Raw genomic sequence first — 144179 nt, forward strand, 5'->3', positions numbered from 1 at the left:
AGCATATCTACTTCTAACAACTATTTTTATTTGTTTAGACATTATTTACGTACCTTAATGTTTCTGTGGAACAAACAACCATTGTAATAATCACTAGCACAAAGTGCTAAAAAATTTTCGCAAGCCTTTGGGCATTGTTCGCAGAATAACTCAATTTTAATGTCTCCAACATCAGTATGCAAAGAAACAGACATTTTAAAAAAATAGTGATCAAACCCTCATAAAATACCTTATTATGTATTTTGTGTACCAAATTTTGAGCTAAAGTAAAAAATTAATTAAATTTTTAGCTCAATGTATTTGAAAATAAAATTGAATGAATCCTGACTAAATAGCATTATCATTTTTAACACTGACAAATGACAATAACTGTCAATAAAATTGTATTTTTTCGTTTGGAAACGTTATTATGCTATACAGCCTACTGACAATAACAAGAAATGCTTTTTTTATTTTGGATCATAATATTTTTCCCGGGTAAATTACTGTGATAGTTCTTACGTATTAACATCTTAAAAAAGTATTAATGATAACTAAATTTTATGCATTCTAAGTTAATTTCACCTATGCTCAAACATTTTTTTTTTCAGGTTGTGTATAAAATATAAATATAAAAAGCCGAGATGGCCCAGTGGTAAGAACGCGTGAATCTTAACCGATGATCGTGGGTTCAAAACCGGGCAAGCACCACTGAATTTTCATGTGCTTAATTTCTGATTATAATTCATCTTGTGCTTTACGGTGAAGGAAAACATCGTGAGGAAACCTGCATGTGTCTAATTTCACTGAAATTCTGCCACATGTGTATTCCACCAACCCGCATTGGAGCAGCGTGGTGGAATGTGGTGGTGGTGGTCCAAACCTTCTCCTCAAAAAGTGGAGAGGAGGCCTTTAGCCCAGCAGTGGGCTAAAGGCCTCCTCCACAGGCATCCGTGCAGTGCCCCTCTCTTTCCCATGGGTGTCGTAAGAGGCGACTAAGGGATATCTGAGCGACCATCTGCTCATCTGGTGGTAGGATGCTAACATCCGCCTGGCTTGTTACCACCGTACGCATGGTGAAAAACTCGTGAAGTGGCTTGCAGCCGCGTTTCGAGGTCAGCCAGCGTACAGCCAGAGCCCGAGCGAGTATTGCCGCGATGGGTGTTGGTCCAATTGGAGACGGCTGTTGAATCAATGCCGGGGGAAACTGTATTGACCTGCCGGACAGGGAGACCCGAAGAAACGGCTGTTCCGCTGGCCGCCCGTGGCATAGTACAGGGGCCCGAGCGTGCCTAACCAGCTCGTGAGGCTGCCCCACCAGGCCACGCATAATCTCGGGGTGGACCGTCGTGCCGGTTGGTGACCGGTAGGTGGGGTCCCGGCGGCCACTTCCGGGGGGGTTCGGGGGCCCTTCCGTCCGGCGGGTCAGTGTATTTTCCCTTTTGGCAACCACTTGGGGAAACACGCCTCCACGCTTTGCCCATCCCTATCGTGGCAATACATCGCTCGCTTCACGTCTCTTTTCCATTCTATTTTTCCCAAATGGCGCAACAAAACAGAAATAACGGTCGTACAGCGGTGCACACCCCCACCATACCCTCGCTGTTTGAGGTCGAGTTCTCTAACATCCGAGGACTCCACACTAACCTCAACGCTGTCCACCACCATCTCGAGACAGCACGGCCAGCAATGTTGTTTCTCACGGAGACACAAATACTCCGTCCTGCCGATACCAGCTACCTTAATTATCCCGGCTACACGCTTGAAGAATCCTTCAAAGCGAAAGCCGGAGTATGCTTGTTCGTCAGGACGGATGTTTGCTGTCACCGACTGCGCTGCTTGGAGGACCCCTCCTTCTCCATGTTGGTGGTACGTGTGGTCCTGGTTCGTCAGAGCCGAGTCTACGTGTGCCTCTACAGATCCCACAATGGTGACTTGGAGACAAGCCGATTATTTGACCATCTTAGTCGGGTGGCAGATGCTGCGCAAGAGCAATTTCCTAACGCGGAATTGGTGTTTTTGGGGGATTTTAATGCTCACCACGACTCCTGGTTGAAATCCCTCAAAACTGACCATGCTGGAAGGACTGCTCATGCTTTTGCTCTCACACATGACTTGACCTAACTGGTTGATCAGCCCACCAGGATCCCAGACATTGATGGGCAAGCACCTTCTCTACTGGACCTTCTGCTGACTTCTCACCCGGTGGAATATCAGGTTGTGGTTCAGGCTCCTCTTGGCTCTTCGGATCACAGCCTTATATCTATCTACCAGAGTGCCACAGGCCAAGCTGCCGCCACTAGCGGTATGCAAACGTCGCGTTTGGCACTATAAGTCGGCGGATTGGGACGGTATGCGCGATTACTATGCGTCGGTCCCTTGGAAGGAACGTTGCTTCAGTGGGAATGACCCGACAGCTAGTGCCGCTGCTGTTGCTGGCGAGATCATGCTGGGAATGGAATACTACATTCCTAGCTCAGATCTCGTCAGTAGTAGTACGCGTAACCGTTGGTTCACTCGTGAATGTGCCGATGCTGTATCAGCTAAGCAGGCGGCATATCGCAAGTGGATCAACGGCTGCATTAGCGGGGCATCTAACATTGACTCACTGAAAGCAAACTATAATAAAAATTCCAAGTCCTGTAGAAAGGCATACACGAGAGCGGATGCACAGCGCATTGTACAGATTGGTCATGACCTTGTTTCGCATCCTAGGGGCTCCCGTAGCTTCTGGCGTCTGACCAAGTCTGTGCAAAACAATTTCTGCCAACCTTCGCTGCCACCGCTCAGAAATCCGGACGGATCGCTAGCTCACAGTCCGCAAGAGCAAGCTGATCTCCTGGCTAAACTCTTTGCCGACAATTCCGTCATCGATGATTGTAGTGCACTGCCACCTACAATACCTGCATGTGGCCATACGATGCCTGACAATAAAATCAGGCAACGTGATGTGCGTGCGGAGCTGCAATCACTTGATGTACGGAAAGCTAGCGGTCCCGATGGAATACCAGCCATAGTGCTGAAGAAGTGCGCAGCGGAGCTGTCTCCTGTGTTAACGCGCCTGTTCCAACTTTCTCTCTCTTCGGGAAGTGTGACGGAGGCTTGGAGAAGAGCTAATGTGCAAGCGGTTCCCAAAAAAGGGGATCGGTCTGACCCGGCAAATTATCGGCCAATAGCTATCACCTCAGTACTTTGTAAGGTGATGGAACGGATTTTAAACAACCAACTGATCCATTACCTAGAAGATCACTCTTTAATTAATGATCGTCAATACGGGTTTCGACCAAAACGGTCCACAGGTGATCTTCTAGCGTACGTAACGCACCTCTGGGGTGAAGCTATCGACAAGCATGGAGAATCGTTGGTTGTCAGCCTCGATATCTCCAAGGCTTTCGACAGGGTCTGGCACAGAAGTCTTCTCTCCAAGCTGCCGGCATATGGTCTGCCTGCTCAGCTATGCACCTGGATTGCCAGCTTCCTACACAAGCGTAGCCTTCGTGTTTTAGTTGATGGTTGCGCTTCACAATTCTATGTAGTGAATGCTGGGGTCCCCCAGGGATCTGTGCTATCTCCCACACTCTTTCTTTTGCATATCAATGATATGCTCTCTCTTGGGAACATACATTGCTATGCAGACGATAGTACAGTGCATGGTGGATACCACGGACGCGCAGTGGCTGGGCGAGCGGAAATTGAGGAGAGGCGGAGGAATCTTGTCATTGAACTCGATAGGACGTTAGAGCTCATCGCCAAATGGGGCTCTGATAATCTTGTTGAGTTTAATGCCAAGAAAACACAGGTATGCGCTCTCACGGCGAAAAAGTCAACATTTTCCCCTCTTCCCTCCCTCTGTGTACTCCGCTGGTGATGCAAAGCAAAATCGCCATGCTGGGGATTGACGTTCGCTGCGACCTTAGTCCAAGGGATTACATCGAGGCTGTTATAAAAACAGCTTCACGGAAACTCGGAGTTCTGAACAAGGTGCGGCGCTTTTTCACGCCACAACAACTGTGCCTGCTGTACAAAACACAGGTACGGTCTTGCGTGGAATATTGCTCGCACCTTTGGGATGGCTCCGCTAAGTACCTACTTGAGGCCTTGGACCGGTTGCAGCGACGTGCCGTACGCATGATTGGCGACGTAAAGGTGACAAACACCCTTGAACCTTTACAGTTGCGTCGTGAGATAGCAGCACTGAGCGCTTTCTATCGACTGTATCACGGCGAGTGCTCTGAGGAATTATTCTCTCTAATTCCTGCTTCCCCCTTCCTTCTTAAGTCCACGCGAGCTGGTTCTCGATGTCACCGCCTAACTGTGACATCAATTCCATCGCGAACAAAGAAATTTGGCAACTCCTTTCTTTGTCGCACTTCCAAAAAATGGAATTTCTTACCAGCTCACGTGTTCCCCTCCTCTTACAACCCGGGTTCCTTCAAACGAGGCGTGAAGAGGCATCTTGCGGGCCGGCAAGGCGAAGGCGGCTAGTGCAGAACGTTTTTCCCGTCTGTACTGGCCGTCGTCGCGTTTGGACTCTACTACCACTTACCAACAGGTGGAGTAGAGTCATTTGCCCTCCCGGCGAATATAAAAAAAAAAAAAAAAGTGGGACATTCACAGGCTGTTACGGATTGCTTTTGGCTCTAGTGGCCTCTACAGCGTCACCGGGCGGGATTTTAACTCGCCCAGTTGAACTCAAGCCGGATGTTGGAAGCCACATAAGCGGCTCTAAAAAAACGAATGTAGAAACTGCTATGGCACATTTTTAATTTTCAACATTTTGTAAATTAGTGGCGCTACCAAATTGAAAATTACCACTAACGTCATTTCCGTTTTTCTTAATATTAGGTCCTTACATGTGAAATTAGCGTTTTGTCGTACAGACCACTTTGATCTGAAATATTTCCTCTTTGAATTGTTAAGAATTCCAAATTCAAATTTATAAATTCATTTAGTTGGTACATTTGAGTTTTGAAAACAGTCATTCATTTCTTTTCTCGTATTATATTGTATCTGCCATAATCTTATTCAAACTACCACCAAAGGGGTGTGTATAGCTTACATTATACTGTTATTATACCTATATATATATAGCATAATGATATAAAACCTTTTTAGTTTTTTTTGACATCCTTTAGTAATGTAAGTTTAATATATAATATAGTTTAAAGATAAAAGTTTACGCATACTTGAGAATATTAATTGTTTAAAGTTATGTATGTTGACATGTGATGATGTTATTTTATAATTATTATGACAATCTAAATATTAGGTCCTTACATATTAAATTAGCGTTTTGTCGTACTGACGACTTTGATCTGAAATATCTCCTCTTTGGTTAAGAATTCCAAATTCAAATTTATAAATTCATTTAGCTGGTACATTTGAGTTTTGAAAACAGTCATTCATTTGTTTTTTCCTCATTATTTTTTTCTTTGGCGTCGCTTATTACCGCACAATGGAAGACATGAAATATCGGTATATTTACGAGTACGAGGTCTACCGTGGCACCAGTTCTGCAGAAACAGCTCGAAGGATTAATGATGTGTACAGCGCTGGTGTCGCAAAAAAAAGCACGGTACATTTTTGGTTTCGGAAATTTCGACCTTCAAAACCAATACCGTGGACAGCCGGACACCTAAGTGGAAAATGAAGAATTACAGGCTATTGTGGAAGCGGATCCATCACAAAGCACTTCAGAGATAGCGGCAGGCTTCGGGGTAAGTAATAAAACTGTATTAGTCCACTTGAAGCAAATCGAGAAAGTAAAAAAACTTGAACGATGGGTACCTCATAAATTGAGTGAATCGAACTTGCAAACACGCGTCGACTGCTGTGTTACTTTGCTCAACCGACACAATAATGAAGGGATTTTAAATCTAATCATTACTTGTGATGAACAGTGGACAGTGTACGATAATCGGAAGCGCTCGTCGCAATGACTGATCTCTGGAGACCCAGCTAAATCCTGCCCTAAACGAAAATTGACTCAGAAAAAGTTACTTGTGAGTGTATGGTGGACTAGCGCCGGTGTTACCACAGCTTTTTAAAATCTGGCCAAATGATTACGGCAGATATATATTGTCAGCAACTGCAAACCATGAAGGAAGAACTAGCTGCTAAACAACCGAGATTGGTCAATCGCTCTAGGCCACTGCTGCTTTGCGACAACGCAAGACCACACACTGCACAACAAAAAATCACTAAGTTAGATGAGCTACAATTGGAATTTCTGCGACATCCACTGTACTCTCCGTACCTTGCTCCAACAGATTACCATTTTTTCCGGAATTTGGACAACTTCTTACAAGGAAAAAAATTCAACTCCGATGCGGCAGTCCAAACCGCCTTCAAAGACTATATTGATTCTCGCCCCCGTGGTTTTTTTTAGTAAAGGGATCAATGAACTACCTACGAGATTGCAAAAGTGCATAGATAACAACGGTGCATACTTTGATTAATTAAATATATTTTACAAAAAAAAAATTGACTTTATATTCCCCCCGTACTAAACGCCAATTTCATATGTAAGGACCTATTATAATATGAATAAAATAAAAATAACTCTTCTTATTAAAACTTCTTTTCTATTATTAATTTAAAGTATCTAAGTATACCGTCCGAATTATATATAAACAATTTAAATGACACAAATATTAGAACAATGCTTAATACCTTTAAATAGGTACTTTTAGTTTTCACTTAGATATGCATGAAATAAGGCGCAATAAATATCTTTTTACAAAAGAAGTAACCATCTATGGACCAATGTAACATTAATATTTTAAATTAACAAAAAAATGGTTGTTGTTCTTTCCTCTTTTGTGTGTTCACGTACTGTTCAGTTAATTTAGTTGCAATTCTGTAATGTTTTTTAAGGCACATATCAATATCAACATACATTAGGCAAGTTGTACTAGATAAATGTTCGTCTTTCAATGTATAATATATTCAACGCGCGTAATATGACGTCCTAAAAAGAATCTAATAAATAGTAAATAATACTTAAGTTAGTTTTCTTAGAATTGTTTTTCTAACTCGTGTACCAAAAGTCTCCAATTTTTTTACATCAAAGTTAAAACACGCTAAGGGTCCGTTCACACAGACCGGCTCGGAGAGGAGAGCAGATTTTTATCACGTTGGAAACAGTGTTTTGAGTGATTGTAGTAAAGTTTATTTTTGCATTTGCACCTTTTTTGTCATTAAAAATGCCTGAACGCGCTTCGTGTGAAGTAATAAAAGGAGCCGACCGGCTCCGCTTGCGTGCTCTTTCTCGCTCGCACCGCAACCGCACCCGCTTTCAGATCTCTTCCAGCCGGTCGATGTGAAATAGTTGGCGGCTCCGCTCCGGCCAATTCCGTAAGCGTATACGACCCGGTCTGTGTGAAAAGAAAAAAGCAGGCCGATGCTCTCCGAGCCGGTCTGTGTGAACGGACCCTAATACATGAGTGCACCAGGCTCACCACAAATCGCGACAAATTGCGAAATCTCGTTAAACGAATAACATCTGCCATAAACTATTGGGCTATATGACCACCACGACCGCTCTGACAAGTGCTACGAAGAAGAGGAAGAATGTTAAGATCAAAAACTAAAATGTCATTTCCATAGTAATTTGTTCTAAAAGACATAAATGAGGAAATTGAGTCGGTCAGCGCAGAAATTTCACCCCAATTCAATGTTAAAGAACACACCACACATATTTACGACTGTATCTTTGGAAGGTAATATAATAAAATCGAAATAATTATAAACTAAATATTTATTTAAATTGAGATCACTATTCACTGCCTCCCGCCCTCTCATTTTGACCAGCGTGTGGCTCGTGCGTATTTTCATCCATGCCTAATTCCCCATAATTTCCGAGTAGTCGTTGACCAGTCGGATCAAAAGGCGATCTTAAATGAAGATTTGCTTTATACTTCTTTCCCATAACTTCAATTTCGTAATTGCCTTCTTTCAAGTACTCTTTCGTGACTATCGCGCCTTTGTTTGTTATGTAACCAATTCCAATGGATTTGTCAATGAAGAACCCATAATCTCCTCTTCGGACGTAACCGACGGGTTCACCGTTTCTATATATGGCTTCTTGACCAAATAATGCTACCTGAAATATTAATTATTAAGCAAAACTAATCGAAAAAAATATAAATAAATATTGACACCAAATATAAATAAAATAAGAACAAACATAAATACAAAGAACACGAAATTCACGTTTGATGATCAAACATCGTAATCGTTAATCATTACATTTTGCCCAAGTCTAGTAATGTCAATAGTCTACAATGAAGGCAAGACTGCAGGCGAGTAGAATTGTCGCTTAATTTTCTCCCAAAATTATTGAATAACTTCACCGACGGAATTTTTTTTTTAATTTTGGCGACAATACAAAGTCTATTATTGATTACGGTGTTTTAAAATATAATAATATTCAAAAAATAAATTAATGTTAATTTCTAAAACATACTTTACCTTATCATCGAGGGTAAGGAAGGCGTATTTCTTGGTAACTCCATTCTTTTTAGCTTTAGTGACAAATTCGTTGCCAATGTACTCGCCGTCTTTACGACAGGCGAAACCCATATTTGATTCTATTGGATTGTCATCAGTTCTCAAATCCACATTCCATAAATGAAAACCTGAATTAAATTAATAAATAATAATTTTAAAATAACACTAACAACTATGCACTTACTTTGCATTAAAAATTAAAATAACAAATCTATTATTTCAATACCTACTACAAAACTGTCTGAAGTTAGAGCATAGATTTCAAGTAATCGGTAAATATATAAAAATTAAAAACATGCGTCGAAGTTATCGTCGAAAGTTATTTTTGTAAAACTCGTAAGACAAAAACTCTAAAGAAAAATGTATAGCTGACTTAAAATTGCTCAGAAGAGAGAATATAAGCTCCTATTAGTTCAGTCATTACGACAGCAAATATTATAGACGCAATATATAGACCTTTTTTGATATAGTATAAATATATTTTTGTACCATCACTCTATAGAAAAAAGAAAAAGCAAATTTCAGTATATTTTATTTTCATTTTCGATATCTCGACATCACTCGATGAACACTTTGCATTGGCTTCCACGCAATATCCAAAAATCAGCCGTCTCGGTTGCATTTGCACATGAATTTTGAAATATATATAATCACTGCATCATATAATATATTACAATAATATAGTACAAGGCATTTGCCAAGCCGTGGCAATGTTACAGAATATTATTTAATTACCTTTCTTTTTATTATCTGTAACTATATGTATGGTTATTTCGATGTACCTATAAAATATACAATCTGTTTCTTTTATTTATATATTTTATTGAGTTTTTTCTTTACCTTTTTCCGTACTTAGAGATGTCAAGGCCCTCCACCCAGCGTTCTTCAGACCCTTCGCCTTCCTCAAAGCCTTGTAGACTTGCACGGCATGGGAGGACGGAACGTGAAGTTCCCAGCCGAGCTCGCCGGCCCAAGACACACGCAGAGCTCGGCAAGTATAAGCCTTATTGTCTGGGGAATTAGGCGCATTTGACACCCTGATGCTTCGGTGCGTATGTAGAGGGAAGGCGTCGTTCGAAAGACCAGCGTCAGTGTATCGCTGCAGAATGCGTTGACTGTAATTAAATTAAAAATATTTATTAAAATACTACTCGTTTGTGTATAAATACATATTCCTATCAAGTAGATTATAGAGTTTAGATAGGTACAGTTTATATTCGATATTATATATCGCAGTTATATTGTCAAGAGATATTACAATTTCACTTGGAATATTATAATTAAACGGTAGATTATTAATCGATTTCATTTCTTATAATTTAACGGCCTGATTTTACACTATAATCTGCGACAATATACCTGCGACATATATATATAGAAAGGCAAAGACAAAACAGTTCAGTACATTTTTATCCAATATTTGTCAACTGTTTCGTCTTTGCCTATTTACTTAAAGATACTCACCTGTCCGGGCCTTGTACTCCTAAAATACAAAGCTGTTTACTGACGTCTGTCAAATTCGCTCTAAGTTTGTTCTTGTGTATAATTCGACGAAGAATTGATGCGGTGTGGTTAGCGCTGAAACCACTCGTCACGACGTAGTATCCACGACCCTAAGAATACATCGACCATGTTCAGTATATATAAGAAATTGTAGTATGTCAGTGTATGTCAGTTTTCTTTAAAATAAAAAAAAAACAACAGATACAATAAATTTTATCATTTGTCTCTTTGGGAATAAATTCATAGGACTTTCTCATGATCATTGTCATAGTAAGTAATCAAATAGAAGTGTATAAAAGATCCTTGCTAATATTTATTATAATACCTCCTTTAAAATCTAAGTTGCAAACTGTTTTCAAAACATAAGTCTAAATTAATAATAGGTTTTTTTTAAATTTGAGATCAATTATTGTAATCTCATCAGCCCACGTAGGTTAAAAAGCACTAAATGTAATTATCAACAAATATTATATATATAAATTTATTATATGTTTGTCTATTGAATATGAAAAAAATGTTGAACATAATTGTAAAGTAAAATATGTAATCACTTCGGAATATTAATTTTATCAAGGAATGAAGAAAGAGTAGAAACTCCAACGACTAGAAACTTTGACAATGTTGCATCAACAAAAAAGAATTATCTAACATATTTTATTTCACTAACATAATTTTTTTTTAAACCTTATAAACAATTTTTAATATTGCATATATCTATGTAAACTTACTTTAAATATTGGTTCGTGTAATAAGCCGCTGCCTCCGTCAAGAATACTGACAGTTAAATCCGCCTCCACTCCGCCTTTCTCATTCAGAAGTAGAGTATAAACTAACCTAAAACATGAATAAAATACAATTGCATTAGAAGCATGTTCTCAACTATGACTGTAGAAGCAATATGAACAGTTTACGACAGGTAGGCGGACTGGCAAATGGACCTGATGGTATGTGGACACCACCGCTGATACAATCATTACAAAAAAAAGGCATTCATTGTATTTTGGATTTAAATATCGCATGCCAAAAAATGAATGCAGAAGACATCATATCTGAAAACCGACATTATTTACCTACGTGGTTATATCTGAGCTCTAAAGTTGCTGAGCAACTCCTTTGCATATAAATAAAATTTGTTTATATATATAAAAACTTCATCAAACAGTATATTTGCAAGATGCAGTTTCCACGTAAACAATATGTTTAGTAATAATAGCAACCTTTTAAAACCCTGCTATGTACTTTTCTAACTTCTAATTTCAACCTCTTATGATACAAAAAAAACCTTTTATGATACAAAAAAAAAAGAGTGCTAATGTTTAATGACTACAATTAATAACAAAATTATATCTTAGTACTAATTATTAGAGAAAACTGATTAGTTTATGAGTTGTAACTGTTTATAATTTTATAATTTTGCAATGTTTCTTTCGCTAATAAAGAATAAATATGTAAATAAAGGATATCTTATCGTCTTAATCTAACGTCTAATGACACATGACAGCAAACAGAACAGCAAAAGTGCTTTTGAAAAAATTATATCTAACATCTATCTTCAATGGTCTTAGTAGCTTTCTTTGAACAATTCCGCTTTGATATATAGATAATGAGAAGAAACTGTCGACATTGTCGAGATAAAAAATCATTAGATAATAATTACCTGTCGGCTTTTCTTGAAAGATCAGCTGTGAAGGCAAGTTCAGCGGTTCTTTGGGCGTCGGGACCCGTCAAGTAAAATTTCCCATAATATGACATGTTGAACAGCGCTGCTGCATTTCTACAAGCCAAAGCCTCTGAACCTATCTAAAAAAAGCAATTAAAAATATTAGTACCCATATAATATTTTCCTCCTATCCAATTTTTTTCTCTGCGGTTATTATTAAGTACTTTTTAAGGCACGGCACTGTTAACTTCGAAATGCCATCTTCGAAAATCGATGCTGAGAATTTCTTGACAAAATAACTCAATCATATTTAATTGGCCCGACCCGGGGCTTGAATATAGCGAACTATTGAACGTTAGCCACTAGACTCACGTAAAAGGTTTGTGCAATATTTTTAAGAAGGGATCGTTACACCTTTTTTGTTTTCGTCTATTTACGCTATACTCCATTGGATTATGGATTTCAGCTGGAAAAAAACCCATCAAATTATTATTAAAAGTAATAGTCCGTGTATAAAATGATAGGGATTTGAAATCAAGTTAATTTCGTTAAGGTTTTTTTACATAGCTCTTGCTTTAGACTAAGTTCTACGACATAACATCATTTTATTACTTCAAACGATCATTGCAAGAATAATTATTTAAGTATCTAAATAATCTCAACAGCGATTCTGAAGGAAATGTTAGTAACATTAAATCTTAGGCACCAGTCCATAAGATGATTATTTGTATAAGATGATGATTATACATATGCTATTCTCATACATAAATATCAAATCGTAGTCAATTTTAACATTATAAAGCCCTAATCGCAATTTGATAGACTGTTAACTTTCTACTACTGAGATTTTTCATGTGAGTAAGGAGTACTCAGTATTAATGTATAAAACATATATACTGTCATATAATCACTTTCAACTCGAGGTACATACATGTATATATCTAAAAGCTTACGACCCTACTGCGGGAGCCCGCAATGTGAAAATTTGAACAAAACTATTCTATTAATATTTTATCATATAAAATGCAAAGGAGTTTGCTAAAACCTACTTATATAAAAATGATTAAAAAACATATTTACTATGTCATGATGTTTCGAAAAACCAAATGAGTAATCTCCCTTAAGAATTTCTTCGTACCGCTGGTCCAAGTTCCGAGGATATTCGTTGACACCTCCCCAATCGTATTGTTGAACTCTGATCTGAATACATTGAAGTGTAAAATTTGTAAGAAATTTTTAATTTATCAAATCAACTTTGCGTAAGTCTCAAAAAGTCTACTATAAATAAGTTGAGTTCCGTACCTTTTCGCCAGGCATGAAGAAACCAGGTCGCTCCCACCCAGCCCGCGCTTGCATCACCGCGCCATCATCTATCAGTTCCTGGTGCAGAGCGTCATGGCTGGCGTCTCGTCCGGCGAGGGGTTCATCGTTAGGGAACACTATGCTGTAGTTTCGGACATATGACTCGTGACTGCTCTCCCGCACCCAATGAGCGCGAGATAACTGGCCCGGTGTGAACCGGCATACGTCAAAAGCAAACATGTTGTAGTTTGGCCTAAAGAGTAAACAAATTGATTATAACAAAAAAATGGACAATACATTTTCATGCTATATATACTTGTTTATTTATAAAAGTGCTGTAATACAAGTACAATATCATAACTAATATAATAAATGCGAAAGTAAGTCTGTTTATTTGTTTCAAGTCTTAACTACTAAAACGATCATAAGGAAAATTTACATACACGTTATCAGGGGTACAAAAAAGATCATAGTGTACCATTTGGCCTCACCTCTTACATGTGGAACCGGAAACTACTAATCAAATAATTGTAACAAATTTAAAATAATTGATACATTTATAAATGGAGTAAGCATATGAAACTTAAGATAACGTAACGGTGACATCAGTTGCACGCATACATCATTGTTAATCGTTTTTTACGTCCTCTTTGTAGCAGTATTATGTTCTTTCATGTTTTACACACAAAATTTTCAAAATTATATTATTATATTTATTTTTGACTAAATTTAATATTTAAAAAAAAAAACGTGTATATCTGCAACTTCCCAGGAATCAATTATTTTGTAAACATTTTCAATGATCTCGAGCTCCGAATCATTACGTTTCGATCTGCTTATTATCAACTTCCGCACTAACTTTCTATCATGTAGTATTATAATAACAACTCGATAATATCATGTTTATAATTAACTTTATTTTTCAAAGTATCTACAATATTACAAACAAATTAGCAATCTTAGAACGTCATTAACTAGGCCGTAAACATACGTTATAAATGAAGAATATTGCGATAACCTTAAGGGTGATGCATACGTCCAAATCTACTTAATTTTCGCAGATAAGATAAAACGTTATTATTAATAGACAATTGATGCAATATTTCAAGAATTCCTATTATTTATAAATAAAAGTGTCAGTAAAAGATTTCATAAGAGTTTTTGCTATTAAACAATATCTAAAACAATGTCATTAAAATTTTACGGTTGAAATAATTTTGCGGATACTTTCAGTGGAACCCGAGTTCCAAGTGTAGATGCAAACACACAACACGTGAACACGTTGCAAGAATTGATGTAAGCGTCATTTTACGGTAATATTTTCTATTCTCGTCCAACACCTCACTAATAGAGAAACTTGGGTTAAAGTTAGTACATAATATAATTATGGTTTACCTTCCACTGATGATCCATTCTGCCATTTGAATGGCAGTACCGGCAGAAAACATCATCCCAGCCGAGTTATACCCGCAGTTGTGGTACAGTCCTAATAAATAAAATATTTTTAAGTAATTATTTTGTATGTAGTATATTATATAGTAATGAATCTATTGAACATACCACGAAAATTGCTAACTTTAAGTATATTACGGATCAATGCTATTTTTAAGTTTATTAAAACCAAGAAAATGATTATTAATAAAGGGCTCTTAAGAATCTACTAAGAATAAAATGTTTTATTTTAATTTCAATACAGTTAAGAATATATAGATTTTTTTAACATACAATGAAACTTACCGAAGACATTAGCATCTTCGCCTATCAAAGGTTTATGGTCTGGTGTAAACGACTCCGGGCCACAAACTGTGCTTTTAATGCCAATATTTCCTAATTTCGGACATAGTGAAGTAGCACTATTCATATGTACACTAAACACATCCCAATCTAATTCGTAAAGGTGGAAATGTTGTTGTTCTGGGATCTGATAAAATAAAAATAAATCAATAGAAGAATAAGAGAAAAAGGCCATGAAGCAACCAAGACAGCCTAAAAGTTAGAACCTGAGTTTTCATTAAAAGAGGAAAATTACGTGAGCTAACCTATCAAACAAAGCATGTGTCTAGAGTAATTTTGACATGGCATTTTCCCAATAAGAGGTTTTTATTTAGTTTAATTTGTATCTATGTAATAAAATAATATCATTGATTAGTACGCTTCGAAAAACACACCTGATCGAGCATGATAGGATTGTTTTCATAACCCCCGATGTTGCAACTTTCGCCCTGTATCTTGAAATAAAGGTTAACGTCATGGTCTCTAACATTTGGACAGCCGCGGATTTCTGGTATGCCATCGGTAACAACGTAGGCATGTTTAAATGGTACTATTGGTAATGAGGGTACACCAGCAAATCTTGCTATACGCGGACCCCATACACCTGAAAATAAATGGTTTTAACTAAATACATGATCGTTTTTGCATAGATAAATAAGCTTGTATAATAAGTATATAAACTGTATATAATATACAAAAAGGTTATGCTAGTGTACTAGTTACAATACAGTTAAAACAGCAATACTTGATATTGTTGTGTTCCGGTTTGAAGGGTGAGTGAGTCAGTGTAATTACAGGCACAAGGGACATAAAATCTTAGTTCCCAAGGTTGGTGGCGCATTGGCTATAAGCGATGGTTGACATTTCTTACAATGCCAATGTCTAAGGGCGTTTGGTGACCACTTACCATCAGGTGGCCCATATGCTCGTCCACCTTCCTATTCTATAAAAAAAAAAAAAAAAAAAGTTAAGAAGTTAGTTTAATTAATTAATTTTGTAAATATTTTCGATGGTCTATTTTTTTCTATTTTAAATTATAATAATGTTTAATGATCACCTCCGCAATTCACCACACATTTTGTTTTAATAAAACCTTTATCAGTATGAACGCCAGTCACTTCTTTACTTCCAAGTAAATTATGGGCATAATGAACATCGACAACGGGACAATCTTCATATATCTGTAAATGTATCATTCTTAAATGATTTAAAGTAGCACTTCAGTTAAACCTTTTTATTTTCAATATTTTACCTTCCCTCCATTTTTGGACGCAGCTTTAACAAGTGCATTGCAAACCATTGCTGGATCTATCGTTCCGTCTAGGGGTGAATATAACGCCATTTTGAAAACAGACGGATCTAAAAGTGGAAATAGTTTCTGGGCCTCATTGGGATCTAATATTTCACTTGGTATTCCCATTGATTTTCCTAAAGTATGCAATCTTAAATATTCTTCCGTACGCAGCTAGAAAAACATAATGATTATCTCTACTTGCATATGATATAAGGAAACTAAACTTCATTGTACCTACATGAAATATTTTTTTTCTTATAAATGTAGGTAAATCAATTATTCTCATATTTATAATAAGTACATATTATTTCATATTGACAATGTTAATCAAAATTTTTATAATTTTCAATAAGATCAAATTGTAATTACTTTACGAATTTTGATGAAACTTTATACGACACTTTTTGTCCTGACAAATAAGTCCACGACGTAGTGGAAATTTTGTTTCTATAGAAAAATGAAAATCAACTTTGTGATTTTCATAAGATTGTATAAATTAAATGTACATCAAACATCTTGTTGAACAATGACTAAAACTATATACTTACGTAATTAAAAAATCATTTTTACTTCTCTCTTTTTATACAATGAAATATATAATAAATGGAAACGCTTATTTGTTTCTTCGTTTTACAACTTTAAACGAGTAAATTAATGAATGCTGCATAAATTAAAATAATATAATTACCCGACTCCGAGATATAAACATGCCACCATTGTTTATCCATCCTGCATAATCTCCGGTCTCTTTTTCTAATGAATTATATACTTCTCTAGAATCTTGTAGCAACCTAATTTCCAAATCACTTGGTCGAAGCGACCATACTAAACCTAAAATATTAAATATAAAAAGTAATGTAAATAAATATGATTTAATATTTATTAATAACAAATACGTAATCGTATAATAATGGCAGTGTAGTAACGCTACTTCTATTTTTACATTTTCGATAAAATGGTCAACATCTTTTCATGTGGCACCTTTTTCATAAATACAAGATAAAAAAATTAAGCTCGCTATTGAATTGCATTATTCTATGCATATAGCCTTTAAGCATATTGTCCAAATGAATATTTTAGCATGTATATCTTGAATTATGTTTATTAAATATATTATAATAATAAAATAAACGTACCCGCGGTATGCCATGTCGTTCCGCTGGTTAACTTATTCCTTTCCAATAATACTGCATTAACACCTCTCTTTGTTAGTTGGTAAAGTGTATTACAACCAGCAACTCCACCCCCTAAAATGTTATCCCGGTGTTGTTAAATTGTGTATGAGAATTTAATATAGAGATGTATAGAGAGTTGAATCTAGGACTTCGTGATTTGCAGTCTTATAAACTGGCAACTAAGTCAATGAGACCCGGCTTAAGAAAATAATAACAATGAGTGTATCAGTTAAGAAAATCTCAGTAGCTGTTCAGGATTAAAGCCCCGTGCCTCGGAAAGCACTTAAAGCTGTTGATCCTACGCGTGATCTGTCTCCTGTTAGTTCGGATTTCTGTTCCATCAGATTACGACACTGACGTAATATTGAGTGCACGTGAAAATACACTTGTGCACTCGCCTGCGTAGATGGCTAGTCCTTGAGATTGGCTGTCGATGCCGAAGTTCAGTTAGGAGAATTTCACAATTAATTCGAAGCATTCTAACGATAACTTCTATTTAGATTCAAAAATAATTTGTAACTACCGAAAAATCTTAGACCTCATTCTCCCCCGATTTTTTTTATGAATATTAAATATTCCAGCTTAATTTTTGTGGTTACATTATTTATCGAGGACCCTGTATCAATCATAATGCAGTGGAAGCCTTGCTTTTTCATTCACGAAATCAATTATGCGTCTTCATCTACCGAAAAAGATATTAATAATAATATAATACCTGTTAATAATATAATACCTATTTACTTAAATAATAATAATATCAGCTACAATTATTACGGAATAAAAAAAATTGCAGCTGTTTTTTAATTTGCTTGAAGCTTAGGTATCTAAGCTTAAAACGCAAGGACAAAGTTTTTTTATAATTTATAATCATAGATTCAACTAAAATCTAAAAGTAAACTGTTCATACCATCACGAAATAAGGAAGAATTCAAATTTCAAAAATAGAATTTTGCAAAGAGGATATAATAGTAATATAAGGTTTTCATCTAAAAAAAATTGCTACTTAACGAAATCAGAGGGCTTTCGTTAAATAGCCTTAAGAAAAGAAGAGACGTAGTGTAGGACATTTACAATTTACAAGGAATGTATCGTTTATAATAACTGTGTATGGAGATGTGAAATTAAGCAAATTGAAGATGTGGCCATCAGCTTAAGCTAAGTTGTCATATCTAGCATATTACTGTTTTTTGTTTATTAACGCAATATGTATTTCTGAACTTATTTTGATAACAACAATCAAGTCACCGTTTACTGTTTATTAATTAATTTATAATTATACAAAATGACACGCGCGTGTCATAATAGCTTATGACGAAGATTACGGTTGTAAATACCTATAAGGTATATATTGTACATACTTAGGTCTATTGACAGAAGCAAAGTCCGTTATAAGTAGAGGTATGAGTCGGTTTTGCGTGACCTCTGGATATAGAACGCAAAGATCGGTTATTAGCATTCGGTGTAATTTATTTATATTTAAAGTCTCCTATCGTATTGGGTATTTTACTTATCTAGAAGGTACTTACCTACTTAATCTTTCTGAGTATAATAGAAAAGCTAGTTCAATATTATTCAAGTACTAAATTCTAATACGCATTTATTATTATCAGTTAAAAAGACATCGTTAGAAAAGCTGCATGTGTCATAATTCCGACATAGCACATATTATGTATGTCCCTATATCCCAATAACGCAGTGGAGCATCGTGGAATGGCAATTTTCCAGCACTGGAATATATAGCTTTTTTTAGGGCGTTGTGCTAATTTATAATATTTGTCTTGTATAAGGTCGAGGAAGGGGACGATTTTTTTTCTTATTTTGTATACAAATTTAAAATATTTTTTTATCATAGTATATTTACATTTGCAGGTACTGTTCCCATTTTTCAGCTACTGACATAATTCCATTGCTGTAAAGTTTTTGGACTTCTACTGCGACAAGTACCTACTTGTCGCAGTAGAAGTCCAAAAGTAGGTACTTTTGACAGTCCTCTCTAGATGTTGTCCTATGTAAGACCTAAAGCATCATCATTTTGGCAGCAGAAAAACATTACAAAATTTGCGGGTAACCGCATTTTCTTTTTATTTTTCTGTTTTTAAAATGTCATATATGTAGTGGTATCACAACCAGCCAGATACAAACAGTACAATCAAAGAGATTCTACTACACCTTTTTACTTATAAAATGATGAAAAACTTTTTCCTCGACCTTATTCAGAATAATAAACTATTGGGGCTCTATGTATAAGTCTTTTATAGCTCTCCTTGAATTCGCATAATGTGTTTAGAGTATATTTTTTTAATTATAAAACTTTATACTCTAACATTTTCTTCGACGTAAATAAAAATATCATAAAACACTTCAAAATTTTTTAACGAAAGTTATTTACTTACCTCTTAATGTCTACAGAGTATAAAAATCGCTATATAAATTGATAAACATTATATAAGATAAACTGCTTACCAATATAATATTTTTTTTTAAATATAATCTAAATACGTTTACAAATTGTACTTACCAATAATAACTACATCAGCTGATGTCACCACTTCCTTGCTTGTCGAAAATAATCTTTCATTTTTATGTAGTTTTAAATAATTTATGGCTTTGTATCTGATACATCTATCTCTAATTACTTTGAACATGTTAAAAATAAAATAGTTGTATTAAAGTGATGTAAGCTCTTCTGCGGTAAAACGACAAATAACAGTAAGATGAAATAAACAGAGATAAATGTCGTCAAAATATTATCATCTACAAGCTAAAGTTCAATCACCATATATTTATTATCAAATAATTTATAACATAGAGAAGAGTTGGCAGATTATGGCGACCTTTGAAATTTATATTAATTATTATTTTGAAGAATACGTATTGTTTTTAGAATTAAAAACAAGTTCAAAATTCAAACTTTAGTTCAGTTCTCTGTTGTGTTCTGAGTTTGTGACGCACCTAATCTTAAGGAAGACTACTAACTGCACAGAACATATTTATAGTGCACAATTGTGTGGGTAAACATAAGTGCACCCTCTATTGCTTTACTTCAATAATCAGATTGGAAGGCAAATCCGTCGTGACTGGACCAAGATCAGGCGCAGGACCAACCGTGCTACGTGCTTTAAGGTATTTTATTCGACAGTAGGAGCACGATATTTTCCTTCACCGCCGAACATTCGGTAACTAATAACCACAAATTAATAAGCTCAGTAGTGCTTGGGCTGAACGTACTGTGTGTGTGTGTGTACGTGCGTGTCACGTGTAATAACCACTCGGGACTGGGCTCATATAGATACGACTTTATCAAATTTATAATTATAAATTTGATAAAGTCGTATCTCCTCAAAAGGTAGAGGAGGCCTTAGCCCAGCAGTGGGACATAAACAGGCTGTTACTGTACTGTACCGTAAATTTATTACCAGTTTAAAATAAAATTGTGTACTAACGTTTTTTTTTATGTAAACTATAATACTATACGTGTAATGTGTAGAGGATAACATTATCAACCCAAATATTGTCAATTCGCGGCGTAAGAATTTGGGACATTGACCGTGTGACCTACATCCAGGGGTTACACTTTTGTTTATAATAAGTAAATTAAAAAATATTGTAAAATAGTATTGACAGAGAAACCAAAGTGTACATTATATATCAACATTAAGCTTATAATTATGTAGTAATGTTCTTAGGTACAGGTACCTACCGACTTTATAAAAAAGGTAACACAAAAAATTACCAAAATATATGTAAAACCTACCAAACTATTTATCGTCCATAAAATGTCCTGTTATTATTATTTTTTTCTGTGTAATTAATATTTCTTACGGCGCCAATGTCTAAGGGCGGTGGTGCCACCCATCAAGTGGCTCATTTACATTACAAAAAAATATAGATATAAAATCTAGTATTATCTTTTAGTTCTGGTTTGTAATCAACAAACCAGAACGATATACCGCTCGCTGTATATATATATTTGTTTTCGATATAGAGATTGTATGATTTCTAGACACATAAAAAAATTTCTACATATCTATTTTATTTTCTATAAATTTTACTTATACAGGGCAAAATAAAAATTCAATATATATATATTAAATGCTATAATATTTATTTATCTTTGAAGAACAATCTTACACATTTTATGCACTTAAACATAAATTTTACATTGATTTCAAAAGTGACATATAAAATAAACAAACAAGTCTTTAAAATAATAATAATAATTTGTTATCATTTAATACTAGCTCGGTTATTTTAAATAAATGTAACACTAATTTAATATGTTTTATTATAATAATGTATTCTAAAGGCAGTATTCTGTTTCACAAAACGATGTGAAATCTGTAACAAAAAATACATATATTTCAATTAATAAATTCAATGATATTGTTTAGGCTCAGTGGCAGCTCGGAGCCTGGAAGTGTACAGCGTTGCCAGCCGTTGATATTGCGCTAGAACTTTTCCGGTGTTATTTGCCGTGACATGGGATTACAAGAGGGAATAGGCACTCGTGTTTGCGTTCTCTAGTAGGTCTTGCGGTATATCGTGGCTTGCGCAGTCGGCGAGTGTCGCGAGTGTCGCGGCGGCCGTACCTGCCGGGCAGTCGTCAAGTGGACGAGTCCCGGGCGGGCGCTAGGCGTGGTGCGGGCTGGCGACGCGCGGCGGGGTGAGGCCGCGCCGCAGCTGGCGCGCCGCGTGGTCGCCGGCCGCCGCGCCCGCCGCCGCCTCCAGCTGCGCGCGCAGCGCCACCAGCTCGCGCGTACGCTGGTAGATGGGATCCTGCCGGTGACGGATTTTTATTATTGTAATTAGATGACAAAGTGCCCACCTCCGCCCATAGTTCTCAACAGTAATACTTATATGATTTCATATTATTGTTTCGCGGTAGAGAAATCTATAAGCGTATAGTAAATTATACGTATTGCAAATACATACCTGTTGCCGCATGGTTGGATTCCATCTACAGTAAAGCGCTTTCCAAAGTTTAATGATTCTCAGCGACGCGACCGGCACTAATACCATCTGCGGCCTCGTGTACTGTGACGGCGGTGTATTTGGACTGAACGACGAGGGGCCCCAGTACAATGGGTTGAGATATAGATTCTGGCGACTGTTGATGTAAGACCATAGTGACACAGTCTTTGTTTTCACTTCTATAAAGATAAGGAATGTAAACATTAATATTAGCGTATATATATGTTTTTTTTACGTAAATATGTTTTTTTATCACATTTCAAGATGTTTTAATTCGAATGCCAAAAATAAACACAAGTTGAGCTACCAAATTACACGAGTACTTAATCTAAAATAAGCCGATTTTATTTATAATTAATTTAAAAAATAATACAACATATTTCATATGATATTGGTTACAAATATCACCATTTGAACAGAAGAATGAAACGTTCTGTACGCAAAAACAGCCACGCATAGACAGCAAAGAATAAAACTCAGAGGATTTCAAAAACTAGTCAATTTTGAAAATTAGGACTTTCTATATCAATAATTGTATATAGAGTAAGTCTTTAAAAAATATTATTCGTGCTCACTTTAATAAACATAATCAATGTAGTGATACAAATATATAAATAGAACACTCACCCTCCCTATACCTCTCTCGCTCAGTGTTGAAGAGGAAGGTCCCGAAGCGGCACGAGTAGAGGTGGTCGACGATAGCGATGAGCAGGCGCTCGGTGAACTCGAAGGCGGTCGGGAACTGCTGCTGGAGCTGCCACACGCAGTCCACCCACTGCACGAACACGGGCGAGCGGTCCGCGTCCGAGTGCCGCTCGTCGCCGTGACCGATGCGCTGAAATATCGCCCTTTACATAATTACCTTTTTTTATAGAATAGGAAATCGGACGAGCATGTGGGTCACCTGATGGTAAGTGATCACCAACACCCATAAACATTGGCATTGTAAGAAATGTTAACCATCGCTTACATCACCAATGCACCGCCAACCTTGGGAACTAAGTTATGTCCCTTGTGCCTGTAATTACACTGGCTCACTCACCCTTCAAACCGGAGCAACACAATACCAAGTATTGCTGTTTGGCGGCAGAATATCTGATGAGTGGGTGGTACCTACCTAGACGAGCTCGCACAAAGCCCCAGTGCTCCTTATCCGATACATTCGAGGACGGCGCTGGGTGTTAACCACATGGAAGAGATTTGGCAGACTTATATCTCCTGCAGGAACGGCCAAGTTATTTGGGAATGATAATGGATTGATTCCTCGATTTTCGTACTCGAGTGGTAGATGCGCTTAACAATATTAGTCGGCTCGTCTAGGCTTGAGACGAGGTTGCTATTCTACTCTGCTAATATTATAATTCTATTTCAATTCGATATTATATTCTTTCAATCTTGAACTCCAATCCACTATCCGACACAATTTGAAACTAACACTAATCTAAAAAACTTATACGCACTACTCTTTAAATAAAATAATTTACTTAAATAAACTATTAATAAAACTACAAACGAACTCACAAGTTGAAATTTATGGCCAAAAGATAGCCATTCCTTTTCAATGAGTACTTGGAAGCCTCTCAGCGTTCGGTAGTAAGGGTCTAGCATGAGCATCGCCAGCGCTGTTAGTTGAGCCGTCCTGTCCCAACCATCGGAACAGTGCACTAAAACTGACGTTTTGTGGTTCTCCACCTAAAAAAAAGAAAACAAATCTTTTATCCTGCACTTAAGACATAACATCATAGAATCTACTGTTGGCGCAACATAAACGGTAAAAGAAAATTGAACAGACTTTTTGACTACGCTCTACCGGCCCCTTTCATCCAACTTGATATCATAAACAATTTTTTTACCTTAAAAAAATACGACTTTCTTTAATAAATAACTAAATGAATTTAAGCCAATGTCACGCGGGATAACGTAAGGATCCCCATCTGAATCAGTTCAGGCATTTTAAATTATGGTGATTAAAAAAATTATAAAAACATTTTTTGGTCTTTATAAAAAGGTGGATATGTTATTGATACGTCGTTGACCATGCTCGATTTGTCCGAAATATGCCGCGCGGACACCTCAAACGAAATACGCGAATAACAAGATATTTTTTTGAATAAAGTGAAATATACAAACATAATAAAACAAAAAACATCACAAGGCAAGGTGTTTTCGCATGTAATTTTTTTTTAAAAGTTTAACCGCATATTGTTATATCATAAATGTACATATACAAACTATTTGGTACCTTTAAGCTACCACCTTACATAATATGTGTCCAACTAATATTATAAATAAATATACTTGTATGAAAATTGTACTCTAATTACATTTCAATATTTTGACACGTACGTAAAACCGGAAAAAAAAACGTTTGAAAACTAATTGCATTAATTGCGGTTATAAGTGTAATGACCATGAAAATTTTTCAAACTAAATATACCGTACAAGGATGAGTAATAAGCAAGAGGTCAGTGCGTAAACAATTATATCAGAAAACAGGATAGCAAATGAACAGAGTAACATTTTCATTACCTTATCAACGATGCGCACCGCTCCCGCCAGTATACATTTGATATGTTTCAACCAGCAACTCGCTTCGATACCGCTGAACCATCTAAACAAAGTTACATTACGAATATAACAAATGCGAAAGTGAGTTTGTTTGTTACACTTTCACGCATTAACTATTCAACAGAAAGGAAGGGTACTTTGACGAACCGGTTGGCGTGGTTGGTAGATACTTGCCTTTCACGCCGAAGGTTGTGGGTTCGATTCCCACCCAGGACAGACTTTTGTGTGCATGGACATGTCTGTTTGTCCTGTCCACCCAGACTGGGTGTAATTATCTATTTAAGTATGTACTACTATATATGTACAAAAGAAAAGTAGCATATGTAGTATATCAGTTGTCTGGCTTTCATAGTACAAGCTTTGCTTAGTTTGGGATCAGATGGCCGTGTGTGAATAATGTCCCAGGATATTATAACAACTTGATCAAAAATACTTATAATTTAGCACCCCCCCCCCCCCCCCTAACACGCGGGATAAGCGATTGGCGGAAACAAATTTACAGTAACGTTAAAATAATATCACAATGCCATATCAGTCTGAAGTCACCCTAAGCTCTATAAAATTAAATAAATGATGTACTTAAAATTGTCTAAATTAAAAATACACGGCAATGAACCGGACGGAAGCTCATATCGACGAGAAACATTTGCAAATTTTCTTATAGAGAAGAACTACTAAATTTTAATTTAGATATATTAATTAAAATTAACTTATAATATTTTATTTAATATAAAACACAAAGGAAGCTGAAAATAAAAAACCGTATTCTATATTCTCCCCAAAAATCAAAGTATTCACTCAATCAATCAATTTTTACTACTAAATTTTCAACCAGTTCAACCAAATTGTGCACACTTTAGTGATGGTGACAATACTAAATATATATATATATACATATATACATATATACATATATATATATATATATATATACATATTACAATTTTAAATTTAGAACATGGATTAAATACATTATTTTAATTTGATAAATAATTACATTCTTACCTTGTTTGATCAATTTGTGGAAAACAAAGTTCTTTTAGCTTCCTTAGGCTCTCCCTCATTACGTGTATATTGTGGATATCGAGGAATACGAGCTCTGCATTTTGATACGCGTCCTCTGATTCGTATCTGAAATATATGACCTTGATTAATTCATACTACCTCAGCTCTAATATATAATTAGTTATAATTTTTTTTTTTTAGGAAAGCCAAACCGTAAATGTAAAACCTTATCTAAATGTAAAATTTGTCCAAATCGTCAGTGTTTCCGAGATACAAAATAAATACGCAAGAATTATTCATTTAATATTATAAGATAACAAATTTTCTTTAAAGCAAACAGAACAAAACTGCTTTTCACCATTGTTTAGATAATTTACTTAATTAATTTTATTTGGTAATATAGGGATATACAACAGAGAAATTTCGTAGATATTATTATTTAGACATAAATTAGTCGGTGGTATTCCCTACAGTGTTTTAAAATGGCTCACTGGTGGTAGAGCTTTGTGCAAGCTCGTCTGGGTAGGTACCACCCACTCATCAGATATTCTACCGCAAAACAGCAGTACTTGGTATTGTTGTGTTCCGGTTTGAAGGGTGAGTGAACCAGTGTAATTGCAGGCACAAGGGACATAACATCTTAGTTCCCAAGGTTGGTGGCGCATTGATGATGTAAGTGATGGTTAACATTTCTTACATGCCAATGTCTATGGGCGTTGGTGACCACTTACCATCAGGTGGCCCATATGCTCGTCCGCCTTCCTATTCTATAAAAAAAAAGAAAAAAAAATACACACTGCGTTAGTATTCATCTTAAAATTCTAAAACATAACCAACCAATAGAGTAGCAGTGGTGGATTAAACTTTAAATCTATCACTTTGACAGGAGAGGTAGGCGTAGCATTTATAGGACATTACTTTTATATTAGTGAAGAATATGTACCCACCCGCCGCCTTTAGCCTTGTTAGCGATGGCATTCGCACTTGGTCTTGCATCCATAATAAATAATTTATGCGCCTGCGCATTGGCGTCCATAATCAATTGGATGTACCTTTCATCTTCTCTACTACGTTTACCGCTCACCTAAGACACAAATTTTTAATTGAATTTTATGAATATCAAATGTTTGTATTCATTAATAAACAATTATTTTATTTTATTACAGACAAAGGCAAAATCAGGAAAATATTATAAGAAAATACAATAAAATTACAATAATTTTAGATCTGAGTGATACCTATTGAACTACATATTTTTCTAAACAAAAAGTGAATTACAATCTATAATAACTCCATACCCCAACTAGCGGCTGACTACATCTGGTAATAGTGGCTTGTGAGCTCGGATGTATCCAAGCTAACACTGGAATACGTCCCCTGGAGCGAAATGCCGCTACTGACCGAAGCAAGTCATCATTAGCAGCTGTTGGTACTGCCCACACTGCTGGATAACTATCGCATATCTCGTACTTGTCATTTATACGCGTTATGCGCCACATATCATTGTTAACACCCTGAAAATTATAAATCATATAAACAAGTTTTATAAAAGTATTGACAAAATTTCAAAATATTGATCATTTCTGACGATTTCGGCAAACGAGCATTGTCTAATCGTTAAGCACTACCAATTTAAGAATTCAATAAGTTTTTTTAATTGGCATCTGACTCAGATGTTAACCCAGTATTCCATAGTGTTTGCTGCCTTAAAAGCTAGTCAATAGAGGAATGCGAGAGTCATGCATATATTATGTAAATAGATTTAATTATTATATTCTTACCATTCTCCTTAATTCAGCAATAGGTTCATACACATTCCATCCATCCTCTGGAAAACTTTCTGAATAACTATATGCAAATATTGGTTGTCGGTGTGATAGTGGAAATGCTAGTTGTTGCAATTTTTCAAATATCCCCCGGCGAGAGTGGTTCTCTTGTTTGTGTGCGAAACGTAAATTACGCATATCCTGTAAAATGGGATATATGGGATAATCATTTCACTGTTTCATTGTTAGACTAATATGCATTATTTTATTTTATTGTCTACTTACCTTACAGAATACTTCGATTCCATATGAATTTTCACCTTTAGACGACGCTCCACCCACTTTTTCAATACGAGAAACCTGCATTGAAATAAAATTCTATTTAGAATGTTTATATTTTAACATGTAAAAAAATTAATTTATTTATTGAAATTGCTTTTCTTATTCTTGAGCTTCATGTACTAATTTTATTAAGCATAATTGCTATAAATAATATAGATACAAAAATTGTATTTTAATATATAAATTTTGTAAAATCTATTAGCTGAAATACTATGTGTTGATTTAAATAAACTAAAAAATAGTTAACTAAACTATAAACTTATATAAGAAAATGACAGTGACGAAAGACAAATAAACTGTTCCAGTTAACCTTTAAGATACATAGAGAAAACTAAATCAACAAGATAAAAGTTACAGTATTACAATAGGTACTAGTAGTAGTAGTACTAAATATATAAAAATATATAGTTTTATATTTAAGATTTCTTTAACAAGCTTATCGAAAATGCATTTTCTGATATTTAACTTATATTTTACCATGCTATAATTACTTACAACTCCAAGGGGTACACTAAGTGTAGTCTGTAGTGATGTTGGCTCCGTAGGGCGGAAGTGTAGCTGGTAGTTTGTAACTTTGAGAACACCCCGGGATGGACCGCTGTAGGGACACAAGTATGTCACATCTCTTGCCACACCCATTACTTTTTCTCCATCCAACAACTGAATGTCTCCTAAGACATGAGTCTGAAATATCACATTTTATAAAATTCATATTGTTTAAAATCTTTAAAAAAATAGAAATGATCTTTGAATAACATGTCGATGTACAAGCCTTTAAAAGTTCATTTTGCTCTTTGTGACTAAGTATGCGATTCACAAATAAACAAATGTGGATTGTGCGATTCCTACTCATCGTAAATCTAATTTCACTCATTCACACTCAGAGTATAAGCACGCAACTATTCGGACTAGTTGATGAACACTAAAAATCGACAATCGCGCATTAAGCCCTACACTTAGTATTTTAAAGCTTCAGGAAATAGTGCGCAACAGTTATAAAATTCAATAAGCATAAATTAATCCTTTTAGGAAACTTACGGAATCTTGTCCGTGTTTAGAATTCAATGAACTTGATTTGGAGTCCGAATCCAATGAATCGGAACTAGCATTTTTAGAGAGAGAAAAATCTGAATTCAACAGTTCAGAACTGTTGTGTTTATCCATGACTTTATTTAATTTAACGCGATCAGATGCCAATAAAATATGTTTACACTGTCATTAGTAATTTATACAAATATAGTATCAAATAAGATAAATATATCTATGACAGTCAGGAGACATTACAAATTATGACATTTACAAATTATTAATTGACAACTTAGAAAAAGTGCTGTCACATCAAATAAATATTTTCTTTTATTTTTAAAGTTAAGCGGAGAGTAGATAAATAACAATATTTCGATAATAACAATTAGGTTCTTCAGATTACAAATTAGTAAATATTTAATGAAGTACCATAATAAAATAATTTATAAAAAACATTAAATTGCATGAAAACATTAAAGAGATTAAGAACAGGTAATAATTAGTTACTAATTATTCAATTAGACTAAAGGTGATTTTAGGTAGTGGCTAATGACTTTCTTAATTATCTTTTTGTAAACACGTTGATATTTTTAATTATAAGCCCCTTGTCTCGTTTATCTATCTATCGGTTTCTTATAGTGCAGCCCGATCTTGATCAAAAGCTACTCTTTATAGTGCTTGCCGGCCATGGCAAACAACGGGTGTGACGGTGGTGCCATATGAGTAGCACAGCTTCTCTGGTTATCATCTATATATATATAGATCGTGTGGTCGATTCTATAGTTCAACCTGAATGGATGAATGAAAAAAATCATGTGCAGGTCCAACTTGGTTTTACCCACTCTCCAGGGTAGTGTAACACTACTTTCTAAAACCAAAGAGCTATTATGGCTTTCTTGACAAAAAACTAACTTTTTCTAACCTAGAGTAGGCATTAAAGCTAGATAGCGGTTAAAATGTATTTGTAACCAAAAATTAACGTTAGTATAGCAAAAACTAATTTTATCTTGTGTCTCTGTGATCTACTTATAATGATAATAACAATGTACCTAAACATAGTGTGTTTTTTTATGTATACTATAACCATAAGGTTGTACTGTATTATGCATTTATAATTTAATGATAAAACAGTTCGTAGCTACATGATACTTTGCTGCCATAGTAACATACGCTAAATATTTTGTACGATAAGTAGCAACAAGACTTAGATTATTTTATATTGGAAAAAAAAATGATTCCAGTAGGTATTAGTCGAAGCACGTATCTTGCTTATAATAGTACAAAATGCACTGAAAACGAAAGAAAACTAAAAGCTGAAAATTTTGAATGGAATTTAAATCATCCACAAACTCTCGTACAAATATGTATTAAAAAATTAAGTGCAAATTGGACGGGTAAGTTACAGTTGTTTAATTATATTGTTTTGCCTTTCATATACTTATGTTTAAATTTAAACTTAGGATCGCCGAAAATAAAAGATTTTATAGCAAAAGACAGAGAATTATTTTTACAAGTTTTGAAAACAGATATTCCATTACAAATATTAGTAGATAATGTAAAAAACGATACTTTTTGGAAAAGGTGTTATTATTCAAAATGGTCCGAATATCCTGTAGATGACAATAACAAACCTTGGATAAATATTTATATGGAACGTCATTACGCAGATATTTTAGAAAACCTTAATCCACGTCACTATGATCCTGAAAAGGTGTGTTGTATTATTTATCTTACTTACAAACATTTATAATTACAGAAACTATCGAAGCAATCGTAAATTAGTTATTGTTTTAAATAAGAATGAAATAAATGACTAAACTGTTAAAATACGTTACTTCATCATTGTAATTAAGTGATCTAGTGTTGTAGATCATACATACTAATGTTAATTAAATATTGACATGAAGTTCGTGTAAGCTAAAACTATTGATTCTAGGTAAAAAATGTGGTAAAACTTTGTGGGCCTTATATAAAAACGTTATCTATAAGAAGTTTAGTACCTGCCGATATTCCAGATAAACGAAATTATTCACCAGAAATGGCAGGTTTAATAACTGGCCAAAGAGAAAGTGTGAGCAAGTTACCAGCTCTAAATAGCGAAAGTACAATACGAGGTAATTTTTATTTACGAATACAGTATTAAAATATATTTATAATTATATCATTACTACTTTTTCAGATCATGTGTCTCTACATGCTGCATTGGGTAGTTTAACTAATTTAAGTGAACTACATATAACATTTCAATTACGTTTTATTGGGGTTGAATACCGAAGAGACCAGTTTCAATTTACAAATAATGATGCAAAAAACCTAGCACGTGGATTGCAGAACTGCGATCAATTAAAAGTGCTTCGGTATGTTTTAAAAATTTATTAAAATCAAAATATATAGTAATATTATTGCCCGCTTAACGACTTCATTCTGTATATATTTTCCCTTTTTAACAGAATCACCAGAAGTGATATGAATTGCCAAAGGGTAAAATATATTCTGCGTGGATTATTGGATAATAAAAAAATTGAAACTTTAGATTTCAGTCATTGCAAAATAGGCGATGATGGCGCATCGTCCATTGCAAAATTCATTTCAAAAAAAGAAAAATTACGAAATCTTATATTAACTGATAACATATTTGGTAAAAGGAACAAATAATTAATTTTATTTATTTATGACTACTTTTAGCATAAGCATAGAAATAAACATTATAAATAACTAGAAATGAAACTTATTTGTTTTATAACTTCATAATATTTATTCTTAAATTAGGTCCCATCGGAATTGAAAATATATCACATGTACTTAACCATACAAGTTGTGGTATACGTACGTTAGATTTAAGATTAAATAATAGACTCGGTTCAGAAGGAATTGCCCATGTAGCAGTTGCATTAGCAAGAGGATGTAATCTGACAACGTATGTATTTGCTAATTGTATTTATGAGTATAAACGAGCACACCGAAATTTAATTTTGTATGAATAACTGTTTTCTTTTATTTTCAGCTTAAATATTTCTGGTTGTGGAATAACGTCTACACCATTACAAAAACCTCCAGCAGGTGTTTGGTCTGCTATGAATGCCGAAAATCCACCAACATGCGGAGATCTTTTAGCAAGAGCGATAGGATTAGTAAAAACTCCCTTAAGGTCCCTAGATATTAGTGTTAACGACATTGGATCGGTAATTTCTTTAACAAAACATAATTATGGTTATGGCTGCTTATTATATTTTATATGAATTTAATCAAAATAAACATGGCTATTTATTTTTAGCCCAGTGATAGTATCTTATCGAATGCAATCTGTTTAAGTTATTTAATAGATATAAACTTAAAACGATCTGGTATGGGATCAATGGCTTTGGCGATTGCCGAATCAGCCGCAGCAGCTCAAAGATTGAGAAGAGAATCTGAAAAGGGTATACGATTTAGAAGAAGCGCAGGTAGATTATTGCAGGCAAGACGAGTTGTTAAGGGCATGAATATGGGTAAGAAACTTTAAACTTTCACCATGTACATCATCCACTTAACTGCCTCGTTGGTCTAGTGACTTGATGTAAAGCCGTAGACCCGGAGGTCCTGGGTTCAATTCCCAAGTTGGGCCAGTAAAAAGTTATTGGGTTTTACTGTCAGAAAATTCTCAGTAGCATCCCGGAGTCTGGAAGTTGGATGTGTGTACACTTCCGTGCCTCGAAAAGCACGTAAAGCCGTTGGTCCTGCGCCTGAACTCTTTCCAGTTGTTTCGAATTGCCGTCCCGTCGGATTATGAGAGTGAAGGAAGAGAGAGTGCACCTCTATTTGTGCATACACTTGTGCACTATAATATTTCCTGCGCAGTTGGGTAATCTCTCTTGAGAATGGCTGTCGTGGCCGAAATCGGTCTGGAGGACATTATTATTATCCACTATACATAGTGGAGTGGATATGATCGCAGTCAGTTCGTGACTACAACTGATTGAAATAAATCGAATCGTTGGACAAAATTATGAAGAAGCTATCATTGCTGTTAACACCCAAGTATAATATGTAAACAAATAGAAATTATTTTTGAATATATAGTGTTGTAATTGACGTATTTTTTGAAGAGCTGGAACTTTTTGTAATTAAATGACAAGAACTGCTAAATAGATTTACAAGTTTAATAAGTAACTTTCAACAGAAGCAGATCCACTGTTATTAGCTCAACAGTTATCAGCAAGACCTTCAATCGTATCTGTTGCATCCGAGGAAGGAATTTTTAGTATTCAAACACAGCCTCTACCCATGGAGTTTGGTTTTGTTCCATCTCTTAAGGTAATTAAATAAAATGAAATTTTATGTAAATGCACAAAAATAAAAAGCATGAAAGGTTCATTAGGTAACTAATATCTTTAATTTATTTATAGAGCCCATTACCATCTTCACATAATTCATCTAACCCGCCAACATCCAGAAGATCAAGTCATCATGTTATTTTGGAACCTGTCCAGGTGCTTTTCTATATTGCTTAAAAACATACCAAATTGTTCCATACTATTAATTTTATGATTCATTATTATAAACAAATTAGCCAATGTATTTATGAATGCTTATATACTATTAGATCATTTTTTGATTTAATTATATAATACAAAACTATTCAAAGTACTTGTATTAATTTAATTAGAAAAATAAATTAATAAATTTGTTTTTAGGAAATCTTACGAGCCACACTAGTACGTCGCAGATCAGATGGCTCACTTCTTCAACCACGCTGTGATAATTCAGAACGACATATTAAAATTTGTGTTTCTAATGATACTTCCGATATTTTATAATAATTGTTGTGGAACAACAATATTTTTACTGGCAATAAATGATTTTACTCTGTCATATATTATTATTTTATTGTAAAGTTTACGTGACAATAAATATTTTATTAACTAAGTTTCAATTACCTATCTTTAGTTAAGATTTACGTATTTTAACAAATGTACTTCTTCAGGTCATACATATTTTAGTACAGTCAAATGCAATTTTAGCAATATTCAATGCCTGTTTAAAATCATCACATTAAGCTTAATTCTACATAATTCTCGAATGAATATTCAATAAAAAAATCATAACCAATATTAATAGTAGTATATAAAAAATAGTTATTTTATAATAATTCAGTCCACATAAATAATGGCAACAAAAATTATATACATAAATGTATAACTGCCTTAATAAGTTATTATTTTTGTCTATGCTTGCTGTCAGTTTTCCTCTTACTTCACGTCAAGAAAAAACATTTGTTTCGAGTCTGTAATCTGTGGTACGATCAGTCAGCCATGTTTAGTGTTTGAAATGGTGGTGCCTCTATTTCTTTCGTGATAAAAATATTAAATTAGTGAAAGATTTTCGTTATTTTATTGTTAAACAAAGTGTTAGTGGGTTTTCAATGTTTTTTGTGAAAAGTGAGTGATAACCCGCCGTGACAATGAACTGGGGTGTTGAGCTTTGGGTAAGTCCGTCTACTACTGAATTAGCCAAGTTTTGGAATTCACAACATTTTTTCAACGGTCGCTGTTAATAAATTGTTAAAGTGATTAATATTAACTTGTATGAATATATATTTCCGTTTTTGTAATTAACTTAGTGATAAATAGAAAGTTGTTTAACTTTATATACTTCTTTACTTAGTAGGTAACTACGTATATTTAGAATAAGTACTTTCATAAACAGTAGAAGTGGTTATTTTCCAAATATTCGCTTATACAAAATATGTGCGCTAGAGCTCAAGCCCCAAAATAATATAAAACTCGCTTTATAAATTTAAAACTTCTAGGCTCAACCATAGTAAAATCGGCATTAATTCGTAACTACTTCAAGTTCTCAACCGACATAAAGTGAAAAGTTTACTTTGAATATTTAAATATTTAAATTGCTTGTGTATTTGAGACAGTAATATGTTAATTAATATTTTAACTATCTGAATATTAATAAAGAAGCATCATTTTTAGAATGTACTCTTATGACATAATTTACAGAAGTAATTTGTAAAGATATTTCACATTAAATTTAGAGAATATTATGTAAATCAGAATTTAAAAAATATATATCAATTATGTTTTCATTTTAAATCATAGGGTATATTTTTTAGAAATTAATTTAGATAGGCCTATATAATTAAAAAGTTTTTGTTTCAAACAAATATTTTGTCCTTTTATTATGTTATACATGATAAAGATTTTATTTTTACCATTCTATCGTATCTGAGTTGGTAAACATATTCAAAAGTTATTTATTGTATAAGTAGATAGGCAATAAATTATTTATATCATAAGGTATCCTTGCTATATGTGTTATAAAATGCTCATACTTATAGAGAGTTCAAAATGTTCTTTATTTGATTATGCTCATATAATTACTTCTGAATAGTTTTGTTACAGTATGTAATAAACTTTTAAACCTACATAGTATATAATTATATTGTTCAGCTGCTCGGCAAGGTTTCACCCGTATTAAATGTTACTGTTATGCCCCCGTGTCATTGGTCATTGTTTGGTATTATATATACTCAATAACCTTTCATGATTAACAGGTCATCTGAGGAAAATATAATTTTTCATCGGACAGATAAATCCTGAGATTACCACTTTTAAACAAAAAACCCAAATGTTTCAGCTTCATGTATTTCAGTATAGATATGTAACAATACTTTTATTTCCTTCACTGAGCAAGATGTATGTTATGGGACGTTAGTAATCAATTTCAATTCCATTCATAGAAGTATTTAGGTCTATCTTCATAACAATTAGAGCAACAGTTTCATTATTTATTGGTGAATGAAGACAATCGGTAGGTATATAAATATACATGATTATTTTAAATGTAGTCTGTCAATAATAAGTAGTAAAATATTTATTTAATGAATCAAAAAAATTAAAAATGATGTTTTGAGTTAAACTTTAATAATTAGACCCTGATTCTTTTGTGTGAGTTTTATGATTGTAGATTGTTGAAATTTTACCAAGTATTAATGACTTTCGAAACATATATATCATATTGTGTAAGCATTTTTCAGGCAAAATATTTATCAGACTAAGATTTTGGTAAATTATTCTGTACGTTTACTGCATAATTATCGTGACCTTACACAGTAATGATATAAAGCATGTAATAGCAATTGTGTGAAAATACAATAGATTAGAAAAAAATCTTTTGGGGATCGAAGGTATTATGTATATGTATTATATATTCTTGTAAACAATTAAGGTTTTCCAATAAATCTATTAGGCCAAATGCAAAATGTTATAAGACGTTAATAGCTTATTATCATTTTCGAGAATTAGCAAGCTGAAGTCATAGTCAATTATTTAATTGCCTCCGATTTTTTGTAGACGCCTTTTTTTTAAATTTACTAATTGACCTATAACAGTATTACAAGCATTCGTCCTTTCCTTCTACTTACGTTAACATGATTAGCTAATGGCGTATATCTCATAATACAGGTACAACATGACTATATAGCCTGTGTCTGTCTTGAAACATAAGCAATCTTTAAGGTGACAATTCTATGTTAATAGGATTAGATTTTTTCGTGAATCAGCAAAAAAAAAAAATACACAATTCTATATTACAAACGTAACATTCGTCGTTGATTAATTATATGCGGCGTAAAATCATTCTTTTTTACTAAGAATCAACCTACTTAAATATATTTGCGAAACATTTCTTAAAATAACAATAATGTCACTGGAATCCTCCCAATGTTTTTAGCGATGTTCGGACGCGTAAACACAGTGCTCTACTAATTTATCTCAAATTCTATATACATCGCTCCAATTAAAAACTCGACTTTTTGACTGTTTCAGGTCAACGCCCTATGTATGTAGTTGTTATGTTTATAAAACATTATAGAATAAGTAACGTTGCGTTCATACTGAAACTAGAGTGTGAATGGTCAGTTGGCAAGATGCAAGGCCGATTACTACGGCCAGTCCGCATTCCTCATTCTACTTACTTGTTGTGAAATGAGCCTATCTGTTACCTATATGCCGTTAGATATAAACAACCTATCATTAAATAGTATGAAATGTATTACGGTAAATGCATAAACTTTTATTTATTGCACGCACGAGCAGCTGTGCACTTGTAAAGATTGAGAGTACATTAGCGTAGATCGAAATAAAGCATGACGTAATCACGGTCAGTATAACCGGTATGAAAAATAACATCACGTAAAATGTGACATTTATTATTTATCATGTAACAATTAATTTTATTGCTCTGTTTGTTAGCTAACAATTAAATATTAAAAGCAGGTGTCACACAATTGAATTATCTTGGGCCGTCCGTGAACTAGTTCGCTTAGCGTTTTGTAACCGCGACCTGGAAACCCGCCATAGTTGGATAGGCACCGTGATCCATGATAATAACTATGAGACGCCAAACGTTTGTCTTAGTAAGTTTGTTTTCTTAGTTAGAACAGCTTAACACAAGGAAGTACAATACAATTTTTATAATTTCGAAGTAACAAAAACGTCTGATTAAGACATTTCGCATACACGGAGATTGGTTTAATGGCCTTTTTTAAATATCATAGCGAAACTCGATTGCGATTTATTCATTAGTTGCCTCGGCAATTGAATTATGTACAAATACCTTTAATTTTATTATTTCTAGCAGCTAGAGATGTTCAAATACCGTTATTCAGATAACTTTCCCGGTTTATGCTACGTCGATTTTATACTTATAACCGATGATTAAGCGAATCGTAAAAAATTAAGTGCTCAAATTGAATAGTACCAGTTTTTTGTATATATATATATATATATATTATATCTCCTATTGTTGAGATTGTATTAAAAAAGTGACAGTAGTATTTAAGACGCTACTAAATCATCACGCATTATTTCGTATGTAGTGGAAATAATTCATGAAAAAAGGTTCTTTATAGTTTAATGATACCTAGAACCTCACGCGTTTGGAACACCAGGGATCAAATACTTCAATACTATTCCATTTCATATGAATATTTATATACCACATGTGTGTACCCACGGCCTAAAGTCTTGCCTTAGGAATTTTATGCGAATAGAAAAAAATGTTCGATCCGCTATGGGTTCTTAGTAAGGCGATGATATCATTGCTAAAATAATATTTTCTGTCTTGTATCATAACATCTCATCAACGATTTAAGGAATGGTTATTATTTCTTACATAGCCAATGCTTGTGCGGTGGTGACCACTTACCATCAGGTGTCCCATTTGCTAGTCTGCCTGCTTATAACATTAAAAAAAGAAACTTTTTTCAAAGAATAATGTCATATCTATTTTATGAAATACGCAATAGTTTCCCCAACCGCAAGTGCTAGTATTGATGTCAGTTTGTTTTACGTATATATTGATATTCACCTATCCATTTCCATTTTCCGTCTACCGATATTTGTTAACAGTGGACGTTTATTCCTTGTAGTCAATAATGATAAATAATTCTCTGCAAAAATGGGAGTGTCTTAATGCTTTCACCTAATTAGGTTATATTCTCAGATTGTGTTACCTTAGGCTTGACCTTTGACCCGTAGCTACAAAACATTTTGATTGCTGCCCTACCTTTATTGTTTACTTGACAGTACTGTAACTTTATTTCAATTAAAATAACATTTAACCTTTTGTTATATACTCAAAATAACAGGTTTTTATATTTGAAATCGTGCCAGATTTATTACAAAAATATTTTCATATAAAATTTATACATATATGAACAGACACTTATTTCTTCCAGCTTAAGTATTCTTTCTTATAGCTTGGCATCCATCCAGCACGGGTTGCCATTATTTGCAATGCAGGCTTGCGCCTCATTTGGCGAACGGCAGCAGGTCCATTCGTGGACTTCAGCGCAAAACCGGTTTAACCAGAACACAGCGAGCCGTATAAAATAAAATGGCGTCGAATATTTAATTGTACATACAATATTAGACGCTTCAATCATAACTATAAGGTTGCAAATCATTATTCATATTTTATAACTTTAAGCGGTAATAAAGCGGTGTCTTGGGCTATTTTTGAGTATCCCTAAACGCTTGTTAAATGTAACTTTGCTTCGCGATCCGCCACCGTCCTACGCCATCCTACGCAGCGTACCAGGTTTTGTAAAATTCAATCTATACTTTAGTATAAACAGCAAAATCTACTATATTCTGTCATGCTTAACTGATTAGGTTACTCAATGAAACATGATATTGCGAGAGTAATCTAATTATGCTTATATGTAATCTTTTTAAATATTTAAATTATACGTACTACGTACACAATAGAGAATAAAATATTCTTATCCGTATTGTATTTATTTGAAACACTATTGCCTAAAACGTGTTTTTTTTTAAATATAGTACCTGTCAACGGTCGGCCACGGTCTTCCATATTAAGGCATGGTATACCTACTGCTAAATAGACCGGTTTATTTATCGCCTACACATCGCCTCGGTAAGTTAGTAAATCCTTACGATTTTGTGTTATTCAATTAAGGTTACGATGATACCAAATTAAATATGGGAATTTCTGCTAGTTTTTATTCAGTAACCTTTCATTACTCATTATTTCTATTAAAATAATACAAGCCTGTATAAAAAAAAGAACGAAACGTTGATAAACAGCATAACGATTCAAAATATTTTTTGTAAAATAAGACGAAGACTAAGTAATGTACGCTTTTATGAAAGCAATAAAAAAATGTGAAGTTCTGCGCTTGAAGAGAAAGTGTAACCAAATGTAACGAGCGTGTTTGATATGTCGAGACTGTTGAGCCATCTGTAGTCGCCATTCGCAAATGTCACTAAAGCTAGTCGACTTACATTGTTTATAGCATGAATAAATTATAAAAAAATATAATATTTGCTTATAATCGCCAAATGTTAAACTTTTAATAATGTAACTGGTGTACTCAAATATGAAAATTTAACAACGTTAAGGTGTTATGATTTCCGTTCTAGGAACAGTTGACTATATTAATATTCTATAACATTAATTTAATACATTTAATTGTATATAAAGCTTTGTTGATAATCCGTGAAAAATTGTAGGAGTTGAAAATTTGAACGCCTCGTTAAGGTTGAGGTAAGAAATAAAAAATATCAGATGTTTTAAAAAAGCTTTCAGGTGTATCGCAGGCAGCGTTGCATAAAAACTGAAAAGCGTATACTTAGTTTTTTTGTCGTCGACGGTACGTTTGGATGTTTCATATTTTGGGCATGTTTTCGGTCTGCATATTTTTGAAATGAAATGACAGCGAACTGGTAATAACATCGGCATAATAGCATCAAAATCAAGATCCAGTAATGTTAAAAATGCAATTAATTATTGAAAACGAATTATCTATTGATAACAGGAAAATTATTAATTTATATGTACATATTATGTATTTAATTGGATGTTATACCTACTTTTTTAAGTAAGCGTTAATAATTTATAAGTATAGGTAATTTGTGTAATTTGCACAGGTTGCTGATTTAAGATTACTTTCACGCTCAGCTTTAAAGAAATCTAAACGATAAGGTCAATGTCAGATAAAAAAAAAAAACAAAAAAAACATGAATATTTTATTCGTGATTTGTATTTCAAATTAGCGTTAACTAAAACTTTTTTATGTAAATAATATTGATTGTAGTTGAGAATTTGTTGTTTATTAAAACAATGTTTTGAATAATCTCTCGTAAACAGAACAATTATGGACGTTTATATCAGTTCAAAAAATTCTTACGGTACCGTTATTAAATCATTTCTTAGTGGTTCAAAACAGGAAGTCTTAAATGACATGTGAACCAACTAGATAGGTTAATCATATTTATCGGTCCACGTAGTTATATACCTGAGCTAATATTACAGTCTTGCAACTAGCATGTAACATTATCAAGTTACATACTTACTTCTCTATATAGAACATTATTTGTGGTAAAAGTATATTTTTTCCGACTATTTTTTTTTTTACAAAATGATATGTTCTCAAGTGTTTATTTATTTAAATATTAATTCGTGTTAAAACTTGTACCAAGTTGTTAGAAAATATCGTTTCATATTTTAATAAAAACCGTTCATTAAAAATGTCAATAATTATAATAATAATATTTGTAATAATTTCGAAGTCGGAATATTCCTGATTTTAAACAACGGACACACTCAATCTTCTGAAATCGGGTCAAGTATAAACAAACCCCAAATGTTTGAGAGGATATGTATCGTTAATATATTTTACGATCTCTTTGTAAATCTTTCGAACAACATCGATATGATGTTCGTTCGAATTCCGTTCGTGGTTGTAATTGTTCATCGGGATATGTTTTCCAAATGTTAAAATTAAATTTGGTTATTGATTCTGGTTTATGTTACTATTAATCTAAGTGTTTATGTGTATAGCGGCCGGGTTCCGTTTGGCACGTGTTGGCCGGCCCGAAGGCGGAAGCGAGTTTCGTTAGAAATTTTGTTCGTCAGATCGTCTGTTTACATACGTTAAAAGTAAGGCACGTTCAAGTTCGAGGTTATTCACATGCCAAGAAAGTCGACGACTTTTAAAATAGTTACTCATTATTTGTAAGTGATAAACTTTTATTATCTGTTTAATACATTAATGTTAAACGCATAATGTATTTAATAAAAAACGGCCTTAATGCTGAAATTATTTACCAGCTAAGGAAGTGCAGAGAGAACGTTTGTTGGTGTGCGAAAAACATTACACATTATATGGATGTTTTCAATATTATTAACAATTATTGTATTTATCCGATTATTCAATTAAGTGTAAACCCGTTTTAGCAACATTGAGTTAAATAAAACCGTATAAGTAAAGTTAAACAGGATAAGTCAATTATATAAATCTCATGAAAACAACGATTTTCCTCTACGAAATAAAAAACATATTTGTAAAAACTTCACGACGACGTCTAGACGAATATAGCATATTGGTGTCAAATAATGTTGTTAACATAATTTTCCACTTTATTCATAAACACTCGATGCATAAATTTAGTTTTTACTCGGAGCAATTGAACGTTCACTGCGGAATATTTGAGCTGAAATTGGGTTAATTTTTTTGCGAGTTTCAATGTCAATTTATTTTAAACGTCAATATATTTTTTGGAAACTTTATGTTTTTTTGAGTTTCCTTTTGAATGAGAAAATTCAACTGACATATCGTGTTGAACGCAGACATCGCGGTTGGTATGTTGTGCCAATGTTTGAGCTGATTTAACAGCGAAGGTCGTTTGCATATTTTCAATCAACATAGAATGTCGTTTCGATAGCGTACAAGTCGAGTTTCTACTATTATGTTCTCACATAATTGTTATAATTTAATAGAATTGATAAATGGAACTTGTTTGACATCATTACAAAATAATACTAAGAATTTATTAAAAAAACTGACTTAAACAAACGCTTTACAATTTTCACTTTACAAATATATCATGTCAGTTTTATTCTTTTGAACTTAGCTCATATGACTTTATACGGATGGCCGGACTGGATGTATGCTATATGTATGTTAGTATATAATTAATTTCAGTTTATCAATGTCTTATACGGAATATGTTTAACTCATTGTGATTTTGGTGTAATTATTCTATCGCGAAATATCGCGATAAAGACGCATTACACACAGTTTAAAGACTAGTATAAACCGTTTAGACCTTTCATGTAAGGATCGGTCGTGAGAATGTACGTTTCATTTTAGATAAGACACGAGCTTATAAGATAAGAAATTGAAGATAAATTTATCATGTTTACCTATCTATAGTTATCTGCATCGTTTTTTACTTATTTATTAACAAAACCTTATCTCACCTGATTTTAATCCGTTAAAACATTGGGCGAATGTCAATGACAAACGTAATTATCATTTTTTTAATAATAAATGTAAAAAAATAGTAAATTGGTAAAATGATTAGTTTTTTAAAGATAGAAATTAGCTAGTTAAAACCGCGTTAATGACGTATTGGTAATTATACTCTGAATTGTTAACTAAAATTGTTGTCTGTAAACCAATGTTGATGACTTCGAAAAGATTTTTCAGTGGAAACGCAACATAAAACTTTAATTATTAATTAATTAAAGTAAACTTTACTACCTTTGTTTAGTTACTTTACTTGAAGTAATAATTTCAACAGATTAACGTTCTGCAGGAATAATTTACTACTTAGTGCGATATCTTCAAACGAATTTAACCGTATGTAATGGCTGATGTCAAAATAGTCAGGTTTTCCGCGAGTCATCTTAGAATATTCCTTAACATCTCAAGGCCTTGGTAGTTAGAGATCGTTTTGACGGTTGATTACATTTGTATTCACACGAGCAAACGCTATAAAGATTGTTATCTAATTGCATTTTTTTTTCCAACGTTAATGTAAATTTTAAAACTTGAGTGTAACCGACACAAGCATAATCATATTCAGCATTAAAAAAAATTTAAAATTTGATTCCCCTTTTTTCTTAGCTGTACTTATTTGTATTATGGCTAAAAAACTAAGTTTATATTTATTTGGAATGTGGCTAGCATTTCAACGCGCAGATTTGTAGATAAGTCTACAAATGAATTAACAAACATTTTGATTTGATGTGTCAAAATATTAAAAAAGTGAGTATTACTTTTTTGAATATACAAGACTAGTTTGTTTATTTGAAAACGGGCCGTTTTTTTTAATTTTGTACTATTTAATTATTACAAATGCTGATTTTTTCTTCATATGGAATTTTCCGTCTATGTAATCACGGAGTTCATACCATTCTTTCTCTATATATATTTTCATGCATATACAAACTGTTACGAGGTTAGTGGCATTGGCTTTATTCGAGTGTTGAGCAGCGAAAGTGTCAGCGTGAGTTGCACGCTCGGACCGGACCTTTGGCAAGTGGGTGATGTGTCGCGCTTCACTCGCTATGTCTTCGCTGCTCGCCCGCTTTCGTTCCGTTTATTATAGTCATTTTTATGTGCTCACTTTGATATTAAGTGAGATTACCTATATATTCGACATGAATGGATAGCGACGAACTGTTCAATAATATTATCGCTAAAATTGCAATTCCTCAAACCTCCTCCTCAAAAAAATGAGAGGAGGCCTTAGCCCAGCTGTGAGTGTTTCTGTAATACTGCAAAAAAATTTGTATATAACGACATGTCAAGTTGTTTATTTTCGTTCATCTATCCACAGAAATTAAATGAAATTTAAGCAAGTCACAATTGCGTTTTCGTAAATGAATTACGCGATCTAACTATTGCAAATCAAATTAATAGGTGTATTTTTTCGCGCAGCTGTTTATCGGAATTACAAGTCAAGGCTTCGAGTGTGAAAGGAATTTGAAAAGGCTTCACTAACCTTTTGTCACCAACATATACATGTGTGCGTATCAACTTACGTGTGATTAAAAAATCCGAGCAATACTTTTTTACTTGAGTCGACTACATCCGCCATTTTCGGCACTTCATTCCCCCTCAAAATAAACGTGCAAATATAGAATGAGAAGTTTTCCCCTCATATAAGTTACTATTGAATGCGTCACCTGTTAACATTACAAGTGCATTCGCTTCGTTTTGTGATTCACAGCCGGGATGAATGGTTAGAGCGACGCTTGATGGAGCCACGTTACGTTGGAAGCTTGAATGGCTGAATACAGAGCAACTGCATCGTTGTTTCTAGATCACTTTACACAAATAATATATCGTTTATCGAGTATGTACTCAATAAAATTAATAAACTTAATTTCAGTGACGATAAAACGACTGGATCTAAATCCAATACCGCGGGTTAAAATCGAGTCAAGCACCTCGAGCTTTATCATGTCCTTAATCTATATATGTATAAGCGATCACTCATCACGAGATCTCTTGAACTATCCGCCCAATTGAGTTGAAATTTGTCACAATGGCACATTTTACAAATACTATTCAAAATACATTTTTATTCTTATCTTCGCACGGTTATGCGAAGCCGAGACGATGAGCTAGTTTGTATATAGAATTCATCTCGTCAGTGGCGGTTAGGAAAAATGACCTGAGAACACCTGCGTGGCTCGTATAAAATTCTTCCATATGTCAATCCACTAACTTTAAAATCGCAGCTTGGTGAAATAATCTCGAAATCTTTTTATAAGGAGAAAGCTTTTGCTCAGCTGTGGGACTTTAACCGAGTTGCTACTTACTTACTTTTAGCCGGTAAAATGAACTCATAATGCTTTGTAAGTATGTTTTCGTACTTCTATTAATAATGAAATTAGCATACATATTTGAACGTGAGACCATAACCTCATAACAATGTTCACACGTCATACCTTCCAGACGTTCATAGCGTCACGTATATATGATTGATTCGTGACTAAATTCGTGATTGAATCAAAATCTTCTCAATACGAAACATCGCTGGTCGAAGTAGTAAAAACCAATTGTAACTAATTTATTTATTATTTCTGTCTGTTACAGAGGGCTTTACAAACATTAATATTTATTTATTTGATTCGTTAAAACGATGTAAAGTACGTTTTAAAATATATATATACCTATAATTTTTATAGCTACAAATAAGAAAACGAAAAATAAACATCTTATGTTATGTTTTTTTTTTACAAATATGTCCTTTATTCACACATATTTTTTACATAAAGTGTTGTAATATACGTACTGTCACCCAAAATATCGTGTGAAAGTTTGATGTCACGCAGTGAATATATAAGTATTTTATTTAGTAGATATTATTGTATCAGTTCTTTTTGCAATGTTAATACAGTACAGTTTTTTTTTCGTCTGGTGAATAAGCCGAAACGATCTGTACAAAGTGCAAAATGCAACAGTTGATATTTCTTTTGAAACTTATTACAATCTCGTGCCATTGTTTTTGTCATCCGTTGTAGTTTTTTATTGTGAATTGATTGTAGCGGATAAAACTTACGGCTCCGTAAATAAATTCCGTCTTTTTTTTCAACGGATTTGTTTACTCTCGTATCTGTCGGTGGCTGGGAGTTTGGGAGCCGGTACGCATTTAGTTTCAGGTACCGATGGGTTAATGCACTCATGCTCATCAATTTCACTGGCCTCTCTTATGCCTTTTTTTTGTTGAATTCTAATTAAAATTAAACTTAAACGGACTCCGGTGAACGGTTACTCAGGGGTTTATAAATTTTAAGTACAACCCTTAATCGACGCTAATATATAAATATTTTGTTAATTTCCTTTTTAGATAATTGCAGTAACAGTAATTTTCCTCGCCTACTTCATTGGCGTGAAATTAGTATTGGATGTATTTTTAAAGTAGCTTATTCAAGTTTTTAATTTATTTAAAGCAATATTTAAGTAGAATTGATTCAGCGGCTCAAATGTGAAAGTGTAAACAGACAGAAAGAGTTACTTTCGCATTTATAATATATATTTTATACCTAATAGTTGAGAATGAACTAGCGTAGTCCATCAACAGCTCTTTGTTAAAGATTTGTAGATGTTATGAGCTTTTTATTGTCGATCGTTCTATTCTAAGGCGCCACTTGAAATACCGTACGATTTTGCCAGTTCAGTCATCATATTAGTAGCCGCTACAAACCGAAATAACAAAGTGGATTTTCAGCTTCAGTAACGCTGACGTCATGCGATTAATGACTACATTGTATATACTTGAATTATATACAACGAAGACAATAAATGCTATGAAGTTCTATTAGGTTGATCGTTTTGATAACATTGTCTTTATTTATTATAAATATATTTTCTGTGATTCTGACGAGGTAGCAGAATTATTATTTTACTGTGTGTCTGTGTAAATTAGTCAGGAAGTAACATTTGTATACCAGTTATTCTAACGCTATGCTGTAATATTTTGTATTGCTTTGTTCCGGTTTTAAGAGTAAGTAAGCCAGGGAAATTACATACAGACGAGGCGGGCATGATGTATTCGATTCCATGGTTGGTAAAGCATCGATAATGTTTGAATATATTTTGATTAGTTTGGCCTGTGAACACATATACCATATGCCTAGTAACCATTAGGAGTGAGTGTCCTGTCTATGAATAAAAAATATTATTTACTTAAAATATGCCGTACAAGTACATTTTTTATTGTGTAAACAACTTTTATTAAAGTTTAATATTAAGCTTAGTAATGTATGTACTAAGTGTTTGTGAAATATTTCCATTTATCAAAATTTTAAATCGGCATTCATTTCATATTTTTTTGTAATAAAAATGACGATTGAAATTTTAATCAAAGCAAAAAATCTCGTCTTATCATTCAATACAGTGTTACGTGTTTACATTTACACAACACGTCCATCGTTTAATGTTTGGAGGAATTTTTTAATAAGTGCCTTTCGAGTTGATTAATTACTTAGCCATCGTGTTGAAGTTATGGAATTCTATGTACACTATCGGCCCGTAGGCTGTGGTTTTGAGATCCCTGGTGTAATCATTATTACGAGAGACGCTTACACCTGCTGCGGTCGACCCCACTGACCGGTTCCACTACCGCTTCCACTCAACTGTGAAATTATGCACATCTGCTGCTCGCTCCCATTGTTCAAACATATTCCTTGATGGAACACTTCAAATGCATTACTCGTATTCCTTCTTTTTACCTTCCAATGAATTAAATACCAGTTCATAATTGGAATGTAAGAATTGAATTGCTCGTTCGAAATATGAATACCGAAAACTGACTTAATATGTCATGACTATCACTTAATATGTATACATTACAATATCGTAATTTAATCTGTTTAAAAAAATGTCAGTCATAATAAATAAAGCTACTTTAATAAATCAAAAATAATCGCTTAATACATCAGTATAGGAAATCCTAGTTTCCAATAGATCAATAAAATAATTGAGTGAAACAATCCTAAATACCTATATATATTGTGAAAACAAGCCCTAAAAACATTGTGTATTTTGTACATCGAAAATTAAACAACCAAATAAATATTTACAAGTTTTATTTGTATAGCAATAAATATGTTTTTAAGTAAAATAAACATTTATTTTTATATATTTATTAATCTTGTTCTTCGGACATGGAACACACTATTACATAATTGATACGACAATGAAGTGAAATTTAAATTTTAGTTTAAAAATTAATTAAAAGTGAACGAAGCAGTAAATTTGTATTATTTTGTATTTAATAATAATAAACATAAAGCATACAAACCGCCAATAAAGTAAAGAAAATTTTCATTCAACAGCAAAAATCGATAATCGATATTACATATGTCAGTTTGTGTCAATAATCGAATCGTTAATAATTAAAATGTTACATTGTCAAGCTTACTAGCACCATCTGTGAAAAATGTGAATAACCAAAGGACATACAAGGACACGTATAATTACATGATCGACGTGAATAGAGAGCAACGTTACACCTTGTAATATAACTTATATAGTTGTGAAAGTGGTACGCATAATCCCTAAAGAATGTTTCTGGATTTTTGCATTTCTCATCTGTTATAATAATTCTAAGACAGATGAAAACATACTTTACAGTACCAAAAAGGTCGTATCGCAGAAACATAGGTGACATTCGAATATGAATCACAACGGAAAAACCGATAAATAAGCGTTATTTTATAAAATAAATATCCATCGTTTTGTATTTAGATGAAACAGTACCAACATACAAAAAATTTATTTAGACTTGTCCGTATTTTTTAAGGCAATTAATTACCGTTGCATTGCAACGTAGTAGGAAACTCATGTTTAATCCGAAAACCGTATGACGCATTTGAGTGGAGGTCGTGGTTGATCGACCGAAGGGTAAATGTAGTCACACAGTTCACATTGAGAAGTATAGAACAGTAGCCTCTTGTAATCATACGGCGCCCGTCTGCCGCCTCGGCCAATGTTGCCAAATGTCCAAACCTATTTCTATACCTATAGATGATCATATAAAAAAAAACCAATTGTATTGTATTCATTATATCTAATTCAAGTATCAATAACAATATCTCCGTAACGTGTACGTGTACGACATAGTGAGCAAGTTATATTGCTATTACGTAGCAGCGCTAAATTGATCTCACCGAAAACAACATAAAAATATCACAATTGTGTAACTACGTATATAATTGTTAATTCTTATATGTCTTCCTAACTTTCGAATGATCGCTGTAACACGAATAATGACCAACGTCTATTCAAAACGTGTTGCCTTGAGATCGTGATTGAATTGTGATCGTGATACGTATTGCTACTGCATTACCAAGCAGGTACAATATTATAAACACTGTTTTGATGACAAACAAGTTTTGACGTCCTACTGTTTCATTTCGATTTCAGTTATAGTAACGAGTGCGCGTGAATACGATTTCGAATTAAAGGAATCATCTTTTCTCGGAAGATTCTAGAAAATAATTTAATGAAAATTGTAAATGAATGAATCGGTAGAACTAAATAACTAGATACTTGCAATGACTCACATTAACTAAGTAGGCAATTATGATGTGTTATTCTCGAAATCGTTGTATACGTTTACTTTCCAACGTCGCGCTTGCATTTTTCCACGAGAAAGCGGAAACGCGCGTGTCTCAACAATGGCTCGAGGCTCGCGCTGAGCCACATTCTATACTCCTATTGTATATTATTCTCGGAACAACCGATAAGTACCGTCGTATGGGGCAAACTACTGCAAATTCACATTTATTTCAACTTGCAGCGAACACTCGTCGTGCGGGTATAGCTTCATTTATTTGAATGTCAAGACTAGTCAATTTACTATCAAGTCACCTGTCCCCTTCGACTAACGTCTCTAGGGGAATATGGGGGCTACTAATCCAATCACGGATCCCTTTAGGAGTGCAATTTCTTTAAAAGAACAATATCTCTGTAACTGATGAAAGAAAAAGATAGCGAGAAACTAATTGGCATTGACTCATTCTATGGTCGTGCCGTATTTTGCATGTATTTAATATTTCTACTTTTGTTCAGCGTACAAATAGAATTGATGACAGGATACGAGCCCTTTGTAAACACAATGAGCAGTATAATGACAAAAAGTTTTTATATACACTATCCAGACTCGACACAATACGCCCGCGCCTTGCATTTCTTCCCACGTAATAGGTTCCCGGCATTAAAAGGGAGATTCGACGAGAATGGGTACCTGTTGTAATGAAGGAGCCGCTGTAAAGTGTGCAGTCATTTTTTAAACAAAACCCACCTCTGTTAACAAAGTTTCTATGGTTTTTAGATACTAGGTTATATTTATACACACATTAAATATGATTTTTTTTTACGTTTCGTGTAAACCCGTGCTTTAACTATAAATGTGGTGCAGCAATGAACATCTTAAAGTAATTCTAGGTCACACAGTACAGTTGTACGTTCGTTACAATTTCTCAGCGAGATTATGGCTGGGATACTTGGCAACATCTCGTTAGTGTAAGAGTTCTTTCCTGTGTAGCACTTGAGGGACGCGTAAGGAAAAATACAAATACATTTTTAATATTAACTAGCACTCGCCGCTAAAAAGTTTCTCGTATATGTTATATACAATGTCAGAATTTTCAATGATTTGGATTCCTTGTTTTAAATTGATAGTAGTTTCTATTGAAATGTTTTTTTTTATCGAACACAATATTGCTTTATGGGATACGAGAGGACTGAGAGCAATGCCTGGCAGAATCTCGTTAGCGAATTCCATCCGTTTTTGCCACTTACCAGACTCATACAGAGTTACTTTCACAAATTTTGCTATGTGTTAAATTAAAATATAAATAAGCAGCTACGTAACATGAGCGAGCACGTAGGAAACTGGAAAACGTTGTATGTAGTTTATATTTACGTAGTTTGATTCAATTGAGATAATTGTTCTTCTCTATGAGATATATTTTTTTTTGTATTCCATTCCCTACTCTCTGAAGACAATATAAATTTACGTTATTTTTTTAATAAAAAAATATCTGTTTAATGAATGTAAACAAAGTTAGGTTAGGTTAGTCAGGTGTTCATGTAGACTTCCAAAGGAAACATTCAATACAATAATTTAAAAGTGCGATTTTAATAAACAGGTTTAAAGCCAAACTACAGATAATAAAATGTCATTCAGTGATTTTTATTATTTTTAAGCTCGAAAAATTCCCTTGCTTGTACTTTCACTTTCGATTTCTTAACAACACATATTAACATTATTTGTTAAAATTATTTTTACAATCTTTCTCATACGGTCTTCATTTAAAATGAGCGAATAATTTCTAGCATTTATAAAAGAGCCGACGAGTTTCAGTGCTATCCACTTCTTACTACGGATTAGAATCTAGTTTCTGGACAAACATGTCTTCGGTTCAAGTACGTAGTTTGTCTTTGTAAATCAATCGATACCTTCTTATTCTATTACGCTACAGTTATTATTATGACCAATAAATGTTTTACAATTTCTTATTTAAATCAGGTAATGGTTAAAGCTCAGGTATATGATACGTACTATGGAGCGGGCAGTGCTTAGTATTCAGTTTAGGATGAAGGCAATCGCTAATGTACAATGTACACAATAACATTATGTACAGTTCGTAAACAATAGCTATTTTCGAACGTCATAAGTAAACAATAGACTCGGTTAAATGTAAATGCATATATTATTAGCAGTAGTAAATAAATAGCAATCTGTTACCGTTTGTTACAGTTTCCGAGTATTTTTTGGTAGTCACTGCAGCTTTTTGTAAGCATCTTAGTATTCTTATATCATTCCAAAAGGGTCATTAGAGCGACGGCGTTAATAGTCTAAAGACATTACATATACCGTGTTTTATCAAGGCACAGCTAAAGGTAGCCTCTAAGTTTTAATGAAATGTTTGAATAAAAATATTTATACTTAAAACGAGCACTTTCTAAACGACTTCAAAAAAGGAGGTTCTTAATTCGGTTGTATTTGTTTTTTTGTTCCTCAGAGAGCTATTATTTGTTTTATTTATTTAAACCGATTTGTAAATATTTTTGTGTTTGGAGTTCCATTGAAATTGATATTTCACCCTTAAGGGTGAAAAAATAAGATTTTTTTATGGGCTCGAATTATTTTTGTCGGTTTTGCTTTTTAAACAGATAACTCTTTAGTAAGTTTTTTTATCATTATTATTTTTTTTTATCGAAAAATATGCCTGTATTTTTTTTTTATTTAAGTTATAAACTTAGTGAGTAGCAAATGTATATTCTTAGAACATCATTTCTACTATCACAATATAACGTAAGGAACAATGCAATTGCATTGTAAAAGTGTACTTAGATATTATCAACTTCATCACGTTCAAGGATCATGAGCTCAGCTATGAGATGCTCAGCTCGTGTAAATATTTAGCCCCAGACTGCTCTTTCGACGAGCGTGAGTCACGAACTGTGACGTCACAGGGTGTCGGTTGTGAGGGTGAAATACACCCTAGCGTCCGTCGTGACTCAACCGACCACTCGTATAAACGAAACCGAGACATAATACGGATATTGGTTTTTCATTTGGTTATTGATAAAATATGGTTTCGACTGTTGGATCGATTTATTACACGCTACTAAGTAAGAAATTCCTTTTAGAAACACTTTCTTCTTTATCTGTTAGTGAAACGGATTACGTTCAACAGATTTATATTGTAGTATTATAAGACGCATATAATTATCATTTCGCATATAAATTATGAATGAGTTCAATACGTCTCTCTTCTTAGGGACTTATTATAAATAAGTAAAAGTATTGGAAAGCTGAGAAAGTGAGGTTACGATACGACTTTTAATGAGCAATAATGTATACAAGTCGCCGATATTACACATAGTAGCGGTCAACGTTGTCTAAACGAACGAATAATGAAAATGATTTAAGTTTTCTGTTATTTTTATTTTGAAAACAATATTTTGCATATCGCATGGGTTCGGGACATTAAAATTTTTTTACAGATAGTTGTGAAAGTCGCCTACAACGAGATCACCATACGAAAACTATGTCAGTGAGTCGTTACGCAATAATTGATTGATTGCTTGCACAATTTAATTAATACTTTAACTATTGACACATGAATTGCAAGCTTTTTCTGTCAGTGTTAGTGACTTTATCAATGAAATTGGAATTTTTATTAAGTGTTTCATAGCTGTCCACACTATACCGTGGGCGATTGTAGACATAATCGGGCGTCAGGACCGCGATAAGCATTACGCACTGTTATCATTCGTCCATTTATTTCTTTTATATAATTTGCATTAGCTGATACGTTTTTATTTTCAATTTCCTATATTTATTATTAGCTGTTAACAACCTCGTCGGTAGCTAGCTTATAGAGATGAGATAGATTATAGAGATGCAGAGAGGAGATCCCGAAATCGTTGCTATAACTCTCGAGTGTTGCCAATCAAAAATAATTAAATTATCTGTCAAGAAATTCGCAATGTTTATATAAGCTCCCAAGCCTCGGACTTTTGTGACCTTTATATCTTCTTTGAGAATGGCCGCCATGTCCGAAATAGCCAACAAGGCGAAATCACCATCATTTATTATAGATGAGCTTAAAAATGAGGGGTTAACCTTCAGTGTTGACCGTGGTCAACTTTAGTTTTCTGGACTGGACATCTAGATCCGAAATGAAATTAATGATTGACTTCATCTGTATAGCTCTTATGTAAAAAAAATCTTTATCTATTATTAATACATGAGTAATCGTTGATTTCATAATGGACTATTTACTTATTTGCCGTGATAAAAACATAAGAGCATTTATTTAACAAATAACGCTATACAATTGTTAGTCTACACTCTACGTGAAAAGCAATCATTTTGTAATCAATTTTGTACATTCATAAACATTGCAAACGATTAATAACTTATTGATAGAAGGGATCGTTATATTTTTCCACTCCATTGTTTTATGTAAGCAGAGAATATTTAAAATGTTATTGGTATCCGGACTCCATATACGAACAGCCATATATGTTCACATTCTCGTTAATATTATCTAGGACTCGGCATACACGGAATGTGGTACAACTGCATTACGGACAAAATGATTTTACCTATTACAAAATGCATTTATAAATATGCTATTCGATAAAATACACATTAAGTTAACTATTTCGGTGTTTCGGCTTTATTCAAGGTACCTCAGCTCATCACTCCGTTATTTTACCTCAAAACAACAATACTTTGTGTTAGCAATTGCAATTGTTTCGGTTTGAAGGGTGAACTACATAATATCTTATTTTCATGGTTGGCAGCGCATTCATGGCATATATTAAACCTGCTATTGTTTTCTTGTGCCAATAACTATGTATTGACCATTATATATAAAATTCAGTGGACTAAATACTCTGGTCAACGTGTTTCATACATACATATAAAAATATTGTTGGCCAGACAAACAAAGAAAAGTTTTTTTTAAACATGTAAATTTTTACGAACGAAATACAATACGTCTTTCGTCGATAAAAATATTTTAAAATAAATTCAGTGGTGCTTGTAAGGAATTTAACTCTCGACCTTCAAAAAAATCATACCTCCTCCAAACAAACGTTACTCCATTTTAAATAAGTCGTCAATAAGCGCTTAGATAACATGTTAGCTTACAATGGTTTTACCTAATGAGGTATTAAAAATAACACTTCATATTCATGCAGTAAGGTTCTTTAACCTTAAAACGGTACCACGCAAGAATGTTATAATTATATTTACTAGTAAAAGTGTAGCAATCTTTATTTACACTGGCTAACATCTGGTTTAGCAATTAAATTATGTCACCTGTTAGCATTTCGAAACGAATTATGTAAACTTAGTATGAATTTAACACCTCTCGATCGAGTCAAACATACATATAGGTACTTACTAATAAGTACTTATATATACCTACATATGTATGCGGGCCTGTAATATGTATATTAGTAACCAATAAACAGACTTATTTGAAACGTTAATTATATGACTTATCATAAGACTTTTCAATCTAAAACACATTCGTATCAAACTTAACAGATACTTTACTTTTAAACATAATTTTTTTAAAAACAAAGAAAACCAAGCCCTTATTAATGTGATAAAGCTGAGAAGTCTCTCAGTAGATAGAACACGTTGATTTACCGTAACTTATCGAGAAAACATCTTTCGTCGGATGAAAGTCTCATGTGTGGCATCAACTTCTACTTGGAGTAGTCGTGGGATAGGCTCTAACTCATCTCTTCAAGAGTGAAAGAGGCTCTAATTTGTATGGTGATTAAGCTACCATAAATGTCATGGTTGACGACGCATTTATACGGTTTAAGAAACGGTTAATATGTATTTTTTACAGTTCCAATGTTCATGACCTAAATTGATCGCTCCAGCACATAAACATTGAAAATAGTCGTTAATAAAATTAAATAAATATATAAATAAGAATTACGGTAATTACGTGAAAAAACAGAAAGACGTACGTAGAAAACTATCAAGATTACGAATTACGATCTTCCGTCAAAATGAACCGTATACAATTTGATCACGATTACTATTGTCTCGACTAAACTATCCTATCATTTGTTTGAACAGAACGATGGACCAGAACAATGTAAGATCAATACACTGTTATAACTACTATCGTAAATGTATTTTTTAATTTGCCTTTAAAGAATTACCATTTTAAACTAATGTTATGCATGTTACAAAAAAAATCTGCACACGTTTGTTCGAAGCGATTGTTTTCGATATATTTTTTACGAGTTCACCTTTAATCTCACGTTTTTATTATATGTAAGTAATTAAATTATGAATATTTAACATTTTATAATTAAAGTAGTTTTGCTTTTGTGTGATTTCGGTACTAGATAGTTAGTTAATATATTATTACGTAAAGTTATTGTTTGTCTTTTTTGATTCATCGACCATATTGTAATCTTATCACGAAGGACCACTTCATTGTAGTCTGATAAAGAAGGGATGAGTAATAAGCGCTAATTAGTTACGACCAGGGCGTTCCTCTGGCATGAGTCATAGTCGATCAAAACGATTGCCAGCGACCCTGTTCCGGTGTGACTTCGACGTCGACGTATTCAAGATGAAACGGAAGCAAAAATAATGTATGAACGCCGTGTGAAAGGTTACCGCAGTGTAAACAAAGGCGCCATTAATTCAGCGCACTTTTTTGTTTCATAATCAATAGGTTGTGTGAAGCGTTCACATACGCATTCGAATTCTTCTATGGGGCTGTTCAGAACAGCGGGGAAAATAGCCTCCTACTGTGACGGACGTGTCTAATACCGTTCTTGTTTAATGACTTAACAATTAGATTAAATGGGGAAAAACATGAACAGTACAGCCACGGTTATGACGAGCGAGACTCTGATTACATGTACATATATTGAAATAAGTAATCTAGTAGCAAGGCACGTATTTACAAAACTTTAAAGTAATGTGTTTAGTGATTGATTCCCATTTTAAGATTTAAATTGAATTATTTACTATTAATATTATTTAATTTTACTGGTGGTAGGGCTTTGTGCAAGCTCGTCTGGGTAGGTACCACCCACTCATCAGATATTCTACCGCAAAACAGCAATACTTGATATTGTTGTGTTCCGGTTTGAAGGGTGAGTGAGCCAGTGTAATTACAGGCACAAGGGACATAAAATCTTAGTTCCCAAGGTTGGTGGCGCATTGGATATGTAAGCGATGGTTGACATTTCTTACAATGCTAATGTCTAAGAGCGTTGGTGACCACTTACCATCAGGTGGCCCATATGCTCGTCCGCCTTCCTATTCTATAAAAAAAAAAAAAAAAATTGGCATTCAACTGAGACGCTAGATACCAATACCTAGATCGCAAGGTCACGATTTATAATCACTAAACAACATCAAACAACATCGCTACACTGATATTATCACCTGCGAACACAGGTTAAACAAAAAAGACTTAATACCGTGTATATCGGCACGTTCATTCAGAGAGAATAATTTTATTTTTAAAAACCATGACATTCTCAAATTATGTAGCTAGAGTCAATGTAAATGTTTGTTTTATTACAAATTTATAGATATATATGATTTGGCATAAAAAACATCTGTTTTCTATATATTGGCAAGTTTAATGCCAATCTTTATTTCGAAAGTGGAAATAATAATTAAACCGTCCGGTTGTTATTACCCGACGACACACACACACATATATTTAGATATTAATTACCATAATTCGTTTCAAACTTATGATGGTTGAAATTGGATTATTTTTTTAATCGCTGTAGGTATAAGTTATAGTATATATGTTAATTCTATTAAAGTAACAAACAAGTGCTTGGTTTTTTTTTTTTTTAAATGAGTAGAATCGTATTATTATGTGTTTGTGCAAGATATTGTCGCGTTTTTCCTTATAGTATACAAAATTAACCATAATAATAAATCAATACCGTCTGGTTTTTTATTTTTTCCTGACATGGCGTAGGCAAGTTACACCTTAATAGAAAGCAAGTTAGGTGGAAGTGGTAATCCATCAAGTTGATACTCAATATAATATTAATATTCTAGTATAATTAGCCAAGGTAACTGGTGGCATTACACATGTCGGTAACCGCTTTGGGTGTGCTCAGCATACTGATGATGGTTCGGACGTTCTGTGAGCGCATTCCAAAGGTAGCGCCGGACGCTTAAACATTTCGTACTCGACCTTAAAGTAATGCTAACTATTATTCAAGCTACTTTAGACTCTAGTGACACACGTTAAGGTCTAACTTCAATATAATCTACTAAGTTTTATTGTTTTTATTTATAAATATTTTGAAAGTAATTTTCCTTTTAATATCGTTATGATGCTTACAACGTCTATTAATTTTAAAATAAACCTCACTTAAAATTTTATTTTGTAATGTTGTAAACATGTTTCATATTGATAATAATATGTAATTATGATGGAGTTATATTGCTTAATGAATTTTAAATGGAAATCTTGTTACGTCTAGGCGTTCATAGCAGAGCAAATGACATGTTCAGCGTAATGAAGTCCCCGGCGGACGGTTGAGGGGAAGGCGGTAACTTAATGGCTCTAGGAATAGCTACTGCATTAATATTCAGCCAAGTTAATGCACTTTTAGTCATACAGAACTCTTTTAGCGTTTAAGCGTTGTGGAAAATGCATGCAGTTGTCACCAATCCAGTTCTCCCACGTCCAGTCGAGGCGCTCCCACAAAGTTGATATTGCCCTAACAGCGGGCCAACGAACTGAACAGCTTAATAACCCTATGACGAATATACCTTCCATTTTCTTTAATTTCGCATAATAGATTTACAATAAAAAGTATATTCAAATTTCGTTCGATAGTGAAATTTGTACTGGTACTGACCGGCCATGACCGCGAGCCTCACAAAAATAAGTAGAATACAATGAGAAACCTTTCAGTTTTTTATCGATTCGAGTTGATGATCCGTGCACGGTAACGTGTAATTATGACAAAGCGAGTCCTCATTAGGACGGGACTAAAAACAACGGTAAACGCGATGTAATTAAAACGAACTTGTCGTTAACCGGTATCTACGTTCAGAGGAAGAAAGTATCACGATTCGCAGACGCAAAGGATATTCATAACAATTGTAAGGATGAATGATTGCGAAATCTATTTCCTTGTAGAAGTCAGACGGTCACTCAGGCTTAATCAAAAACGACAATGCAATATATGCACGTCGTACAGTGAGTGCTCCGTAATAGAATGACAATACTCGGACGGATATTATTTGATGTCAACCATATTTTAGTATCGACTGTCGCAGCACGCAAAGCGTTGGTAATTGGAATATAGCACGCATTGTTCGTTTTAAATCCCTGTAGATCGATTGAAATGATGTTATGAAGTTACTATGATATTATATTTATTGAATACTTTGTTTCACCCGTGTTTTTTTATAAAAGATAAGTTGTGATGAATTATTATTTAATCCCAGTAGATCGAAAATAATTACCTTATAACTTAATTGTTTTAAAAAAATTACGTAATATTGGTTTTTATATATATAAACAAAAGTCTTATAAAGTAGCACTAGCACAGTCAAACGCGGATTTTAGAGGCAATAAAAATATACTTGTTCTTTTTCAGTGCGAAACTTAAGACTAACCTCTACTAAATTTTATCCCAAAAATGTATGTGATATATCATATTTATTTATACGAAATAAAAAATTGAAGGTTTGGAGTGTGCGGCGCGTCCGGGACCTATCAGCTTTAACGTTCAAATCATTCAGTTAGTCAGGACATCATTGCCTTTATATAATATAAAATGTATGCAAAATTTTATGATGATCGGTTAAGTAGTTGACGTGAATACGTGACCTTTCGTATTAATAATAATGTAATTAAAAGAAATTAGTTAGGATGATTTATTAGGTATTTAATTGTAATTTATTTTTATGACATTAGTCTTTTTTTTAAACTAAATTGCTAGTTATGCTAATTATAGTAATTAAATAATTTAGAACGGTAATATATAAATTAATATATACAGCAAATGAATTAATAACTCAATATATTTTCGGAGTAATATTTCATGCTCGCTTAAAGCGTCTTATTTCAGAAGAACTTATTCACTGATGTTCTGGTTTAACGAGATTATTTTAGGATTCACAATGAAGGGATAATGCACGACGGCAAAATTTCAACCATGATTCATGCGTATCGGATGTCGTGTATTTCTCATGTTAAAGTAAACATTTTATGTATATGATGTAAGTTTATATACATGGTATACTTAACGTATCTGAAATATTAATTGATTCAAAACTAGTAATGCATTCTAATATTTAATTTAATTATGCAAACCGTTAACGTTATTATAAACTTTGTACTATTTTCATTAAAAAAATATTTAAATTAACTGGAAAAATAAAATCTTACTATCGACATTAAATAGACTTTTGTCCAGCATTCGTATAGCATTCTGTTACTGTTTAAAAATGTTTTTATACTTTATAATTTTGATAGCATTCATATTTTATGCATATGCATTTTATTTTTAAACAATATTAAATTTATAGTTTAGAGTAATCGGATATGCCATCTCGTTAATCAAGATGAGATATCTTTGGCTAGCTAGGAAAAACGGAGGTGGACATTTAAGTGTCGTTGTCCTCGGCAAACCTCTAGCAGTTTCAAGGGCGGTGTCTTATTGATGTAGAAGTCGCGTGCGCAACTTTGCACGCTATCTCCGTACACCCGATTACCCATGAAGTATAACATGAACTCTGTAAAGGATATTACAGTTTACTTAATATTAAAAGCTTATGTTTAAAAAATATGTTAATAGACAGACATATATATAATTCTATTCATTAGTGTCTATATATATCTATATATAAATAGGCAAATACAAAATAATTCGACACCAGTCTTTCTTCTGTTCGTCAATATTTTTTTTACTATTTTGCTTGGTACGTATTGTGCTTTAGTTTTTTTATTTTATTTTATCAATAAAAAAAGTAAAAGAGTAGTAATAATTTTGTTCAAAACATGCAAATTCAAAGATGTATTCCTCTAAATTTCAATATTGATTATGGTCTAATTTCGACCATTGATGAACAGTAGTATAAACAAAATTGCGTAATATTTAGCGAAGACTCAGTATTTGTTGTATTATGTAAGATATATAAACTTAATTGCTTATAATCGTATGCGTTATTTATGAAATAAAAACAGTTTGTTTTCGGTTTACTATGAAATGCTTATAAGAGCGAGTTTATGTCAATAGGGAATATTTAGAATCTGTACTTTTAATATTTATTGTTATAGAATTATGAAAATGACTAAATATTAGTAAAATATATGTCCTAAAAGAAGTTATTCTCCTCATTGTTCCATATGTATGTTAATAAAATTACTCATCGGTAGTTAACATATATGTGGACATAATAAAGTACTAGAACGAGTTATCAGTTCGTCGTCAGTTCCTGATGACCGGGTATCGCGATCTGCATCCTCCAGTTTTATGATGACAATACACAACACATGTACTAATGATTTTTTTATTTGTTCGCAGGATCAATATGATAACTTAGCCGCCCACACGCATAAAGGAATTGAATTCTTAGACAAATATGGTAATTTCGTCAAGGAGAGGTGTGCGATAGAATTAGAATATGCAGGGAAACTCCGGTAATTTAAAACATTATTTATCTTTAATTGCTAAAATAATTATAATTTAATGCAATTATAAATTACTTATACTTTACCGACCTTACTGATTAACGTCGTTTAGAGCGGATGCGTATGTAATATGTATACACTGATTTATCTCTTTCTGTCATCACTAATTTGACATTCGTAAGAAGACGACAAAGTATCGTGTAACTATACAGCCGCAATAAAATGTTTATTGTTTGGGGGGGAAAGTATTTACAGTTGTGACTTGATAAAAGTAACTTTGCTGCTAATGATAACACTTCTTTTCAATTCGCACACACACTTCTACACGCTTCGTTAAGAGGGAAACTACTGTGTTTTGATTGTATTGTGAAAGCTATATTTTATGTGATTATCACGTACGCAAGATAATATTAAAATACGCTTACGCAAGGATAGACATAATATTATGGTTATTAACAGGATGTCATCCGAACTCGTCTAGCCAGTTTTGTATGTAAATTGGTAGAATGTTCACTTTCACTACACCATTTTAAAATATTTACTGCATAAATACCACCGAACTTATGATGTATAATCGAAAAATTATTCATTTCACCTCGCCATACATAATTTAGGAGTTTTTATTTATTTTGAATATTTTATTCATTGAGGCGTTTCGATTTTTTAATCACCTTATTATATTTTAAATCGACACCTGATATATTAGCATGTTTAATTGCCTTTAACAATCAATCACTTATCACATAATTACTGGCCACTAGTGTAACCGAGAAAAGTGGAAATGAAAGCGATGTTATAATTAACAAACTGCCTCCGTCGCTCTAGTGGCTACGCTAGACTGGAGATATCGAGGTCCAATGAGTCTAATAAAACATTATTAGATTTTTCTGTCGAGAAATTTTCAGTTGCATCTTGATGTTTGGATATGGGCAATGTACACACTGAAGCTTCGGAAAGCACCTACCGCTGGTCTTTAGCCTGAGCTCTTTCCGGTTGTTTTCGATTTGCCTTCCATTGGATTATAAGAGATATAGTGCACTTGTGTTTTTGCAAACACTAGTGGACTATTATATCTTCTGAGTAGTTGGTTTTATACAGGGATAATAGTTGCCGAAATCGGCTAATGGGAATCATATATATATATAATGCCATCAATAAAGAGGTTTTACTATTTGTATTTTTTTTTCAGGAGGCTAGTCAAGAATTATCAACCCAAAAGAAAAGAAGAGGATGAATACCAGTTAGTAGACTTGTTTATTGTATCTGTCATCTCCGTAAATATGTATTAAAATTATAGTCATTTATATTCTCGATCATGCTTTACGACTGTATACGTATTTATAGACCGCCTTCCTTTTACATATAGTAAGGATGCTGATAACTCATTGTATATATGTATATCTGCGTTTTACCGCTTGTCCTCAAATTTGCATATATTACAGGCCGTGTATAAATTCCTAATTGGCAACGACTTATTTAAATAATACGAAGTATGTTAATTCTCTTATATTTGTTAATTATTGAAACTTGTTATCGTAATAAGTTTTAAAAGTTTTTAAAAATAATAATTAATCAGGATCTGTTTAATTCTATTAAAATAAAAATAATATATATGTCGTGTCTCTGGTACAGTATTTTGTGCAAAACGAGTAACGATACATGCGATAAATAAAGCAGAAAAAAGACAATGAGGAAAAAAATACAATTTGGTGTTAATTTCATTTTGACAAATTTGAACTGCAAAACATACAGCTTAATATTTACCGACGTTTAAGTAACTCCTTAATGATGTTTCTATATTTAAAAACAAAGCATATTACGTTTTTTCTTTAAATGTGTTTTACTTTCACAGATACACAGCTTGCAAAGCATTCAGACAGCTCCTTCAGGAGTTAGGAGACTTTGCGGGTCAACGAGAAGTTGTGGCGGAAAATTTACAGTCCAATGTCGTTCGTGAGTTGCATTTGCTTGCCAAGGAGCTCCGTGAGGAGAGGAAGGTGAGAATTGTTTTAAAAAGATCCATTGAAATATTAATTTTACTGTAACAAACCAGAAAAGATACAGCCGCCGAAGTCAATTGAAAATTAATTTCGGCGACACGGTTAATATGTGAACAAATATTGTAATCAATGTCGCTTAGTCTTTTCAAACATTTCACAAAAAGGTTCTAAATCACACTTCGAATTTGTTCTTAACGAACTTTGCAGAGCCTTAGAAATGTGAAGCAGTTGAACCGAGCGAATTACAGTCAGATGCTTTATAGGCAACATCCTATTACAACTTAGTCATATCCTCTATTCGTAGTACGAAAGCACTGTTTAAAGCACCTTTTAAAATATTATTTATGTTTTACATTTTATGCGAAAGCGAAATGATATATTGAATTCCATTATTTATACATTTTTGTATTTGTTTTTTGTAAAAAAAAGCCGAGATGGCCCAGTGGTTCGAACGCGTGAATCTTAACCGATGATCGTGGGTTCAAACCCGGGCAAGCACCACTGAATTTTCATGTGCTTAATTTGTGTTTATAATTCATCTCGTGCTTGACGGTGAAGGAAAACATAGTGAGGAAACCTGCATGTGTCTAATTTCATTGAAATCCTGCCACATGTGTATTCTACCACCCGCATTGGAGCAGCGTGGTGGAATAAGTTCCAAACCTTCTCCTCAAAAGGGAGAGGAGGCCTTAGCCCAGCAGTGGGACATTAACAGGCTGTTACTGTATACATTTTTGGCAAACTTTCTTTTACTGAACTTGACGAACCGGTTGGCGTGGTTGGTAGATACTTGCCTTTTCACGCCGAAGGTTGTGGGTTCGATTCCCACCCAGGACAGACATTTGTGTGCATGAACATGTCTGTTTGTCCTGAATCTGGGTGTAATTTTCTACATATGTATGTATTTACAAAAGAAAAGTAGTGTATGTAGTATATCAGTTTCCATTTGTCTGGTTTCCATAGCACAAGCTTTGTACAAGCTTAACTTGGGATCAGATGGCCGTGTGTGAAAAAAAAACTAACGTTGAACTTGCATTGGTATTTATTTCAAAACGAAATGTCTTAAAGCCCGTTTCGAAGACTCGGAGAGTTTTCTTTATTATTATTTCGACATCAGCAATAAATATTACGCTACCTCGAGTTAATACTGTTTCTGTTTTGATTATTAAAATGTTAATTAATATTAAGACATACATAGGGAAACTATGTACTGTGGATATCATTAAGGTTATTAAGAAAACTTTGTATTTTATCTCTGTCGATTGTGTATGCGATCTTACTCTTATCTTGTTTTTATTTCATTGAAATAGTAACATTCGTATATATGTACATATATATAGGCAGGGCTGTTATTACGACACATTTAGACTAAGGAGCTATTAAAGTACATTATTTTTAAATTTGTTTTTGAATAAATATAATCGTATTCGATTTTTAAATGTAAAATTTGGTTGTCTTCTTGTGAGATAAAATTTATTCTTGGTTTCAATTATGTACATCATACTAAGTAGATGTTTTGTTTATTGGCTTTTGTTTGCGGTTTAGTTATGTTTATCGAGAAACTGTACACAAGTGTTGTGTATGAAACTTTTTTTTAATCTGCAAGTTTCTGCGTATATACCACCCGCTGGGCAAACATTCAACACCTAAATAACAACAACCTTTATTTACTTTTTGTTCATGTTATATAATTACATATCAACTATAAATACAAATGTCAAACAGACATATACAGATGATAAAGTATTATTGTGATTATACATTCTGACAGAGTCCTACGATTAATTGAAAAAATTCTAGCAACTTACGTGATTTGTAAATATAATTTTGTTGACTTAATTCTTAGATTAATATAATTGTTTTATATTATTTACAGCAACATTTAAACGAAGGCGCGAAACAAATGGCAGTATTGAGTACGGCGGTGGGCGCGCTGGAGCGGGCGCGGAGGTCGTACGAACGCGCTGCGCGGGAGTCGGAACGGGCGCTCGAAGCCTTCCAGAAGGCAGACGCAGATTTTAATCTAAGGTAATAAATATACAATACAATTGCCGTAAAAGCGCTAAAACTGGGAATAGGGCCTGTTAAGAGGAGGTACAGCGTATAATTGCTAATCGAATTCAAACTTAAAAATAAAATATTGCTTCTATAAGTGTGTTATATTTTTAAAGATCGTGTTTAATCAAAAATATAAAAGAGTATATTTTTCATGAATGAAATGAATGATTTGATCTTTGCATTTGTTTTTATTTACGCTCGTAATGCTTTAGGTTATTGAAACAATATGGGATAATTAATTATATTAACATAATAATCTTGGGCTACTGTTAAGACTTTTTTGTAAATCCCTTTCGTTATATTTTTATAACGATAATAAATCTTTGGCTCTTACTACATTTTATTTCTACGAAAGATCACATCTCCTGTCGCATGTCTCCCATACTTAGAAATATTAGATTTTTTAAATCTGTCGCTGCGTCGTGTTGTAATAATTCTCATGTGATTTATCATACATTTTAAACAGACAATGATAACAAAAATTTGAAATTGAGCTGTCGTTATATACTTATTGCTTATCTAAACTTCAAAAATGTTTGGGTAAGATGCCAATGAACTTATTGTAATTATAAATGAATACAACATATTATGTATCACACCAATATAAAGGTACTTTCTAGAGTAAGTTAAAGCAATCCTTGATGTATGCCTTATATTAGCAATTTAATTGTCCTGCGATTTGACTCATTAGCTCATTCGCCTCCTTTCATGTGTTTGTATATTAAAAAAGCCGTGACTCTGCAAAATTAATATTCTTTAAATAAAACGCGCCGCTAGGGAGATGTCGAGTGCACTCAAGGCTTTCCGGTGGGTAGATGCCTATTTTTAATCTCAATCAAGTTTCTTTGCATAGCTTACTACTTTAATGATCATATAAGTTCCTCGTACGTCCCGTAAGGATCATATTAATATCATATGATGCTGGACAATACCTCGCTGTCCTGCTTACTTTGTCCTGAGCACTTGCCCTCAGTAACTAACTAGTCGGCTATTGTCTAGCACGACTCCTGTTTCTTAAGAAAAATATTATAAAGCCATTAATTACAGGATACATAGCAACATTTAATTCTATTCGGTGATGACATGTATATCTTTGATGAAATAGTTCAATATTGCTTGTTACACACAGTCTACGTAATAATCAAGTATATTTCTGTTTTTTTAAATGTTTTATGTAAATAATATATTTTTCAACATATACGTGACATGTTCTTATATTATTCTTATAGCCGTTTCTTTTGCCTTACGTTATATAATCTACATTATCCGGAAAAAGTCATGTCAAAACTTAAGTGAAAGTCGAATATGTGATCGCTTCGACATATCGGAATTAATGATAATAATCGAAATCTAAACGAGTTATTTCATTGTATGTTAATATATATTTTTTATATCAAAGTAAATTATAAAATGTTGATAGAATATTATCAATTCAATTACTCCGTACAAAGGCCAATTTAATTTTATACTGTTATTTCATAAAAATGAAACGAACTATTAAAATGATTTAAAGATAAAGTTACAAAAGTTGGATAAAAGAGAATGACGTCACAGTTCAAGAGCGCAATAAATTGTGCAAAATATGAGCAGAGTTACTTTCCCATTGCGAACAAATACATTTAACTCAGCCAAGCGACGTATTTTTTTTACTTTTTGGTATTATCATTTCGAATTTTAATTATAATTGCATATATCATACAAACAGTATTAATAGATTTTTTAATCGCATAGTAAGAAAATGAGTCCACATAAACAAATACAAAATCATGCTTTCGCGGGCGTGCGCAGAACAGTTCAATAAAGTTTCAACACAAACGGTTGATTGGTTGACAGAGATGAAAAACATACAAAGAATAATTAAACTTTATTTATTAATTCGGTAGATATCTTATATGCGGTTCTAACATGGTAAAAAGGCACCACAAAATAAACTTTAAAATTATAAATATTGTTGAGATTATAATTCGTTCGTTTAACCGTTGCAGTCGAGCGGAGGTAGAGAAACAAAAGACGAACATGAAGCTACGAAGCCAAGCGTGCGAAGACGCGAAGCAGGAATACGTGGATCAGCTCCGGAAGACAAATGATGCACAGAGACAGCACTATGAACAGAGATTACCACATGTCTTTAAACAGTTACAGGTACGTATCATTTATTGATATTTTAGTGTTGCCAATCTTTTTATTTATGAAATTATATATATATATATATATATATATATATATATATATATATATATATATATATTTATTTATTTATTTATTTGTTTTTCTTAATAAATTAGAGTAAGCTCCCATACATTCTTCTTAACAGGATAGGATTATTTTTACTGACTACATATATTTGTTTTTCTTTTTAAAGGAAATATTGACATTATAAGACATTAATTCCACAGGGAAAAAACAATAACATTGTAGTTCTTCGAAATATATTACATGTAAAACATTTATGATAAAAACGTCCCCGTTTAATTTTTTATAATTCCCAAGAGACACAAGTATTTGTCGCCAGACACCTTCAAATTAAAATGCCACCCCATGTTTAAAAACCAACCAAGCGAAAAGTAAAGAGTTCGGAGCTTCTACATTATATCAAATTCTAGCGTTATATACATAACGTTAATAAATTAGTAAATAAGAGAATAATTTTGAATAAAATATTTCCTATTCCACCCGGATGGCCTATTTGGCTCGAATCATAAGCTTACATAACAATGTTTAATAATAGGAAGTAATTTAAACTTTGACACGATTCTGTGAAATGTCTCTGAGGCGCCTACAGCTTGCACTCTGGCGTTCAGCCAACTAGGTCACTTGTAGGGTTGCCATAGAAATATAAAAATAAAATCTTAAGGGGACTATTTAAGCTTACACTATTTATTCCCGAAAATAGGCGACAAATGATCATTACGTTTTTTTTATTCGAGTCTTAGTTCAAATTTAAATTCTATAAATATAATTTATATATTTGGCTTTTGAAGGTACTCCTGAAATTTGTATCATATGACATTAAAAATTTTACGTGCTGCAGTTCCACAGTTCCATGTGAAGTTTCTGAATGTTGTCTAATAGTCTTAGGAATAAAAACTATACCGAAAGAAGCGTGCTAGTAAGAAAGATCAGTTCTTAAGATTCGATTATATTGTTATTTGGAACATTAGTGCTGTTTCTTATTAATATCTTAAATTAATTACACAAAACTAAAAAAAAATACTAATTAATATAATAATTTATGTTTTATTGGGACATTTACTTTTGTTGTATACATTTAGTGTCCTTAACATATGGATATTTTTGCATGCATTTAAATACTTCAGAAATATTATTCTTCTTTAAATATTATAATTTTATTTTTATATGTTATATGTTTAAACTACAAATTTATTTTAATGAAGTATTAGTTAATAAGATTTATTGCAAAATGATTAAAAAAATTTCAATTTTTTTTTATATAGTCTTGTGTTTTAATTGCAGGATTTAGATGAAAAAAGAATAAAGAATATTAAAAACTTTATGTTAAGTTCTGTGGACGTCGAAAGGAAGGTCTTCCCAATTATAATGCAGTGCCTTGACGGAATGGAGCAAGCGGCTAAGAGTATAAATGAAAAAGAGGTGTGTAATAATTAATTTTATCTATTCTTTTGTTAAACGATCTTTTTCCCTTTGTTAGGAACAAAGTCATTTACTTCAATTGTAGTTTATTCAAGCATAAAAAGTGCTATAGTATGTATGTATATGTATATCTAAAAATAATGTGCTAGTTATAACACAATATGGTCTACTTTAAAATAGTATTCTGTAGTTGTAGTTTTGTAAAATACTAATAATAATTAATATTTTTCGTTGTTTTTAGAAAGCAATGCAAATACTATATTCGTCGGCCCATCTTGTCACAGGGCGTCCTACACTAGTTTTTTTTTACGGCTTTCGTCCAGCAGTGGACGGCAAAAGGCTGAAAAAAAAAAAAAACGCAATACATTTATTTTTTTGTCGAGGGATTCTCTCGTGGCTCAGAAAATGTTAATTTTCTCACCTAAAGCCTAACTCTACAAAACCAAATATTTCGTGTCGATTTCAGGATACACAACTCGTCATAGAGAGGTATAAATCGGGTTTCGTACCGCCCGACGACTTCCGGTTCGAGCCGGCGACGGGCGCGGACGCGACCGACTCGGCCGCGACCACGCACACACAGAACCACTTCACCGCGGCGCGCGGCACCGTCTCCGGCAACCGGATCAAAAAGAGAGGCGGCCTCCTGTCCATATTCAGTTCCAACAAGGTGAGACTTTTTAATTTACCGGATTATATAATAGTTGTTATAGTTAATAGATATTTTAAATTAAGTATGTTACCTAGTGATAAGTAAGAATGTGGTAGATAATAATTTTTTTTTATGTATGACAATTAGAACTGAGTATTTGAATGAAAATTATAGCCATTTTTTTAAATTCATTTTAACTATTAATAAAGTACTACTGTATAAGTTTTCTTTTAAATCTTTAAATATAATAAAAGTGTATAAAATTTTTTGTGACTTCATAATGTTAATGTGATGCTTATACGATGAAAATGATAAATTAAATAACACGAATCAGCTGTCTGAGGTAAATTTAACGTTGTGACGTCACCTGCACTCCAGAACTGTATTCGATTTAAAAAAAAAAAAATATATATATATATATATATATAATACATTTTTCATAATGTATTATGATAAAAATCATTCAAATACTCAATCGTAGAAATTGTATGTTTGAAATGAGATACTCTTATGTTTTATATTAAAAGCTGATCGGCTGAGCGTTGCGAGCTTATGAGCTTCGAGGATATATATTTACTTGCATGTGTTGGGAATATGTTCGGTATACATAGTAAATATTGTATTGTTTATTTATTTTTAATTATTATTATGTTTTGGAGGTACTAATATATTTTTATCTGTTATCCCTCGATCCCCTACCTAACTCGGGTTCATAACATCCATTCATATATTGGCTGGCGGCGGCCGTCTCTAACGTGGACAAAAGTAAGTCGACCCGCGGTGGTGGGGACGTAAGTTTTGCATGACAACACGCTTTATTTGACTTTTTTTTTAAATTAATAATAAAATTATTTTGTTATAACCACAAAATATAACACTATTGTTTTTATTTTCTTTTTAACTTTGTTTCCATCGTGTGATGCGCTCGTTTGTATACTTGTGTGTTTTCAAATTATTTAGAATTTTAAAGTGTTTTCTAAGCGTGAATTAATTAAGTATATATTTATTTATTAAATTTAACTTTTAAGGCTATTTGATTAAAATTTAGCTAAGTGGTAATTATTTCATTATCTTGTTTAAAAAATAATATATTAAAATGTATATTACTATGTGTGGTAATACTACGTACAAATTCTGGCCATATAATTGATTAAACATTATGATAAAAAAAAACAAGTTATGCTGCCTCCAAACAACATTATTGGCTTTGAAAGATGAGTCAGTTTGCGTAAAGGCACAAGAGACATAATATCTGATCATAATTATTTATTGATGTTGGTGACGCATTTACGTAGTACAAGTGAGATGAGATAAGATGAGATTATAAAAAAATATTTAAACGTATTATAACGTAAGCAAAGGTAAAAATCGAGCGTATCTACATGACAAAAAATAAACAAAAACAAATACTAGCACATATTTTTTTTTTTTATAATTTAATTTATTTGTAACTTTCCCCTGGAGCGGTTCAAGTAATTCTTTATTTAATATAATTTATTTGCTTCCTCGTTTCGTGCTCGCTGCCTAATGCTTTGGCCACAGAAGATTATTGAGGCGTGCAACTCCCTGAAGGTCAGTTATGTGTGCCGGTTTTGTTTATGGGCAATTGGTTCCCTTGTCACGTTTTAAACGTAATGTGTGATTTACACGTATTATATAATTATGTAGTTTGAACTAAAATAATCGTCCTATTTAGAATTTAGTAAGTTGCGAGCTAGATTTAGTTTTGTAACTAAAATATAATTTAGTTTTTTATTTTTTTATTTCAATCGGCACTGTTTAATATTATCATATCCACCGGTGACGAGATTCGGTTTAACATTTATAAATGTAGTTAAGTTTTAAAAAGGAAATAAAGTATTCAAATTATAATCGATATGATAATTGGAGTTTATATCTTAAACACTTGACATGTATGAACTGTTTTCATATAAGAAAATAATAGTAAGTGCTATATTATGGAACATTAAATTATTATTGGAGTTATTTTCTTTGTTGTTGACTTCAATATATGTAAAGTGCTGACCGTGTATGAATTGAATTACAAGTAAACGGTATCGTTTATAATAAACATTAGTAATGGGGCAGTCTCGGTGTTTATACTCTAACATTGTGACGAGTGACACACTAAGCTTATAAAGAAAAACAAGAGTGAATCGACTTATTGTGGTTAAGGAATGTTTGCAATTTGATTGTTCCATTGTAGTAATTATTCGAAGAATTGCTTCATTTATAAAAATAATCTGTTTAATATATTTGCGTCATAATCGATCGGTATTTTTAGCAGTATCGATTTAATGGGTCGATTTCATACGATTATTTAATCGTAACCCGCTCGGAACCGACAGTCATTTCACGTCAGAAAGTCAATGTATTTCTTAAATATAATTAATAATAATAATTCAAAGAAAACAAAGTTGTTATTAAAGTATTTAGATAATCATTAAGAAAATGTTTAATGATTGAATAAAATGATTGGAATACCTAAAAAAGGATTGATTTTTTATCTGAAAATTGGGAGTGAGTCCGAAAAGGATTGGAGTGCTTACCATGAAGGTTCATTTTTATCGACATGTCGACACTGGTCCCTAAATCTAACATTGTTATTTCCAATCGTAATGGACAGTTTTGTTGTGTAATAAATATACGTAAATTTTTGTTAGACGCAAAAATATTATTATGACATTAAGTGTCCTCAATAAACAGTTTACATTAAAGTGAAGATTCAATTAATTGAAATGATGTTACATCAAACACAATCCGCTCTCGTGTTTATATCATTTGTAAATAACATTAATTTTATTAAAACAATTAAATTATAATAATATTAACAATGTAGTACACACCATTTCGCTTAGCTGGCTTCATTAACACACTGTTATACTTTCTCGTTTATTTTTTTTACGCAAATAAGTGTTTGCACAGGTCTTTTAAAGTGGTTGTTAGTACCAAAACGTATTCTAAATATAAAATGTAAATCTAATTTTTGAAAATTGTGACTAAATTTAGGCGATGTGATGGTTTTAATCTTTTTTTTTCTATGATTTGATTTTGGTTTATGATTTTATTTTTTTATTTTTCATCGATTGAAATGTGTTGGTTATATATATAAAAAAAAAACTTATCAGATGGAATGAAGGATTCGTATATTTTTACAGAACAACATGTCGGTGGACGGAAAGGAGGATTATTCAGACTTACCACCGAATCAACGGAAAAAGAAACTTCAAGGGAAAGTTCAAGAATTAACCAAACAGGTAATATTTTTAATTAAGATACCCTTCTTGCATTGATTAATTGATTGATTATGTCCTCCTGAACGATTTCGGCCACGGCGGCCAATCTCAAGTGAGATTAGCCAACCGCGCAGGACGTATTATATTGCACAGATGTGTGTACAAACACAGATGCACTCTCTATTATCCTTCACTCTCATAATCCGATCCTCTTTTACATTAACTATATTGGATAACTTAAATAAGGATAAATTATTTTTTAATGAAATTGCGTAGAATGTTCTCGAAATTCTTATTCTTCTTATATCGAAAAGTACCAATCTTTACAAATATTATGGACTTATTATATATGGATTTATTATTCCAGGTTGGACAGGTACAAGCTTCGATGGAAGGTCTAATGAAAATGAAAGGCGTATACGAAACAAACCCTACTCTAGGAGATCCAATGACTGTAGAAGGTTTGGTTGTGTCTATTACTTATTGTTATCCTATGCCCAGCCGGGGGACATTAACAACCCGTTATGTTCCACGGCTATTGTGTTTTAATTATTTTGTGTACTTTACCTTTGAGACGATTTATAGATTGTGTTAAAAATAATAATAATAAAACGTATACTAATATAATAGTATTACTATATATTTATGTACATTTAAAATGTAACTCATTTCTTCTTGTGCTTTGTTCACCTCAGGTCAACTAAACGAATGTTGTGATAAAGTCAAGAAATTGCGCGCGCAATTACGCAAGTACGAAGAGTTATTAGTGGAAGCGAACAATCAAGTGTGTGCACCGCCCTTACATCCCACAGCGAGAACTAACGGATCTGCGCCAACGCAAGCAACGAGGTGAGTACTTTCTTGTAGTCAGACAAGAAGTCAGCTAAGCTGAATTCTTATCTCAGAAGTCCGCCCATGTATATTTGCTCCAAAGATAGAGAAAGCGCTCCAAAAAGTTAATGTAGCGAAACAGTCCTTTTTGTTAAAAATGCAAAACAATATTTTTTATTAGAAGGTAAATAAGTCTTACGTATGAGTCGGTGCTAAGCCCTAGTTATATAAATATTTTTTAATTAAGAAATGTAGTATACTAACTGAAATGAATGTAATAATATTGAGTTTATGTTTGAGCACATTTGTCTGGCCAGTATCGGGTCGAACAGCGAGTCCCTGTCCCGCTCGGCCTCGGAGTCGTCGGTGAGCACGGGCGCGGGCGCGGGTGCGGGCGGCGGGGGGCGCGCCGCGGGGGGCTCGCCCGAGTCCGGCCTCGGCGGGGAGCTCGCCGCCGCGCACGCCGACCACTCCAACGGCGACCACGACCACCACAACCACGACCACGACCATGACCACGACCACGATCACGATCACGACCAGGACCACGACCACGAGTCGGACTTCGACTACTACTACGAGCCGGATCTCCAGCCGCTGGGATACTGCAAGGCGCTTTACGCGTTCGAAGGTCAGTATCTAGTCTCGAATACGACACTACGACAGGAAAGGAAGATCTTATAAATAAGTATATTTAAGTATTAATTATTAAAATTCCTGCGAAAAGTTGTGAACGTTTAATTTTGAAATACAAATTTTTGATCTGCAATAATGTTGTGTCAGGTATATGTTATACTGAGCCTCTATAATACCTTCACAGACAAATAATGTTTAGTTATATCTAAACATTTATACATTTACTTACTTTTGTATTTGTATTGACATCATTGTCCGGCTACACAATTAAATAAATTATGAAAAGGAAAGATATTATCGTTTTATAAACGTTCATTTTTTGAAAGTTCAGTAAAATAATGTAAAGTAACCGTTGTTGTGAATGTTGCAGCGAACGGCACGGGCTCGACGATGCGCATGGAGTGCGGCGAGCGCCTGCTGGTGCTGGAGACGGACGCGGGCGACGGCTGGACCAGGGTGCGGCGCCACCACACACGCGAGGAAGGCTTCGTGCCCACCACCTACATCGCCACCACGCTCTACGCAGACGCGCATGCGCACTAGCCGGTAACGCACATCACAACGACGCCGCCACGACCACCACTACATCAGCACCACTAAATTACCACTACCATTACCATTACCAGTTACTTGACATTGCGTGAAAGTCGACGGAGTTATTGAAAGTATTTTTAGTAAAATTATTTTGAAAATCAAATATCCATGTCTCCAATTGTAACCTTTATTGACAAATCAATAAATATTAAAGAAAAAGTTATTAATTAGTTAAGTAACACCCAGTAGCTCGAAGTACAGCTTTATTGCTAAATGTTTGCAATTAGGTCAATGAACAAACACATTATATTTTTTGTTTGCTTAAAAATAAATTTTATCATAAGTTTTCGTAATTTAAAATATCAAATTTGTTCTACTTTAAGAACCTTCTGTTTATATATTAACACTAATTATTTCAAAGAAACGAATATAGCACGACTTCATAACTATTTCAAGCGTTAATTTAGCAATTTACATCACGCATACTCTATTATAATGATAGTGCCGTAGCACAATAGAGTTGTAATCATTGCTCAAACAAATAAAAGTTTGTTTTGATCGATATTACGTAAATATATTACGTTAATTCCAACATGTTTTACATAATCACATATATCTATTTAGATTATTTTTTTTTGCCCAATCAAAATAAACTTTATACAAGCACTTTTTAGCCGTCATTTTATAAGATAAACTAGTAATTGTCCGGTTTAAAAAAAGTTTTATCGTAAAACGTTATAATATAGATAATAGCAAAAATATAAAAAATACTTTTTTTTTTGTTTTTTTGGGTCATGAAAACTTTCCGGCCGTGAGCCCTTTCCTGGCTAAGAATAGAGAAAAACTACTAGAATAGATAAAGAGGTTTAAAGGTTTTTTAGAGGTTTAAAGATTGTTATTTTTTATACCAGGTTGAAAGCCTCTCTATTTTTACTTTTTTTACTACGTCGTTCATAATGTACGGTGACAGTACTATGTAAGAAACCTTTACATGAATGCAAATAATTAGACAAAGTTTTGAACTCAATCGAATGAACAATGCGTGGGCGCATACAATACGAACAAAAACAAACAGTAACAATATACAAGATTCTCTATTATGATCAACTCACTCACACACTGACACGACTCTATATATCATCTAGTATAATCCTGTAAATTGTAATTGTAATCCTTTAAATTTATTGAAAAATTACAGTACGAATAATATTCTCATAATTGTATACATTACGTCGTTTTTTTATATAATAAGATTGCTATTTGTTGTGAGATCCAATATAATCAGTGATTGGGAAATACACATTTTAATCGAAGGTCGCGGGTCGGCAAGCATTATTTAATTTTTAAGTGTAATATTATATAAGCGTCTTGTACTTGACGGTGAAAGGTTACTTATATGGAAATATCGAAGGAAAATTTCACAAGTTAAACATACATTTGTAATAAAGTAAATGTTATTAACATAATAGTGAAATTTATTGTCCTAATATTACATTTTCATCTTTTCAGATGTACTCGGGAACAAGTGATGTCACTTCGTTTTAGTGATGTCACTAATCGTTCAGTGTGAATATATTAGTGTTCGCGGACTGTACCCACTGCCCGCTTCGGACTCTGTGCAATCAGTCTCTCGGTTATCTGTGGCCTATATATTTACAAGTATTTTTGCTATAATTTATCATTATTGAAATTAGATTTATTTTTTTATCGTATCGTGTAACCTGATTGTCCCGCGGCCGTGGTCAGAGTTGAAAATGAGATAATCATAATAACATTCCATGATCTTATTTATTGTGTATATTGTATGTTATGTGACGTACATATTTTCATGTATTGTCGTTTAACAATAGATTTAAAAAATTATTTTTTAATATTATAACACATTCAGATCTTCGTTGTGCCAGCTCTTTACGTGTTAAGTTATTTTTTCGTACTTATGATAGTCGTTACTGCTTTATGTGATTGATTATACGAAATTATAGCAAAAATAAAGTATCAAGTGTATTATATGTAAACATTCGAGATTCGAAATTAAATAAAACGACAATTTGACTTGTAGTTTAGAAGTAATGGAGTAAAGTAACCGTATCACATGATGTATTATAAAATGCTTATGTTAAATGAATCTTATGTAATATTAAGCGCTAGCTAAATGTGGTTATTAGCCAATGCTATTTTCTGAATATTTGCTGTATGCAAGAAATCTATTGTATTTATATATAGTGAGATGAGGGATGGATGAGTGCATTTGATTTTTTATATAAAATAAAACTATATGAGGACTTACACATTGATTTATTTCACCCAAACTGCCTACTCTCAAAACACCTCAATGTAATCATTCGAAATAAAACTTCACTGTAACCTATCACATGAGATGTAAACTCAAATAAATAATTTGGACATTAAATTGAAAATTCATTGGTCTAACCTACGTAAAGGTCACAAACACCCTCGAACCTTTACAATTGCATCGAGAGATAGCAGCGTTGAGTGCTTTCTATCGACTTTATCACAGCGAGTGCTCTGAGGAATTATTCTCTCTAATTCCTGCTTCCGCCTTCCTTCATAAGTCTACACGTGCTGACTCTCGATGTCACCGCCTGTGACATCAATTCCATCGCGCACACAGAAATTTGGCAACTCCTTTCTTTGTCGCACTTCCAAAAAATTGAAGTCACGTCACGTGTTCCCCTCCTCTTACAACCCGGGTTTCTTCAAATGAGACGTGACGAGGCGGATCTTGCGGGCCGCCAAGGCGGGGGCGGCTAGTGTAGAACATTCTTCTCGACTGTACTGGCCGTCGTCGCGTTTGGACTCTACTACCACTTACCATCAGGTGGAGTAGTCATTGCCGGCAAATATAAAAAAAACCTATGGTATTTATTATGGATTCGTGAAAAAATGGCGTTTTGAATGTCAGTAAAGTTAAGATTAAAGTGGATATATAAGTGACTAGTGTTGCATTATAAATAAAGATATATTAGTCGAGAACCAATCAAGCGAGGAATATGTAAATTTAACTTTTATGTTCACTACTTCTATTTGAATAGGATATGCGGTTATCCTTCAGCCTTCCATCAAAATTAAAATAAAATTCAGCGATATCAATTCAAATAAGATTAAAACGAATATGAAATCTAAAGAAATGGTCGCTGGTTTTCTAGAATTAGTGAAGCTCCTCTAAAACGTTACTATTCGTGTTACATTTAAGCCGCTATTATGTTGCTTTAACACCGAAAGGACTTGTTTGCACGATCATTAGGGTCAAGTACGTTGAGACGAGCCTTGGCTGTTAGCCCACTTCTAAAGGGGATTGCATAAACTGACACCCGCCTTTCAAATAAGTTCATTTGCTCGGAAAAATAATGAGGTAGGACGAACAGCTGCGACCTACTCTTATTATAAATAAAATAAAGGCTCGCGTCAATTGTCCTAAGTAAATGAACGCGTGCCATACTAATGATGTAGATACGTATTTATTATTCACGAAAATATACCGCTATTTGCTGTTGAAATTAAAAATAAATTAAAAAATGCAACTTTGTTAATTTCGGTTAATAAGAAATCATGAAATAATTATTTTAAATTACTGTAGAGGTTAACGAAATGTCTTTTTTCATTATTTATATTGGTAAGTTTGCACGAGACGTGCTAATGTTGCGCAGTGCTCCATTGGCCGAGTGCAGCGCCTTCCGCGTCGCGCCACGCAACTGTTGCGCAACAAACCGCAACCACCACGAACTCGGCAACCGCCTTTTATATACATTACTGTTTCACTTAGAGATTGTCAAACTAAACAACTATGCGTAAATCAATGGATAACGTAAATGTTAAGACAAGTTATGTCGAAGGTACAAAGTGGTGGCGGGTCGAACTCTAAAGATAAAACGAGTTTTGCGGGAACTTAACGCCATCCCGAGGTCTGTTCTTGCGCAAATATAAATGGGTTTCCTGCTTGCCTTAATATTTACACCTTTTAGTATTGTCGATTGCATAATTCATAATTTTCTATGGGAATACATTTAAAAAAAAAGTAACGTATTATTATTATTCAGCTGATTTAAATTTGTTGTTTTATTATGTTGGTTTTATTTAAATAAGAATTTCATTAATATTATCTTAATATTATCTTATTTTTAGATGTGTTACTATAATCATTTAAGATTGTATATGGTGTCATCCACTTTTTAAATAATTCAAATTTTCTTTTTGTTCAAGGTATCAATGTTGGCAACATTATTTATTATTTAGTGAATTAATGTTTTGGTTGAATCTTTTTTTTAATTTAATGTTTTATTATTTGTCTTAGTTGCCTGATGTATAAAATAAAGCTTAGCTTTAAAGTACATCAAATTATTTAGCCGTATTTAATTAGAAAAGTTTTTACAATTTGTCAGGACCTCCGACGGACCTAAAATTACGAGTACCTACGTTGTTAATTAGTATTACTAGTTAATGAATGACCATGATGGCTTAGTAGATAAAAATCATTAACAATATAATTATGAATTATAATAATCAATTGCGGGCTTAGTAAAGCTATCTACCGTCGTGAGATTCATTTTACGAATGGTGACATTGTAAATCTGAAATGGTAGTTGCATATTTCAAAGAATATCTCAGACATTCTGAGACACTGTGTCTACATTATTAAATCGTCAATGGATAATAGAGTACTTTAGTAACACGGAAGGTATTCATGGTAGAAAATTTTGAAATGTTTAAACGTTTTCCTTAGCGGGGATCGCTTACTCGCCTACTTCTTTAGTAACGCGACTTGCGTGTTCCTTGAGAATCCCGATGGCAGATAGAAAGATAATATACATGAGACATTATTATAATAATGAACTCTGCACAGTAATAAAAAAATAAACTTTAACAACATACTTAATAATAACTCATATGTTAAACATTTATTTTTAATTTATTTGTAGTCCGTTTGAGATTAGAAACTTAATTGTAAAAAAGTTTTCCATCGGGATTTATTTCTTGTAATACGTACAAAGTACAAGCGACTATAAAAATAAAAATGTGTCAAATTATTTAATAATACTAAATTTTATTCAAAGATATACCTACACAGATACGGATTTGTATGTACAAAACATATGTGATAATTATTAACCAGAAAAAGCATAAACAACGAAGTATAGTCATTTATATAGTTATAGTTATCGTATTTTTTATTTTTAAAATGGAACTCAATGATAAATATTTTATTTTTGCTCGGACGCGTTTCTTGTAAAAGCGGAACAATAACTTTGTATTTGTTTGATCTGTTGTAGACAGAACTTCGCAATTGATTCTTTTGCACATTTTACGTACAAACTGCTAAACTTTTATAGCATGTTCACGCTATGAATATGTTATTAAAACACGTTGGAAACGTCCCAAGTAGATAAATGATTTATGTATTTTTCGTTTCAGCTAAAATAAAATAAATAAAGTATCTAAATGTACATTACAAACACAATTTAATTATTTTAGTAATCACGGAATAACAGAGAAACAGAAAAACACATGTTCAACTATTTCTTCCACGTAATCTGTGAGCTAATTCAAGTGAAGACCCTACATATGTCGGATAAAACTATTTACAATATTATTAATAACTTGTACAGGTAACAACATCAGGTTAGGACCTGTAAATAAAATTTAAAAAAAGAATAGGAAGAGAAAAATAATGTATATCATAAAAAAAAACACAATGAACGATTAAAGACAAAATTTGAAATCAATTAATTAAAAAAATATTTAATTTTTTATTAAAATTTTATAATTAAATTTATTAATTATATAATTATATATTACCGAATATTCAGTCTATACATTTATTAAATATTTTCACACTCATTTGACTTGAAAATGAGGCAACAATGTGAATAAATTAAACCAAATTCACGCATGAAAATTTCTAAAAAATCCGAAGTTTCTGTTCGTTGATTTTCGCGGTTTCTGTTTCGCGAGAACTTTGGTAAAATTTATATCTACTTTTAAGTATACATATTTAAATGCCAAGTAGCTTTGAAGGTTAAATACATATAAATAATGTACCAAGATAATAAAAATCTATGTCATAAGTATGTCTTATATTCGACTAAAAATCATCAAGCTGCATATAATTTTGTATAAAAAATAACTTAAATTTCTTACTATTACCATTAGAGTTTACTATCCCATAATACATATCTTGATGCTTGCAAGTAACTATTTAAACAGAAATCCATCTTGGTACTAACAATATTTATAATTTTAATTGACAACATTCAACTAAATTTGTTTAGAAATTAAACGAACACGGCTTCGTCGTTTCGTTACAAAGAAAAGTATTTCGTTAAATACTAAACTATACGGACATTAAAAATAAAAATAAACAGAAAATTCTTTTGTGTCGTCCTGAACATGGAAGGTTAATGGCAGAAGTGGAGCATTTTGTGAATAATGTCAGAGGTGTCGTGTCCGGTGTAGAGGCCGGGCTTAGTGTTTCCGCACTAGACAACTGAAGGCGTGTATAATATTGTGAGGACGAATACTTATTCTATTCCGTTTAATTGTCTTCCAGTGACCTTAATTAGACGCTTTTGTTAATGTAAGAATGAAAAAAATCACCCACAATGTGACTTTTCCTTTGATTCAAGTCTATTTTTATATGTAGTGCTTTTCTGTCTTTGTTAAAGCATAAATCTTCAGTGGTTTTGCAAGGGAACTGTTTGTTGTTTAGTTTTCTTTGAAGAAATTTTGCTTTTATAATTGGTTTTAGTACAATGAGACATTACAATTATCCTGTGTTTGTGACTTGGTGAGTCTCGAAAAATATATCATGATTTTATTATTATCAACAAATAATAAAACTAATTTTTGTTGAAGTATTATATTTTATTGTACAAACACCTTAACACCCTAAATTAACCGCAGACCCGTATTCTAATACAGTTATCTATATTTTCAAAAGAATAACTAACTGACTGACATCAACGCACAGCGAAAACTACTGGGTTTTCTTTTACACAATAGGTTAGCATTATGGAGGATTTTTGGAAATCTAACTACTAAGTTAGTGTTAAAGGGGATGAAAATTATTTATGAAAATCTTTCATATTTATAGAGAGCTATGGAAATTGCTATTTAGCAATTAAGAATTATGACGCGAGCGAAGTCACGAGTAATTGTTATATACATATTAACGTTACATTATACTTTATTATGTATATAACTTCATAGATCTATCTACTATATATTATACAATACAACAACATATACATACCTACAGTATTCTCCGATGCATACAATATGTGTTCACTTGATGGTAAGGCTTTGTGCAAGCCCGTATGGGTAATATGTGGTACCCCTTATCACATATTCTACTACCAAACAGCAATACCTGCCATTGCTATATTCTAGTTTGAAGGGTAAGTGAACCAAAGTACTACAGGCACAAGGGACCTTATGGGACCTTAATCTTAGTTCCAAGGTTGCTGACGCATTGGCGATGTAATATAGTTAATATGTTTTATAGTGCCAATGCTTATGGGTGATGTCCACAAACCATCAGGTGACTAATTTGCCAGTCGTCGCAGTGCCCAATTCAATTTTTATATGAAATATATGTATAGAGCTTTACAAAAAAAATGACAACCGTTGACAAAAATAAAAAAAATATAATACTAAAAGTATTTGATGATTGTAAGGGCGATTTGTTTAACCATTCATGTCAATAGTTGAGTTAAAATAAATCTCATAACATATCATTCGTTTCGCCGACGTGTGATAATTGATTCCACGGTTTCCGTGTCACTTTCTATTTGTTGAGGAGGGCGAAGAGATCAGTGGAAATCGAAACGCCGATCTGTTCACAAAACTATTTTTATAATAGGTGCCAATGTTAAGACGTGAAGTAAACGAAATTAATTTGTTATAAACTTGCAGCACACTTTCATACCGGTCGGAAGGTGGTGGCTCAGTGGCCACATAACCGGCGCTTGCGCACCACTCAGTGCCCAGTGATCGCTCATCCGATTCGTTTATTTTCAACGCGATATATTCTTAAAGACTTGTTTAGTTCACGAGGAAGTGTCCGTTCGCGTGTCTTAGTTATATCAAATTGTACTCATATAATTGGACGGGTATTTTAAGGTGGGTGAAGTTTATTTGTTTTATTTTTTTTTAATTTAATGATCGTTAAAATATATAATAAAGCTTATATATTTGTTGTAACAGCTTGACTTTGCAAACGAATCTCGCAACTATTGCAATTTTGATTTAAAAACAAGAAAAGTAAATGTTTTCATGTTTAGCACATAATTTCTGCGTTTTATAAACGTATGGAACAAAAATAGTTAAACTTTGAATAACTTAAATAACAAAATAAATCTTATGATAATTCATTTAACTTTATTTTTAGCGATAAATGCACCTATTAATGTAATTTTATAAGCTTAAAACATTTTTTTCCTACATGTCCTTTTGAGGATTTGATATACAAAGCAAGTATTCATATTTAACGTTTTCTTTTATAATTTTTGATTGGTCAGTAGCTATGACCACGTGACTTTATTGACGTCCCTTCAAAGGTTTTTGCAAAATTTAATCAAAACTAATCAAACTAATATACAAGAATATATATTTTATCACATTCATTACATAAATAAATATGGGATATAATAACCTATAAAATTAAATTAAATACTTGTAATAACTCATAAAGTACAAGTTAAAAGTAGGTAGCATTATCATAACCGAATTAAGCAGTGCTACGGAATCGAGGTGAAAATATTGCATCGTCTTAATTGCGTAAGCAAAGCGAAAGAACTGGTCCTAATAAATTGCCGCTCCATTTCAGACGATATGTACACTACATTGTAACATTGACTTCGTAGAAATATCAGAAACCTATTCGCACACGCCTATTCCTGTTATAGTCTCAAAGATGTGTTAACGAAAAGTACTTTTCCGAATAGTATTCACTCTAAACACGGACCCGTGGCCTATCACGTTGAACTTTCACCATTTGGTAGCTGTACCGCTAGGTATGTCACGGCTCTTACATCATTTACGTCACTACAGGTTATAAAGATTTCTATTTAAGTTCGTCGAATTTGCTGAAAATATTTTCGAGGTCATTAAATTTCACAATACGATTTCATCGCAAAAAGCCCGGGGCTCGACATTGGTTTTCAGTGAGCGATGTTCGCCATTGACCAGCGATAGCACTAGGATAGCACCCTCACACTCAATGAATTACGACATTGTGCCAATCGACGATTGATCGAACCTTTACGCACATTCAGCACATTCTCGTGTCCCTTCCGACGTCAAAGCAAGTCTGATAACATTTTTTTGCAAACATTCTTTTTATTTTTCGACGACTACTTTATCTATGTTTCCAGCCATAAAATGATCATATTGGTATTAAGGATTATCTTATGGAAAATATTATTAAAATATAATTTAAGTATCTTATTAATAACATTTCAAGAGTTACCTATACCAACGGTTTTTACCTTATTTTGCTACAATGTTTGCATATTTTCTTTTATTATACTGTAACTCTAAACGACTCATTGTTTAACAAAGCCTTAGCCAACCCATGTTATGAAAATTATGGTCTTCCAATATATAGAAATTAATATTCTTTAAGATTGACTTTAATTTATTGCAATAAGTAACAATACTGTCTATTAACATTTTCATATTTCGTAATTAATTTTTTAATTGCGTAATTTGTATTCACTTCGCGCCAGAAATATTACAGAATTTAAATATTTTTTTTTACTTTGATTTTAATATCGTAAATATCTAAATATTACACCAAAACAACCAACTTGTTTTTATATAAGATACATTTTAATATTTATATTTTATTAGTCATTGTATACTTTTATTACCCTCCATCCAATTGTATTTTTTATGAACGGACGGGTTAAAAAGGGTCCTTTAAACAAATGGAAAGTTGTACAAGTAAGAACCCAGTATAAAAAGGATACATTCATGAATATAAACACGATTTTTTACACAGATACGTAATGTTAACGCGTATTAGGATTTACTTTTTTAAAATTAATTCATGTTAAAAAGAACAATAACCTAAACTGTTCATCTTTAAATCTCTTATTTTTTGACAAACCAATTGGTTTTCACATTTAATACTATAACTATATATAAGACTTATACGCTTTGTGATTATATATTTAAATTATTTAAAAAAAGAAATGTAGTTTGTTTTGTGTGGTTTTATTTATAAAAACATTACATCCGTATATAAAAGTTTCTTATAATGACAGTTTATAGTTTTAACAGATAAATATAATGCTTATATGTTGCAGATTAGATATATATTATTAAGCTAACACAGTTAGGGGGAAAATGGTAGGCCGAGCACTTTTCAAGCGAAAGCTGTTGAAATAGATAATTGGGTGCAGTAAAACTTAGTATGAGTACACTACTGTATGGAACTACAGTTTTAATTTTTTTTTAATGAAAAGAACATTTTTTCAAGCAAACATATTAGTCACATAGTTTTAATCCATATACAAATAAATGATTTTTAATGTTTTTCGGGAACAGTAAAAAACTTGCGATAATAAAGTTCCACTTCGTGTATTAGGCTATATATGTTTATACATTGCAGTTTGAAGAGGTAGTTGTAGAGATATTACAAAATGATTTATCTGTACAGACAGTGTTACGCTTTCATACAAAAATTTTGTTGATCAATTTTTTTCATAATTAATTGACTTTATATACTATTGCTTATTATTGTCTTCTTGTGTTAGTTGATTCTAATATAAACTTAAAGCTAAAAATATAAACATGTTAATCTTACTTGATGCTATATAAAAAATAATATTATTCATTAATAAGCAAATTAAAAAGCAAATTAGTAAGCAAATTAAAATAAGTACATAATTTATCAAAGTTTTAGGCCTTAACATAGATGTTAACCCCACAAACAAGGTCATGTATTAGGCTCTATACGACGTTGATTGATATATAATACGCTAACATGTGATGGTAAAGAAATAATTAAATAACGAGTAATATCCCACAAAGTGTAAAAAGTTTGATACAATCTTGTAACACAACTTTTAGAGATCATTTAAAATAGATTGCTTAAGCAAAGTGTATTTAAATTCATTTTATGGTTTTTTTTAATAATTAAAAAGTATAATTCAATATAAAGATTATAAAATTAAATAATAATAGTCAGTAAATGTAATTTTATTTACTTTCAAGTTAAATCATGCCTTAAATGTTTTTGACGTGTAATTTATGGTAAACATATTAAGAAATAAGCGAAGCTAAACTTCGTCTGAAGATAATCAATCACTCATGTTTAAACATGAGATGAAATAATTTTGCTTAAATTGTCAAGTAATAAAAGAAATTAAGTTTATATAATATTAGAAATAAGACTACCTATAAATACGTAGGTCTGAAAAATTCTTACGCTCACTGTTAATACTATTAAATGAAAATGCGGTATCTAGCCCATTCAGTATTTGAAGTTAATATTAATACTAATGATTTTTTTTGCAAGCTTCTTTAATTTTATGAATCTAAAAGATCAATACTTAGTAATTTGCCACCCTTTGTTTGTGTATTATATACATAGTTTGTATTAATTTTATTGTCTTTGATTATTATTTATTTTTTATTTTTAGCCTGTATTATAGATATTTATTATTATCTATACGGATCTTGTAATGTTCTTTAAAGAAAACAAAAACATTATGTTATTCAAGTACTCTTAGAAGCACTTTTGAAATATCATTATAGATGATATATTTTAAACTACCACCGATTAGGATTGATTGATTCAGAATGTGGTAGAACCAGCAAGACACTCAGTAGTTTCTCATTCTCACATAACAATCATTTATCATAATATTTTTATAAATTCTATATGAAAATCAAAGAATACCAACGTCAAATCGTTTTATTATTATATTATTTTCAATTTTGTACAGAATAATATGTTTTTTATATTAATATATATTACGATTATGCCTTATATATTCATTCGTTTTGGGAAAGCACTTGTTGTTCTTATCCCAAAAATATGACCATATTTTTTTGTCTTGATGTGATATATAACGCTGGATAACCCGCTCGTGTAGGGTACCCTTTTTTCTTGGGTACAACACGTACAAAGCTAACACGAAATGTGCCAAATTTGCGAGCTTTGACTGTCTAAACATCTGATTGCTCAACACCAACAAATAGACTTGCATAACATTAGACTTAACGAATTTGTAAAAAAAAATAAACATTCTGACTCGATTCGATGCAATTTGGTTATGCTATAAGCATACCGAGTAGATTTATCAATAACCTATACTAAAATTATAAATGTCAAAGTAACTATATCTATCTGTTACGCTTACACGGCTAACCCACTGAACCGATTTTGATAAAATTTGGTACAAAGCAAGCTTGGACACTTCTCACTTGAATGACACTTTGAACCAAAACTAGCAAGAACCTTCCTTAGTGCGCCTCTTCTTTAAACAAAGGTATTCTACAAACAAATTTCTAATTCTTATTAAATCATTTACTGAAAAACAATAAGTCGATCTAGACATTGCCTTTTTATATCTAGATAACTGTGGTTCACAATCCGTGGTCCGCAGAATTAAACACTATTGCAAATTAGTTACACAATTTAAAAAATATGGCTGTCACGAATCATTTAGTGTCAGACGTGATACATCGAGATTAATGGTTATATGAATTTACAATACACATCAATTTCATTAAAGAAAACCAATTAGTATAGAGTAAAGTAACTAAAAAATAATTTTGTTAATAAAAAAAATATATTTTTATGTATATTATACAGTATAAGTGCCACATTAGAGAGTAGTGAGTGAGTAACGTTTGCTGTCACGGCATACGGGTCGCTCTTAAAGCCAAGACGCGCCAATAAATGTTTCACATCAAATACAGTTTCAAGCAACAGTGACAATTTCTTACTTCATAAAACTAAACATAACAAAGCACAGCACAATAACAAAATGATTTCTTATATAAATGTTTCACCTTGAAGCAGGTGTGACCATCCTGTGGTACAATATTGAAAACTTGAAAAAGTTTGGTGACCTGTTTTAAAGCTCAGAATGTCTCGTAAGTGTTCCGCGCAACAAAGTATCTAACTTTAGTGGTTTCCGTGTTGAAAAAGATTAAGAACCACTGCCTTATTTTATTCCCCTGCTATTTAAATAATTATATAACACTATTGAAATAAGAGGAGCTGTAACATCGAAACACCTATTGAGATTTTGATTTATTTCTTTTCTGTTTGAAAAGTGACTTGGTCTTGTCTAGCTATTAGGTCTTATCTTGTTATTGAAGGGATGTGCAACTTCCCTTGAATGGATGAGCAACTTCCCTTGGTCGGATCGATTCAAAATTTAATACATCGTGACTTAAATGATATTACAATAATGTAATATGCTCATCATCATGACTGTATGCTGCAGTATAAATTGAAATCAGCAGGTTATCCAACACCCAACCAATTTACAACAGAGGTGTCGTGTTTGAGCTCATTCGAATGGGTTCAATGAGTAGGTTATAGAATGGTTATAAATATATATACTTTTTAGATTTTTTTGATTTAATTGAGTCGGAGTTTTTTATATTATAATACTATAAGTTTCATTAAAGGTAAAGGGCGACTTCAATTTTATATTTTAGGAATACACAAAGCCCCCATAGCGTTGTCAGTTTGGCTTGTGACGACATTTTCAGCGGTTCGGTTTGCCACATTCAATGTGTTATGCGACCTAGTTCTCGTATACGTATAATGGCAGACGGTTACCGGCCCGCAAGTGCCTCAACTATCTGACATTTGCATTAATGTCGCATCATGTATGCTTTTGTCGGTGTACACGTTTGAAGAGCGGGCACAGGTAAAACATGACAGCTGGATGTGGGTGCTCGCAAGATCCAACGGTTATATTAGTAAAATGTCAATATATATAAATAGAGTTCAAGAAAATTACATAATATTCATTAATATGATATTATATAAGTGGTTACTTCGTACATATTGTTATTCTTATATTACACGATATCAATCTATTAAGTTTTTAAAAATATTATGGCTTTTTTAAAATGAAATCTAATAATGTTCCTAATCTCTACTCATTTTTTCAGTATTTTTTTTATGTATTACATAATAATTATAGCATATTAATACATTAGATTTATAATTCAAGTTAAAGTTGTCACTTTTGTTGATGACATAATTGTCCGATTGACGATCTTTGACTAACAGTAGAACATGTAAGGCATAGACAGGAATGGGCATACTTTACTTTTTGGTAGCGCTTTTTGCAAGCCCATCTCGGTAGATATCACTCACTCATCATATTTTCTACTGCAAAACGCTCATGCTTAGTAGGACAGTATGCCTAGTATCGTTGTGATGCGAGTGAGCCAGTGTAACTACAGGCACAAGGGACATGACATTTTGGTTCTCAAGGTTGATATTTAACTCGTGATTTCTAACTTTATTATAAACCGAGACACATTCTTTTGAATCATTCGTACAAAATAAACCTCTTCTATAAAAACAAGATTTTGATTTCTAATCAACCCAATAATTTATAATAAGCTAAGCTATTGTCATTGAGGCCATAACATAATTAATTATTATAAATACCAAATCGTGCTTTTAACAACGAGCTCGTTGTATGTTTGAAGACGCTTTTTGATGCTATCCGTACACAACGACTATTTTTCTTACGTACTATTTAATCGATCGGACAAAGTGATATTTATATAATTTGTAATTACACTTTTCTTTACGGCCATCTTTCTCTTTACAATCCGGTCATCCTTGGGAATTACGAAATGAATAAATTGTGAAATGCAAACGAGTAAAGTACGGGTCGGCACCTCTCGTGAGCTCTACCTCGTAAAGTATTGCATATAAATGTTGGAGTTACCGTCTCATTTGAATTTTTCAATTATTTCTGTAGTATAAAAATACCTATATTATATTATTGCTTCATAATATACTGACGCATTCAATATCGAAATTTTATTTTAGAATAGTGTCTTGCCTTTTGTCTATGTTATTTGTGCTTCTAGTAAGAATAATCTTACTTTTGCTATAAATCAATGCCTTCAAATTTTACCGAAAGAGCAAGCGAAAGCCTCATCCAAACGAGACTAATAAGAGATTTTTAAAATGATTTATGTAATATGTGATGATATAATCACGTCACATATTTTTTAGTAAAAACTATTATAATATTATTTTTAAATATTCTTATAAATGTTATCTATTTTGGGTAAAACATTATATTCTTAATCATGAGACATGAGATAGTCCAAGGAATAAAAAATGAATAAAATTTCTTCGTTTTCAAATTTCTAAATATATTCATAATTTGTAGTCGGCACAAATGTAATAAGCTCTTCATCTCAATGATCACAGACGCAAAAGACAAAAGCAATATGAACTGAGACGTACCTACATCTCTTTAGAATAAATGAATCTTTCATGACTGGGCGGAGTCGCGAAACAGCAGTGCTTAATGTCCTTAGGTAGATCGTCAGAGCACAATCTAAGATAAGACCAAGATTTTTTTTTGTTATATAACTAATTTATCTTATAAAATCGTTTTCCCTGATTGACTTACAACGCACAGCCAAAGCTATGGAGTCTAGAAAGTTGAATTATCTTTATTTTATATCGTCAGCATCCGCTTAGAGGGAATTTTTGGAAACTTTAAGCAGGTTAACAGTTTTTTTTACATAATAGGTAAATGAAATAGAACTGTACGTTCTTATTAACATGATTATTCAAATAATAAGCGTTCAATAGATTTTGTAGTTATTCAAATTTAGACCTAGACCTAGATTCGAGGCCGATTAGTTAATGATTTCAGTTAATAAATAGAAATTCAACTTTGACTTTGAAAATAAATTAAGAAAATTTACTCTCACAATTTATTTTGTGAGTTATTAGTTGATAAGATTATAAGTATAAGTAATAAGTATATTAATATTATGTATGCATACATAGGCCTTAATTGGAATTCTATATTTTTATTATGAGGAGTTAAAGGGCCAACTTCTGGTAGATGTAAAAGCATATTAAACAAACAAGCAAACAAACATACTCACTTTCACATTTATGATATTAGTTAAAGATACAGCCGATTTTATATATACAAATTATCTTATAAGAATTAATAACAAATATGTCACGTACGCCCAAACCTTTACTGCGTGACTGAGATATATAATATGGCAAAGTAATAGTAACTTTATTATAACAGCTTATGCTCACAAAACAAGACGTGTAGACGTATTTGTTACGACAACTAGTATATTAACTGATTATAACACTAAAACGTTGGTATATCATTATTTCTGAACGTAATACTTCAGCATGTTTTTTAGTGACTCCCATAAAAGGCTGCAATACTATACTTACAATTTCTTAACAGAAAACTTAATACATTTTATTGGGTCGAACGAGTTCCCTAGTTAGGACTTTGGCAGTACTATATTCGCGTGCGTCGAGGTCGCGTATGTATCTCGTTATCGTCTCCGTCTTGAACACCATGAAAGACACCATGTGTTTTTACTGTTGACTCGAATAAGTTATGCAAGTATTATATTTATTTATAAAATGAGCTCAATTCGATTATTCCTTTTTACTTATAATGAATTTCGAATGATTTGCTTTTACGTGATCCAGCTGTTAAACTTATATTACGTAAACAATGATCACAGAAAATGAAGTCAAAATAATTAATCCTACTACCAATATTTCTAATAAATAAACATGATCATGTTTGTTCATCATTTGATTTAGCTCGAATATATATACAACTAATTATTAAAAACTATCACATTTCGTCACATGATATAACACTCAACTATCATTTTAATCCATTAATATCTTTAGTTAAACTAAATGTGTTCACAATACATTTGATCATTATCAGTTGACAATTAATTGATGTGTTACCAAATATAAAACTTAGCTTCTAAACACAATTCGAACGTGTGTAGTAAGTAATATTTTATTTGTTTTTATGCGATCACACTGCTCAAATTGCCTAAACTATTAGTGTAATTGCCCAAGCAAAATATAACACTATCAAATTGTTGTTGTATCAAGAATATGATGCAACGTTTTATAATAACAGTATTTGCTCTGAGTTCTAATCGCGTTTTGTATTCTGTGTTGATCCCGTATTCGACGCAATATTGCGTCTGTGAGCCTCCAAACAGCGTTTAATTGACGTACATTTAAGCCTGCTATTGTCATGCTAATCAAGCTTGCTGTGGTCTGATAATAAAGCTAATTAAAACGTCACTTCACTTTTCGCTTCAAAACTGGATAATATAATTAGCTGTGAATATATACCGTATATAGAAGAATAGAGTTACGTATATAATGAAAACAAATATACTTTTTCGCATTTTTTTATTTTTATACGCTGTGCTATAGTTACCCTCAGAAACTGACAATATACCAGCTCAGAGGAAATTGATAAACGTTAAGTTAATTTATAATAAAGTGTAAAATTGAAGATGCATATATATATATATATATATATATATATATATATATATATATATATAAAGATGTTATATATATATATTTTTTTTTTAATATATATAAATATATATAATAATGATCATTTTAAAATTTCATTGCTTATGACACATCACACAGTCCACTTTCTAACGCTTTTTAATATCAATTTATCGTTTACGGCACTAAAGTTTAAAATAATACTTATTGATAAAATATGTAAATAAATACAATGAACAATTTCAAAAATAAAATATGGATTATCATTTCATTTGTTTCACATTAATCTAAAGGTTTCTATTAAACATTCTACATCAATTAATGCTTGATGTAACACCAAACATTTCAATTTCAAATAATAGCTCGTATTATTATAATCTCCATTCTAGAATGTTCAATTTTCAGCGTAATTTAATTCGATTAATCTATTTCAATTTTCCCATTGTTGATTGCGTACGTGAAACGTGTTTACAAAAGCTTTACTCACGTCACGTTCTTGACGTAATTACGATGATACTAATTCGTCCAGCGTTTACACAAACGAGTTGTAATGAAATAAGTTGTCGCCTTGGCCCAGACGTGATGTTTCTTGGAAGACTGAAGATTAAACCGGCAATAAAAATAAAAGGTTCAATTTACTTTTTTATTAGAAAATGTCTTGTTGGATCACTTAGTTGAATAAGTTAAACTGGCAATCAAATATTTTGAAATCAACGAATTTTTTTAGTTGTAATAAAACTAATTGCAAAAAATTTATCAACATAATACGATATGGTACAAAAAAAATCATTTATAAGCTATATAAATCCAAAAGTTTGTGATGAACAATCAAATCCAGATTCAAGATAAAATTATGATAAAAAATATACATTAATCTTTTTTATATACGACATTATCTATACTATCACATACGATATCATTGCAAGTTTTAAGTTACGCCTTTAATATTTTAGGATTAAGTCGTGCAGCTTTGCGTTATTGAGACTGGAACTTGACGTAATACCGCGATGACGATTTACATGTAGCTTATTAAAACTATATCAATGTGTAGCTGAAAATTTAATAGAGTATATTGAAAAGTTTCTTCTCAATATTGTGTATAGGATCCAATAACAGGTAGAAGTTGTTCTCAACTTAAAATTAAATATAAACTTTGTTCTAGCTATACTCTGAGAAGTCTATTTTCTTTTCAACTTCGTTGTTATCGTATAAAAACTGTTCAAACTACTTCAAACTATGGTATTAAAATTAATGGAAATTTTCAAGCTTACGGCAAGTGGGTTTCAAGTTGCGGTGTAGTTTGTTATGTTCATGCTCGATATTAAGAACAAGTTACGAACTAGGCTTATATCGTTAATGTTCTCTATTGTTCTAGTTAATTTTTTAAATAAAGCATCGCGTGGTTTTATTATTTGTTTTATAAAGTTTTTAAAAAACTAGTTTCAGTTTCTATATTCGTTCCATATTTTACTTTCTATCTCTGAAGTAAAGTAACAACTTTACTTTAGAGAAAATCATGTGATGCCTGTTAATGTCCCACTGCTGCGCTAAGGTATGCCTACAAAATTAGCTTGAACTCAGAATCTTCGGTTAAGATTCTCGTCTACCCATTGGGCCATCTCACGGCTCATTTGTTTAAGTGAGTTCTTATATTTAACTAGAACATGACATTTACGCTTGCCACGTCAATTGTCAACATTTAAAGCGGGTTAATCTGGAAGCGCTACTACGTATTTACTACTGTTATATACTAAAACCAACGTAACACGTTGAAAACGAAACGTCACCTTATTTATATACATTACACTAAACGTTAGGTACTGTTTTTTCTCATTCTGTCATTATTGATTTTAAATACGAAAGAACAAGACACGGGATTGTTTAACTAATCACCCTCTTAATAACATTTCAATATTTATCTATGTGTAATTCGTGAAACTTTTGTCGAATTTCAAAAACATATTTTAATATATTGTCCTATTGTACTAAAAATAAAAAAATTTTGAAAGAATTGATTGGAATAAGTTATGTAGGGAAAAAGGAGGGGGTGGTGTACTTCAAATCAAAGTATTCTAAAGGCAGGATGCCTTAGTGGGCCCATCGCAAACCTTCAAAGAAGTCTATCTCAAAAATTTAACCCCTTATAGTTTAAATTGACCGCTAATTGTCATTTAGTCAGGAAATTACACAGTAAAAAATATTTGAGTGCTGGAACAGTTAGTGATAAATTAATGATGAAAATATAATTTCTCCTTCAAACTTATTAAGAGCGTATGTACTCTAAGTTTGAGACGTGGATATTTAAGGAAAGTAATTAAGAAGAAGCGTAACCACTGCAATGTTAGTGAAAATACACACATATATATATATATATATATATATATATATATATATATATATATATATATATATATGTATTTTTAGACATATATGTGAACTCTATAAAATAGAATGAACTTATTAAACACACATTGAATGCAAATGTCAAACACTATTTTATTGTAATAGAACAGCTTCATTTATATTATCGATCACAAGAGCGTAGTATTGTACCAATGTAATATATCTTTACAAAGTATGTATGCGAGAAATATAATACTGTAACAAAATACAAATGCTGGTCCAATCCATTTTTAATATCCATCAAAGGCCAGTTGGACATAAAGTTCATAGGATTCTTTTGTGATGAGGGGATCTTTCATTCGTGCAAGTAATAAGAAAATATGTATTTTCTTTGTTTATAAAAGAAATATTTTATCAAGTTCGTTTCTTTATTCATATTGCAGTAATAAGAACAAAGCCCAAAGGTATACAAACATGAGTACAACTAGATGTGTATTTATAGTAGTCGTTAGCCCTGACTTACTTGTTCGCTACAAATTATATCTAACTATCTGAAAGAAGGACAAACCAACCTATTAATATCAATTATATTATAATTTCGTTACCTACATGCGTAAGTTCTGATTCTTGCGGTTTTAAATGAGTTTAAATATCAAGGCCCACCGTTATGGTAATGTAATCCAATGTTTATGTAATAACATAATAATGAGAATGTAAATCTTTTTATGTCGCAAAATTTTTTCTTACATTTATTTTAATGTTATATAATTATTGTTAAAAAAAAATAATTTCGGCAACAACTTAACGTAACTAGCGGTTTCGTTTATGTGGAAATGAAGAACCTCTTAACCTTCTCGGTCTTGAAATTTACAAACAATAAAACGTTTTTATAATATATATTGGCACCGAAAGAAATATTAACCATTCCTTACATCACCAATGCGCCACCAAATACCTTGGGAATTAACATGTTATATCTCTTTTGCCTGTAGTTACACTGGCTCACTACCCTTTCGCTTTCAGTGAGTATTGCTATTTAGCGGGAGAATATTTGATGAGTGGGCGGTATGTAGACGTGCTGGCACAAAGTCCTACCTTCTAAAATCAATTCTGAATCGAATTTTAATATTCTACTTATCGTGTTTTTCTTATTTTTTAAATAATGTTCTAAAGTTTTACTTGTGATTGATTGTAAAATCGACATTAAAATCAGTTAAGTCAATTGAACGTATAGCCACCGTCAGCCTCGGTTTAGAATGTAGATTCTAATAATAATAATTAACAATAAACTCAGTAAGTTGATCTCAATATTTTATTGAAAATAATGTTTACATTTTTTCTTCTTAACTGGTTATAGCATACATTACCTTATCTCACCAAGTCTAAGAATAACTGCCATTTCTGTTAATGCTAGATCTTAGACTTGACTTGGTGGCCTAGGGCTTTTTGGAAGCTGTTCTAGGTAGGTACCACCCACTCATCAGATATTGTACCGCCAAGCAGCAATACTTATATTGTTGTGTTCCGGTTTGAAGGGTGAGTGAGCCAGTGTTACAGATATTAAACCCACTTCACAATACAGTATAATATTGTCATGTTATGTAACTGGTGGTTACAACGCGTGGATCTTAACCGATGATCCTGGGTTCAAATCCGACCAAGCACCACTGAATTTTCATGTGCTTAATTTGTGTTTATAATTCATCTCGTGCTTGACGGTGAAGGAAAACATCGTGAGAAAACCTGTATGTGTCTAATTTCATTGAAATTCTGCCACATGTGTATTCTACCAACCCGCATTGGAGCAGCGGGGTGGAATAAGCTGCAAACCTTCTCCTCAAAAGGGAGAGGAGTCCTTAGCCCAGCAGTGGGACATTAACAGACTGTTACTGAACTGCTACTGTAATAATAATTTATAATCTTCGTCCTGCCCTTATCCCACTTCGTGGGATCGGCACAACATGTATTTTCCTTCCACTTTCTTCTGTCTCTCGACATTTCAGTACTTACCCCTTTCATACACATATGCTCTCTCACGCAATCTATCCATAAATAATAATTTATAATATTAACAACAAACAACTCTTTTTTTATTTATATATTATATAATAATTATTACTTAACAATAAGTTATGAATACAAAGAGGGCTGCTTTTGAGCTTGAATAATTTTATACCGTTTATTTCTTTACAAGAATGCATTTCCAACGAAGTCTCGTTGCATAAGGCTTTGTGCTTATCAACGCCTAGCGACGTGGAAAATCAAATAAGAAAAACAGTACACGAACGATTTAAGAATTTTATACATGAACATAAATTTGTTTAAAGGAATATGATAACAAAAGTTAAAAATGATATTATATAATAATATTGATGTTGTAAGTTTTAATAGCTAGTAACTAAATATAATTCTTTCTACAATATAATTAAATTAAATTAAAAAGTAAAACGTAAAATTGAGAACCCAATAACGCGAATTTTGAACGCCTATCAATTAACTTATTTAAATAGAATTCATATAATTTTCATTGCTTAGATGTGTAACTATATTTTTAAGAATACGATTGTTGACTTAAATTTACTAGTAGTATATTAACAATATTGTTATTTAATATGAAATATTTTTCAAATCGAGTAATGTTAAACAAATTGAGGAAGTATCGGTGTAATGAATTTCAATGCATAAAGCAAGCTGGAAGGCAAGGAGAAAAATTCTGAACAAGTATGTCAAGAAAATCGGCTTAAGAATCTCTGAAGTGAAAACATGTTCGTACTCTGGAAATATCAAAGTATTTTATTATACTTGCTACAACTTTGCACATACTAACAAAAAGCAGTCTAATATTATAAATTCGAAAGTATTCTATTTTAATTTTTTTAATTTCTATTTTTAATTTCACCTTTCAAGGAGAAAATTGGAGAAGGGTCATATGCAAGTTTTTGAACGATTTTCGTGACATAATTGATGTCACAAAGCAGTGAGTTCAGCTAGTTTATTTGTGAAAATACCACATATACATCTTTTAATATTTTTGTACACCATTTAGTCGTTAATTTTTCTTTTGTATTTATATGTCTATCCTGTAAACCAAATATGTTGATAACTTATAGCATATGTAAGCTTACATAAATAATACTTCTTTCTGAAGAAATGAAATATTCCCAGAGGATTATTATAAACGAATGAAGTCGTGATACGGCAATATTCTTGTATTACGAGTAAGACTGCATGTTCATATATTTCTGTTATTGTTTCAGACATGCGATGTGCGTGAAATCGTAGCAGCCTTCAGGATTTTACTTCATTGAAACTAATCGGCAATGTTTCATTGATTCAGTAAAAATGTATGTTACAAATATGTTTATCGTGACATTGTTAGTGCTGGTGAGTGTTGTTAGTGGGGAAGTGAACTCCACGGAGGGTGTGAGAGCTTCTCGCATGGCGTGGATGAAGGGTCTGCTGGAGCACCACGACTGGATTAATATTTTGAACGGGAATCATTCTCTGCCGGAGAAGTGTGAAACTGATTTGAGGCAGTACATCACTGCTTTGAATCAAGGACTGCTATGGGCTTCTAAAAGTAAGTAAAAGTTTAACAACTTAAGTAAACATTTTTATCATTTAATTTGATACTTTTGCATTCACACGCATATCATATGTTAAACAATTTAGTACAAAATTATACTTTAGTAATTAAACTATTATTTCTTCTTCGTTCTTAAGCTTGTAGCGTAATGGTACTTGACCAGATTTAAGATCATAGTTTTCTAAAACTTATGAAGATTTGTTTTAAGAATATATTTTTAATTATAGAGAAAATGTACCTAACATTATATATTAACTCATTGAATTGCTTTGCAAACACTACACGACGACTTGTCCGAGATCACGATTCCACGAGAGATTAAAGGGAATTAAATTAGATTTATGGCGCAATGGGATAATTAAAGCCACAAATCTTGAAAGTTCTTCGATCTGTTATCCTTTAGTCCACTGGGAGCATTCCAGGAAGCTATTTCTAAATTACAAAGCATTATTGCATTGTCGTGATTTGTACGTTGGTTTGTTAAAAAAAATATTGTCTCGTTGGTTAAGTAGCTAGTTTATAACTTTGAAGATCTCTGGGTTTGAATACTGGTTAGGCCCAATAAAAAGCTATTAGGCGTTGTTTTTTTAATGGTATTTTCTGTGAACCATCTGCCGCTGCTCCTCCGTCATGGAGATCGGTAATCTTGTTTATTTAAATTTTCTATTCGGATTTTATTTTCGTTTTATAATTAATGTTTCCACGTCATTCTTTTTTATTTTTTGTTTATGCGTGTGCAATATTCTAAAAAATTGTCTTTTTTAATTTTGTCTTTCAGAATTATGCTAATTGTTTGCGTGTTTGTTATACTGAATATATTATTTTCGGTGTCATGTCGGGCTATATCTTATTTTACGTGAGTCGGTGCATAATGGACTCAGGTGATTCGTTATCACGGGAACATGTAAGGTTGTCTTTACATTTGAACCAAAAGTGCTATAAGTCAGTATATTCGGGGTCTTATTTACTTTGTTAATATTCGAAAGAAAGGCTTTTATTACTTCCACCGTATCCTTTTTTTGTATCTATTGTCCCATATTTTGATTATCGTTGCTCATAGTGTTCATTTTATAAATTATAAGGGGCATCCATCGTAGTTAACTGCGGCCTTGCTCAGTTCTTTTGCTAGCTCTTCGGCGCTATATTAGGCGTTGTTAAGGAATATCCAGTAGCAGGCAGAATTTAGGGAGGTTTCAGTGTTACAATCCTACGCCTCAGACTGCTCATGAATTTTTAGGTCTGCACCTGATCTCTCAAGTCAAATCGGAACACTAAGTTGAAGATGCACACAGTGCGTTTACAGACACTCTTGTGCACTGTCCATCCAGCGCAGATGTCTAATATTATAGCATGTTTGGACACCTTGATCGATACTCTGCCAGTCTCCTGACGTCATTATTTGTGCTTACGTTAAAAATATTAACTTTAAAATTTATAGATATTTCATGGTTTATATATAAATAGCTGAACTTACTTGATAAGACTTACGTACGTATTTTAAAAAGTTTTAAAAGGCTTTAAAAACAATTGTGTTAGTAGGTAGTAGGTATTAATTAAATAAAAAATAATTACATAATGATTACTGAATGGTATTTCACTTATGCAATTATCAAATTGATTCAAACTCGGTAATATTATTTTGCAATGTGGTTATTATAATAAATACTCAATTATAAATTATTAATCTTAAATTATTAAAATGTATGCGTTATTCAAGCTTATCGGCTATATTTTATAGATATTTAACAGTTATTAATAAAAACACAACACGCAATCAATAAATTTATAATTTATGTTTTAAATTACTGTATAGAATTTAATATAGTTTTAAGTTTGATTGTCAATTAAAAATAATATTTAATGCCTAATACTTTACGCAATACCAACCAGAATAGGTTTCAAAGATCATTGACCTCCTTCATTCTGTAATTACAGCGTAGTAAATGCCTCCGTGGTTAATTATGCAATTCTTTGAACAAGTACAAGCCAGCGGTAGTTGGCTGGTCATCGACGAGTACACCCGTATATATGAGCTGTGCCAATTTTTACTACTTATATAATATTTTTTACTTGTTATTATTACCATTCATTGAGAAACAACGCATTTATTAAATATTAATAGGTATTAATAGATTCATATTAGATATAATTATTATATTATGCAATTCACTGGTGGCTTTGTCACTGGTACTGGTAGCGCTTTGTGCAAGCTCATCTGGGTAGGTACCACCCACTCATCAGATATTCTACCGCAAAATCCCATACTTGGTATTGTTGTGTTATGGTTTGAAGGGTGAGTGAGCCAATGTAATGGGACATAACATCTTCCCAAGGCTAGTGGCGCATTGGCTATGTCAGCGATGGTTAACATTTCTTACAATGCCAATATCTATGGGCGTTGGTGATCACTTACCATCAGGTGGCCCATTTGCTCGTTACCTACCTACCTATACAATAGCTACCTGTATATAAAAAAAAATATAGCATCGATGGCCTAAATGCGTGCTTATTTGTGTGCTATTTCATCGAAAGAGCATATTTTTTGTTAAAAACTATTTTTATGTAGAATATAAATTGAGCTAATACGTCCTACATTTTAGTAATTGCTTTCCTAAAATGACAAATCTAAATTCTTAACTAAATACTTATTAGACATAAGCGTAATAAACCGTGACCTAGAAATGCTACGTTTATTTATTACGGTTGTTATAAGCCGCAAAAACATATATAATGACGTATAAGGTTAAAATTACCATAGCGTAAGATTATTGACCTCAATACAATTGAATGCGTTGTAAATGCTTCTCCTTGGCTTATTATATAATCTGCGTGAACGTCACGTGTACACGAGGCCTAACAAAAAGCTCGCAGAAGGCTTGTCGCCGGCATTTTATATTGGATCGTCGCACGCTATACACGTTTCATTCGGAAATTTATTTTTGGAATATCTCGAATGAAAAATTATTTTTTATAGAAATAGAAAATAATAAATAGTTTACTTAAGTAACGAATGTTTGTAATTATATCCTCTTTGATATTTAATACTTACTGCATATTTCTTAGCCTGTAATATATCTAAAACGATGTCGCAATGTGTTATAGAGTATTGAGCTATCAATTGCCAGCAAAATGATGACCTGAGACAGAGAAATAATATTAAGAAAATTCCGGTCACAAAATTCTTGTTTTATTGAAACTATTCCCTTGAATATTTTGTATTCAAGATAAAACTTTTAGAATTGAAATATTCAATTTCAAATATCTATTCGAAACAATTGAATCGAATCGAATATTCGAAATATTTTTTTAGCATCAAAGCGATTTGGCATGTCGAGAATTGTTGTAGAAATTTTGAAAATTTAGCAAACGTTCTGAAAATATAATTCATTTTAACAAGTATATCATTGACAATACAAATAAAAATTTTTTATGTAAAATGTAAAAAGACGTTTCAGAACATGTATTTAAAATAATTCCGTTCGAAATCTTGGAAGACATCCAACAAACGATTTGTAAACGACGTTCACTTTAAATTACTTAAAGTAATATCGAAAACCCCCTCTAGAAATGTATTTTATGAAGTGTCAAGTTGACAAAGAATTCAGAGCACATATCTAATACGTGCGCCATTAATCATTGAACAATGGCTTTGTGTATACGTTCCACCAAACTGAAATAATCTTCCGACGCAACGCGGCTTCCGTAACACGATTTCGATTAAGTAACACTTTTTTAACCCTGGCTGCGGGGTATCTTATTAATAGCAATATAGGATTATAACAGTATTTACAGCAATATTTATATAGGATTACAACAACTGTCACAGTGGACGTGTATGACTCGACTATAGCAGTAAAGAATTGTTATCTATTGCCAGCTTATATAACTTCTTTATTTATTTAATAAGCGCGCTATCAAAATCCATATTACACAATGACACACAAAACATTCACATATAAACAATTTCTGATGTATGTATCTTATATATTAAGATAACATTCATAGATTATCGCGTAAATATGATTTATTGAATTATTATTACTCACCGACAAATAATGTTTGATAAGCTTTTTTTTGGAATTAATGAAATTGTCATGTTAGGTATCAATGTCATGTATATTTTTTGCCAATGCGTTATGTTTTGCATATTTACGCACTATCGGAGCTAGCTTTCCAAGATGTTCCAAGAGTCCTAACATTATGAGTCGAGTTTTCGATAAACCTTTAAGTAATTTGACTTCATCTGTTAGTATGTTTAAGTCAGATATTGCCACTGGATTTTGAATGTAATTCGTTCAATCACACCTGCACATTATATTTGAACTTTTCATAAAATAGGAAAAAAGTATGAATAAAAAATGTAAATATTTTAAAAAAGTAACTTATGTACTACAACGAATATATTGTAGTATATTGAATTTTTAAATAAATAAATTTTAATTGAATTGCCAAAACCTGTAAAATGTTTTTTTTTTTTTATATAGAATAGGAAGGTGAACGAGCATATGGGCCACCTGATGGTAAGTGGTCACCAAACGCCCTTAGACATTAACATTGTAAGAAATGTCAACCATCGCTTAAAGCCAATGCGCCATCAACCTTGGGAACTAAGATTTTATGTCCCTTGTGCCTGTAATTACACTGGCTCACTCACCCTTCAAACCGGAACACAACAATATCAAGTATTGCTGTTTTGCGGTAGAATATCTGATGAGTGGGTAGTACCTACCCAGACGAGCTTGCACAAAGCCCTACCTCCAGTAAAAGTTGACAACCGACTTATGGTAACTTATGATTTTGGTGCATAACAGTAACAGCCTGTTAATGTCCCACTGCTGGACTAAGGCCTCCTCTCCCTTTTGAGGAGAAGGTTTGGAGCTTATTCCACCACGCTGCACCAATGCGGGTTGGTAGAATACACATGTGGCATAATTTCAATGAAATTAGACACATGCAGGTTTCCTCACTATGTTTTCCTTCACCGTCAAGCAGGAGATGAATTATAAACACAAATTAAGCACATGAAAATTCAGTGGTGCTTGCCCGGGTTTGAACCCACGATCATCGATTAAGATTCACGCGTTCTAACCACTAGGCCATCTCGGCTATTGGTGCATGTGTTCTCGAAATGTTATAATTATTATGATCAATATCGCATCACTTTTTGACATTTAACGGCCGATTTCTGCGGTAATTTTCGAGATTGTTCTTTCAGAATAGCAGTACATAACGAAAAGTATGTGCAAAATTTCAGCTTAATCGGTAGGGTGAAACTTTTATAAAATACATTTGAAAGATTTGACGCACACATTAACAAATGACCTTGTAAAATAGAAGTCACCTCAATCATCATATTTTTTATCATTTAGCACGAAGATTGGTACTGAAAACTATTACTAATCGTGAGTACAGCCAATTATTATGAATAAATTTATAATTTTCAATACTTTGATATAGTCGTAAATACATAAACTCTTTTAATATATAAAGTTAAAAATATATGCCATAGTAAAAATGACAAAGGACGGAATACGGTCTTTGTGTCAGAGGAATTCTTTTTATAGCCATATAAGTCACAGAAATGTTAGAGAATTCACTTTATAATTCATAAAGAGATTTCTTACCTGCCAGTTTTACGCTTGTCGTATTTTATCATTTATGAAAAAAAATACTTACTGTCCGATGAGTTTAAAGCCTTTGATTACGAGTATAAGCAGACAATATCAGCTGTCGATGAATAAATATTTAACTTTATATAAATTCTATTTTATTAAGGACGATTTTTCAAAATTCGTCATGTTAAAGTTAACTTGTTATTGAAAAGTGGACCTTAAATATTTTAAGGCAAAATTGTTTTATTCGTCTATCCATTTGTTCGCTTACTTCTTTTAAATTACACGATGCTCGTTTTAATAACTGCCAAATTTAGATGTTTTCTAATGAATTTTCGTCAAAGATGTTGAGAGTGCTAATACAGATGCAGAATAAATAATAAAAGGCACGTCAAACTATTTTACGTCTGAATTCTAAATACTTTAAAATCCTTAGGAAAATGCATACAGGCATAATATATTATAGATATATAATCTTTTATAAGACACAGTGACATCACTTTGTCATAAAAATAATGTATTACTTTAGCTTAATTTATTTGTGAAATGAGGGATTAATATTTTATAAAAAAACTACATTTGTAAGAAAAATTTGAAATGCAAGTAAATACAAACATGGGACGTGTGGAAGGACTTAGTACATTACATACAAAGACAGCTAGTTAGGTATAAAAGAACATTATTGTTAGTCAGTGAAATGTCTGGTAAGCGGACGACAATAACGTATTTTAAACAAGTTGCAACATTCTGAGATCGTAAGCATTCACAATACGGAGGAAAAGAGTTTTTATTAAAGTTTAAACAGCTTTCAAGATAGTTACAAAGCGTAAAAGCTTCAATGTCTTTAAACTTCTGAATCGAATCTGAATAATATTTTATTTTATTTTGCTAGTGTATGAAGAACTTTTCTTAACTATTTTTTATTCTATATGAGAGCACAGAATATTGTTATTAAATTTGTTAAATTAATTTGTTTTCACTGTGTTTTAATATTTAAAGATAAATATTTTTAACACTCAGTACATACACTAGTTACCAGCATTAAGTTCAATCATTAGTTTCTCCCCGATATACACTACCCGCACCGTATGTTATGTTTATTATACATAATATATAGTATTTTTAATATAGTCTTTCTTCCAAACCTATAAACATACCTATATGTCAACTATATAAAATTGGTAGTTTTTTGGCGAAAACTTTATTAGGTAGCTACTAGACTAAAGAGGCAGACTTAAATAACATATAACGTAATAATATCATTATAAAAAAATTGGAACCATCAAAAATAAAATCTGATAAAACAGGCGCTTAATAAATCGAAATTAAATTGTATTATGAGCATTCGATTGGCAATTTCCATTCTCCTCGCAGATGTGTCCGTAATTAGCTCGAGCCGATGAGTCGACACTCCACACTCCACAGCCATTGTATAACTACATTCCTCCCTCGTAATAATTCGTTGCTTGATAACAATAGTTACAGTTTTTGCTAATATGTAAACGCTGTGTTGTACAATACATAATTATTACATCCGTGAGATAGGAAGTTGCTTTAAGTAATTTACCGAGCACAAAACAATGGTTTAAGACATACTGTAAGCCTCTTTGCCGCTAATTCGAAGAAGTATTTCGTTCCTCATAAACCTAAATACAATTTTTACCTGCGGCCTTGTTCCTTTAAACTATTTCGATCGTATGTGTTCCGAAATCATTCGTCCGATATTTTCGTGAAGTCCAAGAGATAGCACGTGAACGACTCACGAATCGAATTAATGATTACAAAAAAAAAATACCAAGGCATCACATTCAAGGCTTTTGATTGGAATACTTAAGTATTATGTAGGCAACATAATACTGTTTATATAATATTATTGATTTAACCTTGATGCTATTAATAAATACTGGATGTATGGGTTTGTGGAAACCAGTCTGATACCACACACTCATTAGTCAATCAACCTCTAAGGATCAATACTTTTATTGTTGGTTCCAATTTGATGATTGAGTGGGTGAGTTATTACAGCCGAAAGTTTCATAAAGTCTTAGACTTAGTTCTATACTTTTCACGATGCCATTAGAAAATATCACTCAAGCGAAATTATGACCACTTAGTATCGGATGGTCTATAAATAACAACAAATTTATTAGTTTTAATAAATTAGTAACATTTTAATATAAGCAATAATCGCCCTTATTTACTTACAATAATCATTCATGAATGATAGATTGATTTTTTTTAGATAAATTTCAGGCTCATTCATGGTCTCGTTCAATTTGCTTAAAATGCTTCAAATGTATTGTGCCATCAATTTCTACAAAAATAAAAGATAAAATATTTTATTTTCAGGGAGCGTTACTTGAACGTAATTTATTTAAATGTCAACTCCTGTCTTGTTATCCGCAGAGACGTAAGACGACTCCTCCAAGGGTGATTTTGATCTATTTATTTTTCCAGTGAATGGTATAATGCAAGTGCAGAATTACTTTTGTAAGTGTATATACATATATACTTATGTTGATATTCGTTAAAACATTAACCATTAATAAATTATACGCCACTTTGTGTAAACATTTGTATAAATTATTATTGCGTTGCCTAAGCTCTGGATATTAGCTTTAGGTTTTGTTAAGTTTTCATTTATGTTAATCATTTAAAAGTTTCCATCTTTTAAGAATAAGGGCCATTATCTCCTATAAAAGGTGAAATTAACTACACCAAAAGGCACAAGAAGTTCTTATTATTTTTTCACAAAAAGAGAAAAACTTAAGGAAGAAACTTTAAAATTGTTTTATTCAATGCCAATCACAGTAGGAATAGTAAATAAGCCGTCTAGAACAAAGACTGTTTTACAAAAGAGCATTCTTTGAGGTCTTAATAACGGCACCAGTTCTGCTTTTATAAGCATTATAAAAGTTTTAATATCTCCATTTCAAGACTTTAAGACCGGAGTGAAGAGTATACGTGTGTTAAACTATTTCAAGTTTATATTTCTAACCAACTTTAAAAAGGAGAAGGTTGCTAAGGCAGCGTACTCCTGGTTTGTAAGTGTACAACAAAAAGTTTAAAATTCTTCAAGGGCTTTGCACCGACATCTAACAACTTTTCATTACATATACAACCTTTTCATAATAAACATTAGTAAGTTCTACATATAAGTGCATTTTTCATTTACATAATTTAAGTTTACTCCGGGTACTTTATATAATATAGATAAAAAGTTTGAATTAAGTCACTTATTCAAGTTTATTAATATTTTATAATGCCAGAAAACATAAAAAATATAGTAAGGCAACTTTTGTTATCAGTGGGTAAAATTAATTGAAAACTGAATAATTAAAATACAGATTATATTTACATTAATTGTTTTTTTTTCGTATAATTTAAGGTATGTATCGCTATATTTATCTTGTCTTTCCAATTTCCTGGTAACTTTCAATTGAGACAACATTTAATTATAATCTTTTTAGTGTATGTTTTATTAGTATTCACTGTTCAGGCATGTTTCAAGTCTAACTATACTTGCTTTATGATTGCTTCATTATCCTCAGATTGAGTAAACAGAATAATTCATTTGTAGGTTACCACGTTACTGTCCGTTCTCCACTTGAAATTGCGAATTGCAAAACCGGATAAAATGAATAATGAATCGTAAATTCCGAACGGCGTCGTCATGTTTACTATGATTCGCGAAAATGTCATTTACATCATTCCACATATTTAACTACATAACATCAGTTTCTAAAACACTTTCGAGCGAAACCTGTCCACTGATAACACCGTTGCGTAATCTTATAATGATTAAAAAACTAGTTTGTTCGAATTTTGAATGAATTATATGTAATCGGTGACCTAGTTGGAGATGAGGAAAATGAGTGTTGACGGAATTACGAGCACTCGGCCCGTCACAGCTCGCAAGTAATGAGGCTCACGCAGGTCGTGCCGCTGCATCTCTCCCTCGTTTCAAGCAACCGGCCGGCGGGTTGTGGGCGGGCGCGCGCGATATTATTATGCGACATTATTTTCACGCTCCGAACAGACTCAAAATAATGTTTATTTTAACATAAACCTATTAAATCTTTAAGGGATTATTTACCAAAATTTTAAATGAAAAAAGTTAAATTCATTTATCAAAGCCCTTTAAATATGTAACTTTCGCAAAGCAATTTATAATCATTTATTCATAATTATCTGCGATTTATTAGTCTGCGGTTTTCGTCCAAGAACACTTGTATTTATACATAAGAGAAATTTATTATTATTTACAAATTAATTTTATAGTATTAATCAAAATGAATTTGTAATACATATTTAAGCATATTGCAACTACTAATATTAATATGCCGTCAGTTTTGTTTGTTTTTTCTATATTCCAGAAAAAAATACTACTCCGGTTTAAATGAAACTTCCATATTTTTTTATATATTAAATTCAAATGTTATATAAATAAGGCTAAAATTAAATATTTGTCGAGTATATGAACATATTATGTTAATGACATTGTAATACCCTATTATCCAAATTTGGCAGGAGTGTTATATAAATGAATACCTTCTGTGATAACATTAGTATTATATGCTTTATATTTGTAAGCTAAGTATTAGTGATTATATATTAAAGTAATTACAACAAATAAGTATCAAATAGTAATATTGCGATGGAAGCATAAAAAATTTGGTGCCCGACATGGTCTTCACTTAGCATATTCCGTATCTGCAGCGCTATTCTGTATGAACTCACTTCATTACTCACCCGTGAAATGTTGACAACCGATTTATGGTGATATACTATTATGATGCGTATATTTTTTAAATGTTATAATTATTATGGTCAATGTCGCATATCACTTTCAGACATTTCACGACCGGTTTCTGCGGTGACTTTCGATATTGTTCTTACAGAATCCTACTATTAGGTGTAGCGCTAGGGTTCAATGAAACCAGTATACATGCATTTGTACGACGTTTACTATAAAATAAGAAAACAATAATATTGGCACAACAACAATACAACTACAATGCTAGAATAAAATAATAAAAGAAGCCCATTTATTCAGAAAGGTCTTAGCGTGACCCAAGGAGGTGAAGCACTAACGTTGGACGTGGATGAATCCACGCAGCATTGTTTAAATAACGTTATAAGCGTTATCTAAATAATTTCAGTATAAAATAATACAGGCACAAAAATAATCTTATTTCGAAAGAGCTTATGATATTTAAACTGTAAAATGAAATTAGGAATTCTGTCATATTAAAACCCAAATATTACCAAAAAAATTTGGAGCAGTATGATTGACATAATTCCAATCATACGTACGAGTTACTGAGATAATCTTATTATTGCTGTAACGTTCATCTTATTCGTAACGAGGTATAAAATGTCGACTCGAATTTAATTCAGAGCGTAATAACTTTTCGCAGTTAATCCGGCATTGCGCAAGGAATAATTTAATAAATAACGCTTGAAGATGAACCTTCGCAGGTGCGTTCAATGAGCGTTAAGCAATGCAATTGATAGTCAAATGGGTGTGACATAACTGCCGGCTCGTGGTTGGACACTGAGTGCTTATCTCAGAACGGAGATAATAGTGGAATGGATATGTTCATAATAAAGACAATATAATATGCATCTCTGTCAAAACTATACATATACATACTTAGAAGCCTTTATTGTTCTAAAAATTCGAATAGATTACTATATCTCGTTATGTTTTATAAATACATAATGCCATTTCCAATATTTTTTGTTCTATGAAGTGCGTACTCCACGCGGCCGGTTCTTGCGCAAAGTACGCAACGTAATGTAAATCGCGAATTTCATAAGTAATCCGTGAAAGTGAGCGATTCATTTCTTCATCTACACATTCGGCGTGCGGACAGGTTCGACGAGATTTTTCTCTCATATACACCGTGCGATTACTTGCAGAAATAGTACGTTCTTACACTTGTCTTGTCTGTCTTGAGTGTCTTACACTTACAATGTTAGGTAATAATTAGAATCGTAATAATAACGGGTTTACAAGTTATGATATATTTGATACAAATGGATAATGCATATTTATATTGATTTAGTTTGTTTTTCAAGGTTCTTTTTGTTTTCCTATGTTCGGGAAATACCAAACAGTAACAAAGGGAGATAGAATTTCGATTGATTAATTTTATTAGTGTTGGCTAACATGTTGGGAGATATATCTTTTAGAAGAGGAAAAGAAATGTTTTATTAGAAAAAAAATAACGTTGAAAATTTCTACCTTCGGCGTTATAAGGTATCGCAGAAATTTTGCAATACATTGGTTCTTGGAGTTGTCATTGTTCGTTTTAAGAAAGTTAAGACTCGATAAAAATCCAAGATAACTCGGATGTAGATAATAAATAAATAACATAAAATATATTTTCATAATTTTAATTTTATTTTTAAATAACGAATCTTGTAGATTCGTTATTTAAAAATTAAGGTAAATATAATAGTACGTACGTGTCAAAACGTAATTATGCCTTGAAAGTTTCAATAATTTAATATTCTGCTGTGTAAATAGTGTTTGTATTTGCTTGAAGTCATTTGTGGCTTCAATAGAAATAATTTATGAACATGCAATTTACTTTCCGTCGATGTATTTTTGTCGTGTGTTTCGTTAAAAGATGTTTTACAAAATCTATTAATTTGTTCATTTTTATAGCATTATTTAAATACAGGTAACTAATTTGACTAGAAATAAGCCTTTGCTCTTTAGCAATTTAAAAAAGTCATACAAAATGAGGTAAACAGCATTCCTTAAGCATTTAGTGTTTTTAATTCCATTTTCAAATTCCCAAGTGAATAACATATCTTCGTGGCTACGGAACCATTAAAACCGGATATCAACTGCGAGGCCTGACACACATATACATGACAAATTATTAATGTATTCCATTTGAACTCACGTCATGTACAATAGAGGTTAGGGCAAAATCTCCAGCTTACTGTTCCTTATGAAGTCAACGCTAAGGTACAGTCAAATGTGCGAAAATATCTTTGAATAAAATATAAGCAGGCAAGATTGGATACTGTACCTTACTTTTTAATTTATCAGATAAAGCAGTTTAAAATATATTTCTTATGTCATTTTATTTTGTTTTGGATAAACATAATATGCAAATCGGAAGCTGCTCGGGCCATTTTAATTAAAGATTTTGCATTAAATTAGCATTAAACTACATTATGTGAGATTAAAAAGTGAAGGGCAGGAATGGAACAAAGTAGGTAAATAAATAGACCGAAACTAAAAGGTCGACATAGAGAAACGTTCCGACATTATATAGTTTTTAATATATTCAGTTAATTACTGATTATCTAAATTGTATTTTTAAATTATATAAGTATATCTTTGTTTAAATGTATGTTATATTAACGTTATTAAAAACACAGATAAAAAAAATCTAATAAATAACTTGGTCAAATTCTGATATTGTATAGGAAAATGCTACCTTATGCTAGTTTGTTAAAACTGATCAAATCCGGGATTGTGGATATAATGTAGGAAAATTTAAATAAGACAAGACAGATTAAATCAGGATTTGTTCGGGACCATTTTCGTACTCTTAGTCATAGCCATAGCCATAGCAATAGCCATATACGGACGTGCAAGAAACGCGGGTGAGACGCCTATTTTTTCCGTTATCTTTTCTTATTCGAGGTCGTTCTTCAATCACTTCAGTTTTTATTACTTTTTTCAGGAGAGAATTTAAGATTCTTCCGACATTGCAAAATGTATAATTTTGCAATGTCGGAAGAATCTCACATTGTATCCTACTCTTTTATTTTTTACATGATGAAATTATAGTTTTTATCTATGGTTTTGTTAAACAACTTACAGCGGTTGTATGCTATAGTGATATTTAAAAATTTCTTTTTATTATTTTGCAATCTTAACCTTAAAAAAATACCATTTCGTCACTGTCAGAAACATTGGCATAAAACTTTTAATATTCACCATAGACGACGATTGTACTTTTAACAACTATATTTGTTCACTATTTTCTATATATAAATAACAATAAGTCACAATATATCTTAAGAACATTAAAATTCAATTTCCGATAACTTTCTAAATGACTTCATTTATCACTCGCTTTTCCGAGAAGAACGGAACGGAACAAGAAAAATTATTACTTAACGTTTTGAAATTTTCAAACGAAATCTAGCGACAAAACATAGGAGGTAATTTACTAAGTAAACAAAGTAACATTTGCTTTATAATCAACGTTCCATTTACAATGATTTTATTATAACTACAAAGACTATATGTGTTGTTTGAACACAAATACGCGTTAATTGTTAATAAACATATGAATATTTAGTTGTTATTTAAGAGTTAATAATTCGATACCATCAGTGTGTAATTATGTTTGTTTTGTTAATTGTTATTGATAATATTAGATGCGTCTATGGAGAAAAGTAATATAAATTAAGAATGACTGTTACTTTATTTTACATATTATCTTAATATTGGGATAGTTAAATATTTTTTCAATGAAATTACAACTTTTGTATTGTCATTCATTCATTGTTAATAAAAGTTAAGCTAACTCCGGTTGGAATCGTAAATTCTATCTACATAAATCCGCAAGGTACGTATTTGAGTAAATCTACAATTATCACATAAATGTGAATTTTATCAACAAAATCGGTAAGTTACAAGCATATGAATGAACATACGATTTACTCAAATCAATTTAATTATTGATGAAAGGGATGTAGATTATTATCATGGAAATACACAAGAGGTTCTTTACTGAGGATATTCTCTCGGGTTTCCAACTTTCCATGAATCGAGCTCAATAAATTTATTATATCAAAGGTAAAATCCAACGGATTTGACTATCAACTCTCGTGTCCCAGGAGACACACTTTGTGTTCATAATTTTAGGTTTTATTAAAAAAATATTTCTGTGATAAAGATTGTCATTTTTAAATACATATTTAGTAAAGGTATAAAAATCTAGTTTAAAATTCCAAAACTTTATATTATATATATACTGAGTGAGCAACGATTTCGCCAATGATTTAAATTTTATAGCGCCGTGGAATGCCATCGCTCAGTAGGGCTATTCCGTCGGAACAAACTCGGATTTCACCGCAGAAAACGGTCGTGAAATCACAGAAAGAAATATGCGACATTGACAATAATAATTATAACATTTCAAGAATACACACATCAAAATTATATATCATCATGACTCGGTTGTCAACATTTCACGGTTGAATAATGATGTGATTTCTTACAGAGTATCAGTGTACGAGAACAAATTAATATTTTACAGGTATTTCCATATATTCTAATATTTAAGCCTTTTCAGTATTTATAAAAGTTTATAAAGTATATGAAAATCAGTCCAGCAGCCACGGTAATAAACTAGTACAACTATGTCAGAATATTCACAGCTATTGCTAAAGATAAGCTGACTTGCGTTGTAATTAAACTGTTACGCAGTGTATGAATCGGAATTCGTATTGAAACAATGTAGTAACTATTTTTGTAATGATAAATTAAATACTATTTCTAACAGAATTATTCCCAAAGATCTTTGGGAGATAATCAAGTTAATCACGTGCTACTGCTATCATTAGTCATCTGTCGTTATCATGTCACAGAAAATAAAAGATTTGAAGGAGATTGTAGGTCCGCGAGCAAAATGAAAAACAACGAACATATCCGACGCTATTCCAATGTGAACAAAGAACGCTCTCTAAAAAGCCGACAGGAGGTGGATAACCACGACCGGTAAACAAGTCTTGTTAGACGCTCAAAAATTCATTCTAATGTGAATAGTTACGACTTTCGAGTGGTTCAACTCACAAATTATATATTTGTACCTTCGTGCATTTGCATTACTGAATTTTCATATATTTCATTTGTGTTTATAATTCATCTCTTGCTCGACGGGGAAGGAAAAAATTGAAAAGAAACCTACATGTATGTATCTTATGAAAACTTTTAAATTATTGTTTAGTACATGTCCATACAATAAATTAATATATATTTTATCTAACAAAATGTTTTGTACTTTCCATGCAGGACTTCTACCTGCACACAATTATACTGTTTTAAAATTAAAATAATCTAAAAAATATATTACATTTAAAATATTTATTAATATTTCATACAACCGCTATTCTTTTGCACCTTCCTTATATTAACGATTTTAAAAACACTTATTTTGGTAATAGCCTATATAACACCTGGTTGAACGCGATTTGGGCCAACGGCCGGCCGTGACTGTGCGCGACATTCCGACACGGCAGAGAGCATTCTGCATGAGGCTAAAACAAAATTACATTAATTTATTAGTTGCAATAACCGTTAGTTGTTAAACAACTTAACAGCTTTTAGTAGTGATGTAAACTAAAACTCGCATTGAATTATGAGTGTGAGCCGGCTTTGCGCTTGTGGGTTCTATCTGCATTCAGCAAATGTTCGTATGAATGTCGTAAGTATTATCGTGTGTATGTCGTAAGTAGTAAGTATGTTTATCCTTGTTACACAGAAAGGCTTTTTTATCAGATCCAGTATTATCTCAATTACCTATAGCATAACGAGTATAAATAAAAAAAATATATAAATAGGACATTTCGTAATTTATTACTATTGTATTCTTTTACATTTTTGATCAAACAAAACCTTTGATATTATAATGTAATACACATTCAATATTTTATTTGCAACTATAAACTGGAAGTGTTTCCGCAAATTGAAGTAAAAGATTAGCGTTTTAGCTCTACACTGGCTCTTAACTGTGCTTGAAACAGTGATATGCCCTTTTGACTCATAAAGAAAATGTACTCGACGGTATGACTCTCAAAGGGAAACCGAGTCCACCGCCATCACTTAGTCTCACGACATTGACAAGGGTGTATAAAATATGTGTTGTGAACTTGGTCGTATCACTTAAATGATAAATGTAGATATTTTATTATAACACCGAGCAGTGCGCAAAACATTTTCTTGTTTTTACGTTTCTAAAATCAAAATAGATTTTATTCATGTAGGCTTTTGCTAGTAAGATCATTTTACAACAATTTACAGATAATTTATTTTATATTAAAATTATATAAATATAATTCTACTTAAAGATTTTTATTACAGCCGAGTTATTTATATGATTTTATTTGTGGTTAATAGTTTGCTTTTTTCGATTTTCCCTTTTTTATTAAATAATTTATTTGATTAAACGTATTCTTGGATTTTTTAATGAATGATATAGCTTTAACTGAAGCCTGATCCATATGGAACACTTTTTTTTGTTACATTCAACCAAAATATTTAAAATGATATTTTCATATTTATAAGTCAACCCTAAAGCTTTATAATGAGCGGGCCGTGACTACGACTTTTTTAAATATATTTGAATATAAAGGTGACTTTTTTGGCCTTATGTATAGGACTATTATATTTGTATTTTCTTTGGATAGAATTTTTTATGTGTAGATTTTCTTACAATAAACATAGTTTTGGATTAAATGATTTAAATACTATAATTTAAAATCATCGAACATCGATTTGATAACGAAGCCGTAGTCGATTTAATAAGTTTACCTACCTACCTTACCTTACCTAAATCTAAATCTGCTTACTATATAGCATCGTGACAGAAACCCAATGACTACCCTACAATTAAAACCTACCCTACCCAGCTTGTTGGCTCACCCGGGGTTGGAACCCAGAATCTCTAGACCAACGAAGCAGTCACCTGCTATTATCTTACTGTGATACGTATTCTTATGTGTGCTTAAAATGCTTTTAAAAAACGTGGTGGCACTTATTGAGTTTTTCATTCATTTTATAAGTCGTCAATTTCAAAAGAACATAACTTACTAAGATAACATACTAACGTTTTTAATTACATATTTGTAATAAACTTTCTAATTCATGCTGCATTTATGCTAGTCTCATAATGTCGCGTGCCATTTACTTCCTCATGAATCTCCGTGAAATATTAAAGATGCCAGGAAATTTTATTAAAACCGTTGATGCGACACTCTGTATGGGTATAATTAATAAAAGGTGCTCTCATGCTCCCGACTTCTCTTTAATTAACAACGACTGTAACTAATGTTTTAATATACTTGGAAACATTTTCTTATTTAAAAACTAGTTTGTCTTCAGTTCATTAAAAAAACATGCATTGGTTATTATAACAGCATATTTAATAATATATGTAAAAACAAATTAGTTTGTTATTAGTTACGTTTTTGATTTTTAATTTTTCAGTTATTTTTCTAATAATTAAGGGTATGAGTAGGTATACTTATAAGTATTCGTAAAAACACCCAGTCAACATTTATGCCACCGCCACACTGTGTATTACTGTGTTCCGGTTGGAACGGTGAACCAATGTAATTACTGGCATGAGGACATCCTCCCCCGTAATTATTGCCTTGATTCCACCGTCAATCCCATGGTTACGAACGCATTGAGGTGACTACAAATTACACCATCATTAGATAGTGGTACACGTGGAATCTATTTTGCTTTAAAGTCGTTTTATAAAAAAAAATCCTGATCGATTTTCTTCATTGAAGATAAATAATATAATAATAATAAGTAATAAGTAATAAAATACCCAAAAGACTAAGGTACTAAGCAGGATTCGTGCAATTACAGGGCACTCTCACCCCTTACTGTTATAGCCTGATAGTAATCCAACACGAACTAGATCAGGTGTAACACGACCTGCTTTGTAGTTTCGAGTTTGGCATTGTACACAACAACACTGGATTTCAAACATGATAATGGTAGCCTCGACCTTGAAATCTTAAGCCGTAAATACTAGCCAAAAGCTAGACACATACATTTATTTTTATGAATTTTTATCATTCCTTCAAGAGATGTTGGAGTTTGAACGAAGAAAATATATTCACCTGTCGATTGAGTTCTGTAACAACATGATCGATGTGACCAATATATCATTTACGAAATATTTATATATGAGAAACTTGTACCTCTTAATAATAAAAATACTCCAAGTGTAAATTAAATAATACATGCATACAAATACTGGTTTTATTTATTTTGTTAATAATAACGTTTGCTTCATTGTAGTGCAGGTTTTCGGAATAAATCGCAAGAGAAGCGAATTAGCCACCTGATGGTGCCTTTTTAACTTTGCGTACGAGTATAAGCGATGTTAGCGCTATTCTGTAATACTGGTGCAATACGTTAGGTACCACTTATTACTATAACAAACTTTTCTTAATAGAAAACCGATAGGCTGCAAATTTTTTTTTCAGTTGAAAACCCCTAATGGGTTGGAGATAACTCGATTAAGCCTGTAGGCTATAACATATTTTAGCGGATGGCAGTTCCATCCGCAAAAATATGTAATAAAATTCGCATTATGTCAATATAATTCACATTTTTGCATTCGTTTTGAACCAAACTAAAACAATATATTTTACGGCAAGTATTGACCGAATCGTGACCGTTACAGAAAATGTTTATTGATTTTGTACCCAAAGTTAATGGACCTTTACTTTACGCAAACCATAATTCACTGTTTTAATAAACGGTCTAAGAAATATATAAGGGCATGAACCCAGGTTTTAAATTAGCTGAAATTAATGTTTCGAGTCAGAATTACTTCTCGCTACGTTTGTTTAACCATTGTGGCAAAATTACAGGTAAATAATTAATGAAAATAAAGAATAATAACCGTTGTTATAAATATATAAATGGACAAAAAATGTCTCTTCTTAAGGAAAAGGTTTTGGAGTTTATTCGACCATGCTACTCTAATGAAGCTTAGTGCAGCATTTAATACAGCTTTAATTCAACATTGTCACATATTTTTAAAGAAATAAACAGGAAAAGCATACAGTGCGTTGTCCAACGTAAGACCCACATGTTGTATATTGCCAGGGTCATTGCAAAAAAATTTTTAACAAACATCATCAACAAACTAAGTCTCTTAGGTTAGCCTCGACCACTTATATCATCTATTATCTAAATGTATGGAGATTGGAGTGCAAACAGAAGCTTTTTAACTTTTATTCTATATCATACTAAATAAATATACAAATAACGAACTTTTTGACCAAGAAATAATAAGATTTTTCACGTTACCACTACGGCACCAGCGAATAAAATTATTTCACATTAGTGTTTACGAAAGATATTTCGACAGCGCGGGATTTTTCAACACTCTCTAACATATAACAGGTTCTCCTTTGTAACGTACATTCTTCCGTAAGTATATGTAGTCTGTTTATATTAGAGTATAAACGCGTTGCAATCTCGACGAATAATAATACGATATGATCTTTCAAGGAGTCCATTTTTTACGCCTAGGAAAATATTGTTATCTTTCTTTATCTTTTCATCTAATATAAATATTTAGTATCAATAAATTTACCTTTAAATGATAAATATGGATAAGAACATCGAAGTGGGACAATATATAACTTTCCCATGACTGGCGGCTCTCAAAGCATGTAACTTTGAGCCCTTAGAAGCCATTAATGAAATATTCAAACCACTCTATCTGATCGAAGTTTTCAAAGAACGGAACTTGTTCTTCGAAATTTGAAAGATATTAACATAAGATGACAATATTTTACGTAAAAATTAGAATGTTAATATAAAGAAATATCGAAAAAAAAAATCTCTAAAGATAACATTAAAGTAGCTACAGTATAACATTAAAACAGATGGAGACGTTTAAGTTTATATTTGAATTGTCTAAAACTTACGTTTTCATATTTCATAATAAAAGTTCAACTATGTATTTAGGTTAATGAGATTGATGTTATAAATATGAAAGAAACTCTTTCTGTCTTTTTGTGACCACGACTGTTGCACAGATTTTAATAACACTTAAGTTTTAAGCGTCGATATTATATAATCATGTAAATGAAAGGAATCTAAAAACGGCTGAAGATGGCGTTAAGATCAAAGTACGTTTTCAAACCAGAATCTCCTGCAGGTATTTCCCCTGCACACTACATATACCTAATGCTTGGTGTTGTGTGTAACGCAAAACAAGCGCAGGGGAAACGGCTAAAGAAATTTCTCAATTTCCCCCCGGCCCGAAAGCTGGGTACTCCCATGAAACCACAGATTCATTAACAGCAAATGGGCAACATAATCAAATATAATTTCATAAAGATGATTAATCATAACTATTAAACTAAGTTTAAACTAAGAAACAAGATGTTAAACAATGTTTATGGGTCCTTTAAAATTCATTAATAGTAATAATTAATGAACGTTGACAGCTGTAGTAAGCGATCAACTGTTGGATTATCCTCTACGAAACCGCCTGTTAGAATATTCCCTAAATGCGAGTTTTATCTATACATTTAAATAAAATAGAAGTATCTGTCTGTGATTTCATAATAACTGCATCTTTTAAAGTTTATATGGCTATTTGCGATTTACCAAAACCTAAATAAGCTTTTTTTAAATTGTTGTCTGTCTGTCTGTTTGTCCAGGCTAATCTTTAAAACGGCTAAAAAATTACAAGTTGAAATAACTGAATTATTATAATAAGCATTTCAAGGTTACGTTTAGTCTTTATTTCATCAAAATCGGTTTAGTCTATCAAAAGTTATAAAAATATTCGTATTTTTGTTGTTATTTATTTAACATCACATATTCTAATGTCTTTTACTAACTGATTCATCAACGTAGAACCATATAATATTAACCACAGGACAATTGAAATATTGGCAGTTGATGCAATTTATCATGTAAACATCCGCTAAGGAAGGATTACTGAAAATTCCACTTCTAAAGGGTTAAAATAAGGGACGAACGATTGTATGGGAAACCGTCCTTTTTATAGTTAGAGACATGAAGTTTCATATACAAGCTTCTGGTTAGAAATAAATATATATATATATATATATATATATATATATATATATATATATATATATATGTATCAGCGTTTTTGAATATCTACCCCCTAAGAGGGTAAAATAGGGGTTGAAAGTTTGTATGTGCGATCCGTCTTCTTTCATGCAAGAAGAATGATATTAAAAAAAATGCATACGTAATTCGTCGTTTTTACAAATTCAAGCGAAACGCGAGAAATGGGATGGAAAAAAATATAGTCTGCTTGAAATTTAGTATTTGTGTTTCTTGATTGAATTAATAAAGATATCTTTTTTATAATAGTTAGTTTTTAGGAAATTTTTTATTTTTATTTTTAAGGGTTAAAACGTTTGTATGGCTTATATTTATTTATATATTCGCTAAGAAAAATGATTGTTTAGCTAATCACTGTCGTTGTTGATTTTAATGATTGTTTTTGTTTACTTGACATTCGAAAGAAGCAGACACATGATTGTTGTACTAATAACTGCCATTATCGTCAGGTGTGCCACTTAAATGGTACTCTCTAAGCTTTACCTCAACATGAGCAACATTACATTACATTATTTTAAGATGTGCTCTAGGAGAAGGTAGTTTTTATTCCAAGAATATATCATTCGAATTTCAAATATATAGTTCCCTTTTAATGTGAGCTTTCCCGTGACAATCGTTGAACATGACCGGCATTGATTTTAGTGTGAATTGTTATCCCATGGACAGTTTATATGTTGCATGTTCCAGAATGAGCTCTGCAAGTAACATTAATATGTACATAATTTTTTTTTAACCCATTTAAGTTACTATAAAATATAATAAGTCAAACTACAGGAATTCACAGTAAGTTCACTGACGATTATTAAAAGAATAATCATCGGTCTAAAATAAAAAAAAAAACCATAATATTTGTTTTTTCTAACCAGAATGACATTTCAGGCTTCTTACTTAAAACCAATCCAGATTCCAAACACTCATTTATCCTTTACTTATACTTAAGCGCAAGCAAAACCGCGGGCAACTGCTAGTTCTATAATATAATTTGGACAACTATTTAGTTATGTGTATATAATATGAGATTTTTCTATACTTTCAGTTTACGATGCATCGGGTCAGTACACTCCGAATTTATTGTTTGGAAACGAGTACTGGTTGGGATCGCAGAACGCGTGTCGCGATCTGCAGCTCAAACAGTACTATGCGCAGACACCGCCGTTTCCGACAACGTTCTACGTGGCGAAGATAAACCTTACCGTTGACGCAGACCATGTGCCGCAGGTGAATATTATTTATACAAACAATAACATATTAACAGTACAACAAAAATCTTAATCACGTTTACTGTGCGCTTGTACATTACAATAGGTAAAAAGTAGTATATAATAAAATATGAGGGAATTTTTGCTCAACAATCGTATACACAAGATTGGATATATTGATTCCATCCAAGCAATATTGCTTAAATTCTTTGATAAGAAATTGGAAATAAATTAATATTACTTTGAATACTCGTTTTGATAAAGAAATAAAAAATAACCTTCCACGAATAGAAATAAACAAATTGACAAATACAAGAGAGTATTACAATAATATGTTCCCAGACTCGAATACGCACTTAGCAGTTCCTGTTGGAACATATCCGCTCTATCCGATCCAATTTCGTACATGTAACATGGTCGAGACAGTGTTAGGCATAAGTATTTATATATACAGATGTAAAATGTGTATATATTCTATAATTGTACTAGTGATGTCACGTGGTTTCTCCGGTGTTAAATTAAAATTATATATTCATAGTGCGTAATAGAATATTAATACCGTTAATTAAATATAATAAATCGAACACTGCCTACTCAAAATTTGTATTTTTTTGTTATTAAATATTTCCTCATTGTCTATTCATTCGGAAATAATATGATCACTAAAATACTAAGCAACTATTATTATATTAGTTATTTATTGTACACCCATGATAAATCCACTCATAGGCGCTAGGCCACAAAGAAATATAGTAGTATATATATAAATTAGAAGAGAATCGGCCGCTTAAGGCGTTTTAAGCATTTAAATGTTCATAAAACACTAAACAAATTTAAAACATAATTTCCGGAACATTAACACAAACTTAGCTGACGTGATAACAACTCTCCAACGTTTTCGCTCGGAGGACAATATAAGTCACCCCAGAACTTGTATATTAAAAGTTTTTCTCCTCTCTACGCGCTCGCTATAAAACGACATGAATTCCCTCAACTAATATTACCCTGTCCAATATAAAATGATACACACAAGCCACTTATTACAGTTGTGCAACTTATAAAAGAATTCTGAGTCTAATTACTCCATTAAGGTCAGCCATTTACCCCATTTTGCTTTATGTGGGGCACATAACGATTTTTCCACTCTGGTTAAGGGCGTGTCATTACGACATTAACCGTAAATGATTTTTATTTAAATGGATGTGTCGTTGAAAAAAAACTTAAAACAATTTCTACTAAAGTTAGTAATTTAAAGCATACGTTTAAAATTTACGAGTATTTGTTAATTATCTCGCACGATATACGAAATAATTTATCTCCTAGAATATATTATCAATGGAATGAATCTAATTGAGTTGTTTTATACAGAACATAAGTTGATAATATAGAGAAAATATTATTTTGTTAAAAGTTATAAAACAACTCGACCTCTTTTACAGTATGGGATATACAACGTATGATAAGCTATTCTATTGTGGGTTCATGACTATTAATTGATCGCAGCTTTATTCGACAAATTAAGGTCTCTTCAATATATTTTTCTGCGCTAAATAGCACGAGACGAATTATTATACATATGTAACAGCTGATTTCATTTGTACTTGTCAAAATTAAAATTCGCGTAGTATGTTTACCGGGATATTGCGGCTCTTTTTTATGAAACTAATTGATATAACTTTTATTAACCTTAATAATAATTTAATAACCTTGTCAAATTATGTAACCAGTATATAAACCTTTTGATTTTACCTAAAATGTAATTTCAATCAGTAATATCATAGTTTGTATCAACGGGCAGTGCATCGTATGTAATTGTTTATTTAAATTATTATTATTCAATATCATGTATTTGAATTTCATATACAACATATTGGAAGTGATTTCACTCGGCGAATCATTTCCGTCACTCATTATACGACTTATGTAATCGATTGAACAATAAATATATTGTTATTACATTCGCATATTAAATTAAATAATGTTTTACGTGAATATACTGTAATGATCTATAATATTTACAGAAAAATATAAAATAGTAGTGTTTTGCTGTGATTCCAAAAAAACTGTGTATTGTAGGTTAATACGGCTAATTGCAACTTACTTAAACAGAAACCATTACTATTTTCATTTTTGCTTGTCTGCTACTATTGACCGCTTTATGAGGCAATTATGTACGAATCCCCAGGGTTATTAAAAGCGTTGTTTTTCCGTTTACTTGGTGGTAGGACTCGTTTCTAGGTCGTTTATAGTTCCCAAAGTTAGTGGTGTATTGGCGATGTAAGGTATGGTTAATATTTAGTATAAAAAAAAGTTAGGTTTGTTAGGTTTTATTATTATTCCATGTTATAATACTAATACGTTACATTAGTAGTAGGATATAACTTGCAGGGAACAGCTAGTATATATTAAAAATAATGCTTCGTTGTTCGTCTCGTAAGCGTTCTTAAACCATTCATACGATATTGTAGTTGTTAACACGGGGGACTTCATTCATATCTATGTATGTGGCGCCCCAGTCATAGTCAGAGAATGGCCTACAAAAAGGGAGCTTTGCAAAGCATTATAGCGTTATAGTATGAATATTTAATAGGTTACTGCTATAAAATATGCATGTCTGTTACATTGCACGCTTATAGATAAATATACACAAAAGATTTAAAATATATTAAAGCTTAATCATATTTTTGGAACCTTAAAAGTTGCCATACAACCTACATTCGACAATAAGAATAAATATTTTTCTTGTAGTGACATTACCTTAATGGCAACAGATGTTAAAGTCCATGAGGGGACCACCTTTTATCAGTTATTTCACTAACATCAATTATTATTTGGATTTAAATGTTCCGGTTTTAAGATTGGCTCTCTCATTGCAATTATAATCAGAAAGGACAAAGTATTATATACAATACTTGGGTTACCAATAAACGTGTCCACTTATCATCAAAAGGATCATTCACCTGCCTACCTTTTCAGTATAAATAAATAAAAAATGGAGTAATACTACGCGTAAAATAAACACAATATCTTTTTTTGTAGACAAGGCCGATGCTAGTCGGTCAATGCGTGCCAGCATCCTGCAGCAAAGATGCATTGAAGACACTATTAGACTTGTCTGAGGCGTTGATTGCCGCCCGTGCCTCCGCCGTCGGTATCGACGCCTCCTTCACCACTCTCTACGTGCGGCCCGTGCCAGGCTCCTATGACATACTATATGATCCTAAATTTCACATACTTGGGTGAGTATTATAAATTAATAAAATAATATTTAGTTTCGTGGTTTTTTTATCAAATTTTATATGAAGTTTCTTTCTAAAATGTTCTGAAAGCTCCAATATATTTCACAAAAATGTTATTTACAAATGACAGAAATGCGTTTAACCGTAAGAAAATAATTATAAATTACAAAAGTAAACTTTGAAAAGAAATTTATTGCAAATGTAGAATTATTCAAAACGGCACGTTGCCAACACTGTTAACAACTTCTGCATAGATAAATATAGCGACATATAAACGCTATCGTTGGTCGCTGCTTGCGGTTTCGCACGTGGGGAATTATCTGCTCTCCTCTCAGTTTAATCTTCTTTTGGTTTATCGAACGAACAAAGTAATTATAGAGTCATAAAAACTAGTCCATTCTTTTGGAGGCTATGAATGCTATTACACTATTCAAAACAATGGACGAACGTAAATATAAATAGTCCAGTTGCCGTACTAAATGTAGGTGAAACAGCGTAAAAATTAGAAATGATGCTCTACATTTTCCGTAAAACATTGTCGAGACTAAAGCCCCTTGTTTCACGAAGTATATGAACGTAATCCGGATAGAATCTGCCAAGTAGTTATTTGTTGCATCGTCTGCAACGGGCTCGTTATTTTAAATTGCTTTGTTCAGGCTCTGTTCACACAATAACCGTTTCGTGCTTCTTATGCTCAGATAAAATCACTATTATGTTGTTAACTTTAAGCACACGGTAAAGAATTACTGACATTGATATTGAGTGTTGCTATCTGCTTGTTAATGTGGTCGAAGCGATATTCTCAGTTATATGGTATCGTAATGTTACACCCCTACTTTGCAAGGAATAGCACCGAGTGGGTAATCAAGATTACAATGTCAGCATTATTATCTAGGGACTAGTAGGGCTCGGCAGAAGTTAGTCTCTTCCTAATCATCATTCGCGACGGCTGCTTAAGGATAAATTAATAAATCTACATGTTATTTTAATTCTATTTTCATATTCAATAAAAATTAGTTAGTGTTTAATTCTTGTTTTTATTTTTTTAAAACATGGTTCAAGAGGCACGTCATAACTGTACGAAAAAGGTTTTATTAAAATATCCAAGTTTAAATGTTCCATATCTCAGGTGCTTGTACTCTTTGGCGCTGAGATAGTAAATTTTTAAGGTCGAATTTGAGTGCACCTCTATGAGCAACGGTAGAGTGAAACGTTTCTAATGCAAATAATTCAATAAGAGTGTTGTCATTTTGTTAAAACTATTATTAATGTGCTACAGAATGGTACAACCACAGTAGTAGAATCACAGTAGTAGAACTACAGATTGTCTAAAGAAAAGCGATGACGAATGTGTATGAAACACATTCGTCGTCACGATGACGAATGTGTATGAAACACATTCGTCATCGTTATATATAATTATGATTAATTATGATTTAAAAATTATATAATATTTATTATGATTTAAAAATTATGATATGATATAAAAATTGCTGTCACACTTGCAATTTGGATCAGTACTTATAAAAATATATTTGAACAAAAAGGTGGAAAATGTATCAACATAATAATTAAGGAAAAATTGCTTTGTTTGATAATGATTATATTATTATATCATATTTATTTATTTATAATCATATTATTATATCATATTTATTTGAGTACAAATATTTGGATTAATTCAGCCCTAATTCTTCCCGTGAGAATATCCAGGGCAGATAGTTTGTTTAAGATTATAGGTATAACAAGAGTGTGTCTATAAATTGGATGTAATATGATATTGGTATTATCGAATGGAAAAAGGTTTTTCTGTAAAATATTATCCGTCTCGCTGTCCGAGAATTACGCGAGAAACATTGAATGGATTTTAATGAAAGTGAATTTAGTCATAAATTCTACTTTTTTTATCATAATCTGCTTTTAGAAAAATACTTTCAAAGTGTATCAAAAAAGAAAACGAGCAACTCAGTATATGAAATGAAACAGAACTGACACAGAAACTGATATAGAACTGGTACACTCATATTTAACCTAGAAATTGTCAGCCTTACTTATAAACGCTGCTTAGCAGGTGGTTAGTTAAACAATGTGCATCTTCTTCTTTCAAATGTTAAATCCATTATGACAGAAAGAGTGAAATCAACGATTAACTACACAACGTTGAGAAGTTATATATTCCTATCAATCAAAGAAGTTGCATATGAAAACCTTGTCTTCAAATCTAAAGTTTACACAAAATAATTAACGCTACGTAAGATTTTATTAATAAAACAGTTTAAAAAATTCAATATAGTATTCAGTATTTCAATTTATAAATCACACGTAGACATTAATTACACTCTACTGAACAAAATGTTACAGAGCTTTATCAATTTAATTATGATTAATGTCCTGTCTGACGACTGTCTAAATTTTAATATGATAATCCGTAACAAATGATTAATAATTTGTCAAAGTTATGTATTTTTTTTAATTACTAATCATTTATAAAACAATAAGAACGACCTACATATGTGTCCCACAGCTGGGCAGTCCTGGAGAGTCCTCTTACACTATTAAAAACGTCCCATAGTAAATTTGTCGATTTATGCTATATTGTTTCATTACTAAAGTTAAGATTAATACTTTTTATGGCTATAGTATATAAGAAAATTAACAAGTATTTCACGGTAAATTTATTTCGCAATTTATATAACAAATAAAGAAAACACAAATGTAAGAGAAAATCCGGAAATATGCAAAACATTATTCCAATTGTTATTAATTTGGAAATATATATGAATGTACTTATTAATTATGTATTTTCATAATAGGGCTGCAATGCTAGTTGTGGTGATATGGATGATGGTTGCTTCAGTCTACGAAGGCTATCTGGAACGTCGCTATCGTCTAAAGGAAGAGGAAGACTTGGAACTTGCCAACAACAATCATAAGCCCACTGTTGGTACATCAATTTATTATTCAATTCATTTCATTAAACCGCCTAATTAAAATGTAACATAGTTCATTTCAATCGAATTAGTTTTATAATTTGTATAAATGCTTCATTTATTTTGGCCCTTCAAAGACCAAATACAAGTCTTAAATGTCGCTTGGTAAACAATACCAGTGCAAACACAGCCAACTTTGTTTCAGCACCTGGTGTTCTGTTGCTTGAGTTTCGGGTTTCATGAAGAAACATTTTTCGATCTAAATTCCAGCAAATTTACTTAAGATTTCCTTAAGCTTAATACGTATCTCAGTACACGAGATATCCCGTTGTAGTTGCGCCCGTTGCCGGCTTTAAATTAAATCGTAAACAATTTTGCAAATGTTCAACACAAGTTGAGCGAACGGGCTTTACAATTGCTGCTTTCGAAATTAATCTTTTATTGTTACAACAAATAATAAAACCTAACAATACCAATTTATATAGTAATTATTAATTTTTAATTTTGATTTATACATAAATATTAATGGACATAAATGAACAATTTTCTTTTATAGAACCAAATGTTTTTCGGTTGTTGTTTTTATGAATTAAGAATTTAATAAAGGTAAATAGCTACGTTCATAAACTTACCAGTATATTTTTCAGTCAAATAATAACACAAACGATGATGAAAAAGTATCAGACGAAGATAATAAAGATAAAGATATTCGTCGAGAAACTTGTGGTAAGTAAAAAATGTTAGAAGTTTAAATATATCCAAAGAATATTATTTTTCTATCCTATATTATGCGAATAATAAATAGAACATTAGTGAGGTCGGAGACTGGTCCAACAATCTCGATAAAACTAGATATATGAAAGTTTTTGTGTGTTATAAATTGATCTTAATGGTTGTCAAACGAGAATAAAAAAATCAACGTTAAATATATATGCTCATTTTGTTTTTAGATGCTACAATTTGCATCAAAATAAAACAAATACAAATAAAAATATTACTGTGCATCTACTTATATAATGATATTATAATATTATAATTTTAACGAAACGCGTTGAATCTTCGGGGATTACAAAAAGCGTCTCATTTGTTAAAAAATGTTTCAAAATTATCTAAAAAAAGTTTGCAAAAATAAAAATTGTATCTTAAAATGAATATTTAATAGGATGTTTTTCTTCACAGGGATGTGGGCCGAGATCCTACTATCATTTTCTATTCTCTCCAACGGAAGAGCGATTCTTGGCACCCAAAAGCCTAACGACGGTGCTTTGACGTGTTTGCACGGTATGAGGTAAGAAATAAATATAGAATTTTAATATTATGATGGAATTTTAAATGATAAGTTATTTTATCATATAAATTTCAACGGAATTTTCTCTGAGCTCGGGCCAAAAGCATAATATTATGAGAAAAACATGATTGGAAACTAATAGATTTACGTGACGTTAAGGGCTATGAATTTTATTATAATAAAATCGATTTCTATTATACAGGTTATATCAAAGTCACATTTTCCATTTTTTATAATATCATATTTATTTGTTTTAAATTAAATACTTTTTTTAGATTTATGTCAGTGCTGTGGGTTATTATGGTACATACCTACTTGACCATTTTCTACATCGCTGATAATAAAACAATGAGAGTTGTGACTGAGCGGAATTTCCTTTACCAATCAGTTGGCAATGCCTCTTATTGTGTTGACACTTTCTTCTTTATAAGGTACTGATATAAATGTCATATTTTACAAATATTAAATGCGAACATTTTATTGACGTCTTCATTTTTCAGCGGACTTCTCGTTACCGTTTTATTTTTGAGGACGGAAGATAAAAAATCAAGTAGAAAATTAAATAAAAAGCCAGAACGTGCCGATAAGGACATAAACAAGAATCTAAACGGTTACACGAATTCAGCATTATCGGTCTCTGTTATAAGCCAAGAAACGTTCTACGAAGATTTACTTGATAAGCCAACAGCTAAGGGTTACTCCAAACAGGAGATTCTCAGGATGACGAAATCGTTTTTCGTGCTATTTCTGTACCGAGTCGTAAGATTGACTCCAGCTTATGCGTTTGTTATTGGACTAAACGAATTAGCTCTCCGGTACACTCACGATCACACGGTGTTCGAACCCGCTATTTTCGATCACATCAATTGCGACCTCTACTGGTGGCGCAACTTGTTATATATTAATAATTTGTTCCCGCAAAAGGACATGTGTATGGTGTGGTCTTGGTATATGGCAAACGACACGCAATTTTATGTTATTGGTATTATATTATTATTAATATCTGTAAAGTAAGTATAAAAAAATACACTAATTTGCTCATTATAAAAACTGATTTAAATATGCACTTATTTTCTTAAGAATTTACATTTCATGATATTTGTGTAATTATAAAAATACATTGTATAAATGAGCATAGACAGGGTGGACGTGGGCGAGTTGCCGTGAAAACTGAATTTTTCTTTACAATATTTTCTTTTGCTGTTCAGCATGAAACATTTCACAATTAGTGAATTCAAACGTTAATTTAAAAATCAAATATTTAACTCAAAATTTATATATGTAATGTGACAATAAAACTTAATTACAGACATATAAGGTTCGCAATGGTATCGCTGATCCTGGTGATGGTTAGTTCCTGGGCAACCACTATCTACGTATCAGTATGGCACCAATACAAAGCTCGTATACAGGAACCCTTCGAAATGTTCGATCCCCTTTATGACAAACCATGGTCAAGAATCGGACCGTATTTGGTCGGTAAGTTTAGAGGAACTGTTTATATAAATTTATTTTTTATTAAATTAGGTAGGAATACTGGCAAAGTATTACTGGCAAGTATTATATTGTAGATCATAATATATATTATATCATAATATCTATAACAGAAAAGCAGACCTGAAAATTTTACGTGGGAGAAGTACTTACTTATTATCCGGAATAAATAACCTGCCACCTTTTGGGATACATCACACCACCATTTTCGTTGAGATGCGCTAATTACACACAATTGAATTATATTTTTATAAATTATAACATTATAACTATGAAGAAACAATTAGGAGAATTTCTGTGTATATTTATTTTAATACAAATACAGTCTTTATAAACTTTTAAGGAGTGACGTCACAACATAATTTATAACAACTATAAATATACAATCAAAATACATTTTAATATACAGAGATGTTGGATTTGAGTTCGATAAATAAAAAATATGACTGAATAATTAATTTCTAGCGATAATAACTATAAATTCTAATCATAAGTTTTATAAAGATACTTATTTGTATGAAGTTTTGGTAGTAGTAGTCGATAGCTGTAACACTAAAGTATATAAAAACACTGGTGTACTCTTAATTACTTCACTCTCAATCTGATAATTTTGTTTTCCATAGTAGAAAGTCAACATTTTCAAATTCCAGTTTGAAAACATTGACTCGCAATTAAAATCGCACTTATACAGAGAATTTCTTGACAGAAAAACAATTTTTTTTTCGTTCTACCCAGATCTTCGGGATCTGCAGCTTTATAAGTTAGCCACACGACGAACACGGCAGTTTTATGGGCACTTCCGATTTCCTTAAATAATCAGTATACTGCGGTGCTTATTGTTATATTTAGTATCGTGTCTCGCATAACACTTACACATCAAGCTGTAGCATATAACACAAATCCTACTTTGGTATAATATGTTTCACGTTAGATAACTGACAAGTCTTAGTGGGTAGACCTGCCCAAAGGGGCTTGCGTAAGACCCTAGTTCAAATATTGACATAGTTCTTAATTTGAAATTAAGGTAAATTGTTATTTTATTGAATCATACATCCATTTATCTCTTTCTGTCGTCAGTAATTTGACATTTGAAAGAAGATAGAGCATTATGTACATATGTTCGAACTACAATCTTAATTAATATAGATGCTCACTTTAATATTATTTTAATAGTCTCATGAATTTCAGAGAGCATTAAGACGTAACATAATTTATCCCAGAGACAGGCGTTGACAATAAACTGTTACTGAGATAAGATTTATAAATTATAGTGTTATTTAATCTAATAGTTATAAATTTCACGCAATAAAGATATTACACACGCATTTATTTTCAGTTAATTTCAATATGATAATATTTATTATATTACAATTTTTTTTAAACATTACTTATATTTTCTTAAAATCGTTTAGAAAAAAAATTTTTTTTGAGAAAATAATGATTCATTAATGAATAAATAACAGAATAATTGATGTAATTGATAAAATTGAAATTCATCAGTATATTTATTAGTTGATGTAAAAAGCCGAAATGGTGCAGTAGTTCAACACGTGAATCTTGACCAATAATAGCGGGTTCAAACCAAATATATAATGGAGGTGCGTAACCGTAATCGAAACCATCTGATATCGGAAATAAAAATCTATCGGAAACCGAAATCGATCGAACAAAAAAAAATATTATAAATTTATTTTTGCATAGTGTGTTTTCTGTGATTTCAATACCAAAGAACTATTGTAATAAAAAATAACCTACAAATAAAGTTAATTATTTTATTACCGTGTATAATGTATATACTAAATGATGTAATATCCTTAACTAAAACTATTCGACATAATTTAACATCCGTATCCACATTTCATATTTATAACCACTAATAAATTTCCATGTGCTTAATTTGTTATCTATGCTCGGCCGTGAAGGAATACATAACATGATTAGTAAAGCAAATAATTTCGGATGAAAATGTGCCACATCTACTGCCACACACGTAAGCACTATCACTAAGCATTGGAGTTGGGTGGTGGACTAACTTCTAAAACCTACTCCTCAAAAGTAGAGGCCATAGCTCAACTGAAGAAAATTTGCAATCTGTAATTTGGCATAGGTTTGCAAATCACTTTTTTTATTTGCAAAGCCATTTAAATAAATTACTTATCGTATTATATTATTTTTTCAGGAATGATGGTAGGATGGTACCTACATAAAACTAAGTGTCAAGTGAAAATTCCGTACTGGCTCGTAGCGGTTGGCTGGCCTACAGCGATGGTCATAATCACTAGCTTGATCTTCGGCATGGTGGACGGGTACTTTGAAGTATGGCCAACAGCATTTTACGTAAGCGTTGGGCACACAGGTAATATAACATTAAATTTATAATACAATTTAGAGCTAGTTTATATATCTCGATGATTTGCTAATATATATTTTTTATTTTAAAAATAATTATTCATTTTTATTCATTTTTTTGTCAATTTTGAAGTAAACATTAATATTTAGAATTAGAAATGGTTGTATTGATTTCGTTTTTATAATTCAGGATGGGCAGTAGCTTTAGCGTGGATATCCGTCGCGTGTTGCTGCGGCTACGGTGGGCTGATCAACTCGGCGCTCTCGTACCAAGGCCTGTTGCCTCTGAGCCGACTTACTTACTGCGCCTACCTCGTTCACCCCACCATCATGATGTACACCTCTTTCCTACTCGACGGCCCATTACACTTGCAAAATTCTATGGTTGTGAGTATATTTATGTTTATATTTTTTTAATATAAATTTATCCGCTTTCAATCAAAGAAGGAGTAAAGATAAACAAATCTTCTATTTACATATTCTATTCGATTTTACTCACAACTCTACTATATATATTATACGCTAAAAACAGTTCTTGATTAATATTTATTTTATTACTCTATTTCACTTAACTACTCAAGTAGATATACATACATTAGCACTTTAATATTGCTTTCATTTGCTATAACAACTTCACCGTCATTTAAAACACAATTATTCACAAATTCATAATGATTAATACAAATTATTCTTCTCCTGTATTTACTTTTCCTGTAATTGAAATAGGCTTTAGATAACTCCGTTACAAAAATCAATTTACTGACACGTTACTCTTAACAATCTTATTTAAATAATATTTTTATTGATATTTCAGTTCAGAAAAGTGTTGAGTTCAACATGATATGTTAAAAGTTGAACATCTTATTCGAGAATGCACAAATCATTTCAAAACTTCAAATTAACAACGTTTCTGCTCGAAGTTACCAAAAATCAAATACAATTTTTAAATGATGATCACTATCTCATTTTTGAATATCTTACATATTCATATTTAATGTGTATAATAAAATAAACTATAACGGTTTAATATATTTTGTCCTTGGTCCCAATATTTCTTTAAATATACACATCTGTACAGGTTCCCAAAGCTATATCGTGTGGCAATATCGACCTTTCTCCCACCTCCAGTAAATATTTGAATGGATATCTACATAACACAAAATCTATTCTTAGCTCTAACTCGAGAAAGCCTATCGCTGTCGAGTTTCACTTTTTACGTACGAATCTCCGAATGGGTATTATTTATGGGTACAACATAATACGCTAAAGTATTTTCCAAGATATCCCTTCAATATTAAACGAACAATATTTGTATATAAATATTGAATTCATGTATTATATAATACAGCGTTAATAATAATTGTAAATAATGCACATAGGTAAAGTAAATTGATAAATATATTAAAACTATTTTACGTAACGGTTTTTATTATTTTTTAAAGTGTAACAGGCAACTTGGCAATTAACAATGAAGTACTATTTGTAAGGAATGCTTTGAGCATTATTGTACTTTATTTGTAACGCTTTATGGTACTTACATTTTTTGTTATTTATTAATAAGTCTCCACAGACATAACTTCCCCGTCTTTGTTTGTAGTATTTGTTACATTTTTATATATTTTTAAAGTGATAATCGTTAGGTAAACGAGAAATGAGAGTAAAATTTTAAGGACGCGTCACGTTCTTACACACATTTCGTTTGATGAGAGAGAAGAACGATATGACGTTAAGATAAAGAGAAAACGAGGAGTTATACACTTTAAGAAGTTTCACTTCTGTACCGTGTACGGTGCTGCACGATCTTTTTATGTTTTTTATTATTTTCTTACTTTCTACTAATACCTACTTCATAACAATAGTAATTTTATATAGGTTTGCTACTCACATTATAGGTAATATCAAGCACACATATATATATATATATATATATATATATATATATATATATATATATATATAAATTGAAAACTAATTGAAAAGTGTTATAACATTTTCTATGCGCTTACTTTTCATATTGTACTTTCAGCTAACAATATATGCCGGTTACGCGGTAATGGCTTTTCTGGCTTCGTTCGCCATTTCACTAGCATTCGAAGCACCAGCAGTTCGCCTACTGAAAATCATCAGCGCTGGAGACAGAAGTAAAAAATCCGTTGATTAATCACATAAAAATTAAGTAGCACAATTATTAAACGTTAAATACGGGCCTTATTTAAAACATATTTGTCTTTATCTTACTTGATAAACTGATATTAGTATGACAGAGACAATATATTGTTTAACATTTTCATCGTTGCAATGTTTATTAATATGTGCAAAGGATGAGCGGCGTTCGACTCTGAACTATGTAGTTCCAGGGAATTCCAGAACATAGTATTTCCCTGACGATAAAACGTTGTCTCTCCGTAAGAGCTTTATTTAGTTATAGTAGTTATTTAAACACCGCGAACAATGTTATGCGTACCATTAAATACTTATGTTTAAGATAATAATGTGAGTCATATTTAGTTACCATATTTCGCCAGAGATAATAAAAATAAATAATAAGAAACATTTATTGTCTTAATTATAAAAGGATTTGTGGAATAATATTTATATAATTAAAACTTGATATGAAATATAACAAACAATAGACCTACCCTCATGGTGATAGAAGCTTCGGTTTTGTGTAAACACGGCGCATTATAAATGTAGAAATATTTAAAATATAGTAATGTACAACTTATATTCTAAAATTGATTTGATTCTATGTATTTGTTCAGGCCTCATGTGTAACTTGTGTTGCGAAGATGTGTGTATTTTGGTCCTATGCATACATGCGATATAAAACGATATTAGATACTTGCTTGTAAACATAATAAAGATTTATTTCGAGGCAAAATTCTATTAATTATAGTTATTTTACTTCTCAAATATATAACAAGAACTTTGCTCACTATAAATATATTTATATAATAAATAATTCATAGATTTAAGAAACAGAGTTACCATTAGATAAATATTATGATTTACTTCGATATTGCACATAAATTACTTCGAACCCGTACTACTAAGTACATACAAGGTGTGTTACCTGGGTTTCCATTACCAAAACTCATCGCGTTAAACAAACGAACTTGAGTTGACTCAGACCGACAACTTTGACCTATTAAATAATGAAAGCTTCAAGAGCAAGTTATTAGAAGTTAGTTTGTTGATACGGTCATTAAATGTTACTATACGCTAATATAAACTTCGATTTTATTATTCGCATTAAGTTAGAACCCTTGAATTTGTATAATACAAGGGATTTTGTTTTACATATGTTGTAATTCATATAGTCATAATAAACATATGACGATTCATCACCGATGTATCTAAATGTTTTTAAATTACTCGCTACTGTTATATGATATGAAAATACTATGTAAATAATGTATATTTTATAAATAAAAAAACAATTGAATTTCTAGTCGTTACTTGTTTTATTTTCAATTATTGTTTTTTTATATATATTTGATTTATGTATTTTGTATTTATAAACTTAAAAAAATGTATAATATCAGTATATACAAGCACCGAAACAATAAATTCTATTAATTAATGATGAAACTGACAGCCATAGAAAATGGACTCGAAATTGCAAACAAACTTTTGACGATGGTTTTATAAACATTTTTGTAAAAATATTGAAGAGAATGACCCACTTTTGGGTGAAGGCATATTCTCTCCTTTTAAAAACGGGTTGAAATTAATAATCCTTAACTTAATTTTACAGGTATAAATCTAATTCAAAGTTAGAAATAAAATTATGTATGTATCACTAAATTATAATTTCAAGAGTAGACATTCAATAATCGGGAAGCGGATTCTAATTTTAACGTTATTTATAGTCGATTATGCTACTATTTTTATTGAGAAAAATGGATATTATTTACATATACGGCTGACATACGCGTTTTTTTGTTATTGCTTTTCAAAAAATTGGTTTGACAAGAAGATCACTTCAACTATATTGACTTTTGTTCTTTATAAATATTGTTATCTTGCATAATCTAATTAAAAGATCCATTCTTTGTAATAATTTGCAAAGTATAGTAAACAAGAAAAATTCATTGGAACACAATACTACGACAGTCGTAGAGGTATAATTAGCATAAAAAGATTATTTTATTTAATATGATTATATATTTAAGATTACGCGTATTCGCTATCAACAAAAATAACTTTAAAAAGGTAAAATTTTTAAACCTACCCTACAACACTGCTTTCCTGTCCTTCACATCCAACACTGCAGGTTTTCTCGCAATGTTTCCCTACTAAGCCGAGTACGAGACGAGTTATACAAATTAAATTTATGAAAACACAGCGGTGATTGTCCGAATTTGGACCTGTGATTTTCGTTTAAGGTAATATTTTCTACGTAAAATTATGAAATATATAAATACAAATACGCTGCTTCCTGAGATAAGTTTCCGAGTTAAAGGAGAACTTTAAAATTTATTCTCTCACTCCTAATTTACTATAAATCGATTGAGTAGGAAGGAACTCGCGAACTTACAACTTTGTAAGAAAAATATTAGTATAACATAGAACAACTATGATTCTGATATTTTTAAATGTATAATATTTTTTCGTGTGATTCATCTTTTGAAGTCAAATTTATAAATAAATAATACATAACACAAACATACAATACATATTAACCTAAAAATGAAAATTACAGTTCTAACGATGCGAGTATATTGCAATGGTCATTTTGTAGATGTTAAAATAAATATGAAAAAACGTAGTGCAGGAAGATGCATTAGTAAAAGCTGGTTGAGTGCGAGCTCAGAGGTGCCAGCGGTGGAGATATGAATTGTATCAAAATGTTTATAAATATGATTTTTATTTTAAAAACAGAGGATTACACATAAGCTTTGGAAGTGTTATGATTTTGTTTGTTACATAAAAATAGAATCATAGTTTCATTAACAAGTAATTTTATTGATGGTTAACTTTCTCGTGCTACCTTCTTCAGCGGAAAATTTTGACAGGATTCGTAACGGGGTCATGACAAAAAAAGTTATTGTTTTTTTTTGTAAAGAAATTCTGTGTATCAGCCCAGAGTTGGCCGTGTTAACCACCCGTCCCTCAGAAAGCATTGAAATCTGTTGGTCCTGCGCCCGATATCGCATTCGGCTTGTAAATGACTCCGCCATAGTCTTCTGAGAAAAAAAATAAAATATACAACGGAATTGAAAACCACCTTCTGTTTTTAAAGTAGTTGATAACATGATACTACAGCAATAAAGGCCGTATTGGATCTCTAGCATCTAATAATGATTAAAATGATTGATTAAGGAAGCTAGAAGTGAAGGAAGATTATTTCCTAAACCTCAATATAATTCAGTTTTGGTGTTGTTTTTAATTTTCAGAATTTATCTGTTTTTTTTTGTTTGTCATAAAAATGCAATTTAAAATTATAATTACAATCAGACAAGAAATTACACAGTATTTGTAGATAGAAAAAGTTTGCGTGCGTCACTTGAGAGATTCAGTTACATTTACAGTATTATATTATAGCCTTATAGTATATATTCTTTAACTTCGTTAATTAGGTTTCGCTCAAATAAAAATACTCACGTATAAGTAGAATTATAATTATTTTTTACGTACGTAAAAACTTCACGTTTGAAAATAAAATTGTTACGTGGATTTTTTATCATGTTTTTTTGGCTTAATTGTTGTAATAAGTGAATAAGTGATTCCCCGCTCCAGTTTAAAGTGTTGACTTTATGTACGCGCGTACTTAGGTCCTATTAACTTTCTTTATGTTGAGGATTGACATCGAAAACAGTACCGATATAATTAATATTCATCATCAGATATTCTACCGCAAAACAGCAGTACTTGTTATTGTTGTGAGTAAGCCAGTGTAATTACAGGCACAAGGAACATAAAATCTTAGTTCCCAAGGTTGGTAGCGCATTGGCTATATAAGCGATGGTTGACATTTATTACAATGCCAATGTCTAAGGGCGTTTGGTGACCACTTACCATCAGGTGACTCATATGCTCGTCCGCCTTCCTATTCTATAAAAAAAAATTAAAACTATTACTACTACGAAGATACCTTAAGCAACACAAAATTAAACGCAATTTATAAATGCACTATTTTGCTATAAAATATTTGAAGTAAATAAAATTTAATGACTTTTCATTTTGTTTTACTCACATAACTGTTAGCCTATAAATGTAACTATACATATTATAAGAAATACTAGTACTACCGGCCTTTCCTACAAACTTAGTTAGACGTTAGTTAAACAATGTAATGTCTTGACAATAATTGACATTCGAAAGAAAAATCAGTGTTTAATTAAACAGTCCCTAGGCAATGCTTATAAATAAGGCTTAGAATGTTAGTTGGAACAATATTATTCATCACGTTGTTATGTTATTACTTAGATGTGTATAAAATTATAGCTACTATGTGTTGCAAAAAATAAAATAGGTTGGCGGACGGGCAATAAAATAGGTCGGCCACCTGACGGTAAGTGGTCATCGTCCATAGACATTGGAGCTCAAAAAAATATTAATCATTCCTTTCAGCGCCAATGCGCCATTAGCTTCGAGAACTAAGATTTTATGTCATTTGTGCCTATAGTTACAGTGGCTTACTCTCCCTTTACCGGAACACAACAATACTAAGTATTGCTGTTTGGTAGAATATATGATGAATAGTAGTATCTAGATGGGTTTGCACCACCACAGGTTGCAAAGCCCACCACCAAGTCAACACATATAGAAATGCAAAATACCGTCTACCAGGATTTACAAGTCACTTATAATATTGCATGCATTTTTGTTCAAAGTCCGAACATAGTTGAAGATTAGTATTAACGATGTTTCACCGCAACACAAACTTAAAGGTTTATTTGTTCGTATATAGTTTGAAGCTTCAATAAATACTAGTGAATTTCTCTTTAATTCAATAAATTTCGTATTTTCCAGCAGCGAAGCGAATAGTGAAAAGTATTAGTTTTATGTTTAATCAGGCGTTTTATTACTTTAGAATGCCTGTTTTTTTTATATATCTCGCAATATAAAGGATGACCTCTATTTTATCGTTCTAATTACAAAGTTTCAATGGGTAAATAAATCTAAAAAATAGAATATTTTTAAATTAATCTATATCTATCGTAGATTTATATAAGGATATTCAATTTTTGACATAAAAAATTGATTAATATTAATCTATATTATAATTAGGGGTAATTTTGATTTAAGCTGTAATTTTAAAAAAGTTACTATAATAAGGAATCAATGACATGATATGTATATATATTATTGTATAACGAAACTCTTTGTTTTTATTGATTTTAATATTTTTTTATTAGTTTCTTTAATTATAAATTCTAAATTAACAACAATTTCGATGTTTTAAATCTGTCATTCTTTAACGGCCTCAGTTTTATATTTGTTGTATGTACTTATTTATACATAAAATAACATATATATGTGCTTTCGTTTTGATTACAAATAAGAACGGCCATTTTGTTATTAGGTTGCGGCTGATTGTCTGAGGTTGGACTGAAATAGACAATTATATAGAGACATAGTTACGTAGACACAGGTATAATGAGTAATCGTATTACCTCCACCAACACACAAGGGTCGCTCGTAATATATCATATAGCTAGAAACATTTAGTCAAAAATATTTTTTTAAATAAAATATAAATAAAGGAATAGATCCTATTTTTTATTAATATATCCTATAATTTATACGGCTTTAAGCAAACCTTTAATAATTTGTATTGCTATGTTCCGGTTTTAATTGAACCAGTATTATTACAGGCACATGGGAAATAACATCCTAGTTCCCAAATTTGGTGGCGCGTTGGCGAAATATTTCATAAGTTCACAATATCTATGGCTACTTACCATCAGATAGCCTTTCTATAAATCAATATTAAAAAATCCATCAATTTCAACGTGACGTAACAAACATTAAAACACAAAGTATAGTATTTATAATGTTAGTAAGTCACATTTGCTTACCAACGGTATACGGATACAATATTGCGTTATTTTAAATTTAACGATATTTATTCCAAAACCATGCAAAGGTTTAACGTTTCATATAGGAAATTTAAATTGAAAAGCTTAAATATTTACGAGCGTCAGATTTATTTATTTTTAAATCCCGTGGAAGTTAAAATTAATAGTCTTCCATATTCATTAAAAAGTTAATCGGATTGTGAAGGATTAAAGAGAAAAGCGGCGCGGGGCGGATTAAAATCGAGATGATTTTGTCTTCGGTGATTAAATAGCAACATCAAAAGAGAATATGAAAGTGTGATGAAAGGGAGTATGAAAAAGTGGTTTTCATATAAAATGATAGGTGAGGAATAAGTAGTTTTCTATGTGAGACGAGAAAGCCCAGTAGTGAAACATAATTATGTTGTTTATGAACCCACAATCTTGATTCACAATCTTGAAAGATTGTGGGTTCCAATCAACTCGGGATGTTGCGAATATTCACATCTCTGGTTCAACTTCAAAGTCGGGATAGTACAAATAAATTGTCATGCTCTTAAATTGTTTTTATAATTCAGCTTGTATTTAGCAACCTGCATGTGACGATTGCAAATTTATCACATGTCCACCAACCCGTATTGGATCAGCGTAGTGGAATAAACTCCAAAATCTTATTTATTTATTTATTTAACACTTGTTGCACAACATATAAAAAAGATATAGGAAACAATCAAAGAAAAAGAAAAGTAAAAAATGGTGCGCAAAGGCGGTCTTATCGCTTATAGCGAAATCTCTCACAAATAACCTTTGGTGAAACAATTTTGTAAGAGAACAGGTAAGTGCATTTAAATATAAAAAGTAGATACTAAATATTTATTTTTATCTTGTCCTCAAAAAATAATTTAAGTAGTTCTTGGCGGTAAATGATTACGGATGAGTTTAGTCAATAATTATATCAGTTCAGCCACAGTGGGCGCTACGCCTGATTTGTTTGACCCATTTATACATAATTTCACACTTAGTTTCATTGTATAGTACTGGAGTCAGTTGATATATCAAAGAAGAGTGTAGAAATGGTTTTAATTCTCTCATACAATTTGAAATGAAGTAAGATTTATTTGCTCAGCATTTTGCTCAAGAAAGTTTTAAAATAAAATCTTTTACAGAGTTTACTTTAATTTAAAAACGCTAAAGAAACATTTTATTTACTTTGTTTGCAAATATGGATATAACAATTAGATGTTACAGTGAACATACACGAACACGATGATACACGATTCTAGATGCAAACACAGAATGCAAAAATATTTAAGAAACTTTAATTTACTAGGAGAATAGAATAACATAGAATATCATAGTAACCGTACCGTAACCGTAACAGCCTGTGAATGTCCCACTGCTGGGCTAAAGGCCTCCTCTCCTCTTTTTGAGGAGAAGGTTTGGAGCTTATTCCACCACGCTGCTCCAATGCGGGTTGGTGGAATACACATGTGGCAGAATTTCAGTGAAATTAGACACATGCAGGTTTCCTCACGATGTTTTCCTTCACCGTAAAGCACGAGATGAATTATAATCACAAATTAAGCACATGAAAATTCAGTGGTGCTTGCCCGGGTTTGAACCCACGATCATCGGTTAAGATTCACATGTTCTTACCACTGGGCCATCTCGGCTCTGAATATCATAGTAATATTGTATAATACAAATTTTAATCAGAGTAAAAAAAAATAAGCAATTGGTGAAAAATATTATGTCGATAAAAGTTATTTAAAAAGAAAGAAGGCAATATTATGATTTTGTAAAATGTAATTTGAGTCTATTTTTTAATGAGACAACAAAACATCCAATCTAATATAATTAAAAGAAGAACGTATTTTATGTATCGGCGAATGAAGACCTACGTTTGTTCTAGCAAAAGATATATTAAGTGCGGTTAAATATTTTACATTTCCAATTCCATTGCTTACTTAGTTACATTACTGACAAAAATGTTGGCACATAAATTATTGTAATAAAAGGCTGTCTAAATACACTTTTAACTCATAATAATCATCTGCTACGACAATTTAGTTTTACGAATACGTGCAAGAAACAAACAAACATTGCTAAAATATTGTCTGTCGTTTGTCTATGTAATTAGCTAGTAAACATTATAATAGATAAATAAGAAATAATCTGTATAATTAGCAGATGTATGTACAACGTTCTCACGTTTCCATTATTGTTAATTACAAGATGTCATTCAAGCCTTCCGACCGTTATGACAGTCGAACTTTCTACAATAGGGCTTCTGTCATGATTCGGGAAATCGAAACATCAGATGAAGCTGACGTACCAGTGACCACAGATCACAAAAACCAATAGAATTGGAATATATAATTTGAAGATAAATTAATCCTTTGTTTTAACGCCTGCTTATACGACTATGGTCAAGTTTAAACAAAAAATGATTAAACTTTTATTAAAACCTAGTATTGATTGCTATTGAGATTATTTGAAAATATTTTTATTTTTAGAAATCGCAAATTAAAAAGTTTAGAGAAAATTCCTATCAAGGATACCTTCTAATCGGATAAATCATGCGTTGATCGGGTTTAAAGAGCTTAGACCGAACACCGCTTGGATTTGAGACCGGATTTTCTCATGTCTAACAAAAGACTGTAATACTCTCGAAGTTATATATCAAATAAGTAAATTCTCTATATACATACCTCGTTGGCTTAATTAGCTTATAAGGCTACAGGTTTCGAGGCTGGGTTCAAAACTAAAGTCGGGCTACTAAAAAGTCACTGAACTTTTTCTGTCAATAAATATTCAATAGTATGTCAGAGTTTGAAAGTTTGCAGTACTTTCGTGATTCGGAAATAGTGTAAAATTTTGATTCAGCGCCTAACCTTTCTTCAGATTGCTGACTCATCAGATTAGTACGAATGTAGTAAAAAAGTATAAAAAAACACCTGTGCTTGCAAAAAGTAAATTCAGTAGTGCTTGCCCGGGCTTAAACCCACAATCTTCGGTTAAGATTTACGTGTCCTAATCACTGGGCTATCTCAGATCTTCTATTCTTCTATCACAGCTCACATAAAAATGCAATCAAAATCAATATACATACATTTCTTATACTTTATTGTACACCACAAAGAAAACACAAAACATGGATACAACCTAAATAAAAGTAGCATACAATTTTGGCGACCTTATCGCTACATAGCGATCTCTTCCAGACAGCCAACGGTGTAAGTAATGACTCATAGAATATGAGGTAGGCGGTACAGTAATAATAAATATAATAACATTAATTCATTTTTACAATTACCTTTAACATACAAATATATTGTTATAAAAATTGTGTGAAATTCTTATCAACAAATTTTGAGGTAATAGCATTTCTAAAATTTACAATGTAGTGAAGGTAACTTAATAATTGAAAACGCTTGTCCGTTTACCGAAGAGCTCGCTCAATACTCACATCCTGCAACCATATTGTTACAAAGAGGCATGGCCTGAATATTCCAGTGGTTCTATTAACCGGATGTCCCGAACTATGTTCATATGTAGGACGTACTTCGATTTTCGGGAAAGTTTGAACTACATATTTGTAAAATCTAACATTATTAACCGTTTTTTTGTAAATTCTTTTGAATAACGAACGTAATTATTTACACCAAATTCTCATTGTATGTATTGTGTAAATAATTACATGAATATAAATATACTGATGGTGATTTTTTCGTCATCATTCAATAAATTATTGTCATCAGTGATGTAATTAAAATAAATAACTGATTTTTGTTTCAAACAAAACAAGACTAAACTTGGTATGTCCACAGAGTGATGTGTGACTAATGTGTGACTGTTTAAAAGCTACACACATCTATAGATTTAAAATTCGCACCTTATATACTTATACCGCATGAATTTTTTGAATATACAGCTCAACCAATATTTAAATGACTTCTTGCTAGATATATTTTCATTTTAAAGCGTTACTCAAAGTAGTAACTATTTTAGAACATTTATTAAAATTTACTGGGTGATAGGGCTATGTGCCAGCCCGCCTAGGTGCGTGCATACCGCCCACTCATAACATATTTTATCGCCAAACAGCAAATATTTATACTGCCGTGTTCCGAAATAAAGCACAATGTGTCATATGTTCTATAAAATATTAGTCCAATGGTTGGGTTTAATTTATTCTGTTAATGCATTTTAATGTTAA

The 144179-nt window shown here is 32.0% G+C and overlaps 6 protein-coding genes across 9 annotated transcripts in view; 3 read left to right on the forward strand and 3 right to left on the reverse strand.

Moving 5' to 3' along the window:
• The window catches only part of LOC126779726 (peptidyl-prolyl cis-trans isomerase-like 3), a 1724-nt gene extending 1380 nt beyond the window's left edge, over positions 1–344 (reverse strand). Inside the window, exon 1 of the mRNA XM_050503875.1 lies at positions 54–344. Within this exon, the coding sequence (XP_050359832.1) occupies positions 54–194 (141 nt within the window). The 5' untranslated portion in view covers positions 195–344. The remainder of the gene's footprint in view (positions 1–53) is intronic.
• Positions 345–7720: 7376 nt separating this feature from the next.
• On the reverse strand, positions 7721–19898 carry LOC126779451 (sarcosine dehydrogenase, mitochondrial). The gene is made up of 16 exons (XM_050503423.1): positions 19716–19898; positions 17159–17269; positions 16711–16853; positions 15981–16193; positions 15786–15909; positions 15124–15332; positions 14693–14876; positions 14351–14441; positions 12956–13208; positions 12734–12853; positions 11651–11793; positions 10722–10827; positions 9955–10103; positions 9331–9605; positions 8452–8618; positions 7721–8083 (listed from the first exon to the last, which is right to left on the reverse strand). The coding sequence occupies exons 1-16, from the start codon at positions 19840–19842 to the stop codon at positions 7757–7759; spliced, it is 2742 nt and encodes a 913-aa protein (XP_050359380.1). The 5' UTR covers positions 19843–19898; the 3' UTR covers positions 7721–7756.
• A 1434-nt stretch (positions 19899–21332) lies between these two features.
• Positions 21333–29143, reverse strand: LOC126779482 (myotubularin-related protein 2). The gene is made up of 13 exons (XM_050503494.1): positions 28888–29143; positions 28345–28533; positions 27793–27867; positions 27523–27708; positions 27040–27255; positions 26689–26825; positions 25742–25867; positions 24698–24779; positions 23690–23860; positions 22796–23003; positions 22130–22347; positions 21787–21973; positions 21333–21535 (listed from the first exon to the last, which is right to left on the reverse strand). The coding sequence occupies exons 1-12, from the start codon at positions 29011–29013 to the stop codon at positions 21827–21829; spliced, it is 1881 nt and encodes a 626-aa protein (XP_050359451.1). The 5' UTR covers positions 29014–29143; the 3' UTR covers positions 21333–21535; positions 21787–21826.
• A 1203-nt stretch (positions 29144–30346) lies between these two features.
• On the forward strand, positions 30347–33671 carry LOC126774729 (dynein regulatory complex subunit 5-like). The gene is made up of 10 exons (XM_050496269.1): positions 30347–30586; positions 30812–30989; positions 31055–31232; positions 31326–31513; positions 31645–31792; positions 31880–32057; positions 32150–32363; positions 33035–33168; positions 33261–33344; positions 33549–33671. Exons 1-10 carry the CDS (start codon positions 30524–30526, stop codon positions 33669–33671), a joined length of 1488 nt encoding a protein of 495 aa, XP_050352226.1. The 5' UTR covers positions 30347–30523.
• Positions 33672–34120: 449 nt separating this feature from the next.
• On the forward strand, positions 34121–76730 carry LOC126779487 (formin-binding protein 1-like). Of its 4 annotated transcripts, none has more exons than XM_050503508.1 (15): positions 34121–34339; positions 60779–60894; positions 62075–62125; positions 62738–62882; positions 64762–64913; positions 66929–67085; positions 68418–68555; positions 69022–69225; positions 70750–70779; positions 72366–72464; positions 72811–72904; positions 73139–73292; positions 73592–73905; positions 74281–74456; positions 75954–76730. In XM_050503508.1, the coding sequence occupies exons 1-14, from the start codon at positions 34316–34318 to the stop codon at positions 74451–74453; spliced, it is 1851 nt and encodes a 616-aa protein (XP_050359465.1). In that variant the 5' UTR covers positions 34121–34315; the 3' UTR covers positions 74454–74456; positions 75954–76730. The 4 variants fall into 4 exon arrangements, with proteins under 4 accessions (XP_050359465.1, XP_050359473.1, XP_050359481.1 ...); XM_050503516.1 differs by having other exon boundaries at positions 34139–34339; positions 70753–70779; XM_050503524.1 differs by lacking the exon at positions 70750–70779 and having other exon boundaries at positions 34139–34339.
• Positions 76731–97613: 20883 nt separating this feature from the next.
• Positions 97614–135229, forward strand: LOC126779464 (nose resistant to fluoxetine protein 6-like). The gene is made up of 12 exons (XM_050503451.1): positions 97614–97933; positions 120492–120673; positions 123694–123893; positions 126707–126833; positions 127471–127549; positions 128003–128111; positions 128387–128542; positions 128612–129121; positions 129421–129590; positions 131785–131961; positions 132145–132341; positions 133981–135229. The coding sequence occupies exons 1-12, from the start codon at positions 97696–97698 to the stop codon at positions 134113–134115; spliced, it is 2280 nt and encodes a 759-aa protein (XP_050359408.1). The 5' UTR covers positions 97614–97695; the 3' UTR covers positions 134116–135229.
• Positions 135230–144179: the final 8950 nt, after the last annotated feature.

Source organism: Nymphalis io, chromosome 2 (assembly GCF_905147045.1).
Source record: "Nymphalis io chromosome 2, ilAglIoxx1.1, whole genome shotgun sequence".
In the NCBI taxonomy this organism is placed as follows: domain Eukaryota; kingdom Metazoa; phylum Arthropoda; class Insecta; order Lepidoptera; family Nymphalidae; genus Nymphalis; species Nymphalis io.

Coding starts and splice junctions, on each gene's coding strand:
- LOC126779482 (XM_050503494.1), bottom strand. CDS start 29,013: ATGGATAAACACAACAGTTCTGAACTGTTGAATTCAGATTTTTCTCTC. Junction 26,826..27,039: donor GTAGTCAGCCGCTAGTTGGG/GTATGGAGTTAT, acceptor TTTGTGTCTTAG/GTGAGCGGTAAACGTAGTAG. Junction 23,004..23,689: donor TTGGCCATAAATTTCAACTT/GTGAGTTCGTTT, acceptor GCGATATTTCAG/CGCATCGGTCACGGCGACGA.
- LOC126774729 (XM_050496269.1), top strand. CDS start 30,524: ATGGAACGTCATTACGCAGATATTTTAGAAAACCTTAATCCACGTCAC. Junction 31,233..31,325: donor GATCAATTAAAAGTGCTTCG/GTATGTTTTAAA, acceptor CCTTTTTAACAG/AATCACCAGAAGTGATATGA. Junction 33,169..33,260: donor GTTTTGTTCCATCTCTTAAG/GTAATTAAATAA, acceptor ATTTATTTATAG/AGCCCATTACCATCTTCACA.
- LOC126779464 (XM_050503451.1), top strand. CDS start 97,696: ATGTATGTTACAAATATGTTTATCGTGACATTGTTAGTGCTGGTGAGT. Junction 120,674..123,693: donor ACGCAGACCATGTGCCGCAG/GTGAATATTATT, acceptor CTTTTTTTGTAG/ACAAGGCCGATGCTAGTCGG. Junction 129,122..129,420: donor TTATTATTAATATCTGTAAA/GTAAGTATAAAA, acceptor ACTTAATTACAG/ACATATAAGGTTCGCAATGG.
- LOC126779487 (XM_050503508.1), top strand. CDS start 34,316: ATGAACTGGGGTGTTGAGCTTTGG. Junction 72,905..73,138: donor AGATCCAATGACTGTAGAAG/GTTTGGTTGTGT, acceptor TGTTCACCTCAG/GTCAACTAAACGAATGTTGT. Junction 73,293..73,591: donor GCGCCAACGCAAGCAACGAG/GTGAGTACTTTC, acceptor TTGTCTGGCCAG/TATCGGGTCGAACAGCGAGT.
- LOC126779451 (XM_050503423.1), bottom strand. CDS start 19,842: ATGTTCAAAGTAATTAGAGATAGATGTATCAGATACAAAGCCATAAAT. Junction 12,854..12,955: donor TCTTCATGCCTGGCGAAAAG/GTACGGAACTCA, acceptor CAATGTATTCAG/ATCAGAGTTCAACAATACGA. Junction 10,104..10,721: donor TACACGAACCAATATTTAAA/GTAAGTTTACAT, acceptor ATGTATTCTTAG/GGTCGTGGATACTACGTCGT.